The sequence below is a fragment of the Mytilus edulis genome, chromosome 9, assembly GCF_963676685.1.
Source record: "Mytilus edulis chromosome 9, xbMytEdul2.2, whole genome shotgun sequence".
Lineage (NCBI taxonomy): Eukaryota > Metazoa > Mollusca > Bivalvia > Mytilida > Mytilidae > Mytilus > Mytilus edulis.
Window position 1 is genome coordinate 59,249,804 of NC_092352.1, and position 129,858 is coordinate 59,379,661.

Below are 129,858 nucleotides of genomic sequence, written 5' to 3' on the forward strand. Positions count from 1 at the left end.
GTTCGTCGATACGTAATTCTATGGTTTTACCGAAGTCTGTATACAAGCCTATAAGAAATTTTGTCATTTGTTAAACATTTAATTTCGTGGTCAATCTGTACCCACGAAATCTACAAAAGTTTATATCCAGCGAATAATTATGTATCCGCAATATGAGACACACATAAAGTAATTCAAACGAGAAATCTAACATACAGCAACAAAATAACTATCCATGAAAAACAGGCCCCAGACTTGGGACAGGCAGATACGGAATATAAAAGGGTCAAAAATGTTTGAAAGTGCCAACCATCTAATGACATGGGACAGAGGTATAACAGCACAACATAAGAACTTATTATTATATAAAAACCAGTTTAAAAGGGCTTAACTCATCAGATCGATACCAAACAAAAAACACATCTAGCAAAAGTACAGATCGAACCTGACGGAAAATCTATTTTGATACAATCCCTCACAACTACAAAAACACAACGTTCTGATCTGATAGTATTGGCAGTTGTCTGAGATAGAAACTGTACACATTATCAAACGTTCTTCTTCCGTTCCGCAGTACTCCATTCGACAAACGAACGCAACAATTGAATATAGACTCGTAACAAGATCAGAGGATCAAGAGAGCCTGATGTCGCTCACCTGCAGTTTCAGGCATTTGACTTATTTGTAGATCTCATTTTGCGGTATAATTTGGCCATTTACACTTTCTTATTCAAACCCCTAAACAGTAACTAAATAATAAGTTGTCGAATTGGTGTCAATATTACTTAACAGGTAGATATATATCTGTTTAACCCTTTAACCTTTGTCAGTTTTGATCTTACTGCTTTAATTTTCTAAAAATAAAAAGCCAAACAGGTAATTTAGCCCCTTTGTTCTATTTTTAGAGACAACGCCATGTTTTTTTTTATATATGGATCAAATCTCTGAATACAATCTATATGTATTCTATATACCATAAGGAGCATTCTGTTAAAGTTTTAACGTATTTGGCCAAACCTGGTGACAGAGAAAAATATGAAAATTAATTAGATTTGAAAAAAAATGGAAAACTTCTTATGCGGTCAACTGACTATTTGATCATGTTGACTTTTATTTTTTTTACCTCATTTATAGTAATTTTTACTTTTCATACATATCATAATATAAAAAGTTTAGTCAAAAACAGTAATAGTAAATGAAAATATAAACTATTTTCAACAACAACCCATCAATGGGTTGTCAAATTTGTCTAAAGTTTTCATATCATATTGATCATGACCCATTCATCATTTTAACTCGTATCACTTTCGATTTAACTGCTGTAGTGTTTATGATATAAGACAAAAACAGTTTTTACCCTATGTTCTATTTTTAGCCATGTCGGCCATGTCTAATGGAAGATCAACACTTTAGACAAAATTTACAAACACGATACCCTAAGGTAAATTCAGTTAAAGGTTAGAAGTATGTGGCAAATTAGTTTCAGGGAAGAAGATTTTTGAAAAGTAAAAGACGAATGAAAAATGTAAAAAGATTAAGGTCAAAAATTAAATTTGACCCCTATGATATTTTCTCACACATGGCAGCCATGTTTGTTGATGGATCAAACTTCGCATATAATTTATAAAAATGATACCTAAGACACATTCAGTTAAAGTTTGAAGGTATTTGGCCCTGTAGTTTCAGAGTAGAAGATTCTTGAAATATTTTTTGACGACGTTGACGGACGACGACGAACGTCAAGTGATGGCATAAGCTCACATGGGGCACTTCACACCCCTGTAAGCTAAGAAAAGTATTTCAATTGTAAAGATATGGTCACCGCTTTTTTTCTTCTTTTTTTATATGGATAGTACTGACAAAAGTGAAACAACAGAATGAATATAAATTAATTTACAACTAAATAAATTATTCGAAATATGTACAAATGTATGCCAATCAAGTTAATATTTTATTACATTATCATAATCAGCTGCTATTACAGTTTGAACTACAGTGAAATGGTCGTAATTATTATCTGTTGTTTCTGACTGGTTATTATTTCCGGATATGTCATACACACCATCAACAGCATGACTATATATACTGTCATGATTCGAAAATCTCCGGACTTTGTTCAGTGTATTATATTCTCCTTCAACAAAGCAATAATCAGTCAAATGATTTTTCTTTTCAAGTTTTGTTTGATCACTGTTTTGTTTATTTCTAGGCAAGACGCGTTTACCTTTGCTGAAGCCGGTTTCCGTTGAATCTAAGGTATCATATGCGCTGTTGCTGCCACCGGCTGACAAATCAAGCTCTGTTTGTGATATGTCCGTTATGTGGTTCCCGTCTTCTTTGTCAGTTTTATCATTATCTAACTTAAAGTAGTTGTGTACCATGGAAGGCAACATGTTTTTAAGGATTGATCTTTTATTAAGTTTATCATGCGCATGCCCAGAGTCTGTTTCGGATTTATTGTCCATGTATTTTGCGGTCATGTTGCATGTTTGCGGTTCGATATATCCATTTGAAATTCGCGTTGTATTATTCGAATTCGAATTTCCGTATGTATGGCCATTTTTATAGACATGCAATTCGATTGATGAACTGTCTGCGGTGGTTATATTCTGATTTCTGTCATACTCGTGATCAATCATTGACGATTCCTTCATACGAGCCTTTTGTTTTCTAAAATGAAAAAGTAAAATTAAGATTTAAGAATGCCTAATTGAGATTTTAAGTTTTCAACGCTATCAACATGATCAACAATATACAGTTGATAACTTTTAATTTCATCATAAGTTCACAGGCAAAGAAACAAAAAAAAAATTAATTCTTCAAATAAGAATACATATATGTATTTAGGTAAACTCAAAGAATTGCAATGCATGGAATATAAAAACAACATAAGATGAGGATATACTTATTTCAAACGAATAAGCGAATATTTGCTGATATAATAGCTGGCAAAATAAATTAACAATATCTTTTGCACTTTTAGTTTTCATATGTGTTTTCATGTTTTTGTTATACGATGGCTGTCTCGGTGACAGGTATCATTCATGTCCTTTTATTACACAACCTAGCATGAACAGAAACATTAGTGTTGCCATTACTTCGATTCCGTCTTCGGTTTGTCGTCTGTAATGTGTTTGTAAATTATTTTTTTTATTCATGGTCACCGTGTGTTTTACTGTCTATTCACATATACTATTGGAGAGATGCAAGACATATCGATCCCAACACTGCAACAGGTTTGTTATGATACTTCAATTTGAGACAGTGATATTCTACTTTTTAAAGCGCTATGCTTGTCGAGCTTTTTAAATAATTGATTTGAGTTGATAAATATCGTAATACATGTAATACATGAGTTATAGTGGTGGTGTCTGTTTCTCGCATGAATTTTATTCATCGTTGTCAAATATTTGCAGAACAAGTTACGTCATCAGACATAGTCGCCTTTTTTCAAAACATCACAATTGGAAATCTCAGAAGAAATCAAGAATATTTTGACGTCATAATTAAATTTTGACCAATCAATTGCCGATTAAAGATATTTATTTCACGTCGATCAAGAAATGTCAAAATCGCTCAAAATTTTAGAACAATAACAAACCAACTAAGAACACAATGAGAATCATTAATCATTCTAATTAATAGAGTAAAATGTGAAACTAATGTACCTTCTTTTCCAGAACAAACAACTGATAACTGCAACTATGATTATGAGCAATGCAATGGTTATTCCAACACCAATACCTACAACGGAATACATACATATAAACTATGAATTATCATAACAGAATGAAGTCAGTTAGTTTCCTAATCTTCATACTGAGTGTAAAACATACATACGATGGAATTGTCACTATTTTACATGGACTTTTTTTTTTTACATAATACATGTTTGCAATAGAAAAAAATGATCATATAAGTACATTGTATAGTTATACATAGACATTTAAAAAAAACTTTGAACTGATTTTGTATTTCATGTTCGATTCAATTATATCAACGCGGTACAACATGTATCACTCTTAAAAATGCAAAATGTATGTCCTAGTCATGTCTTTAAATACACATTTCAAGACATTTGAAATATTTCGCTACAAATGAATGTTTACAAAATATATTCAATATGCCTATAAATCATATATAAACTATGGCAATAATTATTAATTATACGGTTCCGTACAAGGAATTGCAGTTGAAAATAAGTTAATTATTTTGGATAAAAACATGTGCAAAATGTATTATTCACACCGGGTATCTTGGCCCAGAAGTAAGGGATCCAGAATAGCAATTACAAATGACAACAAACAGTAAGACGATGCTATCTCGAGTCAATTGCTACAGAGAATTATGGTTTTTGTGAATTGAATTCAGATTTAATTCCTCCACCATTTGCAGTGTTGTAAAAATGTTTCTCGGAATTCTGATTCCTTCAACAATTCTTGATCGGGATTCCTGGTATGTAATCATAAATGGAAAATCAACGAAATTATTAAAACGACTCCACTGATATTTGTGCTCACATACAAATTGTAATAAGAACAAAAAAAGTGCGTGATTGTGAATACTGTGAAAGTACTTTTATTCGTGGGGTACCAATTTTCGTGGTTTTCGTGGATGACTACATCCACGAATTTAAGTGTCCAACGAAATGGAACAACCATTGTCCAAATCAAGACATGGAAAGATCCCCCATCGGTAGGTTTGACTACTGATATGATCTAGAGAATATATTGAATAACGCCAAATCTGAGAATATTTTAATAGCAGTCACAGAACTACAACAGCATGCAGGTTTAAACCCATTTAATTTTTAATAACCTAAACAGTACAACTTTTGATCTTTTAATTCTCATAAAAATTATTTTTGATCGATGAAAGTCAGATTTCCGGTATTGATATGCTAGTATGATAAAGTGTTCTTTTTACATCCTCATAGTTCTCGTAGATATGGGAAATAATAATTTCATGCTGGGCTCGATTTTGATAAAAATTATTTGACAATTCAAGATACGTTTATAGCATTTGTTTATGTTCCTGTTTTCTTTAGGTTACATGTTTATGGCCTAATTAACACCTTTGATTGTCTTTAATCTGTTGATCACTAAGTCTTTATCATGGGTTTTCTAATTAGTGTTATCAAGACAATTGACACGGGTCAATATTTACCTTCAATCCAGACTATTTGTAACCTTCGTTTCTAAAAGGCTTCTAATATTTATTTTTTGTTTGTTTTTGAAAACTGAAATCCACGAATTTAAAAACCCACGAACATGTAAATATTGCTCAAACCACGAAAATTGAAACCCACGAATTAAAGTACTTTCACAGTATATAAAAAGAGGATTTACCTATATCAGAATAACTGGTACTTGGTTTTGGACCTAGAATGAAATTTTTTGTTATTGGCAACTTATTTTAAAATAGATATGCAGTTCTATATTATATTGTCATTAAATGATTATGTTATTTCTTGAGAGTTCAGGTAATCAAAGCAGTCTTAAAGTTTATTCATATTTTTTATACTAGTCTTTAATAAAATATAAAGTTTTGTAATATTACATTACACATTGTAGTCCTGTTTGTACTAAGAGATGGAAGAAAAAATAAATGCATTGATTTGAGTGAAAAAAAATTTTTTTTATATTGATGAAATTCAATAAAATAAAGCAAATCGTCAACCAGTATTTTATAAAGTTCATCAAGAAAATTAACAATTTTAACTGAAGTTTATGGCACAATTTTATGAAATTTTGGATCCTCAATGCTCAACAACTTTGTTTTTGTTTGACTTTTTAACTACTTTGATGTGAGCGTTACTGATGGATGTTATGTAGATGAAACGCCCGTCTGGCGTACTAAATTATAATCCTGGTACCTTTGATAACTATCAACTGAAGTATTACTCATTGATAAATATGATACAATTGAATTTACAAGTACCTTTATCAGATGTTATCTGTTTCTGACTTGTTTGTGTATGATATGTTGTCGAAACATTTTGATATAAAAGAAAAATAATGCGTAATATCATTGTGACAGAAGGTATTGTATTGCCCTGAATGGATTATGTAGTGACTTCAATATGGAAGTTAACATATAAATATGGGGGAAAAATTAATGATAAAGCTGACATATTTTCTGATGAATATTTAGCCCTCATACGCTTATGAAAATGGATAATTTCAGTTGTTGGTATCCACATTTGCTTTCATTTTTATAATAAAAATCAATAATTGAAAGTGAATATTTTCTGTGAAAACAATAGATTTGCATTAGCTTACAACCAATTTCAAATTGATAATATATTTTAGAGGGATGCATATTAGTTGATATATTAGACACTGAACTATTGCAAAACGCGTTACAATTTGGCGTAGCTGGGCGTATTAGTCTAAATGGAGAAGAGAAGTTTGATGCTAAAACGAAATTAAACAAGGTAGGTGGAGACACATTTTATTGATAACATTAGTAAGCCAAATTAGCTGATAAAAACAACGTCAGCCAACCAGAAAACGCGTAAATTTAAACAGTTTACCGAAATATTTTATGAACGGAAATTGTGTTTAGAATTGAATTGAAACCAACACATTATTATTTTAATTTTAGTTTCTTGTGTACAATTTGGAAATTAGTATGGCGTTCATTATCACTGAACTAGTATATATTTGTTTAGGGGCCAGTTGAAGGACGCCTCCAGGTGCGGGAATTTCTCGCTACATTGAAGACCTGTTGGTGACCTTCTGCTGTTGTTTTTTCTATGGTCGGGTTGTTGTCTCTTTGGCACATTCCCTATTTCCATTCTCAATTTTACATGAAGACAAAGTTGATATAATTGTCTTAGGAGACAACCAAAAAAGACTCTTTAGTAGGTAAATGTATATGTTCTCCGTAAAATAAAAATTGCCGAAGTAAACGTCAGTGTGATATTATTGCATATTATTCAAAAATAAATGTTCCTTGTTCGTGTGTTTTTTGTATGGCTTGTTTAATTTGTTTGTCGCTATAAAATATAAAGAATCGCATACTTTAAAAGGTATACAAACACAAAAAAGCGACAGAAGTTAAAAGAACAACGTGTATACTCACCATTGTGATTTATTTTATATACAGAAGCCCTCCAACTGCCACCACACATTTGTTTTACATGCCCTATGCATGGCAAGTTGCAATCTGTTTCCTTTTTAGACGGATATTGACTGGAATTGAGTTTATCCCCATTACCACAGAAACATTGACTGCTGTACTGTAATTAAACGTAAGTAAACAATATAAGATGTCCTTAGATAGTCATACCTATGATACTCTTATGACTGTCTTTAGAGAAGACTTTTTATTTCATTCTAAATAATTATTGAAAATATATGTCAGCATAAAACTCTAATTCTAACACTGTTTGGTATAATATATAATTCTAGTAGCTCTTGTTTATATATTATGTATTCGTGAATGCTTTAGTACACTGAGTTACGCTTAACAAAAAACGATAAAAATTATTTTGGAAACTTTTAAAAAGATCTCTTACGACTATGACATGCCAAATGACCATCGAAAGATATGTCTCAGTCATAGTTACTTTTGTAAACCAAATCCCTTGATAAGTGCAATTATCCTACATTTAATGTTAAGTAACTGATTTCACTTTGGTAAATAATTGGTCATACACTAGCTATGTTATGCTAAAACAAAGCAAACAGTCAGTGTATCCATTATATGCTCATTAAAGAAGGCCAATGTGTAAACATTATGCATTTACACCAGCTATCAGATCCGATTATTTACAATCAAATCAATGGTGAATAAATCCACATTGGCCTGAGTCTTCTTTTGCAACATATTATTTTTGAATAATTGTCATCATTTTGATGTTACATACCTAGTTAAGTAGTAATAAACAACGTCGCGAGCAGTAAATGTGCATTATATTGCATGAGTGTGAAAAAACACGAAAGACAACCTAAACGCATTGATATGTTATCCTATTTTTTTCTGATAATTCTCACTCTTTCAATGAAGAATCAAATTTATGCACCAACCTTTTTTCAAAAGTCTTAGTTCTTTAATCCATTTCAGGCTATCATGATGCATATGGCTAACTATTTTAGATGTAGTTAAATAATCAACTGTACGTGTATAATTATACGGTATTGAACTCTAGGTATGCATTAAAGATTAATGAAAACTTATCATAATAAGGTAACATTATTATTTATAAACTGTACCTCTGTTGCAAAATATTGATAGTTTTTGGAACTACAATAGTTAAAGCAGATGCTGGTCGACATTTCATTATTCCATTTGGTGTATGGTCCTACAGGAAACAGTCTTTTTGTACTATCTTTGAAGCATCCAATGTACGTATACATTTTGTGAAATGCTAAAATAGTAATCAGTGAAATAAACATTTGTATTTTGTATTTTGTGTTTGTTTTTATATTGAACAACGAAAAACCTGTACATGCATTTTCGTTAAAATAAATATACCCAAGCCTGTGCTTAAATACTGTAGTTGTCTCTTATGGGTATCGACAATTGACATATAAATATAGTTTTGTTAACGTATCAATTACTTTAAGGTTTACTGAATTAAATGTAAATAAAAAATAAGCGGCATTAATTTAAATAGCAAAACAATGACAAAAGATGAATAAGTAGAATTACTTTAACTCACTTTAATTGTGGTATGTCTTTGCTGCGTTATTTGCACTAAATTTGTAATATGATTAGGCAAACAGACTAGTTATATGGTACATGTATTACGAACTTTATTTTGAAAAATATCCGTTGCAGTTTCCTTATAAACATGTAAACATCAATCTTATTATCATCTTAGATTTAAACTAAGGTCACTTCCGATACGTAAAATAACAAACAAAAATATTATTATTTTTAAATGTACTCGTTTTTGATTTTTTTTCAAACTATATATTAAGAAAATACACAAAATATTGGCAACATTTTTGTTGAGCCTTCGACTTTTGTCGAAAAAGCACGACATAGCTATACTACATTCCGTTGTCGTCGTCGGCGGCGAAAGCGGTCACAAATATTCACTCCTGGATTTGTACCAAACTTGGACAGAAGCTAGTTTGTGGTCATAAGATACTTCATTTTTTTCCGTATTTTACTTGTAAATGGACTTAGTTTTTCTGCCAGGAGACAATACGTTCACTCTGTGGTTAATGTTTTAAAATTATCCTGATTTGTACCAAACTTGGACAGAAGCTTCTTTATGATCAAAAGCAAGTATCCAGAAGGAAATTTTGTTCTGTTTATCCGTATTTTGTTTATTAATGAACATAGTTTTTCTTCCATTTAACATTACATACAATCTACAGTTAAAGGTTTTAAACATTTATTTAATTCATAAACTATCCTGAATTTTTACCAAACATGGAGAGAAGCTACGCACAATCAAAGGAGAGTATTGAAAGGACTATTTTTATTTTTGTTTGTTCCTCATTTTTATTTAGGCTGCTATTAACAGCAAAAGTACGCAAGACACTGGGTTCCGCGAAACCCTTACAATTGTTTTAGTTATAAAATAAAAATATTTTATATTCAGTTTAACATAGCATATTTCAAATATGTAAGTACTATTTAAATCCCAAAGTATATTATTTTCCTTTGATATCCCTTATATCAGCGACGGCATAGTGACACACAGGAGAAAAGCTAAAATACATTTTTTAAATGTAAAATATGTGTATTTATCGCACCACTGGTAAAATATCACGTTGTGATTGGTTTAGCGCCGTCACGTGGTGATCCCCTATGGATCCGCAGGGGGTTTGTAAAATTCATTGCTTATATTTCTTCCAACCGCAGCAGGAAAAGTTCTGCATGTTGTAAATTCGTTATACGGTTCACTACTGACCCCCTACGAATCCATAGAGGGTGAGTAAAATTCATAGGGACCTTGGCCTACAGCCTCACTCTATTGATTTTACTAAACCTCTATGGATCCGTAGTAGGGGGTCAGTAGGAACCATATAACTTATAGTATGTTCCCAAAAGTGTCTACTTAATATGCTATGATATGATTAATAAGAAAGCTCTTTAACTTTGTACATGATTTGGCTTTTTAACGTTTTACTCGAGCGTCACTAGTGAGTCTTTTGTAGACGACACGCCTCTGACATACAACAGTATCAGCCTGGTATCTTTGATATGTCTCTGCCACATGTACGAAATATAAAACATGTTAACAGAGTCAAAGGCTCCCACTGATCATAATATGTGTTCGACTATGTGTCAGCTTCCTTTATGAAACAGTCAAATAACATAATGCAACACAATTTTTTTTTATGCTAAATGATAATTCAACCAATGAAGACGTTGTTATCAAAATTCATAAGGTATGGAAACGTTGATATTAATACATGTTATAGTGATATTAAAATCTTGTAGTGTGAGTTTTTTGGAATTCTTTTATAAGGGAGATTCCATGAATGAGGAATTCGTTTATAAGGGATATTCAATGAATGAGGAATTCTTTTATAAGGGAAATTCAATGAATGAGGAATTCTTTTATAAGAGATATTCAATGAATGAGGAATTCTTTTATAAGGTATATTCAATGAATGAGGTTTATAGTTGTTTACTCTATTTATCACCCTGTCATAAAATTGTACAACACAAACATGTATAATATAAAAAAAAAGGAAAATGATTGCCAATGAGACAATTATCCACCGAAGTTCAAATTAAGTGAATGTAAGCAATTAAAGGCAATAATGAGAATAACCCATACCATATAGTCAATTGAGAAAACTGACGGCCTAATTTATAACAAAACGATTTTACGTAAATAAAATATAGAGGACGTGAACCAACAACAACCAATGAACTGCAGTCTCTCGACCTAAAACAGGTACATACATAATGGGTTCATAAACAGTTTTCATACAAGTTCATGAAGTAGGAGACGTAGCTCGCTATAATACCCAACATTTTCATCGGAAAACGCAAGTACCAAGTCAGAAATATATTGATTGCATTGATAACGTTTTATTGTTTCCATTTTAATGAAAATCCCTTTTTACACTTACCTCAGAAATTTCTGTATTGTAAGCTCACATGACGAGGAGTTTAAGTAAACTTTTCTTGTCGTTCGTCGTAGTTTTAATTTTAAAAAAATCTTCTCCACTCATACGTTCAATTTGATGTGTTTGAGCTTTTGATTTTGTTGACTCTTTGACGTATTCCCCAGTTTCATTCTTTGTTTTGTTCTTTTATTATGATCATAAGAACTCAACGTAAATCGTAGTAACTGACATCTATTATATTTGTCAACCGAACTAAACACAACTAACTATGAAACAATATGTATGATGTGTTTACATTGTCATAAAGGCACACACAAATGATTTGTCCATAGATTTGACCATGTACGTTATGACGGATTTTTTTCTTACAAAAACTTGTTAGCACCGTCATTGAGTTTTGTTACAGCTGCTAATACCAAATGCGACAGATCAGACCAACAGTGCCTCTTAAACAAATATTTATCGATTGGAAACAAATGAATTACATCGCTTTGTACTTGCTACTAACTGGTGTGCAATGTCGCACAAATAGTTTATATTTATATGTATGTGGCCGTTGACCTATCAGCTAGAAAAATATAGAGGAATAACAAAACTTACAAACTCATGTATTTATGTTATTTATATGTAAATACATGTGCATTTTTTGAAATATGATTAATTGATATATTAGTAATAAACATAATGATTTCAGTACAGTTTATGATTTTTAATCATATCACATTACGATATACAGATGTTGATGCATACACATGCGTAGCTGATTCACGAGGGTTGGTATGTGATTAATAGTGCACTAAATTCGGATCCATCGATGGTGGCATTGCCTCTTCTGTTGATTTGTTTGTATTTTCACTCCATGACAAATGATTGGTAGGAATATCTCTCGATTGATGGATATATTCAACTGAATTTCGATTGTTCGATAACGAATTATAAGTGTTGCAATTGCAGTTGCTTTCTTCCTGTTGAATAGAAGAGGACATGTTTGGTAGTTGACATTGAGTTGTGTTACATGTACTTGTGGGTCTGCTTTTATTTATCCCAGGGATAAAAATATCCGTCATTTCATTGTAAATTATATCAGTATAACTAGGTAAATCATTCCTATCTGTTATATTTTGATATTGTAGAATCTCACAAGGAGGCAAATCTTTGCCTCGCTTTCGTTTGAGGCAAACAACTAGGATGACAACAAAAGCAACAAACAATAATAGGACCAACACAGGCAAGAAAATTATTGTATATACTGAGGAATCAGCTACAAAAAAAATATATTTACATAAAACAGAAACAAAAACTGCATGCCATAAATATTCATATATATGGCTAAATACAATTCATAATTATATGTTTTTGTATTCTAAAGCTGAATAACCGAAAACAAAATGTCGTGTGTTTCAAATCAAAGACATTCATATTAGTATTTCCTGCTAAGTTCGTGTCATGAAGGAGAATAAAAGGAGAATGTCTTCTAGGTCTGTGTTGACATGAATTATCATTGTTATTGTCATAATTATAAATAAGCTATATACAACACGTTGCATTGTTTAATTACTAAGGCGTTTCTACCTCCGAAATAGATTCCCTTTGCAGTATTTGGCGAAACTGTTGGAAATGTTTGGTCCACTATGCTCGTTAACTTCCTACTTCATTTGTCCTTTTTAAAACTTTTTTGATTTTAGTGTTACTAATGAGTCTTTTGTAAAGGAAAAATGCGTCTTGCAAATGTAAAACTTCAGTCCTGATATCCATGATGAGTTTATTTACTGCGTTAAAAATTCTTGCATTGGACAAAGAAACCGTTACATTTGAGTTTTTAAGTATAAAACGTTTGTTTTTGATTACGTCATTTTTGTTGGTTCATTAAATTTAGTAAGAAAAAGTCTGAAAATTACGTTATTGGAGACAATTAAAACATATTAATACATATATATATGTTGATCTGGTAATAAATCGAAAGTAAACAAAATCAATTACAATCGTGACCGGTGATATACATGTTACATTACTTCTCGCATTACGTTAATATGTTTATAGGTTATACGTTTATAACGCTTATTTGTAACTAATAAGGGCAACAGTAGTATACCGCTGTTCGAAAGTCAGCAATTGATTGAAAGAAAAAAAAAACGGGTTACAAACTTAAACCAAGGAAAACCTATAAGAGGTAAACAACGAAAAAAGTGCAATAAAAAAACCGACAATGTAACACATCCAGAAACGTACTATAACAACTGCATATTCCTGACCTGGTACAAATACACGGTTTACCTTTAACAGATTATCTTGTTTCGGAGTTGTTAGGGTATGGTTTGACGTCGATGACTGATGAGCTTGAAGTAAAAAGTATATTATGGTGAGTAAATAAATGAAAATATAATGCAGTATTTACTTTCCTTAAATATATTAACGTAATGATTTAAGAGTCAAAATGAGAACCATTTAACGGCACAAGAAACAAACAATACAAAGCAATAAATTAAAATAACGTATGTGATATGAATTATTGGGATATGTATTGTATTCACAATCAGCCTTTCATTTTTCTTAAATATTTGTAACATATTTTTAAGAACCCAAACTGATTGTTGTGGTTTCCCTTCGATTGATAAAATATTTGCAACGCGGGGGATATTGTAACATGTTTATTGTTTTTGTGTCTGTCTGTTTACGGCATTGGTTGTTTTAAGGAACCAAAAGGACGCAAACAGTACCACACATACACAAATGACGATGGACAAGACGTGGTGTTATCACAATTTTGCATTATTTGAACAATACAGACTTTGACGTGTTAAACAAGCTCTAATATCTTTAAATGGACATTTTGTGAAGCAACACATGTACTCAACATATCTGTATATTTTATAAAGAGAGGCTCTCCATGTTTTACCGCATTTCATTGTAACATGACCTTTGAATAATATGTTGCAATCTTTTTCTCTTTTTCTTTTATACTGTTTGGAACCTAGTTGTCTCCAATGACCATAAAAAACATTCGTTTCCGTACTTTAATTAAACGTAAATAAAACAAAATGAACTGACTTACAATAAATGAAGATTAAGGTAAAGTAACAGTAAATGAACGCCGTCTAGCGGATTCCGCGAAATATTGCGACGTTTTGTACGAATTACGTCCCTTTGACCAGATTTTGCAAAGTAAAAATTGCACCCGGCGACTTTTCGATGTGACAATGTCAACGGTTTTGACGGAAAGTATGTAACTTCTATGAGAATGAACTTGTTTTTCTAAAATTAAAAATTGAAAATGATATGAAAACAGTCCTGAAGAGGATCTTCAAAATGAAAATCAGGACGTAGGGTGGTAGAGTTTGTATATCTGCCGACCAGTTAAACATGTTAAAACAAGTGTGAAAACTGTTGCTCACTACTATTTCTACATAATTGTGATGAGAAAAAACAGTGTGGTCTCGGAAGTATTCTATATGTTGTATGTCAAAACTGTCCTTTCAAAAACCCTATATTCACTGGGAAAAGACATCGTCTAGCAGCAAATAAGCAGAAGGGGTGCAAGTTTGGGACATTAATACAAAAGATTCAAAAACTTAGTATTGTACGGTAAGACTATTTCTCCCATATTTTGAAAATTATCACACCAGTCGGAACAAGGAAAAATATTTTCAAATTAGAGAAAAGGAAATGAACCACATAAACTAATACTGGTCATAAATTCGCCGCTGCTGCCAGTCAGTCATAGATGGCACTAAACTATAATACACTTAAATTAATTAACCTTGTTCACGGCTGGAACAATAGTTTAATATTCATACACAGTTTTTAGACTATAACAAATTAAAAATAAACAAAAATGATCTTTCACGATCATTAATCCATCGCTACATTTTGTATTCTAACGTTGCTGTTTTTTTTTTTGTAATGGTGTTTTCTTTCACGTCCGCAATTTCGATGTTAAAAGTAGAACACAAATCTTTAAATAGATACATGTATAAATAGTATATGGTTTGAAGATTTATACATGGCTTAGTTTCCTAATAGTATTGATTCGTATGGTTGTCTTCTCAAAGGAATTGTTATATATATATATGGGTAAAAAATCTACCGAATCAAAAAAAATGTACCCTAGCTGAAAGTAGCATCTCAAATATAAGATAGAACTGTTGTCAATTCTATTTCACTCATAAAACTTGAAGGTTGAGAACGAGATTATATCGATCACCTCTATATCATAGTACTACTATATATACCGACTGACAAATATGCACAGTGTCACAGACTTTCAGCCCCCCTAAAGTTCAATGTAAATCCCGTAAGTAGTCAGTACTTCAATGAGGGTTTCATGATCCCGAAATCTCGGACTTTAAAACATGAAACCCCGAGGTTCCGAATTTATAGAAATTTCAATCCCGCCATCCCGAAAAGAATAGCCGGATCCAGAAAGGATCAATCCCGAAATCCCGCGTGCTTAAAAAAACCCGATCCCGGAGTCCCGTTTAAGGTTTCGTTTAAGGTCCCCCCTCATTTGTGTAGATTGACTAAATAACAAAACACAATATAACCAGTCATGTCTCAGTCTGTGTGCGATTGTTTTTTACTTGTTTTTTTTCGGTTGGGGGGGGGGGGGGGGGGTATTTTTGTAGGCATATTAAACATAAATATGTACATCTGTTTTTAGGTCATATCTCAACCTCCGTATATTTGTTTTTACACGATGTATTTTCTGGAAAATACACTGTACTACAAAGACCGTGCAATGTCTTGAGAGAAAGCAAAATTCAGAGAGAGAAGCACATTAATTTATTGTCACATATAATGAGATCTCAAAGCGAGTTGCAGAATAACGGATACTGGTGAATGTCAAAAATTGAACAAAAAAGTTTGCAAAATTATAAAGAATAACAACGGAAAATAAAATAATTATAAAAAGATAAAGAACATTTAGGTACACACTTCATATTGACCCTAGCTTAAAAATCGTTGGATTATCTCGGTGTTACTGGTCAGTAATGAATAAAAAATCACTGGTCAATTTAAAGGTTGTTGTAAGTGATGCAATATATTCTTATTTTCCTGTTCCCCTTACATTCCTTATGTAACTTCCAGTTTTATTATAGTTTACATCCACCAAAGCCTTAGTTTGATTTAGTTTCCTGTCATTACTACCCCCTTTATTTGTTGCATGTTGCGTATCATGTACTGATTCTATATATACTTTGAGCATACATATGTACACTTATGGAACAATAACCATTTAGTAAACTTTTTAAAACGTTTTTGTAGACTTGTATACAATAAATGTGATACAGAACAAAAAATATAATAACAAAGATGACAGTTTGTCTGCGTGTTTTACTTGTTAACTTGAAGATGTATTAATAACCACACGACACTCTTTCAAAAATTTGTAGAATCCTTGATATAATGTTTGTTTATATATGCGATATTAAGCAGCAGTATATGGACAGAACACGTTGTGTACTGATAAAGTACCAAAACACAAGCTATTACATGTTCGTCATAAAAAGTGTAAACAGATGATTTACAAGATAGTCTAAGAGATTTATGAATTCGTTACCCAAAAATGACAAAGTTCATCTGTCTTTCATTAGAGCAAATATAAAAAAAGATCAAAACCTTGACCACATGCAAACAGACAGCAAAGTACGTTCCATGATTCAAACTGTAGATGTTTTGCGGAATAACTATAAACTATAAAGGGGCGGACTAACGGAAGGACGGGCGGTCAGAAATAATGACGGACGGACAGACGTACAGGGGTAGTTGAAGGGGGCATAAAAAAATATAGCTTCAATTACATCTTTTGTTGCGTCAACTTGTTGACAGTAACCCTGATGATTTCTATTTTTAAGTTTTTACCATTTTTGCGTTCATGTACTTACAACGTATTTTTGTCTGAATTAGTAATTGTTTTAGATATGTATATTAATAATGAACATACATGTACCACATTTTTTACAACGTATAATTTTTTTTAACATGTTCCATAAAAGAGGGGTTTACGGAATACAGAATAATGGGCAAAAATTGCAGAATAAAATGCAAAAAAGAAAAAAAAAGAAAAAGTGTATAATGGGGTGCTAAAATATAAAGAATAAAGAATATTGGTTATACTAAATAGAAATTTATGATAATTATCCAGACTCTTATGATAAAAAGAATCTATCAATACGAAACACATAATCACCGTGCATAATCAACACGAAGAACGTTGGAAATTATAAGCATGATAACTTGACGTTATGTAATAAAAATTACGACGTCACGAATTTTGATGGTTTTTTTTTGCCAAAATGTTGTGTTTGCGTCGCTTCTACAGGGAAAACGAGGTCGGTGACCATATTTTTTTTAATATCATCTAATTCGTAAGACAAAGAAAAAAAAAGTATTGATTTAAAAAAAAAATCTATGGAGCGGTTCTCGTGATTAATACCAGAAACCGAAAATTGTAGAAGGAAAATATGGATTTACCCTATATATTCAATGTAATTTAGTACCCTCTGGGACCGTTTTAAAAATGGATTTTTCTTGAAAACGAAGTCGGTGACATATACTTTTTTTACATTTTCTGATGTATATTTTCAATATCTAATAGAGTTCTAAATTTAAAAAAAAATCTATGGACAAGTTTATTTACTGATCCTGGACCTTAAAGTTATTGTATTTATGTTACCATTTTACTGAGTAAACTTTTTTTTTGTAACAGTGTTGGTCATACGCTGGCTATATTGACCTTTAGTGAAGTTAATATTAACATGTCAACATTTAGAAATTTTATCAGCTGTCAAATGGTTTTAACCTGAATCGAAAAAATGTGAAAAAAAACAATATATATGTGTAAGTCTTTTTATAGTCATATTGGTCCGACTTGCATGTTTACAGTCACAAACACAATTTAATGATTTTTTTTTTCGTTTATACAATGTACATTATGCATAAATCAAAAGTAAAGTTAATATACGTATTTATAGATATAAGTAAAGGCAACAGTAGTATACCGCTGTTCAAAAATCGTAAATCTATGGACAAAAAACAAAATCGGGAAAACAAACTAAAACTGAGAGAAACGCATTAAATATAAGAGGAGAACAACGACACAACATTCAAATATAAAACACATAGCAACGGACTAAGCATTAGACAAAATCCGATGAGAATAACCAATAAAACATCAAAACCAAATACATGAATTTGGGATAGAAAAGTACCGTGACACGTCTTATAGTAATGTGAATTCATACTCAAATATAGGAGAAAACAAACGACAAAACGGAAACACAACGTAAAAATGTAACAATGGCCATTTTCCTGACTTGGTACAAGACATTTGTAAAGAAAAAAATGGTGGGTTGAACCTGGTTTTGTGGCATGCCAAGCCTCGCATTTTCATGGCATTGTTAAATATAACATTAAAATGACAACATAATAATACAGGACTTCAATACAAATAAATAGGAGAACGTATTAGGCAAGAAAAAGATAACAAAAGGCATCAGGTTTAAAATTCAATACGTCAAAACCGCGCCTTGTCCACACAAGACTTACCAGTGACGCCCAGAAATAAAAGTTCGAAAGTCAAAAAATGGTACAAAGTTGTACAGCTCTGAGGATCAAAAGTTGAAAAAAAAGGTTGTGCCAAATACGGCTAGGGTTTTCTGCTTGTGATAATAACATCCTTATTATTTAGAACAATTTATGCTATTGCAATCAGTAAATTTTATCAAATGAATGTTAAAGATTTACATGATAAAACTGACGTCTTAACTAATCTGTTACAGAAAACAAAACCCGAATAAATAATACATTGAAGACCAACACAGAAAATAGACACACTCGACTTGGTCCAGGCCTGAACGCAAAAAGTCATAAAATGACGTCACATACGAAGTAGTAAAAAGGCACAAAAATTACGTCACGCAGACATATGAATTTCTAAAACAGCACGAATTTGACGTCACATTTGAAAAACTATATCTCAAAAATAAGATAGAAATAGGATTGATTTAAGATTATCATAGAACTAAATACTGATATTATATTTAAACACAATGCACATTGCAATACTAATTAAAAGCAATAAAATCAAAACGTTGGTGATTAATTTTCTTCACCATAACACATGAATATAATAGAAAAGACGTCAAACAATTTGACAAACTCCGATGAAAATTACAAATATAACAAATATAACATCAAACTAAATACATGAATTTGGGATAGATAAGTACCGTAACACGTCTTATAGTAATGCGAATTCACACTCATCAAAACAGTCACAATCGGGAATAAATCACGTTCGGTAATTAAAAGATTAGACGACGTAATGACAAACCACAATCTACCATGTTGTAAAAATGTCCTTAGCTAGTTTGGTCAAAGACACATCGTATGGGTCAACTAATTCGTGATGGTGTCAATTTTAATCTGTCCTCCTCATAACTTTGTTGAAGCAGTTTCTGTGTAAGGAGCACACTTCTGTATATGAAGTCCGTATAGTGTGAAGATATGGTATGAATGTTAATGAGACAACTCACCGTCCAAGTGACGATTAGTAAAATTCAACCACTATAGGTCTTTAACGCGGAGCATTGGCTCACACTGAATAACACGCTATAAAGGACCCCAAAAAATGACTAGTGTAAAACCATTCAAACGGGAAATCCAACTGTCTAATCTATATTTATAAAGCATGTTTATGAAAAATATCTCCTACAACCTCTGTTGCAAAATATTCCAAGTTTGTAGATTTGCAGTGGTGAGAGCAGATTTTGGTGGACATTTCATAATTTCTTGTTATAAAAGATCCGACAGGCACTAACCTTTTAGAGTTATCTTCAACGTAACCAATGTATATATAATCTGAAATTTTATTTAGCAGAAGTATATTATTCAATGAAATATATGATTTGATATTGATTATATGGAAATCACACATTGTCAAGTGGTATCTAAAATACACTAAGTAATATTCAAATTAAAATTTAAATGTTAAACATTTCAAAGTCAAATTAAAATGTCAATTGTTCTTGAACAATTGAGAGGTCTTTCCTTTTTGAAATGTAAAGTACATGTTCGTATAGGCGTAGAATGCATTGAAAAGCTCTCAAACACACACAAAACCGTTAAAAATGACAAAAACAACAAATTCGATAATTTGGACATGACCTTGACTTTTGACCTTGTAACCTTTGTGAAGGTCATTGGTCCACAATGTCATTGTAAAAGACCCCATGGGTCTAGGACTTTTCGTTCAAGAGTTAAAGCTAATTTTACCTTTTCAGAAACCGTTAACGGGGGTTATGCCCCTTAAGAATATGTCAAATCCTTTCGGTCAAAATGTAAAAAAAGTTGTGCCTCAGTCACCTAAACATTTTTCACTGTTTACTATTTCTGTAAGATCAACCATTTTGAGATATCGACTAAAAAGTTGAAAGGTCAAAGGTCAAGGTCAACCTTAAAAACATTTAAAACACACTAAAAATCCTTAAAATAAGGTCAAAAACACATAATTCGCTATCTGGGACATGACCTTGACCTTTGACCTTGTGACCTTTGTCAAAGTCATTAGACCCCAATGTCATTGCTGAAGACCCCATGGGACTAGGACCTTTGGTTATATAGTAAAAGCTTATTTTGTCTTTTCAGAAACCTAAATCAGGGTTTATACCCCTTACAGAAAGGTCAAATCTCCGGTCAAAATGTAACAAAGTTGCGCATTAATGACCCAAACATTTTCCACTATTCAAAACTTAGTATAATAGTTTCTAAGATTATCCGGTAACAAGGTGTTAGGTCAAAGGTCAAGGTCAACATACACATTTGACCTTGAGGTATTTTTCAAAGTCACATGAATTGTTGATTAATGGTGAAGATCCTAGGTGTCTACGACTTACGGTTTCTGAGTTTTGGTGGCCAACCGACACCGGTTAATTTTAATAGGGGCATAACCCTAGCAATGAGTCGTTGAATCTTTTCGATCCAAATGTAACGAAGAACCGGGGTCTGGTCCTGAACAAATTTCACCCTACCTTTTTTTTCTACCTATTACGGTTACGGTGTTGGAACGGTAACAAGGTTTTGGGGTTTCGGAGGGATTACTTCGCACCGACAAAATTTTTCGACTCACAGGGTGAGTTCCGGATAGGTATTCATGACACCGATACAAAGTGTGAACATGAAAGCGACACGTCTTACGGTTAAGGCTGCTAACTTCGTCAAAGTTTGGCGGAATAATAATAATAATAATAATAATAATAAACAGAAGAAATACAGTAAGGTCTTTCCCTTTTGTAAAAGGAAAGACCTTAATTACTGTTCTGATTTCCATATTTGTTTTGTTATATGAATAGATAAAGCACTGACATATACAGTAAAATCAATTGAAAACACTTTTCTTACAAAATTGACAAGCAAATCATGCCTCCAAAAAAAATGGAATAGTTAAATACGTTTACTCATTTTGTGTGAAACATGTCAATGTTTTCATTTAAAGGATATATATATGCAGAGAGATGATACAGGGCTACCCACTTTATTTCGCCAATGTCCGTTCCATTTTCCTTCATAAACATGTATACACATGTTAAAACTCTTTCTATTGACAATTGTGGTTTTTAAAAGGCGATTTTCCGATCAAACCACAAAACCACGTGATACTAAAGTATTTTTTAGCAGTTATTCTATCCTTCTTCAATATACTTATATGACTATTTGGTGGCTCATATATTTTATTTTACATTGTATTGGACAACGCATGACGGGGAATAAAGAAGATGTCGAATTTCAAATCTAATATATTCAGTGTAAAAAAAAATCACATACAATAAAAAACAAAATTATAAAAAACATTAACGTGTGATACATTGTGTAAACACTTGTCCATGATTATCCAACAAAAAATTGTTTATTTAAATTTAGAAATAAGACTATTGATTTCCGTCGTCTTAAAAAAAACCGAAGCTGTTGAAATAACCTGCCTATATGTAGTCTGATTGTACATTTCCTATTCTAATGCAGCTATTGTTTTTACAAAAAAAGAACTTTATATTTAGTAAAGCAATATCAAGTATCATGGGATGTATGAGATGCAAACACAATTCTAAAGTCAACACACACTACACAAAAATGCAGTGAAAATAAATCTTTCATAAAGCGAAATCCTCAAGATATGTCATTTGATCTGCCTTTTACTGATACAAATCAAGTCGGGAAGGCACATAAACCACGTACACGTTGGCTTAAAAATGAGTTTTGACGGTTTTGTAAATGCAAAATTATCCTGACAAATATAAATGGTCAATTAAACAATCAAGTATGCTGATGTCGTAGCAATAACTTTTAAAATTCAAGTGAATACAAATGAAAACTACAAATGCATTACATTACTAAATAGTTTTTAGACAATTAAGTGGCAACTAAACGTGTGTTTGATAATAATAATGTAAAAATTATCACATAAATACAAATGTATGGTTTCCATTTAAAGCACTTGCAAGTTACTATTTGAATGTAGATCGGTAGTATGACGACGACAGACAAAGGTCGTTCTTGATTCCATGCGATACCCATTACTTCTGTATTTTTAGCTGTATTCGTCAATGCTGTTTCTATTAGCGAGACGTTAACCGAATTTTTCTTTTATACAGCTAACGATCTTAGGTTTTAAGATAAATTTAAATAAACAAAATGCAGACTAGGTTCATGTTTATTGGCATTGACACTTATACCACATTTTCTTATATTTGTATCTAATTTTCGGTGGTTCAAAACAGAGATTTGCTTGCATGGTTAGATATTGACTTTTAATTGGCATTATAGATATCGTCCTCTATACTGTCATATATACATGCCTAGAATAAATATGGATAACAGGTTGAAAATTCAAATCATTAAAACACGTTGATTTTACCGTTGTTGTTGAAAAAGTATTTCTTTCATTACTAAAAACACGATAAAACATTTTGCTGTATAGAAATTCCACAGAAAGCTAATTCGGGCATTGTGTACATGTATGAAATATAAAGTCTTCCCAAAGTACAGTGGCTATGATTGAGCACAGTGATGTATTTTAGTAGTCTTACTCAAATTAATATGTTCTGTTTCTAGTATGGACATTTAGTTATTTAAGTGATTGAATAACATACTCTGTGTGAACCTGCATAACAAATTTAAAATAACGAAAAATGGATTAAACAACACACTGATTAAACATTATCAAGTATAAAACATGTGTCATTAGTTCATTTTTTTTAGAAACACAATAAAACCATGAGTATGGGTTGCCGTACATTTTCAAAATGTCTAAATCTAAAACATTGTTTAATATAGTATTGAAGCTAAATATAAAAATGTTGTCTAACTTTTCACCATTTTATATTTCCAAGAATTTGACAATGTATAATGACGTCACATAAAAAGTTCATAGCAAAGTCTCTTTCTATAGATCATTGAATATAACTCGAAAAATCGACTGCATTCTTATAACCAATGATAAAAAGGTACCAACATTTTCTGCAACAGATAAGCATTTTGACAATGAAGAACTCTTCAGTGATCTCGAGGCCAAAATATTTGAAAATCCAAAATTTATAAAAAGTATTTAGAGCTATAAACCGAAAATTACAAATAAGTATAGCCAAATCCGAGCAAGGAATCAGAGCTATGCCCGAGGTAGATACATTCCTTAATTTTAAAAAACTACAAATATTTTGTAACAGCTAATTTTAATAACACAAAATTTGTATTTTCGTTGACAGTTCAATTCAGGACGATATGAACCAAAATGTGTAGAGACATACACACAATAAATACGCTAAAAAAATCCATGGCCATCATTGACACAATCTAGCTACAAGTGATCATAATCATGCGATGAATCTCCTGTCCTTGGTGATCGATTTTGATTTGTTGTGTCATACACAGCATCAACAGAATGACTGTATGTATGTTCGTTATCATCTTTTGGTCTGCATACTTGATTCAAAATGTCATATTGACCATCCTTATTTAGGATATAATTCCCTTCTTCACTTGTTTCATGATTCTGAATAGCATGCTCTTGAATAGATTTACCAGAGTTCTCGATTTTTAATGATTGAAAATGCATGTCGTCTCTGTGTTTCGTCCGGTCAAATCCAGTCTCGGCTGGGTCAAGGACAGTATACGAATCATCATTAACTTTTGGTTCCGATTTGTTTCTGTCGAATCCTGTTGCATCCGGGTCAAGAATGTCATAAGCACCGATACCAATGTTATTCCTTTTCGAAGCTTTCTTATTAGCTTTATTTTCCATTGATTCAATTTTGTTTTTCATGGTTATTGAATGCGTGCCTCCATTCTGGTTTTTCTTTTCATCGGTTGTCTCTTTATTGTTAGTGGCGTGTTTTTGTAAAGCTTTGTCACAGTTTTCGTGTTTTACTAATTGAATCGGTACTTCATCTCTATCTTTCGTCCTGTCAAATCCAGTCTCAGCAGGGTCAAGGACAGCATACGAATCAGCTTTTATATCTTGTTCTGGTTTGGTTCTGTCAAAGCCTGTTTCTTTCGGGTCTAGAATAGCATAAGCACCAACAATAGGATTGGTTTTGTTAAGAGCTTTGTTATCTGATATATTTTCACTGAACCCAGTGGTGTTTGTCACGAGTGTAGAGGTTTGGTCTTCTGGTACTACCAATACCGTATAATTGTCATTGGATACTCGAGCTCCCTCTGAATTATCTAATACTTCTACTTTACCATTACTTGTGTCATTTGTCTCTATCTGGAGCTCATCATACGCATGGTTATGATTGTAGACTATTAATTCAGTGTAAGAAAACGAATTTCCTTGTCTTTGTTCATTTTGGTTACCAGTTACGCTCATATCTGCAGCATTTCGATATGTATTTGATCTTTCCCTATTTTGTTTTCTGAGTAACCTGAAAAAAAGAAGTATAGATTAGTGTAATTTTAAACATTTGCTTTAATTCTACAACACTTGGAACAATATAACAAAAGCCATACATCTATGTTTTGCTGCGATGCATGGTAATAAACACATGTGAACATGGTTTTGAACAGGATGATCATTTTCTTATAAAATGATCATCCTGTTAAGATTAATTTATATGCTAGTTCATATCACTTTTCAAAGTTATTTATTGCTATATGTAATTGCTGTAATCATGGTAAAAGGAGATTTTACAATAAAGTACCAAATCTGACTGATATTCAATGCTAACAAATGTTGCAAGTTACAATGAAAATAAGTATTAAAGTAATTCAAGTTTCGTGAGTTTGATTTTTTGTGTTGATAATTACATTTTAACTTTATCAATATAATTGTGCTATGGTGTACTTTAAAACACTCTGTACATGGAATGGGAATTGAGGAGGAAGCTGGTTTCCTGTTTTCGAATACAGTGATTTCTTGACACAAAACTTATAGAAAGACTAAACATTGTTGAAATTCGTATCGGAAATAAATGTTCATGTTGTTTCAGTTGTTATCAAATAGTCCGTTTATATGTACTTTGGCGTTTGTTTTTGTTACACTTCGATGTTTCCATTGTGTTTTTGTTTTCCTCAAATAATGGATGTGTTTCCCTGGGTTTTAGTTTGTTATCCAGATTTGTTTTATCTCAATTATTTATGACTTTCGACCTACAGTTGCCTTTTTTTTTAAACTACAATGAAACATTTTTGGTTTAGCTTTCCCGTGATATGCAACCTAATTATACATATGTTATGTAAATTATACTACAAAAAAAGAATCAAAAGCTTTCCATTCAAATGCAAGTAGCCTGTATTAACTGTATAAAATGCGACAGTTGATTTTATAGTCAAAACACAATTATAGATATTTTGGTAGTACAATTTCCAACTCCTGATAGAAAATTGAGTAAACAGCCGTCGAAGATTTGTTTTCTTTGGAGATCTGTTTGAATACATATCTTACTATATAAAATATATTTCAGTTTAAATTTGAAAATTGAAGGAAATCGCATGTATATATACCTTCTTCTTAATATAATGACACAGCAAATAGCAACAACGACTAGACAAGACACACCAATTCCTATACCTATAAAAATGTAAAGGTACAAAATATACACTTAGATCAAAATAAGAAATCTATATTCTTTACTCGCAAATGCACTTGGAATATTCTACATAAAAGAGATAAAAAGATTCTGATCAAAAAGTCTAAACGGTGCATGATGAGTGTCTCCTGCTTTACATGCGTCACCCGTTGTAGAAATCTATACCCAATGAAAGAGGTGTCAACAACAATATGATACTATCAGTCAATTTTAAAACTTTCAATTTCTAAATGCAAATATTGTAGGCCGGGTAGACATTTCCGACCTCAATATTGATCTGGAAACTTTTTAAATCATTTTTTGTTTGAATATTTGTTATACTTCTTTAGTTAAACCTCACAAATTACATTAATATATACATAGATTACAAATCCATTACAGAAAGGTCATCTTTTGTAGATTTTTACTATTTTATCATTTATGCCATTACATCAGTAACGATGTCAATATGCTGTATGTTGTATTTGGTGTAAATGGAGCATGATGCATTTTTTATTTATTGTTTTTTTCTTGATTTCGTAGTCGTTGTACTTGTTTATGTCTTTTTGCCCTGTTGTTCGTTTGTGAGTGTTCTTTAAAGACAGTTCATATTTTGTACAAACATGGCTGATTTTCTTTAACATATTTTTCTGAGATAAAATGAAATATAAAAATACTCCTATAAAACATATTACTTATACCTGCCAGTGTTGCATTGTTTCCTGGATGGGTGGGTAATCCTTTTGTTGGTGTTTTTGTCTCTTTACCTTCGTGTAAAAACATAAACATTACAAGACATTGTTCAACAGTGTTTAAGTAAAACATGTTGAAATAAAGAATTTGTTACATACAGCGACTGTTGTTACATTATTTATTCAACTTCTAGATATTTTTTTGCGGAAATTCACAACAAAATAAAATTTTAAAAATCGTATTCAAAATGTTGAAAACTTTCGATCGGTAAATTTTAATGAATATGGTATCACAACTTACAAAACATGAAAATGACATACACTTGTCTTATATATAATTGATAAAACTAGTTTGTGTTTGCCTTGAACTAGCGATAACTCTGTAATTCGTTTACTCAGTGTTTTTGTTAGTTGTTTATATAAAGCTTTGTATTGATCTGATTCTTTTTTCGACTTATTATTATACAATGTCTCATGGTTGGGAAGGATTGAGTGTTGCCAAACATGTTTTACTCCGCCACATCGTGTAAGTGTCTGTCCTAAGTCAAGAGCCTGTATCATTTGTTGGTTTCCCTTATTGTTTTGTAAAGAACTTTGGTCGTTAACTTTTTCATTTTTACTTTTGTCACATAGAAGCACGTTATACCCTGTCATGCAGTATGTGGGTTGATAATTATTGAAGACCGAATGTTGATCATTAGTTGTTAACTTCTACGTCGTTTGATATCTGATGAAGATTTATCGTATTGGAAATCATACCACACGATCGTATGTATATAACACAGCAAACGATTTCCTAAAACGTAAACAATTTTACCTTTATGTTTCTCTCTCTCTTCCTAATATCATGTTATTCTTTATAATCAATAATATTTTTTACAGTGGCATGTTAATTTTTTACGGATCCCCTTTTTATAATACTGATTTGTATAGCTTTAATGTTCGTTTGAATCTAGTGCGATGAGATATTTTATGGAATTTCACACTAAGCTAACACTACATATGTACATGTAAATGTGTACAACCAAAAAGCACCCCATATATATTAAATTGTGAATACATTATTACTGATTTGATGAAAACGAATAAAAATCGTTCAATGTTAATTTCCATATGTTGTCGAGTTGATGTACAACAATGTATTATGTGACAATACTATATTATTTGTTACAAATCAAACATACAAAGACAATATAATTTTTCATGACAAATTATTCGATGAATACCTCTTTCCGACGTAGATGGGGTTATATATCCAGGGTCGTCTCTTGGAAATTTACTTATAGCAGGTTGAAACACAGAAGTTGTAGTCATCTTTGTAGAAGGACGAATTGGCTGAACTGAAAATGTTTTTATCAAATTTCTTTTTTATTTTCAATATTATTACCTAAATAGCTCGTCTTTTACGATAACTCTTCTGTTGGTTTTTTTTTATAGGTAGCCGAAGCTGTACGTGGGTTACAATATCAAAACATTTGCTTAATTTCAACATCGGTTCGTCAATATAAATCAACATGTTAACACGTCAGGTCATTAAAGATTGCATATGTTGGCTTAAATCGGAAATAAACACAAGTGTATGCCTCGGGTTGAGGGATTTTCTCGCTGTGTTGAAGAGCCATTGATGACCTTTGAAGTCTCCTTGGCACATTCCCCAATTCCATTCGCATTTCAAATATAAATAGATAGTTAGTATAATCAATTGTATGAACTATTATGCACACAACTCAAACATAGAGTAGCTGAATATAATAGAAATGTATTCATTAACATATATGAACTGTTTTATTTTTTAGGCAGTAATTAGTCACTATTTTCTTAATTTTGGCAAAGTTTTTGCAAACGGTTTTAAAGTGGGCATCACACCTCTAAACTTTTTTTTGTTCTCATGTGAACTACGAAATTCAAGAAGACTTGTGTTGTTTTGTCCGTGTCTCTTCCACTCTTACCCATGGATTGTGCACCAATATCAAAATTAATACCATTAAACATACATGTAATTTCAACCCATGACAACATTATTGGAAATCTACTTTAATGTACCAAAACTGTCTCATCTTAGATTTTAAAGGGAACATAATGAAAGTATAGTATTCGTACCCTTTAGCTTGTATAAGGACACATTAAATTTACTACCACATTTTTCATCTTCTCTTCCTTTGCAGTTGCTACTGCATTCTGACGTGTTCCGTTTATACCCGTTTAAGTTGTAGGCCTCAATATCTACAACTTTTCCACAAAAGCATGTATCTTTCTTCTACAAAGAAAATTTACTTAATAAGACACACAAATTAATCTTAGGAAATATCAGTACAACGACATCAAAAAATGTAGAAACCAATTAGGTCAAACAGACACATGTGTTAAAAAAACAACCGATATTTACACAAAAAAATTGTATGTCTTTATTTTAATTGATATTGTTTTTCTACATGTCTAATATGTCGATTTTTATACAATAATTGGTCTTTAGTTTCAGATATATTGTACAAATGAATAAAACGATATAAAGGATAAGGTCTAGTCTCTGTTACAATGACCCTGCCCCCTCCTAACACCCAACCCTCCAGAAAAAATCACTTCATTTCATTGATCATGGTTTATTTTTCATTCTATTTTGAAAATCTTAATAAATTTATTATCGTCTATATTTATCTTAAAAGGAAATACTTCATACCGTTACATTGCTGTATCGAAACATTCATTGTAATTCTGATAATTTGATACCTTGCTTTACATGCATTTTTATCCTTGTATTAACAGTGATTGTCATAAATGACGTCTTTACTGGTGATGCCATTGTTCTAATAAACATGCTTTTCTTTTACTGTTAATGGCGTCCTTAGCTGGAAACGTTTGTTTGTACATAGTTGAAGTATCGTCATTGAAAACAGGGATTATTTATAAGTGGAATTATCAAAATCCGTTTTTCATATTAAAGTTTTCATTTACAAAATGTGACATAACCATCAATATCAACAACAACCAACCACCACATGAAACCCTAAACAAAAATATGATTGTGATATTTTACGCAACAACCTATTTTTCATGCGACATGAGATTAACACATTAAAATTTGGTCGTTTTAGTAACATTATGCATTTAATATGTATTTGATAAATCCCCGCTTTAATGCTTTATCGTAAAAACTTTATTTAAGTTCAATATTTACCGCTGTATCATTCATATTTGACATACATCTCTGCAAACACAGATTACATTAAAAAAAATTTACTTTAAATTTTATAAAAAGTAAAACATGCCGAACCGCGACGAAAAACCAAAACGGAACTAGTCCCTAATCAAATGACAAATTCAAAAGCTCAAATACATCAAGCGAATACAAATGTAGATAACAAAGATCATATTCCTGACTTGGTTTGGACATTTACTTATATAGAAAATGGTGAATTAAACCTAGTTCCATAGCTAGCTCTAACGTGTATGACAATCGCAAAAAAAATCCAGTATCTTGACAACAATGTGTGAACAAAGGAAAACGTCATTTTAGTGAAAATGTTATTTTGTTATACATTTTATACTAGTAGTCTTAATCACTTTAAAACTAACTCACCTGTGTTCCAAAATAATTAAAATTGTTTCGAAATTGTCTCTCTGTACAAACTTTATAACAAATTTCTGCAGACATTGGATTTCCACGATGAGGTTCATCATTTAATAACTTATTCGAGGTGTTGTCGTAGCAACCAGCATAACTATATAACTCAACTGGGGAAGAAAAGAAAAGGCAACATTAATAAACTACATTTATATTTCCTATTGTTAATCATCCACTTTCAAGTGGTGGCGTTTCTTTGTCACCATTTTATATGTTGTAGGTTTTTATATATCTTTTGGATTGATTTGCGGTGCTTCGTTAATTATACCATTAATCATAGCTTTTGTTGAAAACCACGGCATTACGACGCCGAGTGAGGTTGCCGAGAGTTTTCAACAAAAAACTATGGTATAATTTACGTTACACCGGGAAATTATTCCAAACATATGAAATTTCTGTTTTATGGCATCTGTAGCTGTTTAAGATTTTATATTTCCTATATTTTTGTTTAGTTACTTAAAAAAATTAAGTACTAGTGTAATAACCATTTCCGGGCTAAACACACACAGCTCCATCTACTTTCTTAAACAATCACGGGCTTCTGAAACAGCTGGAATATCAGTTAGACTTTTACATTGGTGACGGATAACGTTACAGGCTCATATATGTTGACGGAATAAAAATTTCTGGATATGGACGCAAAATAAGTCACAGATTGTCTGATATTTGGAAGCGTTCTGGAATCCCATATTACTACTAAATCTAAACTAATTTGTTTTGATGTTATCTTTATGTGCGAAATGCTATCATTCATTTAGTATTAATATATAAATCTGAGGAAATTACTTTCACCAGAATCTTTCTGAGAATTTTAATGAATCATTCCACGTTTTGATTTGTACTAGAAGTTTTTAAAGTCGTTCATCAATCAAAAGGGATTTCAAAATGATAACGATTGAAATCACATCTTCACTAAATGTAATGGATGCAAAACGTTTAGCTTCAGTTGGAGTAACCAGAAGTGATTGCTTTTAACGCTCCAACAGTATTGGTATTTCTTAAGCAACCTCGTTTAGTTTAGGTGTCAGAAGTGTCAGAAGTAACAAATATGGTGCGTTTCCAGCATTTTGAAAGGGGACAAGCCAACATATTGAATAATACTTAAAAGGTCTTCCTCTCTTTCTTTTTCTTTTCAAAGACCATATATCATGTATATAGAACAAAACCATAATACAAATTTGGACAATTTTACCATTGAGATATATGGTTCAGTAGCAATACCATATGTTCCATTGTGAAGCTTTAGGTTATTGTTTACATATTTAAACTATGTCCAATCCTCTCGTGTATGTAACAGCGTATTTGACTTCAATGAAAGAAATCTCTGTATTACTGAAAAATTATTAAACCAGTGTTTTCGATAACACATACTAGTCAAAACACTTACTTGCTTTTATCATCGATTCAACGTCAGAAATATAAATCAACTTGTTATGATGCATGTTTTTCGTTCAGGTATTTCACATACGCACTTGTTTTAAATTAACTGTGCGTCTGTATGTTTGTTTTTCTACATTGGTTAGAGATATATGGAGGATGAGATATAACAAAATACGTTTAACCCCTCTGTACTTTTAGGAGCATCCGGCCTGTGTTACAATGTGTTAGCCTTGTATGGTTTTCAGTTTTAGTTCGTTTAAATGTTTTGAAGTTTAGAGTGAAGTCCATTTCATTGAACAGGTACACATTTGCTTAGGGCCAGCTGAAGGCCCATCATCGGATGAGAGATTTTTTGCAGTGTTGAAAACCCATTGGTGGCCTTCAACTGTGTTCTGCTCGTTGGTCGGGTTGTTGTCTCTTTGATCCATTTTCCGTTTTCTATTGACCATTGAGTGAACATAGTTGAATAATTTTTTTGACGTAAAGATGTGGCATGTCTATTTGACAGAAAATTATAAATCAAATTTTATATTGTATAGTCACCCCTACGTTCGCTGGTATCTCCCATTTAACGCGTAAAAAAGATAACAAATTGTGTTCAAAATTAAAACAAATATTTCAATATATCTATTGCAAACTTAAATAAATGTTTATATTGAATACAACAATAACATTCATATTCTATTTCTAGATCAACAATTATCTTACGAAAGAACACGTTCACAAGTCGTTTATATTATCATGATGAAATTTAGGATTGACAATATAAAAACCAGTCATTATACATAACTTTAGTATCCGTAACAGCTTCCTCATCCGCGAGTATTGTTTATTTGTATATCACTGAATACATGTTTGTCTTTGTCATCAATATTTAAAACAAGATCACTTTGAAGTTAGTATTGTGTAGGTTTCAAATTGTTCAACTAAAGAAATACGTTGTTTAAAGTCAAAGATTTTATTTTCTATTCTTCATTTTTGCATTCTACGGATGTTTCAAAATGCAACACACGAACCAAATGAATATGTTTTTAATTTGATAGCTGCTAATGTGCTTTTTGTAAACTTGTTTGTTTTAAGATTTTAACACGGTGATGACTGCTGTACCCAAACTTTGACTATTTTATTTATTATGTCTGTTTTGTTCACGCATCGTTGTAAATATAACGGAATTTGATGAGAATGTTGTAAAAGTGAGAGGTTTAGCGCTAAAAAACAAGGTTCAATCCTCCATTTTCTACATTTTAAGATGCCTGTACCAAGTAGGAATATGACAGTTATCGTCCTGCGTTTGATGTGTTTTGTCATTTGATTTTGTCATGGGATTAGGGACTTTCCGATTGAATTTACACGGAGTTCGGAAGTTTTGTGTTTTTACTTGTACGTTACAAAATGATAGATCTGTATCCTAAATTGGACAAAGAAAGTAACATTCCAATATACCATCTTTGAATAGAATTCCTTGGATTGATATCATTTTGAATTTCTCAAAATCGCAAAAAATATATGTCTCTAAACTTAAATTGTATGTTCAAGACATAATAGTTATTATAGGTACCAGGTTTATTATTTTGTTCGCCAGACGCGCGTTTCGTATACATAAGATTCATCAGTGACGCTCATATCGAAATATTCATAAAGTCAAACAAGTACAAAGTTGAAGAGCCTTGAGGATTCAAGATTCCGAAAAGTTGTGCCAAATACGACTAAGGTAATCTATACCTTGGATAAGAAAATCCTTAGTTTTTTGAATTATTAAAAGTTTTGTAAACCGGACATTTATAAAATGACCACATTATTGATATTCATGTCAACCCCAAAGTGTTGACAACTGGGCTGATGATACCCTCGGGGATTAAACGTCAACCAGCAGTGGCATCGACCCAGTGTTGTAAATAAGGTACCAGGATTATAATTTAGTATGCCAGACGCGCGTTTCGTCTACATAAGACTCATTCTTGACGCTCATATCAACATATTTATGAAGCCAAACAAGTACAAAGTTGAAGTATAAAAGAGCCTCTCAGGGATACAAGGTGGCAGTTTTAGACTACAGATGAGATGAGCTTAGGTTCTGCGTGTCCTACTGATTACCATGATCTTATTACGTTTGAGTCACATATGTTATAATCAATTCGGGAATTGGAATCTGTGTTCATTTGAAGAATGTGTATTTTACAAAATAATGTTTCTTTATATCAGAATTTTTCATTTAAAATAAATTCTTGCAAAATTATGAGTCGAACATCATTTTTCTTTTACTTGTACTAAACCTAGAAAACATTGCACTTTTTGTAATTGACAACAAGTTATTGAAAAACACTCAGCAACAAACAATCAATCAATCAAATTATTTAAATACAGTCAATTTGAAATCGCAGATGATTTATATTATCTACTTGAAAACCAATACTATATATATTCCTTAAGTTATAATCTTACCGTCATTGGTATCACTTTCATCACTAGTATCTCCCATGTTCGTTTGTAATCTTATAATAATTTGTTAACTTTTTCTCCAAAATTTTAAAATGTATTATGTTCAAAAAGATAAATTAAACAGAATAACCTATGGTCCACAAGATAAATATTACACTGTACCTAAAATTCCACAAAAATGTATTTGACGAAATAGAAGAACATGTACGTTCACTAGACGTATATCATATATTTAGGTATGTTAAAACGACAATAGGTCCCTATGCATGACATATCCGTCGAAGTTTCCTCATCGGTGTTTATTTTTAGTAACTTTATACGTACATGTATAAGTCCTAGTCATAGTACTGGGTTTTTCCTTAAGTTATAATCTTACCGTCATTGTTATCACTTTCATTACTAGTGTCTCCCATGTTCGTTTGTAATTTAATAACAAGTTGTTTAAAATTCTTTCTCCAAAATTTTAAAATTTAATTGGTTCAAAAGACAGATTCAACAGAATAACCTATGGTCCACAAGATAAATATTATACTATAGTTAAAATTCCAGACAAAAATTATATTTGACGAAATAAAAGTACGTTCTTAAGACGTATCTCTTATATTTAGGTGTGTTTTAAAAACAACAATAGTTCACTATGCATGACATATTCGTCGAAGTTTCCTCATCAGGGTTTATTTTTAGTAACTTTATACGTACATGTATATGTCCTAGTCATAGTACTGAATTTTTAATGTTAAATCATGATGTTTAAATATATATGATTTAAATAAATCAACAAATACAATATGTGGAGCACGAGACCATCCTATATATAAAAATAAATATAAATTACGAAATGTGGTATAATTGCTAAATAAGCAGCTACACCAGAGACCAAATAAAACAGTGATTAATAAGAGTGTATAAATGCTATAATTCAAAATGATAGTTTCACATATAAGGCCTTCACTAGAAATATGCAGTACATTGAAAATATTAACATCAATTTTACAAAACAAGATTTTTAATGGGAAAATAATGTTTCTGAAGTTGAAAGACATTTAAATGTTTCAATTTGTAGACAAACATCAAAATGAAACAGCAGAATGCAATGATGACTGCGCAGCTAAAACGTGCATATCGTCATGACTATACATGAACTATATGCGAAAAAAAAATTAAATATATATACGACCTGGTTGATATAAACGGACACTATTTATTATGGTAGCTCATGAGGTAACAGCTCAAAGAAAGAGCTTGATTTTGGACAGATTTTTTTTTTTAATAAAGAAAATGTGTACAACTAAGTTAATATAAATACTAGTCCTAGTATATTGACCAGCAGGGAGTCAAACACCTGACTTTCCCCAGTTTAAGTCAAACTCCGAAACAGTGGTGACGTTGCTTCGCTAAATTATCAAAGTCAACGTAGCGTAGTAAAGAGGACGTAACCGCTGTTTCGGAGTTCGAGTTTAAGTAGCACGTTTTGTAACACATCAACGTAGAGTTAATCGGTATAAGACGTGTATAAAACAGAACTGCAGAATACAAAGATCCCTATATTTTGTCCGAAGTTTATTTTTGATGTGTAGCGAATACAAATTGCTCAACAATAGTGATACGTATTGTCCTGAAGCAATAAAAAGGATTACAAAACATACATTGAAAACTGAAACATGGGTGTCATCATTATCTATTACTGGCTGCAGCTAAACCTTGAAAATGCTTATTGTGATTAAATAATATGTTGTCCTTTTTTCTTAGTTACATGTAGTCGTGAGAAGATTTATTGTAGTTTGATGAATCATTGTTCTGTTGTTGGTTTTTTTGTCAATCTATAAAACAGTTAGTATTGCATATTGACTGCAAAGATCCAATATAGCCTCTAGGTATTTATTATATGATGTGGATTCATCTATTAAAGAACAAGAATGCAAAGTTCGTTTGTTTTGTTTTTGACCTTGACCTGCAACATGCATAGGAAATCAATTTTCCACTTTTCAGTTTCTTAATCTTCACTTTATAATGATGAAGGTGAATGAACATGGCGGCTATAAAACTGGAACTTAAGTTGTTAGTTATGAATCGAGGTAAACAAAATCAATCAATCATTACCAGTGTAATTTTGCTCTTCGCATAACGGTTATAGTTTATATGCTTAATAGAGCCTTTGTAGTATTCACGCATATGGACACGTGCATGGATCGACGTATACGTTATGGATAGATTTGTATAAATGATGATTCAGCCCCAACCACAATTAAATATAGGATTAAACACATTTTTTCTAGAGGTTATTGATGTGTAAACCGGGGCGATTAACTCACAAACTGAATAAAAGTCCGAAGGACTTTTATGTTAAGTTTGTGAGTAAGAGCCCCGGTTTACACATCAATGACCTCTAGAAAAAATGTGTTTAATCCTTATAATTCTTAAGCCAACTAATAGCGATTTTAAGAACATTAAATTTTTGTTTTGTAAATGCTACTATAATAAACATCAAATGCCACAATTGACATGTCGTAACTAAGGAGTTGGCCGCCATATTGACTTTCTAAAATCCATAAATGTTCGAAAAATGCAACGGAATCTTGAATAAAATAGCACCTACCTCCAAAACTTCAAATTAATGAGATATACCATTCGAATTTGAAGCGTACACGTAACGAAATAGTCTTTCCAATGAAAGTTTTCATTCGTATGACATCGTGTTTAGCCACGACGTAAATTAGCCAAATCATTCATGAAAGTTCGCGAAATTTTATTGGAATTTTGAATTTATACATTTTCGTAGCTTTAGTGTATTCATTTCATTACTTTTTTGTCATATATTCACGAAAATAGACACAACTGTTATGCATTTGTTTTTTAATCTCTATTTGCCGAAAATCCCGGGATCCCTGTAAGCTTGTGAATCGCGCATGAATAGATTACGAAAGTAGTTTCGAAAACATGGTTTATCGAAGTGTAAACTTAGAGAAAAATTATAATTGACCAATCCAATCCAATTCAAGTATTTATCGATATGCAAATCATATAAATTAAAGTCAAATGCGAATTTAAAATATCGTCATCGGGACCAACATTTCTTAATCCACCGTTTTCTCATATACGTGTTATACAATGCATCGAAACGGATACGCCAGCAAATACGTGATAAATGAAAATTTTCTACCCAATGTTCATTTAGAGCAATAACATTATTCATGTAAATGGATACGTGCACACGGGACGATGTATACGTATCGGGCTGATTTGTATAAAATAATAATTAAGGCCTCAATCAATTTGATTTAAACTAAAAATCAATTGCATTACACAATATCTTCCTCGAATCACTTAATTTATCTCTTGCAAATATACACGAACGTGTGATACGATACGTCAATACGGATACACCAATAAATACGTGAATAAGGCACATGATCTACTAGAGTTTTTCCATTTTATGCATTTCTCCCGTTGTATGGTACGCTATAAGTATAAATTATAAAGTCAAACTTGTAGCGACGAAGATCTTTTATAAAGAATTTAATTTTTAATTTTGGTATAAATGAGGTCGTGGCTAAATCATTATTTTATACAAATCTGCCTGATATGTATACGCAAACTTCGATTCGTGCACGTATCCAGATACATGAATACATAAATGTTCTTTTGATAACTATACACAATGAGATACGGTTTACCTGTAAAAGATTCATTTTGTTTCGAACAAGTTGTCGTATGTCTTGTCGTCGATGACTGATGATCTAGAACCAAAAAGTATGTTATGATAATAGAATGAATACATACGTAGTACGAAAACATTAATAAATCAAAATGGAGCCACCAAGAAAAAAATGTTATCGGTGACAATTATTTAGAAATTGTGAAGGATATTTAATATTTAAGCATCAATGTTTCCAAAAGGAGTAGTTTCAGAAGTGCTAAAAATCAGCTCTTTAGTTAAGTCATCCAAGATAAATATGAACTTCTAAAAAAGGTTCGTTTACATAATCTGACAGTTAATTGTTGGTACAATATTTTTGATAAAATCGTTTAACCAATAATGGTATAACATGTATAAGGTAGTGTAATGTCGAGATTTAGTCATAGTGATGCAATAGAAAGTTATGTGAAATATTGCTTAATTTGAAATAAAAAAAATCAGCTTTATGGTTAATGGAGAGTTAGGCACTTATTCTATGTCAGTATATGCGGAATACGGTATGCTATCCCTCTGGCCTAACATTGTAAATAGTTCTGATAGGAAATTGACAAATACTCTGTATAGACATATGTATATATATAAACTTAACGAAGATAGTGAATATACTTTTGAATGGTTGATTTGTATAATAAAAATATCTTGAATAAATATGGATTTTCTAATATTTGGTAAAATCAGAGTAAATACGATCTTAATCATGTTAATCCAAAAGGGTCAAAGTTGAGCATTAAACAGTGAGTTTTGACCAATTTTAGCAGACTTGGAAATCAGAATGGGAAACTCTCCAAAAGAATTGTGTTATAAACTATTCAAATACACTTTAAATTTGAAGAGTATTTAGACGTTAATATCACATGATAAGCGTCACACAGCGGAACTGAAGAGTATATTACTAACAAATAATTCAGTTTGCGCATCCCTTTTAAATCAGCAGAAGTAAACTGACATGAAGATCAAAGAAAAAATACTATTCATGTTATAACATGGTGTTATTGCATCTTATTAAGAGACAATAGACTGATGTTTTTTTTTTTGTAATTGTTTGAAGCGATCATACATTTACAATAGTATACTACTTGCATTAAGAAAACACATTGTTTACGTTATACAAGATTTTTTTCTCTGCTATTCATAAATTAATGTGCTTATAATGCGCTATGCTAAGATACCATGTTTTGAAAGATTAGACAGGGAAATAGTCACCATATCTGTTCATTTTATAAACAGATACTGCCCATATGCCACCACATTTTATTGATGGATGCCCACTGCATTTCATATTGCAATCTGCCTCACTTGTTCTTGGATACTGGTCTGAACCAAGGTTTGTCATATTACCACAAAAGTGTTTGTACATTAACTGTTATATACGTTACATTAACTAGGGAAAAGGTACTACATATTATAGCATAAAAACTAACAGCTTTTTACATTGAAGAGTATTGGTTGGATGATATCTAAATTAGTTTGACTTGAAGTGAAATCAGAATTGATTATAAAACCAATCATATATGATCATGAGCTGTCATGATGGACTATCCTACTTTGAAAACAATATAAGATTGAATCAAATTTAAAACTGCAACAGAAAATTGAGTACCGTGTCAACATTGATTTATAATTAATAATTTTAATTTAGTAAAAGCAAGGTACACAGTTCGAAACTGTACATACACATGTATACATGTATATCATATCCCACACGTTAACCAGTATCAAGCAGACACTGCTATAAACATTGTCCTTGACGATCTGACGTGATCACTTTTCTTGACAACTAACCTATAATCTAATACAGTGTGTCTGTACTTACATGTGATTGAACAAGTCTTTTAAAATTGTTTATTCATGTTGAATGTTGTTAGTTACGTAGATGTATGTCCTTACATAATGCAACTGCTCAATGTGTTTGGTGTTTTGAACATATCAAGCAATACTCAAAACAAATGTATGCAAACATGGTGTATACCTTTGTTGCGAAACATTCATAGTTTTTTTGGATAGCAATGGTTGAAGCATATGTTAGTAGACAATTCATTATTTGTTGTTGTCAATGGTCCAACAGGCAAAGGTCGTGTACGCCAACGATCTTTAAAGCATCCAATGTAGGTGTACATTTTTATGAAATGCTGAAATATGAAAATGCAAAAATAGATTGATAATAGTGCATGCAGTGTTTGATTTGATATTGAAATAGGATAATCCTTAATTATTTGGTCGATAACCATGTGATGTGCCTTAATATGTAATACTTTTATTAATTGTCATTAAACATTAACAATGTTTGTTTTAATATTGCATTTGCTATTTCAGATACATTTATAATAAGGCAGTTGGACTATGAATATGGTACTACAAAGTTTATTTGAAAAAATATCCGTTGCAGTTTCCTTATAAATATGTAAACATCAACTTTATTATCATCATAAATCTTAAATAAAAGTCACTTCCGATACGTAAAAAACACAAACAAAAATATTTTTCTATTAAATGTTATCGTAATTTAATTTGCATTCCAAGTATATAAACCGAAACACAAACTAACCTTCTTAATACGTTAACGATAACTAAAAACAATTGTATAACTGAAAGAAAGTTTATATCAATTTCAACCTAGCATACTGCAAATCATTATATACTTATATTTAACATTGTTTAAATGACGAAGCATACCATTTTCCCTTGAGATATCTTATATGAGCGGAAGCAAACGTGACAAACTGGAGAAAAACTGTAAGGGGTCCAAAATATATGCATATAATACAGTATGCAGCGGACAATGTCAGAAACACGTCTACCTTAATGTGATATGAAGTACTTTAAGACTGCTCTTCAACTTTTTAAATTTTAATTAAGACTGTTATTCGAGTCACTGACGAGTTTTTTTTGTAGACGACACACGTATGACGTCCACAGTTATAAGCCAGTTATCTTTGATGAGTTTTTCTTTTACTTATACGACATATGAGACATTCAAACAACTCAGACAAGAAATTTAAGATACAACAAGCAACTACCACTGAATTACAGGCTCCTAACATGGAACATGCGCATACAAAATATAATTGGGTCAAACACTTTTGAAAGCGCCAATCATTCTCCAACCTTGGACAGTGGTATGACATTACGACATCAGAACTAACTATATAAAAATCAGTTGAAAATGGCTTATCTCATTAGATCGATACTAAGCAGAAAAACATCTAGCAAAAATACAAACCGAACCCGGCAGGCAATCTATTTACACACAATCACCTCTCACAACGAAAAAGACACAACGTATATATATGATAGTAAGAGTTTACAAGACTCAAAATTCAGATCTGAGAGTAATAGCAGTTATCTGAGATAGAAAGTGTACACACCATCAAACGTTCTTCTTCTGTTCTGTCAAACTCCATTCTAGGAATAGACGCAACAAATAGATACAAACGAAAAATACAACATCATAACATTAATAAATAGTTTTTACACAATTAAGCGTCAACTTAACGTTTTGTATAATGATAATATAAAAATTATCACGGACATACACATGCATGGTTTTTATTTAAAGCACTTGTAAGTTACTATTTGAATGTAGATAGGTAGTATGACAACGATCGACAAACGCCTTTATTGATTCTGTGCCTTGCCCATACCCTATTTCTTTTTTATTATATTCGTCAATGCTGTTTCTATTAGCGACACGTTAACCGGATTTTTCTTTTAAACACCTAACGTTATAGGTTTTGAGATAAATTTAAATAAACAAAATGCAGACTTGGTTTAGGTTTATTGGCATTAACACTCATACCACATCTTCTTATATTTGTATCTAGTTTTCCGAGGTTAAAATCAGAGTTTGGTTTTCATGGTAGGATTGTTACGATAATTAGCATTGTAGAGGGCATACCGTCTTCTAAACTGTCAATATAAACATGTCTAGACATAAATGTGGATAAAATATCGTTTGTTTCAGATGAAATAAAGGGTTGTAGGTCAAAATTGTCTCTTCCAACACGTGTAAGCTTTAACTGCACACCATCATTTTAAAAACAATGTCCGTATTGAGATACTATGGAATTGGAACGGAATGCCTCGAAGATTCGAAGTAACTGGTATGACATAGTTATGTTCTATACTATGTTAACGTTTAGTGTACTTAATGTTTAGAAATTGCAATTTGAAATATTTTTGTAATCATTTTTATTTCATCTGAAAATACACCAAGCATTGTGATGCATAAATATATAGATAATTCATAATACATGTATTGATATTAAATTTTTACAATTTGAAATTAATACCATCCAAGCCAATTGACTCAAATAATTAAATAAAGAGTCAATTATAATTAGATAATAATTTATGAAATTTATCATATATACCAAAATGAGTCTTGCAAGTAAAAATTATCTAATTAAGAATTGTTTAAAAGTGGCATCAATCACGAATATGTATTAGGTGAAACGTAAAATAGGAATATACAATATTCTTTCTGGATCTGCATAGTCACTTGACGATTAAAGTCGTTGATTTTACCGTTGTTGTTGAAAAAAGTACTTCTTTTATTATTAAAAATATTTTTAAAACATTTTGCTGTATAGAAATTCCATAGAAAGCTACTTCGAGTATTGTGTACACGTATGCAATTGATTGATACAGTCTTCCCAAAGTACAGTGGCAATGGTTGATCACAGGGATTTATTTTAGTAGTCTTAATCAAATTTAATATGTTCTGTTTCTAGTATGGATGAAGATACTTGATATACGTATTCAAAATTTTAAAGAACATTTAACTATTAACAATAACCACAAAAAACCTATTTCTCGTATCAAACATAAACTAAAAGAACTAGCCAAGAAATTGTTTTTGTCCCGGACGATAAAGCTGCTAATAATATTATTATTGTTTGACGTAAATTTTACATTGAGGTTCTGAAAAAAGAAATCACCAATTCACCAACATTCCAACTGACTCCATTTTCAGAAAACGACATCTGTAACAAGCATAAACGTTTAGCTACCGCTTTACAAGCAGAGCCTAATACAATGAAAGTCCTAACTATGTACTGGCTTCCGAAGCTACACAAAACACCTTACAAATATAGATTTATTTCGTCTTCAAGCCATTGTTCCATTACTAAATTGTCTATTCTTCTTACCAGCACACTTGGTACAATTTAAAACCTGATAATAAATTGTTCAAATAAGGCCTTCGAAAATAGTGGAATTAATTACTTTTGGAGTGTCAAGAACTCGTTGGAAGTACTTGATAAATTGCATGCTTATATTGGTGATTTTGAATCTGTTCAAAGTTTTGATTTTTCTACCCTGTATACCACATTGCCTCACATTATCATTAAGAAAAAAATTCACACACCTAATGAAATGGGCATTTAAAAAGTCAGAATGTGAATATATATGTTCAAACTCTTTTAGGTCATTTTTTAGTAGCAATACACAAAAAAACTATGTCAATTGGACATGCTTTGATACTATATATGCCCTTGAATTTTTACTAGATAACATTTTTGTTCGTTTTTGGGATTCTGTATATCGTCAGATTATCGGAATTCCAATGGGAACTAACTGTGCACCACTTATAGATACGGACCTGTTTTTGTATTGCTATGAGTTACAATTTATGACAAAAATAAGCAAAGACCCATCGAAACAACATCTGATAAACAAATTTAATAATACTTTTAGATATTTGGATGATATTTTGGCTCTAAATAATGACGACTTCAGTATGTATATTAAAGAAATTTGTCCTGTTGAACTTACTTTAAATAAAGCTAATACTAACAATGACCACTGCCCTTTCCTCGATCTTGATATATATATCACTAACGGAAAGCTGAATACTAAAATCTATGATAAAAGAGATGATTTTTCATTTCCTATCGTTTATTATCCATTTTTAGATGGTGACGTTCCCTTATCACCATCTTACGGTGTTTATATATCTCAACTTGTACGATTCGCTCGTGTATGTAACAATGTTTTAGATTTTAACGAGAGAAATTTATGTTTTACTGAAAAATTATTACACCAGGGTTTTCGATATCACAAACTAGTCAAAACATTAACTAAATTTTATCATCGGTAAAAGGACATCATTCGTTAATATAGCTCAATATGCAGATTTCTTACACGTTCAGGTATTTCACATCCAATTTTTTATGGAAATATTCTTTATAAAGCACAAAGGTGTCAGTATTCACCTCAAAAACTAACAAAACCTTTCAATAGACTTATTAAGAAGGGATATAGTTACGATACTGATGTCAGGTCATTAAAGATTGCATATTTTGGCGTTAATATTGATTCACTTATAGGGTCTTTGCATCGGAACTAAACACATTTATTCAAAAACCAGTTGTTGGCATGACACGGGTTATGTTCTTTTCATATATGTTATGATGGTATGATACTAAACCCCTAACGGGAAGGATTGTGCCTGATGTTCATATGATGAAATCATAATCTTTCAGTCAGTTTGATTGAAGTCTGGAGCTGGCATGTCAGTTAACTGCTAGTAGTCTGTTGTTATTTATGTATTATTGTCATTTTGTTTATTTTCTTTGGTTACATGTTCTGACATCAGACTCGGACTTCTATTGAACTGAATTTTAATGTGCATATTGTTATGCGTTTACTTTTCTACATTGGCTAGAGGTATAGGGGGGGGGTTGAGATCTCACAAACATGTTTAACCCCGACGCATTTTTCCGCCTGTCCCAAGTCAGGAGCCTCTGGCCTTTGTTAGTCTTGTATTAAATTAATTTAAGCTTCTTGTGTACAATTTGGAAATTAGTATGGCGTTCATTATTACTGAACTAGTATATATTTGTTTAGGGGGCAGCTGAAGGACGCCTCCGGTCTAGCTACATTGAAGACCTGTTGGTGACCTTCTGCTGTTGTTTTTTTTTTCTATGGTCGGGTTGTTGCTTTTTGGCACATTCCCAATTTCAATTCTCAATATCATATTTTACATTTAGTTATTTAAGTGATCGAATAACACACCATGTGTGAAATTGCATAACAAATTTAAAATCACGAAAAATAGATTAAAACAACACACTGATTAGACAGTATCAAGTTTAAGACATGTGTCATTAGTTTTTTTTTTGTTTTTTGTTTTAGCAACACAAAAAATACATGAGTATAGGTTGCTAAACATTTTCAAAAATGTCTAAGAATTTTTAAATGTAGTAAGTACTGAAGCTAAATATGAAAATGTTCTCTAAATTTTCATTTTTTTGTATATCCAAGAATGCGACAATGTATAATGCCGTCACATAAAAAGATCATTGTAAATATCTTTCTATAGATCATTAAATAGAACTGGAAAATCGACTGAAGTCTTATAACCAATGATAAAAAAGGTACCAACTGTTCAGTAATACTCGAGGCCAAAATATTTGAAAATCCAAAACTTATTTAAAGTATTTAGAGCTATAAACCGAAAAGGACAAATAAGTATAGCCAAATCCGAGCAAGGAAACAGAGCTTTGCACAAGGTAGATAGATTCCGTAAGTTTAAATAACTACAAATATTTTGTAACAGTTAATTTGATAACAAAAATCTGTATTTTTGTTGACAGTTCAGGTCGATATGAACTAAAATGTGTTAAGACATACAAACAATAAAGATGCTTAAGAAAATCCATGACCATCATCATTGACACTATCTAGCTAAGTGATCATAAGCATGCGATGACTCTTCTGTCCTTGGTGTTCGATTTTGATTTGTTGTATCATACACAGCATCAACGGAATGACTGTACATATGTTCGTTATCCATGTTATCATCTTGTGGTCTGCATACTTGATTCAAAAGGTCATATTGACCATCATCATTTAGGCTATAACTCCCTTCACCATGTTTTAGTTTATTCTGAATGTCGTGTCCATGTATAGCTTTATCCGAGTTTTTGATTTCTACGGATTGAAAGTCTTCTATGGCTTTCGTCCGGTCAAATCCAGTCTCTGCCGGGTCAAGGACAGTATACGAATCATCATTTACTTTTGGTTCTGGTTTGGTTCTGTTAAATCCTGTTGCATCCGGGTCAAGAATGGCATAAGTACCGATACCAATGTTAGTCTCCTTGGAAGCTTTTTTATCTGCTTTATTTTCAATTGATTCAATTTTGTTTGTCAAATTTATTGAATGCGTGCCTCCATTCTTGTTTTTCATTTCATCACGTGCCTCTGTATTCGTAGTGGCTTGTTTTTGCAAAGCTTTATCCCAGTTTTCGTGTTTTACTACTTGAATCGGTACTTCATCTCTATCTTTTGTCCTGTCATATCCAGTCTCAGCAGGGTCAAGGACTGCATTTATTTCTTGTTCTGGTTTTGTTCTGTCAAAGCCTGTTTCTTTCGGGTCTAGAATGGCATAAGCACCAACAGTTGGGTTAGTTTTGTTTAAAGCCTTGTTATCTGATATATTTTCAACGAACTCAGTAGTGCTTGTAATGGGTGTAGAGTCTAAGTCTTCAGTTTGATCCTCTGGTACTACTAATATAGTATAATTGTCTTTTGATATTCCTTCTGAATGATGTGCTTTACCATTGATTGCGTCATTTGTCTCTATCTTGAGCTCATCATACGCATGGTTATGATTGTAAACTATTAAATCAGTGTAAGAAAACGAATTCCCCTGTCTTTGTTCATTTTGGTCACTAGTGACGCTCATATCTGCGGCATTTCGATATGTATTTGATCTTTCCCTTTTCTGTTTTCTAAGTAACCTGAACAAATAAGACGTATAGATTAGTATTGCTAAATGTAATTTTAAACATTTGCTTTTACTTTAAATAATTTTACAATATCTGTTTAACACTTGGAACAATGTTTCAAAATCCGTACATTTTACTGTGGTGCATGTTAATAAACACAAGTGAACATGGTTTTGACCAGGATGATCACTTTCTTATGAAATATTATCGAAACTAAGGCACTGGTCAAAAGTCCAGATAAAACTAAGAAAACTAGAATAACTTATTTATATGATTGTTTATAACACTTTTCAAAGTTATTTATTGCTACAAGTAATTGCTGTAAACATGGTAAAGGGATATTGACAAAACAGTACCAAATCTCAATGATATTCAATGCTAACAAATTTTCCAAGTTACAAAGTAAATATTAAGTATTTTAAGTAATTCATGTTCCGTGAGTTTGATATTTTGTATTGATAATGAGATATTAACTTTAACCAATAATGTTGTGCTATGGTATACTAAAAAACAATGTATATGGAATGTGAATAGAGGAGAAAACTGGTTACCAGTTTTCGAAAACGGTTACTTCTTGACACAAAATTTAAAGAAAGACTTAACATTGTTGAAATTCGTATTGGAAATCAATGTTCAAGTCGCTTCAGTTGTTATCAAATAGTCCGTTTATATGCAAGTTGCCGTTTGTTTTTGTTGCTCTTCAGGGTTTCTGTTGCTCTGTTGTTTTCCTCAAATAATGGATGTGTTTCCCTCGGTTCTAGTTTGTTATCAAGATTTGTTTTCCCTCAATCAATTTATGACTTTTGAACGACTGTATACTACTGTTGCCTTTTTAAGAATAATGAAACATTCTTGATTTAACTTTCCCGTGATATGCAACCAAATTATACTGATGTAACGTACATATAATCTGACCATTTAAGCCAGTCGACCTGCTGAATTATTAAAGATAATTATTTTATAAATTATACTAGAAAAAAGTTTTCCATTCAAATGTAAGTAGCGTATAATAACTGAATGAAATACGACAGTTGGTTTTATAGACAAAAACAAAAATATGGTAATAAAAGGCTCGGTTTGAACTTTTCCATAAAGTTCTCAACCACTTTGACTACTAGGAAGCAACGTATTTGAGAAATTTTTCTGGTAGTATAATTTATTCTGGTAGAAAGTTGAGAAAACATCCGCTCAAAGATTTGTGTTCTTTGTGATCTCTGAAATATGTATTTGAAAAAACAGGAAAATGTGTACATGTATATACCTTCTTCTCAATATAATGACACAGCAAATAACAACAACGATTAGACAAGCAACACCAATTCCAATACCTATAAAAGTATAAAGATACAAAATATACACTTAGTTAAAAAGAAGAAACAGTAGAAAACAATATTCAATACTCGCCAATTTATATGACATATTCCAACATGTAAAACAGAAATTTAAATGGAGCATGATGATTGTACGCATGCATCAGCCGTAGTATCAATTAAAAGAGTGCCGAAAGTAAAAAGATATCATCAGTATTTTTTTCAAATTAAAAGATCGTAACCCTAAATATAGACCAAGGACCTTTTAAAATGATTTTGTTTTGTTATGAACCTTTTTGTTATACTTCTTTAAATAAATCTCGTCACAAAATTATGAAAACACGATATCACAGTAGTATGGGTTCGAATCCCGGCGAGGGAAGAACCAAAAATTTGCGAAAGTAAATTTACAGATCTAACATTGTTGGGTTGATGTTTAGACGAGTTGTATATACATTATGTACACAGCCATGTATCACCCTCATTGATGGCGATCCGATGGATACATCTGTTATAGAGTTGTCACTGACTCAGACGTACTTATAAATATAATTATTTTCTATGACTGTATATTACATTAATTTGTAGGATCCTTTACTATAGATAATTTAGCTGATCTGTAACAATAACATCTTCATGCCTTATATATCATGTACTGTAGTACGCCGCTAGATTAAAACTGACGAGGAAAGGTAACACACGGCCAGCGAAAGCTCTATTTTGTAGAACCCAGGTGGTCGTGTGGTCTAGCGTACCGGCTGCAATGCAGGCGATTTGGTGTCACGATATCACAGTAGCATGGGTTGGAATCCCGGCGAGGGAAGAACCAAAAATTTGCGAAAGCAAAATTACAGATCTAACATTGTTGGGTTGATGTTAAGACGAGTTGTATATATATATCATGTAAAAACATGACTGGATTTCATTAAAATATTTTTTGAGTTCGAGATAAGAAAAGTAACAAATAAAAAGCGCCTATAAAACATATAACACGTACCTGCCAGTGATACATTCCTTGTTGAATCGGTCGGTAATTCTTGTGTTGTTGTCCCGTTACCTTTGTATAAAAACATAAATTTTAACATCACATAATTGTTGTTCAATAGTAAATTTTCAAGCAAAGATTATGTTACATACAACGTCCGTTATTGATATAAGCCGATAACAGTCCTGTAAAAAATTAAACAGTCCTGAGGCCGCAGAAGGTACAGTTAAATAGAAGCTTATATCTTATTTCAAACATTGTTTAAAATGTCACAAAAATTGAATAAGGCAAACAAATACAAACTTGTGATAAGATATATTTTCATTAAGTCTGTAAACTGTTTTGTGGATAAACTTTATTTACATTATCGTACATGTTGGTCCCGTGGAACACGAACTCAACTTAAACAAAAGATAAATATAAAGGACAGTTGAAGGTAAACAAGATTGATGGCAACATCACTACTACATGTGCATAAAGACTGCGTGTGTTTATTTGTTTTACGTGAATACCGTAATACCTTCATATGCATTTGAAATTTCAAAATGGATATGAATAATGAACAATATGTGGCTTGCACATCAACACTTGGTAAAATATTTACTTATTTTACAATTATATCTTAAAACCCTTCAGATCTTAAGTTAAAATAAACTCATCATAGATACCAGGACTAAATTTTATATATACGCCAGACGCGCGTTTCGTCTACAAAAGACTCATCAATGACGCTCGAATGCAAAAATGAAAAAAAAGCCAAATAAAGTACAAAGTTGAAGAGCATTGAGATCAAAAATTCCTAAAAGTGTTGCCAAATACAGCTAAGGTAATCTATGCCTGAGGTAGAAAAGCCTTAGTATTTCAAAAAATTCAAAATTTTGTAAACAGTTAATTTATAAATATAACAATATCAATGATAATTCATGTCAGATCTTAAGTTAATGCTTTCACTTTAGATCTAACATACATGACATAAGAACACAAAACGTCTACTTAAAAAAAGTTAAAACGATTGAAAAAATATAGAAACAACATGCTATTTAGCCTGTTTTATTAATACTTCTTTCGGGCGCGGATGAGGCTATATATCCAGGACCGTCTCTAGGTAATTGACCTATAGAAAGAGAAGACAAAGACTTTGTGGTTATATCTGTAGACGGGAGCAGTGACCGAAGTGAAAATAATTATAATGCATTTCTGTTTTGTTTTATTTCTAAAAAAACTGGTCTAATACGATACTTCTGCGGTTTAGTTTCGTCATTTGATAACCGATGCTGTACATGGGTTACAATACAATATATAATTACATGTGGAACAGTCAATTGTATTAAAAAAGAACAACATAAACACAGAGTAATTGCACATTTTAGAAATTCCAACTTAAGCATACTGTTGCTAGTGATTTTGATATAATTGTTAATGCTGTAATTTGTAAATATTTTTTCCATTTTGACAAAGTTGCAAACAGTTATAAATTTGAAATTACGCACCTGAACTCTGTTTATTTTCATTTTGTATAAACAGTTTGATGGAAACTAACGTTGTTTTGCTTTCTGACACTTCCATTTTTCTCATTTGATACGGCACAAATGTCAAAACTAATACCATAAAACCTACTTGTTATTTCTACCTATGATCAAAATTATTAGAATTTACTTCAATGTACCAAAGCTGTCTCGTCTTAGATATTAAGTGAATATAACGAAATTATTACATCCGTACCTTGAAACTTGTATACGGACGCGTTGTCTGCACTACCACATTTTTCATCGTTATTTTCCTTGCAGTTGTTATTGCATTTTGACTTGTCCCGTTTATACCTAGGTGTGTTGTACGACTCAATATCTACCACTTCTCCACAATAGCAATCACCTTCATTCTATAAAGAAAATTTAATTACTGAGACCCATCAATCCATCGTAGAATATATAAATACAACGATATCAATTTAAACGTAGATACCAATAGGAGCCAGACAAAATGCATGGTTTTGCGTAGTTAAAACAACAAATATTAATTAAGTGTAAATTGGGTTTTGAATTATATTTGAGAAACGGCAAATAATTTCGGTTCTTTCTTGTTGTTTTTTTGCATTATTTTTGTTAGTTATTATGTGTGCTTAGTACCGATTTGATAGGCCAAGCCAAATCAAAAATATTTTTACAATGTCTCTTCTTCAAAACATTTGTTTGTTTAACCGCTGTAAAAATAAAAGTACGAGGGAAGGGATGATCACTCATAATGGCAATCAATATAGTCACAGGGGAGTTCATGACGTTGCTAACGTACAATGTTATGTTCTGTACGTCAAACTGTGACCTATCGAGAAAGGATTAATTGTTCGACTGTTTAATAATGATTTAAACTGATTTCACTTTAAAACGAGTACATGGACCCATCTTTTGTAAAATGGCATTAGGTTTGATCACGTATGAATATTCTTTGTACCAATGTTAATGAAAAAAGTCAACATTGAATCGAAATGTTTTTAAATTAAAACTGCAATAATGCCAATTTTCCTGAACTTCTGAAACTTTGTTTATTATTTCTAAAGAACTACGGTACTATTAAGATCATATTTCTGTAAAGAAGATTTTCAATATGTTTGAAATCACTGTTGAAACAAAAAAGTTATGCGTGTCTATTAAAATGATAAAAATGTCTTAATTGTCGGCCCTTTTTATCCCTTAAAGTAGCACATGAAGGTGTATTTGTTATTACATATTTGAAATGCTTAATAGGTAAATAAAAAAAGCTTGCATGCAAATTTTCGTTAAACATATATCATTAAATTGAAAACTGTATCTTGAACCCTTAAATATGTTTCAAGTAGCCACATTGTTTTTTTTTCTGTTGTTATCGAATCGTAGACCCTGCTATCTACATGTAGTGCTGTCAAGGTTTGTTTTCTGTCATCTTTGTTAAACATTTATTGATGAAGTATAAAAAAGGACATTGGTTTTTTTTAAATGTTTTCAATTTCAGTATTTCATAAAATTCAATATAGTATAGGCTGTTTTTTAACAGGAGGAAACAATTGTTGTCATGCTGCACCAGGGCGACTGAAAACATACTCACTGTAATATTTACATATTATAACATTGTAAACGGAGCTCATATTGTTATATAAAGTGTATTATAAGTTATTTTGAACTAGATATGAAGCGTAAATGGTTTTTTTCACAAAGTCTACCTCGTATGTAAAATAATTATTCCTCTTGGACTTGATGTGTCAGTATAAAATTACCCTCCGGCCATAGAAGTGATCGTATACTGACACATTGCGTTCTGATTGGAGAACTTTTACTGATTCAAGGCAGTCGAAATCATATGTTATTCCTTCATAAATGAGCTGCGTTAAATCGTTCGTGTACATGAAGAGTTATTGATATGAACAATCTCACCTGTGTACCAAAATAATTAAACCTGTTTCTCTTTGTACACACTTCATAACATATTTTTGCAGACATTGGATTGCCAGAATGAGGTCCATCACTTAATAACCTTTTACGACTACGCCCTCTTTCTCTGTTTTCATAACAACCAGCAAATGTATATAACTTATCTGAATGAAAAAAGAGAAAAACCTAACAGGAGTAAAGTATAATCGACAGTTTAAATATAACAAACTATTACAAGAAATTATCAATAAGTGTGTTAATTGTTTGGTATTTTTGATTTGTGTCTTTTATATGTGCATCAATTGATTATCGTTTGAAATTGTTCATTTTGCTATCTAATGAATGAATAATTGTTTTGACACGAAATAAGGTCAACAGTGAGTATACCGCTGTACAATCGTCATAATCAACTTAAGCAAAACCAAATATAGGTGACAAACTTAAACTAAGTGAAACACGTGTACGAGTAAATAAACAACGGAACAATAGAAACACTGAACTGAAACAAAAACAAAAACGGACTATTTGATAACAACTGCCATATTTCTGACATGGCACATGACATTTTAAGAAAAGACGGGTTGGGCATTGGTCAATGGTTAACCAAATCTCTCGTTCATATGGCAATAATTTAATTTTGGATGTAACGCGTCTTCTGATTAGCTGACGTCGTTTTATTTATCAGCCCATAGACATAATTTTGTCATGTGATCGTGACGTTATCAACGTTTTTTAATGATTTACTCCGGTTTAAAATGAATTTAAGAATCAAATTATAATAAATGATTGTAATATTTTTTTCTGCCCATTCGAAATAATATAAAAAATGTGGTGCAAAATTAAATTACCAGCTACGCGGGTTATTCAGTGTACACCACATTTGTGATGTTATTTCTTCATAGACAGAAAAAATATAACAGTCATTCCTTAAATGTTAAAAACATAACTTTTGTGACAGAACGACATGTAGAAACGATGAGTACATAACAAAAACTAGTTAATTAACATTTTACATGCTAAGCCTTGCTTTAATAAGGAACATGTCTTTTTGACGATAGATTATGAATCATGATGATAATCCTTCAAAAATATATGACATGTCCAACATAATTCGTAGCCAAATGCATGGATTATAAATACTAAAATTTTAAATTATACTTTACTAGTGATTTCAAATGCTAACGATAATGGATTAAAAATGATTTTTGAAACACAAATATTTTGTTTAAATCTACCTTCGATAAAATCTCCCATTATATCTCTACCAAACACAAAACGTTTCTTATATTGAAAACAACAAATCATCTTAAGAAAGAAAACGTTTTCAATTCGTGTCTGATATTGAGGATTGCCAATATGAAAACCAGTCATTATACATAACGTTAGTATCCGTCCCAACTTCCTCATCCGCGTTTATTGTTTATTTTTACTAAATACATGTATGCTTTTGTCATCAATATATCACTTTTAAGTCAGTATTGTTTAGCTTTCACATTGTTCAACTTGAAAAATACGTGTTGTACGATCACAGTTTTGTTTAACTTTTAAATTTTTAATTATTCATCCTACTTATGTTTTGAATTTCTGCAAATATATTGCTACCACCCTCGTTATATATAGAACGTGTTGAGAATTTCGTTTCCTCAGACAAAGTTGACCATAGATTGATGAATTGATATGACTATTATTTAAGGCTCTTTTTATTCAATAAGCTCTTTGAACGTTTCTTAGCTATTATTAGTGTTTTACTGAATAATGATTTGATATACGATGTCATGTGAGAAGCATCTCTTCTAAATCGCCAAGTAAATATGTTTCTCCAGACTGAAGTTGTAATTTGAAAAAAGAGCATCACGAGGTTACAAAGAGGCAAGTTTAGACTACAGATGAGACCACGTTAGAAACATTTTGTTTATCTTAATGTAGGTTCTACGTGTCCTGTTGAATACCATGTTATTGTTACGTGTTGAGTCACACATGTTATAATCAATTCGGGAAATAGTTATAAGTGTTTGGCAAAGATAAAAGGACCCTTACGCAAATGTGTATCACTTTCGAATATGTGTTCATTTACAGAATGTATATTTAAAAGTAATGTTTTTTAATTAAAAACTTTTCATTTAAAATAAATTCTTGCAGAATGATTAGTCGAAAAACATTTTATTTACTTATAACAAACTATCAATATTCTGCAGTTTTTTTTTTATTGGCAGCAAGTTATTGAAGGATGTTAGGCAACAAAAAATCAATCAATCAAACTGTCGAAATGCAGTAAACGTGAAATAGTGCATGATTTATATATAAACGCATCATAGATATCAGGATTGAAATTTTATATTAATGCAAGACGAGCGTTTCGTCTACAAAAGACTCATCAGTGATGCTCGAATATAATATGTTTAAAAGGCCAAATAAAGTACGAAGTTGAATGGCATTGAGGACCACAAATTTCTAACAATTTTTCCAAATATTAACCACTTAAAAAATAATACTGTAAACATTCCTTTATTTATAAGCTTACCGTCGTTGTTGCTATCACTCTCATCACTAGTATCTCCCATGTTTGTTTGTAATCTAATAACTATTCGCTGTTTACTTTTTCTCCAAAATTATGAAATGTAGTTTCAAAAAGACAGATTAGACAGAATAGGACTTTGTCTACAAATAAATATAGTGCTAAAGTTAAAATTCCAGACCCACATTATATTTGACGTAATAAAAGTACGTTCATTAGAAGTATCTCTTATATTAAGGTGTGTTTAACAACAATAATTTACTATGCATGACATATCCGTCGAAGTTTCCTCATCCGTGAGTATTTTTAGTAAGTTTATACGTACAAGTCTTACATTCTTAGTCATTGTACTTGTTTTTTAATGTTAAATTATGTTGTTCAAATATTTATGATTTGAATAAATGAACAAGTGTCTTGTTTTGAGCACCCTCTATATATAAATATAAATATAAATAGGGATATGTGGTATAATTGTTAATGAGGAAGCACTAGCTAGCTAGCTACGACAGAGGCCAAACAATACAGTGATTTATAAGACTACCCCGGTAATACATGCTATGATTTAAATAAATATGTTCATGAATAAGGCCTTCACTAGAAAAGTACAATACATTGCAAATATTTACATTAATTTTGAAAAACAAGATTTTTACCTGGAAAATTATGTTTCTGAAATTAACAGACATTTTGAATTGTTCTATTTGTAAAAAAACATAAAAATGAATCATGACTATAAATGTAGGTCTTGAGTGAAATATTTAAAAGAGAATAAAAAAACAAATATAACCTGGTTAACATAAACAGAATATTTAGTATGTTAGCTCATGAGGTTACAGACCAGAGAAAGAGCTTGATTTTGACAGATGGATTATTTTGATGACAAAAAATGCATTTTACTATGATAATATAAATACTAGTCCTGGTATATTTGATCAAGCAGAAAGTGAAACCCTGATATTCTAGAGTCTGAGTAGCATTTTTTAACACTACAAATTAGAGTTAATCTGTATGAGACGTGTTTAAAAGATAATTAAAAGATCTGTATATTTTGTCAAAAGTTGTTTTTGTAGCTGATACAAATATTGATGAAAGTGGGTTTATTGCTCGTCAATAATTATATTTATTTAAGGAATGACTAATATTTTTACTGTCTTTAAAGAAATATCATCAAAATGTGGCACACACTGAATAACGCGCGTAGCGGGTTACTTAACAGTGTGCACCATTCTTTAAATGTTATTTCGAATATACTGACAAAATATTACAGTTATTTCTTAAAATTTGATTCTAAATTCCATTTTAAACCGGCGTAAATCATGAAAAAAAGTTGATGACGTCATGGTCACATGACAAAATTGTGTCTAAGATATGATAAACAAAACGGCGTCAGCAGACAAATCAGAAGACGCGTCACATCCAAAATTAGATTATATTGTCTCTGAGCAATGAAAAAGAATTACAAAATAGAAATTGAAAACTGAAATATTGGTTTTAAATTTCTAGAAAAATTACATAAAATTCAAAAATTACATAAGGTGACATTATCATCTAGTACTGACTGCAGCTAGAACATAGAAAGTATTTATTGTGATTAAATAATGTGTTGTCTTTTTTCTTAGATAGACTTGAGTACACTCAGTGTAGTTTTTTGTGCCGTTTTTTTTTTTGTAATTTTATACATACAATGTATTTGTTACATTGGTCGGATGCAATCGATAGAAGCAGTTAGTAGAGTATACTGCCTGCAGACATCCAATAAAGGCTGTAGGAAGTTGTATGATACGGATTCATCTTTTAAAGAACTAGAATGCAATGGTCGTTTGATTGGTAATTGACCTTCATTCGTTATCTGCAACATGCATATGAAACTAATTTTCCAATTTTCAGTTTCTTTATCTTCACGTCATAATCCAATTCCCTAACTTCCTTCTACTGAAAAGAAATGAGAAAACTCACGATCAATAACTTGATCGTGAATATCTTTAGATTTTTAGTGACAATTTTGTGTCGTTATTCAAATCATTTAAACTAGATAAATGTCTTTAGCGTTTGAGACATGTATAAAAATACAAATTTGAAGACCTATGTAAATTTTTAAAATTGTTTGTATGGACATTGAACGACAAATTTATGTGACGTATAAAATTTTCTGACGTCAGACACTCAAATCAATGAATGTGTTTGTAGACAGATGTTTTTGTGTTCTGTTAAATTGTCTCTTTTAAAATTGTTATACGATGATGACTGATGTACCCATATTTTGACTATTTATTTGTTGTGTCTGTTTAGTTAACGCATCAATGTAAATATAACGGAATTTGATGAGACTGTCATCAAAGTGAGAGGGTTAGCGCTATAAAACCAGGTTTAATCCACCATTTTCTACATTTGAAAATCAGGAATATGACAGTTCTTGTCCATTCGTTTTTTATGCGTTTTGTTATTTGAAATTGCCATGTGATTATGGACTCTACACTTAGTTCAGTATTTTTGTGATTTTACTTTTTGTTATGTGAAGTTGACATCTTGTTTTTCCAATATTGTTAACTCATAAAATTGTTGCGAGTTTTCATCAATGAATTTAAAAAAATATATATTGCTATTGCACAAATTTATTTGATTTGATAAAAAATGCACGAATATCGTCGAATACATGTGTTTTCGGAATTGTGCATAAACAAAAAACAAATGTTTCTACAATGATTTATCATTCATGTTTTAATTGTTTTTTTTAAACCATGTGAGAAGTTATTTTTTTCTCTCCAACCAATGTACGTATCAATATTCCTTGATGATAAATCTGAAGACAGCAGTCTTTTAAACAACTTTGTTATTCATCGAACAATTAGAATTTCTTGTGGGAAAAGAAAAGACAGTATTTACCAATTCTGAGTTGAAAAAAAGAAACTACTTTTACAACTTTTAATTTTCAAAAGCACATGTGAACATTACACAATATTAATATCAACACAATTAAAACATATTTATACATTGATATGAATTTCCAAACATATATTCATATATTTGCAAGTATTACAATGAACTTTTGGAATAACATTGAAATTTGTAAAAATGTGATGTGGTATATAAATATTGTGGCTACTGGTAAGTTTTTCATATTACTCAAATTGAGCTTATCTCGGTATGGTGTTAGCATAAGTCATCAGTGTACACAACAATTTAATTTAACTATATTACGTTCCCATCTATAAAAATCAGAGTTTACACTCGAAAAATAAAGTAGATCTTTTGTGGGTTAGTAATACATACAACTAATGATTAAGAACGTGGATTTTATCATCAATATTAGGAATACATAATGATATCATCAATTCAGTTATTTACCAATTTATTTGTATTCCCCATTTCCATTCCTAACTTGATGAGAAAAATCTAATATTGTAAGTAAAAATGTGAGTTAGCCTACATGTAAGTGTGATTTTGCATGATGTACAGGTACGAACTATAAAAATGGGGACGTTAAATTCGATGCCTCGTCTAGGAAGAGTGCAACTCTTTGATTGATCCGAAGGTGGCCTGTTGTCAAGCAAATTTCATGTCCTTATATCAGTTTTCCAAATCAATATAAATTTTCTTAAAGTGCCGATCATTCATCTTTGTAGGATAAACCACTTCATCTTAGTTACAAAAACAAACAATTTGTTTTCAATAACATTATGAACATAGAGTGAAATTTTTTTACTCCATGTTCCACACACTCCCTTAATTTCCTATAGCATCACAGATGTGTCTCACATCCCATGATTCCCCTGAAACAAATATATCTTTCTTAAAAGGAAATGTAGTTGAATAATTTGTCCCATCCCCCGCTACAATTTTGTTTTGTTTTACTTTTAATAAGAAATGGTAATCGTCCAACTGATCAACAGACGAAATTAATTCTATTCTATGGAGTGTACATGTAGTGTATTGGTGTGACCAATTCTCATGTACAGGTATTTTAAACCGATGTACAGATGAGAAAACATTGTTGTGAAACCAGTGTTTATAACATTATGATAATTACATAGTCCACGACTTTCGATTTAGGCATGGCCTTCGTCTTTATTGATTGAATATTTTAAAATCTAAATTAATAATTGAGTGGAATTTAATCTTTAATTGAATACCCAGCAGTTACTACTAAGACATTTGTTTTGATGATCCAATACCCGAAAGTCTTCAATTCAACCGATAATATTTTTTTAACAACGTACATATGCATATTCCTATATACCAGATTAGTCAGGTAATTCTCAGTTGAAATATTGATTATTGTGTGTGTATGTGGAATATCTCAAATGAATATACAATATGTACAATGTCAATGAAAGGCTGAATAAAAGGTAAATCTACATTTAAAATTAAAAAAAAAAACTATTTACATGATTTAATGATGATGTTTTTTTTAATTAGCATTTATTAAAGTTGATAGTTTTTTAAAGGTGCAATTGTCAAACTTAAGAACCATATTTAAGATATAAATGCTATTTTTGATATTAATAGGAAGACCAATGCATTACTCATAGATTGGCATTGCCGTTTTAATACATGGTAATTTCTTATGATGCTGAACCCTACCGCCTCAAATTGAATAGTCACTAAAATGAGTCTTTCTGTAGCCCTGGGAGGGCTTATTGTTTTCCAGTATAGCAGACCATGAGTGGGGATTTGTATTGATTAAGTACGGAGTTCAGAAATGACATTTGATCGCAGTAAAATTATCTATCCAATTTCGATTACATGACTCCAAGATGATAATTGCATAGTGTACCTCATGTGCTAGCATATTGCATATTCCGCTTAACATTTTGTTCTAGAAAAAAAAATCGAAGTTGATGTTTTTATCACAATACAATATTAGTATGTCAAAGAAATATTACAATCATGATACCCATTCAAAAATGAATACGATTATCCATCTAGCAACAAGTTACATTTAAACAGTCATGTAAAGCGTAGGAACTTGTAAAACTATTTTGCATTTATAACTCTTGACTGTATGGAACAGTTTGACGCATACAGATGTGTGTCTGATTCTGCAGGCATGGTAAGGGACTGGTATTGGTTGACGTCCGATTCCGTCGATGTATGTAAAGCAAGTTCTAATGAGTCATAGGTATAATCTTCAAGTTCCTGTTTGTGTGTTAATGATTCATATTGATTGGTGTGGATTGAGTCTGATTCGTACGTATGATCAGCTGAGTTTCGATTGGTTGATAATGATTCATATTTGTTGCAATCTTTATCTTCCTGGTAAATTGAAGTTTTATTGTTTTGTGACATTACATGTTCTGTATATGCGTAGGTATGTTTATCTAATCCCCATGGTTTTTTCAATGATTCATATCGATTGTTATTGATTGAGTCTGATTCGTAAGTATGTTCAACTGTGTTTCGATTGGTTGATAATGATTCATATTTGTTGCAAACTTCATCTTTCTGGTCAATTGGAGTTTTAATGTCTTGTGATATTGCATGTTCTGCAGATGCGTAGGTATGTATATCTAATTCCTGTTGGTGTGTTAATGATTTATATTGATTTTTATGGATTACATCCGATTCATAAATATGTTCAATTGAGTTTCGATCGGTTGATAATGATTCATATTTGGTATCTTGTTCAATGGAAGCTGCAACGCCTTGAGTTTTACAATGGCTGGTCTTAATTACATCTTTGTCTTCTTTTATCTTAATGATACTAACGCCTATATCGTTGCTCATTACTTCGGTATAAACTGAAGAATCATTGTTTTCAGCAATAATTACATTTTGCTGGATCTCAATAGGTTGCGAATTTCTTGATTTCTTTCCCCTGTAGCAAACAACTATAGTAACTAATACAGCTGCAGCAATCAATAAGAAAGCCAATGCAGATACGACAATTATTGGAACAGCATCTACAAAAAATAAAGCATGTATTAACAACACAACATACAGTCAAGTAACGTAATATACTTATAGAAATTATTAGTATTGTTTTGCAGATTTATGTACTATACTTTAATCAACGCGCCTAACGTAAACACAGCATGCAATTGTTTAAGTACTGTAACTATTGTCAGTCTCGATATCAAAAACGAAATATTTTAAATGTTTCATCATGCTCTGCATGCCTTTGTCTGTATATATCATTCAATAATGCAAAACGATAAAATCAAATTTGTAAATTCAAAATTAATCCAAAGTATATATAGCTAACAACAATCTGTTTAAAATAAAAATCATGTGCCTAAGCATTGCTGACAAGGATCTGACAACACTCCATTCTGCTTTATGCTCTGATGTTTATTTAATCAGCCAACCATATTACTGTCTACAAATTTTTAAAGGTGTGTGTCATTTGGGAAGAAAAAAAAACAGATGATCCCGAAAGACAGAGTTCAAAAGAATGCTTTCAGATCTTTTTAAGCAATGCTTGGACACATGATCATGATTTTCATCATACTTAGATAATATGATGTAACAGTATCATCTGTCTCTTGATGTAAAACTGATCCAATTCATATATCGCTTGCATCAACAGCAAGTTTAAATTTTCAAAGTCTGGAGTGATCAGAACTGGACTAATAATTAAAAGTCATTTGCTATTTTCAAAAGCGTTTTGACAATTTTCACTCCAGATCAATATAGAATCTTTCCCTAGAAAATGAGTCGATGGTTGAACAACAGTAGCAAGATTTGAACAGAATTTTCAGTAAAATCCAATCATGCCTAAATATCTCATAAGTAGTTTTTTATTTGTAGGAAATTTGGTAATGGCATCCACTTTAACCATTATAGGTTTCACTTGACCTTGACCAACTGTATGCACTAAATAATCAACAGTGGCCTGGTAAAATTCACTTTTACCAACATTTACAGTCAAATTTGATTGTGACAATCTATCAAAAGTTTTATATAAATGTGTTAAATGATTTTCCAAGCTATCACTACAAACAATGAGATCATCAATATAAGCATACAGTGGAGATCACTTCTAACCTCTCATTAGAACTGTCGGATTATTCTGTCATAGAACTGTTCTAACCTGTCCTAGAACAGTTCTACCTGTTAGTTTTACCCTAGTTTTAAGTAGAACTGTCAGAATCAATTCTAGGTAGAACTGACTAAATCCGTTCTAGGTAGAACTGTCAGGATCAGTTCTAGGGTAGAACTGCCTAAATCAGTCAGGAGTGTAGAACAGTTCTAAATGACGTCACTGCAGTAAGGGCACTTTAGAATTTAGAAGAAATAAATCACTTCCAATTACTTTGCTATATATTAAATAGCAGATTTTCTATATGTTTTACTGATCAAACGACTTTTATTACGTTACATGTACAAATATCGAAGTGAATAGAAGGTTATCCAACTTATCGGAGAAATATTTTTATAAGATTGCATACGGAAACATCATTGTTTACGTTTCTTCGTTCCCCGTTTTTAACAGTCTCTTCCTAAATAAAACTCTGCATTTAATTCATGCAATTTTAATCGTAATTTCCCTGGTTGCCTTGGATTTACATTCATTTAAGATTCTGTTTTGACAAATGTTCAAACGAAAATTGTACAGTGGATGAATTATGGGATATTAATAAAAAAAAAAGTGTTGTACAACGTAAAAAAACTATATATTCATTTGCACCATCTCGTCAATTTAGCCAGACTTATCCATAACGATTATAAATGATATCTGGGAGTCTGCAACTCAGAAAAATATACTGGATCTGAACATGAATGAAACATTTGCCCCTGGACGTTCGGCTACAAACAAAATCATGCATTTTTCTTTGCCTTCTTCAAATTATATTAACAGTATACTATTCCAAGAAGAGAACTTCCCATACATGTACTTTTTATTTTATTTTTAAAATAAAGTATATGAATCAGTCATGTGAGTGTTGGATGATGCCATTAAATAGTTTTGTTTAAAGAAAACCATCACAAACTTAAACATGTTAAAAAGTCACTCTAGCATGTTTAATGACGGTTCATTATTATGGATACAGAGAGGAAATAACGGCGCGCTAAATTCTTAGATATGGTATAAATACACCTTGTCGCTATTTGTCTGCCATTACTGGATATCACACAGGTTCCCGTAAAATTTTGACGTCATAAAACAAAATATCTAACGCCACGTCATTGTTGTATGCTTCAAAAGTTCAAGAGGCCGGGTCAGCCAGGATTAGCGATAAGGTGTATTGTGTTTCAAAGTTGGTGTCATTTTTATCATACGATCCGTCCTCACATAGAAATAATATTGGTTTACCATGTTTACAATGAGGTCATATACCATGTATACATGTATATTTACATGATAAAGTGTAAATAAGTTCAGTTATGGTTGATGTTGTCAAATAATTTTGTTAAAACAACTCTCACTCAGTCTGATATATCGAAACCACTGAAATTTGTTTACAATTCAATATTTTGAATAAAAAAAGGACTTGAATGACTTGCTGATATTCTAAATTGATGTGGAAATTTTTTTGTAGCCAATGTGTTCCAATATTCATTGATATTGCTGTCATTTGAATTATACAATCCATCGTAATATGTATTACTATAAGTGATTTAGTATGCGGCTATATATATATATATATATATATATATATTAAGATTTACATAACAAAGTGTAATTATGGTCAGTTTTGGTTGATGCTGTCACATATGGTCAGTTATGGTTGATGCTGTCAAATATGGTCAGTTTTGGTTGATGCGGACAAATAATTTTGTTATATTCATGAGTCAGTCTGAGATATCAAAACTACTGAAATTAGTTTACGATTCAAAATTTTGATGAAAAAGAGGACATGCTGGCACTATAAACTGATGTGAGCATAATTTTATTTTCCAATATTGCTTTCATTTATATTAAACAATCCATTCTAATATAAAAATATAGGTGATTTACTTTGCGGCTATTAAGATTGACATCATGTACATAATAAAGTGCAAATATGGTCAGTTTTGGTTGATGCGGACAAATTATTTTGTTATACCAGTCAGTCTGAGGTATGAAAACTACTGATATTTGTTTATGATGCAATATTTTGAATAAAAAGAGGACATGCTGGCATTCTAAATTGATGCAAATGAAATTAGGTAGCATTGTGTTCCAATATTTCTATCATTTGTATTTTCATGATTTTACAATCCATCCTTACATAAAAATATTACAGATTTACTATGCGACTATAAGAGTTACATAAAAAAGAGCAAATATGGTCAGTTTTGGTTGATGCGGTCAAATATGGTCAGTTTTGGTTGATGCGGTCAAATATGGTCAGTTTTGGTTGATGCTGTCAAATATGGTCAGTTTTGATTGACGCAGACAAATAATTCTGTTACATGATTACATGTTACTGTCAGTCTGAGGTATGAAAACTACTGATATTTGTTTCTGATGCGATATTTTGAATAAAAATAGGAAATGCTGGCTCTCTCAATTGATGCGAGAAAAAAAATTGGTCATTGATTTCCAATATTGTAGTTATTTATATACTACAGTCCCTCTTGGCCTAAAATTATAACTGAATTACTGTGCAGCTATTAGATTTACATAAAAAAAGCAAATATGGTAAGTTTTGGTTGATGCGGTCAAAAGATTTTATTATACGACTCAGTCTGAAGTATGAAAACTACTGATATTTGTTTATGATTCAATATTTTGAATAAAAAGAGGACATGCTCATTGGCAGATCAAGGGGAGTGGGGGTTGTTCAGGAGTTGGAACCCCCTTTTTTTGACGATCAATGCATTTGAATGGGAACATATAGTTGGACTCCCTCCCTTTGTAAAATGGCTGGATCTGCCCCTGCATGCTGGCACTATAAATTGATGCGAACAAAATTGTTTTCCAATATTGCTGTAACTTGTATAGTACAGTCCCTCTTGACCTAAAATTAAAACTGAAGTACCGTGTGCAGCTATTTAGATTTGCAGAAAGAAAGATCAAATAATGTCAGTTTAGATTTATGTGGTCAAAGGATTTGTGTTAAACAGGTCCGTCCGAGGTATGAAAAAACTACTCGTAAACAGATATTACAGTTGGTTAATGAGGTCAGATAATTTTGTTATGTGAAAACGAGCCATCCTGACTCCCAGAATAACAAATGTAAAACAATTCAAATAATACCACCCCCCTCTCATAATACTAATTAACGGCCTAATTTATGTACAAAAAATGAATGAAAAACAAATATGTTATGTTACACATCAACAAAAGAAAATCACTGAATTACGGGCTCCTGACTTGGAACAGACACATACATGCAGAATATGGCGGGGTTAAACGTGTTCTCTTGCCGATTATAAATCTGAAAAAAAACCGGCAAAATAGCAAAACTCTATATAATATTAATCGCTATTTTGCCGAAGCCTTTATATTAAGACAAACATTTCTTAAAAGTTATAAATCAATTCTAGCCGTAGAATTTATAAATCAATTTTAGCCGTAGAATTTATAAATTAATTCTGGCCGTAGAATTTATAAATCAATTCTAGTCGTAGAATTTGAAGTCAATTCTAACCGTAGAACTGTTCTAGAAGTAGAACTGACCAAAGATTTGGTCAGTTCTAACCTAGAACTGACTAAAAGGTGTCAGGCTGACAGTTCTACATACTGTTCTAGAACAGTTCTCCTGTCAGATTCTGACAGAATTTATGAGAGGTTAGAACTGATCTCCACTGTAACAGCAGTCTTAATCTTTATAACATTATTAATCATTCTTTGGAATGTAGCTGGAGCACATTTCATGCCATACGGCATTACAGTATATTGAAATAAGCCATCTGGTGTAACAAACGCTGAAATTTCACGAACTATCTTTGTAAATTGAACTTGCCAGTAACCTTTCAACAAATCAAAATTGCTCACAAATTTTGCATGACCAATGTTGTCAATACAATCGTCTATCCTTGGAATTGGATAGGAATCAGATTTTTAAAATTTTCTGAAATAAGTCACGAAACTTGGTTTTCGCCCAATACTCGGCTCAATAATTCATTGTGAAGCCTATATTTAATTTCTTTTCTCATAACTTCAAGTTTGAGTGGATTGAGCCAGTAAGGTTGTTGCTTAATTGGAGAAGCATCTCCTACATCAACATTTTGAGAAACAACAGTGGTTTTGTTTGGCACATCTGGAAAAAGATTTTTAAAAGAACATACCAAAGCTTTTACTTTATCTCTACGATCAAAAGACAGATGTGCATGTTTTGCATCTAAAGGAGTAGGTCCGGTAAGGGCCGATTTTGGCCTCAAATTCCAAGTTCATCTAACAAAAGATTTTGGACACGTTTTAAACGCTTAGGTGTTAATTTCAATTGGTTCAATTAGTTAATCTGAAAGATTTTAACTAATTTAGTCATCAAAAACGCTCCGAGTCAAGCTTAAATATGAAATATCTATCAAATATGCAAAAAAAGTCACTTTTCGGATGGTTTTTGTCAAAAATGAAATTGACCGTATCCGTGTTTATCCTTAACCTTTATATAAATTATGTTTTATCATCAAATACAACTTATATTTCAATATTATGAATGAACACGAATGCCGCCACTTTCATTTAAGACGGACACCGTCTAAAATTTTACTAAAATGCTAAAATTGTTAAGATTTCAGTAATTTAGCATCACTTGATGATGCTAGTACCCGATATGTGTGCATTGTATTGTCAAAAATAGCCCATATTTATGTAGCAGAAGCATTCTACTTTCCAGTAAATAGCTAAACGATAATATTTTCACAATTTAGTAAAACTGCTTTTTTGGGGGCCAACCAGGGGTCTACATTGGGTGAAGGTATAGTGGGAGGGGGATATCTCGCAAAACATTTTAACCCCGACACATTTGTTAGCTTTGTATGATTTTTTAATTTTAATTCATTTATTTTTTGGAGTTTAGTATGACGTCTATTTTTGCTGAACCTTCAGTGAACTAACTATTATTCATTGTTATTATTATTAAGGCGACAGCTGAAGCCCGCATCCGGGTGCGTGATTTTATCTATGCGTTTATTGTAATTTCTGTGTCATGCTAGAAATAACTGGTAACTTTTATAAACCCTGTTTATACAATAGTAACACTATTTCTTTACTTTGAAAGACCCAGTGCACAAATTTACAACAGCGTTGAATACCCATTGATGGCCTTTGGTTGTAATTTGATCTTAGGTAGGGTTATTGTCTCATTGACTTATGGTTTCCCATTTTCATTCTCAAATTTATTTGCATAATATTTCCCGTCATATTCATTCAAAAATGATGACCAAACTTGCAAAACATCTTTTAATCCAGCTGATATATGGATTATGAGCCAAGATTGATTGGTTCAATGACACTGCGCTGCCTGGTACAACGATATGACAAAAGTTAAATAAGAAACTGAAGTTCACGCAACTTTACTTTTTTGCGACCAAGAATAACAACGATCCGTTGTTTTTTTCTCATTGAACTTATCTTTCGATAATCGAAGCTCAATCAGGAAAGCATCGAACTCTATATACTTTAATCTTTCTAATCTCGTTGACATCGTACTTTATTTGTCCTTTCTAAAAACCTTTTGGATTTGAGCCTTACCGATAAGTCTTTTGTAAATGAAAAATGCGTCTGGCGAAATGTAAAATTTCAGTTCTGGTATCTATGATGAGTTTATTTACTGCTCTAAAAATACTTGCATTGGACAAAGAAACCGTTTCATTTAAGTTTTTAGATGTACAACGTTTCTTTTGGATTACGTCATTTTTGTTGGTTCATTAACTTTTAAATTAGAAAAACAAAGTCTGAAAAAGTTCGTCACTGGAAACAATTAAACCATATTATTACATATATATGTTTTTCTGGTAATTAATCGAAAGTAAACAAAACCAGTTACAATCGTCACTGGTGTTATATCTCGGAATACGTTGATAGGTTATATGTTTAGAGGTTTTATTTTTATAATGCTTATTGGTAACTAATAAAGGCAACAGTAGTATACCGCTGTTCGAAAGTCATAATTGATTGAAAGAAAACAAATCCGGGTTACAAACTTAAACCAAGGGAAACACAAGTAACCTATAATAGGAAAACAAAAAAAAGTGCAACAAAAACAAAACCGACAATGTAACACATACAGAAACGTTCTATAAGATAACAACTGCCATATTACTGACTTGGTACAAATATGCGGTTTACCTTTAACAAATTCATCTCGTTTCGGAGTTGTTGGGGTATGGATTGACGTCGTTGACTGATGATCTTGAATTAAAAAGTATATAATGGTTAGAAAATATATGAAAACGTAGTGCATTATTTATTTCCTTAAATGTCTTAACGTAATGATTTGAGTGTCAAATTAAGCACCATTTAACGGCACCAGAAACAAACAATGCAAAGCAATAAAACAACAAATAACGTATGTGATGAATTATGAATTATTGGGATATGCATTATATTCACAATCAACCTTTCATTTTCTTAGATATTTTTAACATATTTTAAAGAACCCAAACTAACTTTTGTAGTTTCCTTTCGATTGATAAATTATTTGCAACATGGGGACATTGGGAATTGTTTATTGTTTTTGTGTCTGTTTACGGTATTGCTTGTTTTAAGAAACTAAAAGGACGCAAACAGTACTATACACACACAAATGACGATGGACAAGACGTGGTGTACTCACAATTTGCGTAATTTGAATAATACAAACATTGACGTGTTAAACAAGCTCTAAAATCTTTAAATGAACTTTTTTGGAAGCAATACATGTACTCACCATCTCTATTTATTTTGTAAACAGAAGCTCTCCATCTACCACCGCATTTCATTGTAACATGACCCTTGCATTTTTTGTTGCAATATTTTTCCGCTTTTCTTTTATACTGTTTGGAACCTATTTTTATCCCATGACCACAAAAACATTCGTTTCCGTACTGTAATTAAACGTAAACAAACAAAATTAATAGACTTTCAAGATATGAAGATTAAAGTTATTGTATTTGTGTTACCATTTCATCGAGTAAACTTTTTTTTAAACAGTGTTTGTCATACGCTAGCTACAATGGCTTTTAGTGAAGTTAATATTAACATGTCAACATTAGGAAATTTACTAACTGTCAAATGGTTTGAACACGAATCGAACCCATGTGAAAAAAAAACAATATACATGTGTAAGTCTTCTTTTAGTCATATTGGTGCGACTTGCATGTTTAAATTCACAAACACAATTTAATGGCTTTTTTTTATGTTAATATAAGTTAATATACGTGTTTATAGATATAAGAAGATACGGTATGAATGCCAATGAGACAACTCACCGTCCAAGTGATGATTATTAAAATTCAACCACTATAGGTCAAAGTACGGTCTTTAACACAGAGCCTTGGCTTACATCGAATAACACACTGTAAAGGATCCCCAAAAATTACTGAAAAGTGTAAAACCATTCAAACGGGAAATCCGCACAATCTAATCTATATAAAAAAGCACGTTTATAAAAACTAGGCCTTACCTCTGTTGCAAAATATTCCAAATTTGTAGATTTGCAGTGGTGAAAGCAGATTTTGGCGGACATTTCATAGTTTCGTGTTTTAAAAGGTCCGACAGGCAATAACCTTTTAGATCTATCTTCAAAGCAACCAATGTATATATAATCTGAAATTTTAGTTAGCAGAAGTATATTATTCTATTAAATATTTGATATTTTATTGATTATATGGAAATCACACATTGTCAAGTGGTATCTAAAATACACTTAGTAATATTCAAATTAAAATTTAAATGTTAAACATTTCAAAGACAAATTACTGTTCTGATTTCCATATTTGTTTTGTTATATGAATAGATAACGCACTGAAATAAACAGTAAATTCAATTGCAAACACTTTTCTTACAAAATTGATAAGCAAATCATGCCTCCATAAAAAATTGGAATAGTTAAATACGTTTACTCACTTTGTGTGAAACCTTCCATTGTGTAACATGTCAATGTTTTAATATAAGGGATATATATATATATGCAGAGAGATGATACAGTGCTACCCACTTTATCTCGCCAATGTCCGTTCCATTTCCCTTCATAAACATGTATATACATGTTAACACCCTTTCTATTGACAATTGTGGTTTTTAAAAGGCGATTTCCGATCAAACCACAAAACCACGTGATACGATAATATTTTTTAGTAGTTATTCTATCCTTCTACCATTTACTTATATGACTATTTGGTAGCTCATATATTTTATTTTACATTGTATTGGACAACGCATGAAGAGGAATAAAGAAGATGTCGAATTTCAAATCTAATATATTCAGTGTAAAAAAAAATCACATACAATAAAAAACAAAAGTATAATAAACATTAACGTGTGATACTGTACATTGTGTAAACACTTGTCCATGATTATCCAACAAACAATTGTTTATTTAAATTTAGAAATAAGACCTAATGATTTCCGTCGTCTTCAAAAAAACGAAGCTATTGAAATAACCTGCCTATATGTAGTCTGATTGTACATTTCCTATTCTAATGCAGCTATTGTTTTACAAAAAAAAAGAACTTTATATTTAGTAAAGCAATATGAAGTATCATGGGATATATGAGATATGAGATGCAAAAACAATTCTAAAGTCAACACACACTACACAAAAATGCAGTGAAAATAAATCTTTCATAAAGCGAAATCCTCAAGATAAGTCATTTGATCTGCCTTTTACTGATACAAATCAAGTCGGGAAGGCACATAAACTACGTACACGTTGGCTTAAAAATGAGTTTTGACGGTTTTGTAAATGCAAAATATTCTGACAAATATAATGGTCAATCAAACAATCAAGTATGCTGATGTCGTTGCCATAACTTTTAACATTCAAGTGAATACAAATGAAAACTACAAATTCATTACATTACTAAATAGTTTTTATATAATTAAGCGGCAACTAAACGTGTTTCATAATAATAATGTAAAACTTTTCACAGACATAAATGTATGGTTTTCATTTAAAGCACTTGCAAGTTACTATTTGAATGTAGATCGGTAGTATGACAACGACCGGCAAAGGTCGTTCTTGATTCCATGCGATACCCATTACTGTATTTTTAGCTGTATTCGTCAAAGCTGTTTCAATTAGCGAGACGTTAACCGAATTTTTCTTTTACACAGCTAACGTTTTTAGGTTTTAAGATAAATTTAAATAAACAAAAAGCAGACTAGGTTCATGTTGATTGGCATTGACACTTATACCACATCTTCTCATATTTGTATCTAATTTTCGTTGGTTAAAAACAGAGCTTTGTTTGCATGGTTAGATATTGACTTTAAATTGGCTTTATAGATATCGTCCTCTATACTGTCATATATACATGCCTAGAAATAAATATGGATAACATGTTGTAAATTTGCGATTTGAAATTAAAGGCAGATGATTCAAATAATTAAAACACGTTGATTTTACCGTTGTTGTTGAAAAAGTACTTCTTTCATTACTAAAACATGATAAATCATTTTGCTGTATAGAAATTCCACAGAAAGCTACTTCGGGCATTGTGTACATGTATGAAATTGATTTATAAAGTCTTCCCAAAGTACAGTGGCAATGATTGAGCACAGTGATATATTTAAGTAGTCTTAATCAAATTAATATGTTCTGTTTCTAGTATGAATATTTAGTTATTTAAGTGATTGAATAACACACTCTGTGTGAACCTGCATAGCAAATTTAAAATTACGAAAAATGGATTAAACAACACACTGATAAAACATTATCAAGTATAAGACATGTGTCATTATATCATTTTCTTTTAGAAACACAATAAAAACATGAATATGGGTTGCCGTACATTTTCAAAATGTCTAAGACTAAAAAATTGTTTAATGTAGTACTGAAGCTAAATATAAAAAATGTTGCCTAACTTTTTGCAATTTTATATTTCCAAGAACGCGACAATGTATAATGACGTCCCATAAAAAGTTCATGGCAAAGTATCTGTCTATAGATCTTTGAATATAACTAGAAAAAATGGACTGCATTCTTATAACCACAGATAAAAAAGGTAATAACTTTTCTGCAACAGATAAGCATTTCGACAATGAAGGACTCTTCAGTGATCTCGAGGCCAAAATATTTGAAAATCCAAAACTTATAAAAAGTATTTAGAGCTATAAACCGAAAATTACAAATAAGTATAGACCAATCTGAGCAAGGAATCAGAGCTGTGCACAAGGTAGATACATTCATTAATTTAAAAAAAAACTACAAATATTTTGTAACAGCTAATTTTAATAACACAAAATCTGTATTTTCGATGACAGTTCAATTCAGGACGAAATGAACCAAAATGTGTAGAGACATACACACAATAAATACGTTAAAAAACATCCATGGCCATCATTGACACAATCTAGCTACAAGTAATCATAATCATGCGATGAATCTCCTGTCCTTGGTGATCGATTTTGATTTGTTGTATCATACACAGCATCAACTGAATGGCTGTATATATGTTCGTTATCATCTTTTAGTCTGCATACTTGATTCAAAATGTCATATTGACCATCCTTATTTAGGATATAATTCCCTTCTTCACTTGTTTCAAGATTCTGAATAGCATGCTCTTGAATAGATTTACCAGAGTTTTCGATTTTTACGGATTGAGAATGCATGTCGTGTCTGTGTTTCGTCCGGTCGAATCCAGTCTCAACTGGGTCGAAGACAGTATACGAATCATCATTAACGTTTGGTTCTGATTTGGTTCTGTCGAATCCTGTTGCATCCGGGTCAAGAATGTCATAAGCACTGATACCAATGTTACTCCTTTTCGAAGCTTTCTTGTTAGCTTTATTTTCAATTGATTCAATTTTGTTTTTCATGGTTATTGAATGCGTGCCTCCAGTCTGGTTTTTCATTTCATCGGTTGTCTCTGTATTGTTAGTGGCGTGTTTTTGTAAAGCTTTGTCACAGTTTTCGTGTTTTACTAATTCAATCGGTACTTCATCTCCATATTTTGTCCTGTCAAATCCAGTCTCAGCAGGGTCAAGGACAGCATACGAATAAGCTTTTATATCTTGTTCTGGTTTGATTCTGTCAAAGCCTGTTTCTTTCGGGTCTAGAATAGCATAAGCATTAACAATAGGATTGGTTTTGTTAAGAGCTTTGTTATTTGATATATTTTCACTGAACCCAGTAGTGTTTGTCACGAGTGTAAAGGTTTGGTCTTCTGGTACTACTAATACTGTATAATTGTCATTGGACACTCGATCTCCTTCTGATATATCTAATACTTCTAATTTACCAATAGTTGTGTCATTTGTTTCTATCTGCAGCTCATCATACGCATGATTATGATTATAAACTATTAATTCAGTGTAGGAAAACGAATTTCCTTGTATTTGTTCATTTTGGTCACTAGTGACGCTCATATCTGTGGCATTTCGATATGTATTTGATATTTCCCTATTCTTTTTTCTAAGTAACCTGAACAAATAAGACGTATAGATTAGTATTGCTAAATGTTATTTGAAACATTTGCTTTTATTTTAAATAAGTTTACAATATCTGTTTAACACTTGGACATGTTGAAACAATGTTACAAAATCCGTACATCTATGTTTTGCTGTGATGCATGTAAATAAACACATGTGAACATGGTTTTGACCAGGATGATCACTAACAAATGTTGCAAGTTACAAAGTAAATACGTATTAACGTAATTCAAGTTCCGTGAGTTTGATGTTTTGTGTTTTGTGTTTATAATGAGATTTTAATTTTAACCAATATGATTGTGCTATGGTGTACTAAAAATAAATGTATATGGAATGTGAATTGAGAAGGAAGCTGGTTACCAGTTTTCGAAAACAGTTATTTCTTGACATAAAAAACTTAAAGCAAGACCAGTATATAAAAAAGAAGATTTGGTATGATTGCCAATGAAACAACTATCCACTAAAGACCAAAATGACACAGACATTAATAACTATAGGTCACCGTACGGCCTTCAACAATGAACAAAGCCCATCGCGCATAGTTAGCTATAAAAGGCCCCGATAAGACAATGTAAAACAATTCAAACGAGAGAACTAACGGCCTTATTTATGTAAAACAAATGAAACATTGTTGAAATTCGTAAATGTTCAAGTCGTTTCAGTTGTTATCAAATAGTCCGTTTATATTTACGTTGGTGTTTGTTTTTGTTGCATCTCAATTTTTTTTTTCTTCTGTTCTTTTCCTCAATTAATTGATGTGTTTACCTCGGTTTTAGTTTGTTATCCAGATTGATTTCCTCTCAATCAATTTATGACTTTTGAACTACTGTTGCCTTTTTTTTAGAACAATGAAACATTCTTGATTTGACTTTCTCGTTATATGCAACCTAATTATACTTATGTAACATAAATATAATCTGACAATTTGAGTCAATCAATCTGCTGAATTATTAATAAAAGATTTTCATTTATTTATAGTGCGGTGACTGAAGGCCGATTTTTTTTAATTTAATCTCCCCACCGAACACACACCTATATAATATATCATTGGAAAGAGGAAATCGTGTACTATAATAATATGCCTGTCGTCAAGACTTGATATGGTCACATTTTTTTAAAATTGAGGTCAAAGGTCATATGTAAAAATCTGTGAAAATTTGAGAGGGTTTCAATTTTGACATTTTTGATATTTCTAAACTCTACCTAAATACAAATGATACTGTTTTGGCTTTAGTAATGTTTGTTATTATACATAAACCTTAATCATTGAGATTTTTTTTATCAATAAAATCGTAAAACTACGTTTTATAAACAAAACTTCAAAAATCAAGTTTTCAACCTATAAAATGTTTAGAGCACCTTAACCTTCTGACAAATTTCAATTTCAGGTAAACATCAAGTGTCATGCAGGACAAAACTTTAAAATTATTTTTTAAACTATCATATTGGGTGAGGTATCAAACCAAAGCAATAGAACACTACAGTCAAATATGACCTAAAATTGAATTTGTGGATACTTCAGGTTTTCTTATAGACTACTCGTTGCTTTTGTGTTTTTCACAGTTATTATTGCTTCCATAGTATTATCTGTTGTTGTGTATTTTACTTTGGTTAAAATCTATTACATTATAGGGTTTGTACCTATATCCCCCCTTTTTTTCCTTGCAACGTACCACAAACTTCAAAAGTATTCCATATAAAAAAAGAAGATGTGATATGATTGCAAATGAGACATACATTATCTTACAGTTATAGGTCCCGTACGGCCTTCAACAATGAGTAAAATGCATACTGCATAGTCTTCAATTCCCGAAATAAATAATGTAAAACAAACGAAAAATCTAACAGCCCGATTAATGTACAAAATAAATAAGAAACACACAAATATAGTATATAGAAAAAAAAACAAACACTGCATTACCGTCTCGTGACTTGAAACTGACACATACAAAATGTGGCGGGATTTAACTTTTTTCTCTAAGGGTGCGCCAACGCTCTCCTAACTGGGGTGTACCAGTGCAACAAGCTTGATACCAAATCAACCATTATCTTCATCATCTTCATTTTCATCAACCGTCACAAGACATGACAAGACACATGAAAGGTTCTGCTCAAAGCAAACACGTTATTTTGAGGTTTTTTTTACAAGTATAGACAAGGTATTGTAGGAAGTCCGAAGACATTTGTTCCTAAAAAAATACCAGCTTCAAGCTTAGGAAGGTGTGATGACATCCATATGCGTGTCTGCAAAGATGCTGAGGAAACAAATATACGAGATGTACACACTATCTTGAATTCGCTCATTTTCATCGTTGGCAACACATTAGATATCGTCGCACTTTACTTTAAGAAGCATAAAATCCATTGGCATTCAATGTTTCAACAAGGTGTTGAACCAAACTCATGGTACATTTGTAACACCAATCATAAACAAGTGAAACTGCGAGCTACTGCTCACTGATGATACCCCCGCCACAAGTGGATAATATTAATAGTGTAAAAATATGCAAGTGTTCGGTAAACAGGAAGTTGTCGAGTGATGAATCTGAAAACACATCACACGGTATAGCTGACTTATATAAATCCTGAAACCAAATTTCAGAAATCCTTGTATTGTAGTTCCTGAGAAAAATGTGACGAAAATTTTCAACTTGGCTATCATGTGTAAAATCATACAAGTGTTCGGTAAACAGGAAGTTGTCAAGTGATCAATCTGAAAACGCATCACACGGTATAGCTGACTTAGATAAACCCTGAAACCAAATTTCAGAAATCCTTGTATTGTAGTTCCTGAGAAAAATGCGACGAAAGTTTCATGGGACGGACTGACTGACGGACGGACGGACAGACAGAGGTAAAACAGTATACCCCCCTTTTTTAAAGCGGGGGTATAATGAAAAAGAGTAAAACAAAATTGGCCACACAAACGATTGACTTAACAATTGCTTAGCATTTACGCAATTTCTCTGGTGCCATTTCCTGAGAATAGTCTTGGCTATATGCAGTTTCATCAAGTAACTATGAAATGAATTGTAATAAATACGAAGGCATTGACTGAATTGAAGAAGGAAGAGACAATTTATCCGAAGTTGGGTATTCTTCTTTAGAGTTTCGATGTGTTTTCTAAGTATACTTGCAGCGGAATGAAATATCTGTCCGTTATTTGTGCCTATTACCGTTGACATTGAGATTTTGAGGTCAGTTTTCAATTGCCTAGCAGCTGATATGGCATCTGAAATAGTTATTTTGCTACTATATATTATGTTATATTTGCCTTGAACTTGTTGAAGTTGTTTGACAACTGAATTTCTATAGAAATCAATAAGTTTAGACCGCATGTTACAAGTAGAATATTTTAAATTAGAGTCAGTCGGAAGAAAAGATCTATATTTATCAAGTAACGGTGTCATGAGGAATGACCATTAAATCGTTGTCAATAGCCAACATAAAATTAGTAAAAGCAGTATCGTGATCTGAGATATCTGCTTCCACGGGTTTGGATTTTTTTTGGGTCTTTTTTCGTTTTTAGCAAATGATTTGTAATGCAACCAAAATGACAGAGTGCTTGAAGTTTAAAAGATGGACGGAAAAACTATTTCAATTTTAACTTTATCTGACACGGATAAAACATTCTTCATACGCTCATCTGATTCAAACTTGAGTAGTTTTTGATATTTCTAAAATGTTTTGTTGCAACAAAATATACAAGCGCTCCAATTGAACGACTGCATTCTAGAACGCATACAAATACTCGAAACTGAGGGACAACAGTCCGATAATTGTATGTCGTCATTAAATATCAGATAAGAAGCTTTCTCGCTCTAAAAGGGGGCACAAATATGTTAACTTGTGTAACTTTCGTAGCATGAACGATGATAAACTGCCTGCACGGAGTTCTTCGAATTAACAGCTATCGCATGAAATCACAGGCACTTGTTTCTGTCAATATGGGGTTTACTATCCATACCCGTACGGAAAATCACAAGGGTGATTTTTCGTACGGGTGTGATTTTCCGTACGGGTATGGATAGTAAACCCATATTGACAGAAATAAGTGCCTGTGCATGAAACATCTTTTTTTTTTTTCTCTTTTTTTTTTTTCTTTCTTTTTTCATCTTGATGTTCACCTCATCCAATTTTTTATTCGATGCAGATACAAAAATCGACTTCCCTTTATGGGTAAATTGACTCAAAATTCCAGTCGAGTTTGCTTTTTTTGCATATTAAGCACTGCATAAAATTGAACGACTTTTGTCTTTTCTTTGGACTTATTGGAGCAAGTTGCAACGGACTTGACATATCACGGAATATTTACTGAAACTATCCGTCAATTATTTTGATTTTACAATGAGACTTTTCTGACAAAGTATATTTAATGTTTTATAACAAAAAAAAATAGAATATAAACATATACAAACAAAGTATGTTGCTTAAACGTGCACTTTAATTGAAAATATGTGTATATAATAGCGAAAAAGATAGTAATTTCATATATCAGTTGAGAGTAAATTGTTGACTAATACACAAAATGTGACGGAAGGCAAGTGATTGAGTTCCGTGTTGAAATTGAAGTTTTTAATCCATTCTTTTTCCATTGATTTCTTATGTTTTTTTTCATATTTTAGTTCCGAAATTTTTATCACTAATTAGTTTTATGAAATACTATATGCTTAAAATATTATGGGATAATTTTTATTACTAATATGAAGAAGAAACTAAAGTTTGTGTCTGAATTTGCAATTAAATTACCTCAATTTTAAACAGTCCAAACTTCGCAAATTTTATAGATTAGAAGAAAATAAAATACTAAATAGAATATTTTGACATATAAAAATGGCTTCAGGAAAAACTATTTCAATTAAATGTAAGCAAACGTACACAATTTTTCATTTTGAAAAAGGGGGGTTGAAACTCTCCAATATACTACTAGTCATTAAAACGACTTTTTAGAAAAATGTGACCGTACGAAATTCTGACGACAGGGCAAAAACTAAAGAAGAAATATTTGTCTTTAAGTTAAAACCATTTTTAGTCGTGTGTTATTTGGGGAGATTAAACTCGCGATCTAGACGACTTTTTACACTTCTGTCACCGCACTATTATTATACTTTAAAAAAAAAAAGAAATAAAAGCTGTCCATTCAAATGTACGTAGCGTATAATAACTGAATAAAATACGACAGTTGATTTTATAAACGAAAAGCAATTATATGGAGATAAAAAGCTTGCATTTTGAACCTTTCCATAAAGTTCTCAACCACTTTGACTACTTAGAAGCAACGTATTTGAGAAATTTATTTTGGGAGTATAATTTCAACTACTGATAGAAAATTAAGAAAACATCGACCGCTCGAAGATTTGTTTTCTTTGGTCATCTGTTTAAATAGATATCTTACTATATGAAATATATTTCTGTTGAGATTTGAAAATAAAAGGAAGCAACGATTAGACAAGCCACACTAATACCTATGAAAATGAAAAGGTACAATACAAACACTTAGTTCAAATAAGTAAATCGATATTCTTTACTCACATATTCACTTAGAATATTCCAACTAATAGAGAAATAAAACGAGCATTATCACAAATTTAAACGGAGCATGGTGAGTGTCTCCTGATTCACATGTCATACCATATTACAGGTCACTTTAAGACTTTTAATTTCCAAATGCAAATATTTTAGGCCAGGAAAACATTTTCGACCTCAATATGTTTCTTGTTTTCTTTTTTTTTGCTTTGATATGTTTTTATATTTCATTAGCTTCACCTCACACAATTACATAAAGGCATTCATAGATTACAAATCGTTAACAAAAGTCATTTATTGTAGGTGTTTACTATTCTACCATTTGTGCCATTACATCAGTAATGATGTCAATATGCTGTATGTTGTCTTTGGTGTAAATGAAGCATGCTGCAGTTGTCTTTTTTTTTATTGTTTTACTTGATTTCGTGGATGTTGTACTTGCTTATGTCTGTTTGTCTTGATTTTAGTTTGTGAGTGTTTTTTGAAAGACAGTTCATATCTTGTAGAAACATGACCGTATTTTTTAAACATATTTTTCTGAGGAAAAAATCAAAACAAAAAAATACTCCCATAATTATACATGTTATACCTGCCAGTGTTGCATGTTTTGCTGGAATTGTGGGTAATCCTTTTGTTGTTGTTGCTGTCGTGTTACCTTCGTGTAAAAACATAAACATTACAAGACATTGGTCAACAGTGTTTCAGTAAAACATGTTGAAATAAAGAATCTGTTGCATAAAGCGTCACCTGTTAACATTCTTTAAACTCCAAGAGGATGATTATTCGGGGAAATTCGTAACAAAATAAAATAACAAAAACAGTAGTAATCAAAATGTACAAAAGTTCGAATTCCGATTGGCAAAAATTAAACAATATGATATCAAAACTTACAAAATATAAAAATGACATACACTTGTCTTAGATATATGATCGATAAACTTCTAGTTATTGTTTGACTTAAACTAGCGAGAACTTTGTACTTTGTTTGGTCAGTGCTTTTGATATATTTTTTTTTTTGGTGCTTTGTACTGATCTGATGTTTTTCAACTGATTATTATGTCCCAAGTAAGGAGATGATTAAGTGCTGCCAAACATGTTTAATCCCGTCGTGTAGGTGTCTGTTCCAAGTCAAGAGCCGGTAATTCAGTTATGTATCATTTGTGGGTTTCCTTTTTTGTTTTGTAAATGAACACTAAGTAAGCAGTATATGTACATGTAGTTGTATATGTTTAATTATTGATTAGATAAAAATAAAGTTTATTGTTAATTTCGTGTAAATCATGTCAAATTACAAATCCAACATAGAATGGCATAGTTGTTTTTCATAACTAATTATTTGATGAATACCTCCTCTTTCTTATGCAGAAGAGGCTTTATATCCTGGGTCGCCTCTGGACGCCACCTATTCTCATGTTGTTCTTCAAGGATTCATGGAAATTTTATTGTTTCGTCTGTGTCTCTTCAACTTTATCTCTTTGTCTTTTGCAAAGTTAATCTCAAAAATATACATGCAATTCCAAACTACGATTTTAAATATTTAGAAAGTAATTTCAATTTACCCAAATCTGTCTCTTGTTTGATTTTAAAGGAGATATGATGAAATTATTGTATTTTACCCTTAAACTTGTATAAGGACGCATTGTATTTACTTCCACAGTTTTCATCGTCATTTGCCCTGCATGTGCTATTGCATTCTGACTTGTCCCGTTTATACCCGCGTGTGTTGTAGAGCTCAATATCTGAAAGTTTTCCACAAAAGCAATCACCTACATTCTGCAAAGAACAATTATTCACTTAGACACATAAATTAATCGTAGGAGAGATCAATACAACGATATCAAGCAATGTGGAAACCAATTAGGTCATACAAAACACATGTGAACATATAACAACATATATTTACACAAAAAATGTGTACATCTTTATTTTAATTTATATTGTTTTTCTATATGTCGATTTTATATAATAGTGTGTGGATAGTTTCACATATTTTTTTACACATGAATAAACAGATACCAATGATATAGTCTAGTCCACGTGACAATAACCCTCCCCCAACATAAAATAAAATATTACTTCATTTCATTGATCATGGGTTTTTTATGGCCCCGCAACAAAGTTCCGTCATTCCGTCATTCCGTCATTCCGCAACAAACCATTATACGGATTTTTTTCTAAACGCCTTTAGATATTGGGCTGATTTTTGATATGTGAGTCAACCATGATAAATTACAGATCAAGTTAAAGTTTCGTTCCTCTCCGCTAATTTTTACCGAAATTACAAGCTTTGGACTTTGATAAATTGTTGAAAAGCACAGTAATACGGACTTTTTTCTAAACCCTCTTAGATGTTGGGATGATTTTTTGCATTTGAGTTAACCAAGATGAGTTACAGATCAAGTTTAAGTTTTGTTCTGCTCGGCTAATTTTTGCCGAATTTATAGGCTACAGACTTTGATTAATTGTTGAAAATCCTAGTTATACGGATTTGTTTTTCTAAACGCTTTCAGATATTGGGCTGATTTTTTGGTATGTGAGTTACCCATGTTGAGTTACAAATCAAGTTTCTGTTTTGTTACGCTCGTCAAAATTTTGCTGTAATTTCGGGTTTTGGACTTTGATAAATTGTTGATAATCACAGTTATACGGATATTTTTTTTATACGCCTCCAGATTTTTGAGTTGATTGTTGATATGTGAGACAACCACCATGTTTGTGTCCACATGTGTTATTGAAATAGCAGATTTTTAAATTTTTTGAGACGGGGCCATTCGTGTTGCTTTTACACATCAAGTTTCATTCTATTTTTTAAAATCTTCATAAATTTATTATCGTCTGTATTTATCTTGAAAAAAAAATACGTCTTACCATTACATTGCTGTATCGCAATAACCTTAATGTACTTCTACCGATATTAGCGAACAGTATCGAATACTCAACAGATCATTTACAGATGTCTATGTTTTTATGATTACGTTGTGAAAAATGTGCAAAGGTACTATTCATCTCATTGATTATATAATATGCCTTGAGTTTAATACATGAAATCTAAACATACACAATTATAATGAGCCTATCCCAAGTCAGAAACTATATTTGATTCATTGATTAGTTTATATATAACAATATCAATAAGCATAGATAGTACTTTTAAGATGCACACAAATCACTGTCCAGCTGTGATGTGCATCAACATATTATTAATTCTACATGAACTATTATAAAGCCTTAAGTAAGTACAAAATAGAAACATCTCTCCTCACATGTGAACTAAGTTTTTAATTAATTCCCATTTACTATCAAATTTCTCTCTTGCTTTAGGGGATCTGTAAAAGGAGGTAGATATTTTTTCAATTCGGTAGGAATTATTAATCATAGCTATGACACCTGTAAGAGTCGGTAATGAATTATTAAACATAATTGTATAAATGTATAAATGTAATATTTAACCAGAATAGTGAGTAAGTTTAGGGAAACATCCCAAGACTCCGACCCAAGAACAATATTTTCCACATTAAATATTAAAGTTAAATTATTTTCAACTAGAAAAGTGCTGCAATTTCTAACCACAAATTTCTAACTAGAGTACATTCCCAGAAAAGGTGACTTATAGTTTCTTTAATTTCATTACAGAAACTACTCAAGTTAGTTTCTTTTAACCCGTATTTCTGCAATAATGCATTTGTAGCAAGAGTTCTATGTGAAATCTTAAACTGGAACATACTAAATTTGTTGTTTTTAGTGCAACAAAAGGGTAAGCTATAAATGAAATCCCAATTTTCTATATGAGTGCCTAGTTCCTTACACATTTTGTCTTCTTGTTTTTTAGGACGTTCTGTATACATTGACAAGAATTTTTTTATAAAAGAACTGACATGACGTTTTATTGTTTTTTATAAATTCAAATTTATCGTTAAATATGTGCGTAATTTTCTCTGAAGTAGTGATTAGATTTTTCCAGTCCATGTAAAATAATTGATCCTTTGAATAAACTTAATTTTAAATGTAACGTTGTATAAATTTATCCTTACATTATAAGATCTTTGAATATTTCCTATATTGAAACTCACATCAATTGTATTTCTAATAAATTTACTTGACATACATTTTTATCCTCGTATAACATTTGTAACAGTAATGGTCCTTAATGATGTCTTTCCTCGTGGTGTCTTTTTTCTAAAATGCATGCGTTTCTTTTACTGCTTATATCGTCTTAAGCATGTTAAGCTAGATACGTTTTGTTTGTAGAGAATTGTATTATCGTCATTGAAAACAAGGAAGATTTTTAAGTGGAATTATCAAAATCCGTTTTTCTTATTAAACTTTTCATTTACAAAATGTGACATAAACATCAATATCAATATTGAAAACAGCCAACCACCACATGAAACACAGAACAAAAATATGATTGTGATATTTTACGCGACAACCTATTTTTCTGCGACATAAAATTAACACATTAAATTCTGGTCGTTGTACTAACAATATACGTTTAATATGTATCTGTAAACTCCCCTCTTTAATGTTTTATTGTAAAAAAAAAAAAAGGCTTCATTTAAGTTTAATATTGACCGATGTATCGTGCATGTTTGTAATAAACCTCTAAAAACACAGTTTACAACTACTTTTATAAAAAGTGAAAAATACCGAACCCCGAAGACATTGCAAAATGGAGAGTCCGTTATCAGATGGCTAAATCAAAGGCTCCAAAATGTATCAGATGGCTAAATCAAAGGCTCCAAAATGTATCAGATGGCTAAATCAAAGGCTCCAAAATGTATCAGATGGCTAAATCAAAGGCTCCAAAATGTATCAGATGGCTAAATCAAAGGCTCCAAAATGTATCAGATGGCTAAATCAAAGGCTCCAAAATGTCAAGCGAACAGACAACAAAGATCATATTCCTAAATTGGTATAGAACTTTTCTTTTATAGAAAATGGTGAATTTAACCTTGTTTTATAGCTAGTTCTTATTTACTTGAATGACAATCGGAAAATAGTTTAGAATATTGACAAAAATGTGTGAACAAAACAAAAGAAATATTAGGTAAACAGGTGAAAAATAAGGCTACATCAGTCAGCATAGTGTTATAATAAATCACTTTAAAACTAACTCACCTGTGTTCCAAAATAATTAAACCTGTTTCGATTTGCTCCCTTTTTACAAATTTTATAACATACTTCTGCAGACATTGTATTGCGTCGATGAGGTCCATCACTTAATAATTTGTCGAGGGTGTTGTCGTAGCAACCAACATACATATGTAACTCATCTGGGGAAGAAAAGAAAAAGCAACATGAATAAGGTAAATATTCATTTCCTATTGGTAATCATCCACTTTCAATTGGTGGCTTTCCTTTGTCACCGTTTTATAGGTTTAAGGTATTTCAAATATTTTGGATAGATGCATAGATTATACCATTGATGATAGGTTTTATCGAAACCACAGAGATACGAAGTCAAACGAGCTTGCAAAGAAATTTATAACAATTTTTTGGTATAAATTACGATACACCGGAAAATCATTCAAAACATATAAAATATCTGTTTTATGGCATCTGTTGCTGTTTAAGATTTTATATTTCATATATTTTTGTTTAATTACTTATATAAAAAAAAAACAAGTCAAATAACGCTTTCCGGGCTATACACTTAAAGATCCACATACGTTCTAAAACAATCATGGGCTTGTGAAACACCTGGAATATCAGTTAGGCATTTCCATTGGTGACGTTACAGGCACAAATATGTTGATGGAAAAAGAGTTTCTGGATATGGGCGCAAAATATTTGCAAGCGTTCTGGAATCCTATATTTCGAACTATTTTGTTTTGATGTTGTCTTTGTGTGCCAAATGTTTAATTTCTTTCATATTTACTCATAAATTTGAAGAAATTAATTTCACAGTAATCATTCTGAGAATTTTGATGGATCATTCCACGTGTTGATTTGTACTAGAAGTTTTTATAGCCGTACATCAATAAAAGATATTTCAAAATGATAACGATTCGAAAATACATTTTCACTAAAGGTAATGGATGCAGAAAGTTTAGCTTCAGTTATAGTAATCAGACATTATCTTTTTTAACGGTCCAACAGTATTTTTATTTCTTAATCAACCTCGTTCAGTTAAGGTGTCTAACAAATCTAAGGTGTTTAACAAATCTGGTGCGTTGCCAAGATTTTGAAGGAAGTCAAGCCAACATATTGAATAATATCCTAAATGGTCTTCCTCTCTTTCTTTTTCTTTTCGAAGACCATATACACTCTCGTGTATGTAACATCGTATTTGACTTTACCGAAAGAAATCTCTGTATTACTGAAAATCATAAAACCAGTGTTTTCGTTATCACATACTAGTCAAAACATTTACTAATTCTTATCAGTAATTCAACGTCAGAAATATAAATCAACTTGTTATACATGTTATTCGTTCAGATATTTCGCAAACGCACATTTAAATTAAGTGTGCGCATTCTGTATGTTTGTTTTTTCTACATTGCCTAGAGATATATGGAGCATGAGATATAAAAAAAATACGTTTAACCCCACTGAACTTTTAGGAGCATCCGGCCTGTGTTACAAAGTGTTAGCCTTGTATGGTTTTCACTTTTAGTTAGTTTAAATGTTTTGAAGTATAGAGTGAAATCCATTTTCATTGAACAGGTACACATTTGCTTAGGGCCAGCTGAAGTCCATCTACGGATGCGAGATTGTTTGCAGTGGTAAAAACCCATTGGTGGCCTTCAGCGGGGTTGCTGTCTCTTTAAACCATTTTCCGTTTTCTATTGACCATTGAATTAACATAGTTAAATAATTGTTGTGACGTAAAGATGTGACATATCTATTTGACAGGAAATTATAAATCAAGTTTTATATTGTATAGTCACCCCTACCTTCGCTGGTATCTCCTACTTAACGCGTAAAAAAGGATAACAAATTGTGTTCAAAATTAAAACAAGTATTTCAATATATCTATTGCAAACTTATAGAATTTATATTGAATGCAACAAAAACATTCATATTCTATTTCTAGATCAACAATTATCTTACGAACGAACACGTTCACAAGTCGTTTATATGATCATGATGAAATTAAGGATTGACAATATAAAAACCAGTCATTATACATAACGTCAGTATCCGTAACAGCTTCCTCATCCGCGAGTATTGTTTATTTTTATAACTGAATACATGTTTGTCTTTGTCATCAATATTTAAAACAAAATCACTTTGAAGTTAGTATTGTTAGGTTTCAAATTGTTCAACTAAAGAAATACGTTGTTTAAGGTCAAAGATTTTATTTTCTATTCTTCATTTTTGCATTTCACGGATGTTTCAAAATGCAACATACGAACCAAATGAATATGTTTTTAATTTGATAGCTGCTTGTGTGCTTTTGTAAACTTGTTTGTTTTAAGATTGTAACACGGTCATGACTACTGTACCCAAACTTTGACTATTTTATTTATTATGTCTGTTTTGTTCACGCATCGTTGTAAATATAACAGAATTGGATGAGAATGTTGTAAAAATGAGAGGTTTAGCGCTATAAAACAAGGTTCAATCCTCCATTTTTTACATTTGAAAATGCCTGTACCAAGTCAGGAATATGACAGTTATCGTCCATTCGTTTGATGTGTTTTGTCATTTGAATTTGCCATGGGATAAGGGACTTTCCGATTGAATTTTCCACGGAGTTCGGAATTTTTGTGTTTTTACTTGTACGTTACAAAATGTTAAATGTTTATCTTAAATTGGACAAAGAAAGTTACATTCCAATATACCATCTTTGAATAGAACTCCTTGGATTGATATCATTTTGAATTTCTCAAAATCGCAAAAAATATATGTCTCTAGACTAAAATTGTATGTTCAAGACATAATAGTTATTAAAGGTACCAGGTTTATTATTTAGTTTGCCAGACGCGCGTTTCGTATACATAAGATTCATCCGTGACGCTCATATCGAAATATTCATAAAGTCAAACAAGTACAACATGTACAAAGTTGAAGAGCCTTGAGGATTCAAAATTCAAAAAAAGTTGTGCCAAATACGGCTAAGGTAATGTATACCTGGAATAAGAAAATCCTTATTTTTTCGAAAAATTAAAAGTTTTGAAAACGGGACATTTATAAAATGACCACATTATTGATATTCATGTCAACCCCAAAGTGTTGACAACAGGGCTGATGATACCCTCGGGGATGAAACGTCAACCAGCAGTGGTATCGACCCAGTGTTGTAAATATTTATCTAAGGTATAGGATTATAATTTAGTATGCCAGACGCGCGTTTCGTCTACATAAGACTCATCCGTGACGCTCATACCTACCGAATTAGACTATTTACCGGATTTGTAATCACTTAAGCAACACGACGGGTGCCACATGTGGAGCAGGATCTGCTTACCCTTCCGGAGCACCTGAGATCACCCCTAGTTTTTGGTGGGGTTCGTGTTGTTTATTCTTTAGTTTTCTATGTTGTGTCGTGTATACTATTGTTTTTCTGTTTGTCTTTTTTATTTTTAGCCATGGCGTTGTCAGTTTGTTTTTGATTTATGAGTTTGACTGTCCCTTTGGTATCTTTCGTCCCTCTTTTATTACCACTGGGTCGATGTCTCTGCTGGTGGACATTTTGTCCCCGAGGACATCATCCGCCCAGTAGCAAAACTACAATTGCATGAACTTACGAAGATTAAACAGGAAACTGGCTCGGACGTCGCCCAGTATAAAAAGGTCCGAAACAGACGTCAGCATGGACACGGTGTCGTCTGATACGGCAGGTGTCCCCTCATCACCAGACATGACAAATATCTCAAACACGACTCATTCAGATCATCGTCCTAGTGACAATAGCAATATTACACATATACAGCCATGTTCAGTTCTCCTTAAAGACATTTTGGTGTTTGATGACACAGTACAACACTGTCGCATTTCAAAATGTGAGACCAAAGGCTGCAAAACTTGTGCTATTTTAATTACAGATGCTGAATTCACTAGCAATTTGACCAAGAAGTCATATTTTACCAGAAGTTACGATGATCTGAATTGTAAATCGATAAATGTCGTCTACGGATTAGAGTGCAACCTTTGCGGATTGGTATACGTCGGTGAAACGAAAGGAAGGCTTAACAAACGTATGTGCGGTCATAGATCAGACATTAACCTTAATGCTAACGACATTCTATACCAGCATTTCAATCAGCCTGATCATTCCATCGTTTCTATGACAGTTCGCATTATCGAAAAGATATACCATAGCTCTAACAATCATAATCTTTCAACGACTCTCCGTAGACAAAAAGAAGACTACTGGATTAGACAATTGGGAACTGCAACACCTTATGGCTGCAATGACAAAATTGATGGTATAGGTATTCTATCTAGTCCTTCGTGTAACTCGGTGAATGTGATGAATATTTTCAACCCCACTCCTCGACGTAGACGCAGTCATGGTCATCGTCATTATACATCACCTTCTCTGCATGATGTCTCTATTAATGACTTGCTGCCATTCATACAAAAGTCGTTAGGTATTCATCACATTCGCACGAAACTTTATTCATTACCCCTTTCGAAACTTCATTCTCTGTTCAATTTATGTTTGGAATCCACTGTTACAAACCCTCATTCAAACCAATACAAACTTGAAGCTATAATTTCGGATATTGCAAGTCACAGACTTTTCAAGCCAGTTCGCATTGGAAAAGATGAAAAAGAGAAAAGATCTTTTCTTAATCTTTCCTTTGCCAACAAAGGTCTCGATGGCGTCAACCTAGGCAATATCCTTCATCATAAATTAGTGCAATCGAAAATACCTCCTTATTTCAAAGACCAGTCTGTACCAATAATTTCTTATACCTATACCAAACCTATTGCAACTAAAATTTTCAATTACAAACGTGTTTTGCAGGATCTCGATATTGACGACTTCAAGTCTAAACCTCCTGATTGCACTTGTGCTAGTTCCAAATTCACATATAATCCTGCTGGCCATGTTATTACCGGTGACCTTAACATTGTTAATAACACTTCTCTACGAAATGTGTTATCGAAAGGTCCCAAATATCGTGAGCCTAAATCCATCAATTGGAAATACAACTTTAAAATTTTGATGGATTCAGTCTAGGATTATGCCAGGCAATGGGCTAAGCGCGAGAAGGAAGACGTAGACACTCTTTCCGAATGGATTAAGGCAGTGAGGTCGTTGATACAAATCAGAATTAAGAAACTGAATGGGTCCATCAATGCCCATGCTACGTCAATCTTTAAAGACCCAAATGTTGCAAAACACCTATCCGACCTCCATGACAAATATGTTGTTGTCCCTGCAGATAAAGCCCCAAATAACATCGTTTTTGTGTGTAAAAGTCACTACATCAACTGCTTGATAAACGAATTAGGTATTGACAATTCACTTGGTAACTCAACATATACCCTCACGACACTTACCAAAGAGGAAATCCTGGATAATCATAGGTCTGTTCTATGTTCCTTTGGAATTTCAACCAAAGATGAAGAACTGGATCTTCCATCACTGTATTGGATACCTAAACTACATAAGTGTCCTTACAAACAACGGTATATTGCTGGGTCTTCCAAGTGCTCCACGAAACCTCTTTCTAAATTATTAACATCTATTTTATCAGCAATCAAAGACGGGCTTCAAAGTTATTGTGAAACTGCCTATTCTAGAGGTGGCGTGAATCAGATGTGGATACTTAAAAATTCAAAAGATCTTTTAGAGTACATACAATCTAACTCTCTTTCATCTTGTAACAGTATTAAAACATTTGACTTTTCTACCCTGTACACAAGTATTCCACATTCCAAACTAAAAGACAAATTGAAAGAGTTGATATTACTTTGCTTCATAAAAAAGAATGGCCAACGTAGATACAAGTATCTTGTCTTAGGGAGGGATAAATCCTACTTTGTAAAGAATCACTCTGATTCAAACAAAAAATTCTCTGAAACTGATTTTATCAAGATGCTTGATTTCTTGATTGACAACATATTTGTTACGTTCGGAGGACGTGTTTTTCAACAGACTGTCGGCATTCCAATGGGAACAAACTGTGCCCCTCTACTCGCCGACTTGTTTCTTTATTATTATGAGGCTGACTTCATGCAGGAACTTCTTAGGAAGAAAGATAAGAAGTTAGCAATATCCTTTAACTCTACTTTCCGCTATATAGATGATGTTCTTTCACTAAACAATTCAAAATTTGGTGACTATGTGGGACGCATCTATCCAATCGAACTAGAGATAAAGGATACTACAGATACAGTTAAGTCGGCTTCATATCTTGACTTACATCTAGAAATTGACAATGAGGGTCGGTTGAAAACAAAACTTTACGACAAAAGAGATGATTTCAGTTTCCAATTGTGAACTTTCCATTTCTAAGTAGCAACATTCCAGCAGCACCTGCATACGGGGTATATATCTCCCAATTGATACGATATTCCCGTGCTTGCATTTCCTATCATGATTTTCTTGATGGAGGTTTGCTGCTCACAAGGAAGCTATTAAACCAAGAGTTCCAAATGGTGAAGTTGAAATCATCCCTTCGTAAATTTTACGGACGCCATCACGAGTTGGTTGACCGTTATGGAATAACCGTTTCACAAATAATATCGGATATGTTCCTTACGTCGTAACTACAACCCCCTTCCCTTTCATGAATATACCTACCGAATTAGACTATTTACCGGATTTGTAATCACTTAAGCAACACGACGGGTGCCACATGTGGAGCAGGATCTGCTTACCCTTCCGGAGCACCTGAGATCACCCCTAGTTTTTGGTGGGGTTCGTGTTGTTTATTCTTTAGTTTTCTATGTTGTGTCGTGTATACTATTGTTTTTCTGTTTGTCTTTTTTATTTTTAGCCATGGCGTTGTCAGTTTGTTTCAGATTTATGAGTTTGACTGTCCCTTGGTATCTTTCGTCCCTCTTTCATATCAGCATATTCATAAAGCCAAACAAGTACAAAGTTGAAAAAGTATAAAAGAGCCTCTCAGGGATACAACGTGGAGGTTTTAACCTACAGATGAGATGTGCTTAGGTTCTGCTTGTCTTACTGATTACCCTGATCTTATTACGTTTGAGTCACATATGTTATAATCAATTCGGGAATTGGAATCTGTGTTCATTTGAAGAATGTATATTTTACAAAATAATGTTTCTTTATATCAGATTTTTTCATTTAAAATAAATTCTTGCAGAATTATGAGTCGAACATCATTTTTCTTTTACTTGTACTAAACCTAGAAAACATTGCACTTTTTTTAATTGACAGCAAGTTATTGAAAAACACTCAGCAACAAACAATCAATCAAATTATTTAAATGCAGTCAATTTGAAATCGCAGATGATTTATATTATCAACTTGAAAAACAATACTATATATATTCCTTTCGTTATAATCTTACCGTCATTGGTATCACTTTCATCACTAGTATCTCCCATGTTCGTTTGTAATCTAATAATACGTTGTTAACTTTTTCTCCAAAATTTTAAAATGTATTATGTTCAAAAAGATAGATTAAACAGAATAACCTATGGTCCACAAGATAAATATTACACGGTACCTAAAATTCCACAAAAATGTATTTGACGAAATAGAAGAACATGTACGTTCATTAGACGTATATCATATATTTAGGTATGTTAAAACGACAATAGTTCCCTATGCATGACATATCCGTCGAAGTTTCCTCATCGGTGTTTATTTTGAGTAACTTTATACGTACATGTATAAGTCCTGGTCATAGTACTGGGTTTTTCCTTAAGTTATAATCTTTCATCACTAGTATCTCCCATGTTCGTTTGTAATTTAATAACAAGTTGTTAACTCTTTCTCCAAAATTTTAAAATGTAATTGGTTCAAAAAGACAAATTCAACAGAATAACCTATGGTCCACAAGATAAATATTATACTATCGTTAAAATTCCAGACAAAAATTATATTTAACGAAATAAAAGTACGTTCTTAAGACGTATCTCTTATATTTAGGTGTGTTTTAAAAACAACAATAGTTCACTATGCATGACATATCCGTCGAAGTTTCCTCATCAGGGTTTATTTTTAGTAACTTTATACATACATGTATATGTCCTAGTCATAGTACTGAATTTTTAATGTTAAATCATGATGTTTAAATATATATGATTTAAATAAATCAACAAGTACAATATGTGGAGCACGAGACCATTCTATATAAAAAAATAAATATAAATTAAGACATGTGGTATAATTACTAAATAAGCAGCTACACCAGAGACCAAATAAAACAGTGATTAATAAGAGTGTATAAATGCTATAATTCAAAATGATAGTTTCACATATAAGGCCTATAAGGACTAGAAATATGCAATACATTGAAAATATTAACATCAATTTTGAAAAACAAGATTTTTAATGGGAAAATTATGTCTCTGAAGTTGAAAGACATTTTAATGTTTCAATTTGTGGACAAACATCAAAATGAAACAACAGAATGCTATGATGACTGCGCAGCTAAAATGTGCATATCGTCATGACTATACATGAACTATATCCGAAAAAAAATATATAAATATATATACGACCTGGTTGACATAAACGGACAGTATTTATTATGGTAGCTCATGAGGTAACAGCTCATAGAAAGAGCTTGATTTGGACAGATGTTTCTTTTTAATACAGAAAATGTGTACAACTAAGTTAATATAAATACTAGTCCTAGTATATTGACCAGCAGGGAGTCAAACACCTGACTTTCCCCAGTTTAAGTCAAACTCCGAAACAGTGGTGACGTTGCTTCGCTAAACTATCAAAGTCAACGTAGCGTAGTAAAGAGGACGTAACCGCTGTTTCGGAGTTCGAGTTTAAGTAGCATGTTTTAACACATCAACGTAGAGTTAATCTGTATAAGACGATAAAAGAGAATACAATTATCCGTATATTTTGTCCGAAGTTTATTTTTGATGTGTAGCGAATACAAATATTGATAAAAGAAGTTGTTGCTCAACAATAGTGATATGTATTGTCCTGAAGCAATAAATATGATTACAAAACATAAATTGAAAATTGAAGTATGATTTTCTTAAATTTCTATAAGGTTATATAAGGTTTCATCATCTATTGCTAACTCTAAAGCATAGAACGTACTTAGTATGATCAAATAATGTGTTGTCCTTTTTTCTACGTTAGTCGTGATCAGATTCAGTATATTTTGATGTGCCGTTGGTCCGTTGTTTTTTGTAATTTTATACATGGTTGTTAGTTTAGTTTAGTTTAAACATATTTATTTATAGTGGATTTGGGAAACAAGTTTTGCAACTTATATTAATCTCTTTCCACTTTGCGGGTGCGAGTGCTGCCTTGTAGCGGCATTAGCCTACTCTTTTTCGAAATCTACAAGGGTGTCTTTAACGTGTAAGAGATATGGCTCTCTCCTAACAGGGGGCAGCCAGTTATCGTCGCCTTCCGACGGACTATCATCGTTTCATCAAGACCATACATACTCGCAATTGGTGTCAAGGGAGAGCCGAAAATTGAGTTCCTGAAATTTTCATCCCGAACTGGAATCGAACCAGGAACTTTTTTGTTAGTAGTCCGATACACTAACCATTACACCACGGCTCTCTTGCTTGTTACATTGGTCTGATAATCTTTAAAAACAGTTAGTAGAGCATACTGCCTGCAAACAACCTATATTGGCTATAGGAAGTTGTTATATGATGCGGATTTCTATAAAAGAACTAGAATGCAGAGGTCGTTTGATTTGTATTTAACCTTGACGTGCAACATTCATATGAAAACAATTGATCAATTTTTCAGTTCTGAATCTTTACTTTAAAATCAAATTCACCGAACGTCCTTCACATAAAAAGAAATGGAAAATATCACGATCAAACACTCGATCATGATATCGTTAGATCTTTAGTTAACATGTTGTGTCGTTATTTGTGTCATTTAAACTTAATAATAAACTCATCATAGATACCAGGATTAAAATTTTATATTAACGCCAGATGCGCGTTTCGTCTACATAAGACTCATCAGTAACGCTCGAATCAAAAATTGTTTAAAAGGCCAAATAAAGTACGAAGGTGAAGAGCATTGAGGACCAACAATTCTTAAAAGTTTTACTAAATACAGCTAAGGTAATCTATTCCTGAGATAGAAAAGCCTTAGTCCCTAACGTTTTAGACATGTATAACAATACAAATCTGAAGACCTTTTGTTATGTTAAGTTGACATTTTTTTTGTAAATAAAGAAAATTGTTGCTAGCATTTTAATAATGAATTTTAAAAAAGTGTTATTTTTTCACAAATATATTTGATATTATTAAAAATGCACTGATGCCGTCGACTACATGTGTTTTCGGAATTGTAAAATAACATGAACATATGTTATTAAAATGATTCCTCCTGTGTTAATGTTGCCATGTAAGAAGTAAAATTTGGAGTGTGTTCTTCGACCATTGTCCGAATATACGATTGATGATGAATCTGAAGACTGCAGTCTCTTGAAACAATTTTGTGAATGACTGAATAATAGGAACTTCTTGTGGAACAAAAAAAGGAACGAGGACAATATTTACCAATACAGGAAACTACTTTTACAACTTTAAAGCTACAAAAGCACATGTGAAAATTAAACAATAACATTATCAACACCATCAACAATTTCCAAACAAATATTCACATAATATAAGAATAAAAATATAGTTATTTTCATCATTTGGAAAAGTATTTAAATTTATACACATATGATGAACGTGTGGCTGCTGCAACATTTTTCATACAAGCGTTAAGCAATACATACATTGAGTTAAACCCGGTGTGTTTTCAGTGTATACAACAATTTAACAAACCAAGTATTTTCGGAGTATTGTTTTCTTTTTTACTATTTTTTCAGGCTCCCATTGATAAAAATCAGTGTTTACAATCGAAACACAAAGTAGACCTTGCGTGGGTTAATAGTAAATACAACTAAATATTTAGAATATGTATTTTATAACATAGACATATATTGAAAAAAAATATAATTATATTATCAGTTCAGTTATTCATCTTTTTATATATATGACAACAACTAAAAAAAATTAAAAATGTTAAAAAGTTATAAAGTTTAAACAGCCTTAGTGGTACATTTGATTTGCAGTAAAAGGAGGGATTTCGGGCTGATAAAATATTACTTTCACATGTTAATAGTATGGTTTATCTGAGACAACGTGGGGCCAAATGACATACAAATATAAAGTAAGAAATATTTTATTTGGCAAAAGTACAAAATTGTACGGCCACGCGGTACGGCTTGACAAAGAATGGGACTGTCGAGAAACATAATTGGCAAGTCCCTAGTATATATAATTAAACCTTATAGTCCATTCCTTATTCCTAATTTCCACATTATTGTCCATTCCTTATTCCTTATTTCCACATTATTGTCCATTCCTTATTTCCACATTATTGTCCATTCCTTATTCCTTATTTCCACATTATTCTTATTCCTTATTTCCACCTTATTGTAATATCCTTATTAACATTATTGCTTCCAAAATATATCGGATGCTGGCCCTGGGAAACAGAAGCTCAGCGGATACATAATTCCTTTATAAGAAGCATAATATATTTGTAGATGTTGTGCCGCTATTTTCGCCACATGGTCGAATTCAGTGGCTATGCCTAGAGTTATTGGACACTGAGTTCGACCACCGCCACAAATGCGGTAGCGACACAACACACCCGCCGTGACCGTACTTTTAAATGACCACACACATACATTTATATTTAAATTACCCTGTAATGAAATAAGAAAAAACAATTGCCCACATGAGATAAAGTAACGCCGTCAGATGTGAATATACCGGGCTTATTATATATTTCAGGCTATTTTATGTAACAACCTCCCAATTGTATATATAGCTAAGCGGCAAAGATGTACATTCTTATGGCTGCTTTATTCATACATTTGTACTTATTGGTTTTTACCATATCTCCGCTTCAAAATGAAACTGAATCCATTATTCCTACATGTATTCAAACCTTTAAAACTTAGAACACATGAACACAGGTACTTGTCACCAAAGTCAGAGAATAAGGGGACTTTAACCTTTGGTCTTTGTATTTCATATTTTTAACCAATAAATTAGACAAAATTTTAGTTTAGTTTCTGTTATTTCTATACATGTACCATGACAACATTGATCCGTTTTTGAGAATGGGATAACAATATTAGCAAAATTTTGCTACGTGATCTTTCTTTGCGGATAACAGTTAGCTGTTCTATAAACCCTTTTAATTTGTTTCAAGTGACATATAAGCAATAAATATAGTTACATGCAATAAAAGTGCCTTAAGTGATTCTAAAAGTGGTGACCAAATGATACATGTATCATAATTATACAATTTACAGAACGCTTCGAAAGCCACTAGACCTGTACACTATGTTTCTGATGTATCTACTTGATACAAATCAAAAATACTAAAAAGGAACAATTTACAGACACTGTGTCCTATCGGTGTATCTACTTGATACAAATCAAAAGATACTTAATTAAAAAGACACAATTTACAGACACTATGTCCTATCAATGTATCTACTTGATACAAACTAAATTAAATTATCCTTAAAAGACAGACACTGTGTCATATTAATGTATCTACTTGATACAAACTAAATTATCCTTAAAAGACACAATTTGCAAACACTGTGTCCTATCAATGTATCTACTTGATACAAACAAAATTATATTTAAAAGCCACAATTTACAGACACTGTGTCATATCAATGTATCTACTTGATACAAACTAAATTATCCTTAAAATACACAATTTACAGACACTGTGTCCTATCAATATATCTACTTGATACAAATTAAATTATCCTTAAAATACACAATTTACAGACACTGTGTCCTATCAATGTATCTACTTGATACAAACTAAATTATCCTTAAAAGACATAATTTACAGACACTGTGTCCTATCAATGTATCTACTTGATACAAACTAAATTATCCTTAAAAGACACAATTTTCAGACATTGTGTCTTATCAATGTATCTACTTGATACAAACTAAATTATCCTTAAAAGACATAATTTACAGACACTGTGTCATATCAATGTATCTACTTGATACAAACTAAATTATCCTTAAAAGACACAATTTACAGACACTGTTTCCTAACAATGTATCTACTTGATACAAACTAAATTATCCTTAAACGACACAATTTACAGACACTGTGTCATATCAATGTATCTACTTGATACAAACTAAATTATCCTTAAAAGACATAATTTACAGACACTGTGTCATATCAATGTATCTACTTGATACAAACTAAATTATCCTTAAAAGACACATTTACAGACACTGTGTCCTATCAATGTATCTACTTGATACAAACTAAATTATCCTTAAAATACACAATTTACAGACACTGTGTCCTATCAATGTATCTACTTGATACAAACTAAATTATCCTTAAAAGACATAATTTACAGACACTGTGTCCTATCAACATATCTACTTGATACAAACTAAATTATCCTTAAAAAACACAATTTACAGACACTTTGTCCTATCAATGTATCTATTTGATACATATAAAAATATACTAATAAGACACAATTTACAGACACCGTGTCCTATCAAAATATCTACTTGATACAAACTTAATTATCCTAAAAAGACACAATTTACAGACACTATGTCCTAACAATGGATCTAATTGATACAAACTAGATTATCCTAAAAAGACACAATTTACAGACACTGTGTCCTACCAAAATATCTACTTGATACAAACTAAATTATTCTAAAAAGACATAATTTACAGACACTGTGTCATAACAATGTATCCGCTTGATACAAACTAAATTATCCTAAAATGACACAATTTACAGACACTGTGTAAATACTTGTCCTGATAGATATGCCTGAAATATTTGCCACTGGACATTAAGCAACCAACAATCAATCAATTCTATTAAAATATCTACTTAGTACAGAGAAAATTTGTGGTCTAATAAATTATCTGAATTAATGAAATATATTGGAATACCCTTTAACAAGCATCGTAATAGTAATTTCAAACAGAAACTAGAAGATTTCTACAAAAATAAAATTAAATTTGAACTATCTAAGATAAAAGATGGAAACTGTGGTTAACTTTTTATTTATCACTAAATTAAGAATAAGTGCACACTCATTAGCAATAGAAACTGGTAGGTATCCAAGACCAACAATACCCTCTAATGAGAGATTATGTAAATTTTGCACTGGAAAAATTGAAAATGAGATTCATTTCTTGATTGAATGTCCGCAATATAACAAAAATAGGTCTAAATATAAAATTAATGATATTCATCAAATAATTTGGATGAAAATTTTTTTTCAAAATGTTAAATCCTATGTCTGAAAAAGGATAAAAATCTATTTGTATGTATATTGAAGAAGCTCTTGATTTGAGAGACCACCGTACCGTTTCATCAGATAATAATCTTTTACAGTAGTTTGTGCATATACACATAATTTTTATATCTTATATAGGGGATTGTGTGTTTTAAGTAGATTTATAAAAAATTAGAATAATAAGTTAATGATGTATAAGTTTATGGTATCAATATCAGTTTATAATGTAATGTCTTTCCTACTGTTATGAAAGATTGTATCAGAGTTGAGCCGTCGTTCGATAATTTATGCTGTTAAATTGTATATTATACACCATTGTTTGCAATACGAGCAGTCGAGCCAACTGCATAACTTGTGTCAAGTTTGACGACTGTTTATTTTAAATAGCAACCAAAGAACAGTTATCTATGTAAAAACATAACTTGTTTGTCCCTCAATTTGAACTTAAATAATATAACTATGGCCAATAGTATTGGAACAAGTTCTAAAAACAAACAAAAATATCATATCTTTCATAAATTACCCATTCTCATATTGAGGGACCCTACAATTTATGGCAGGATGGGGACAATTGCATCTCAAACATTTGTGAATGTATCGACATTGTGGTAACATACATGCACCTATGTTATGGAACTCGTAAAACATTTCCTGTTAGTGTTAACCATATTAACCCCATAACTAGGTGCATTTGTCTGCACTGTATGAATATATATAACAGCCAAAGTTCTTGGTCAACAGTAGCCCATGACATAGCTGGATTTCTAGCTTTCTTTAGACGAAACTGTTGATTATAGTCCTTCGAACCTGTCCCAATATGGAACGACTTGCACCCAACTTAACCGAATACATACATGTTAAAATATTTTGTGTATCTTCTAAATGTACACCAACATAAATACTTATGTAAATAAGGAAAGCATCTATCCATGTGTTAATATCAGTAATCTTTTTACTTAGTTTAGTTTGGATAATCAGCTGTCCATTTGTATCTACAGTTAGAGAATTTGATTGCTATGTGCCTGAATTTGTATTAAAGCAATATACCTAAATCTACATATTCACCATTAATTATTTTGTTCCGAGTTTTTGTGAAACATTTAAACATAGATTATCATTTGCACTAGTTATTGGCAAATATTAGAACTTTGTGTTATACCTGTATTCGATTGTTGCCTTTCATTGACTGAGTCAGGAGATGTTACACTAACAGTAGCTGTCGAGTGAATAAGGGCATTGACAATCTGAACATCTTCATTCCTAAGTTCTGGAGTCATCATACATGTAGCTAAAACTTGCGTGGAAGTATGCTGTCCAACGACATTGCTAGATCTGTTTCCCAACGGTGTCGGTACGTCCCTCTGCAGAACCCTTTGGCTGCATTTATAAGGACTTTTAGAGGGCCTGTCGTGTGACATACGCACTGCTATCCCCATTTCCATAAGATGTTTGGTTTTTAAAACTGAAAAATTACTACAATAATATTAGTGAAACGACCGTTGAAAAGTTATAATATATATACAACTCGTCTAAACATCAACCCAACAATGTTAGATCTGTAAATTTGCTTTCGCAAATTTAATATATATATATTTTATAAACTTCATACATTTATTGATTATTGGTTTCTCTTTAAATTGCTTGCTGTGTAGCAGATGAAACATTTCATCTAACGATAGTTTTAAAATCGCAGACGTCCATGCGAGACGTGTCTTTAAAACCATGTGCGCAGTTTTTATCTGAAATTACGGGTCTGTTAAAATTTCTATTTTTGGAAATATAATTCATGATTTCCACTGAATTAAACCAACAATTAAAAATTTACAATGAAATATTTAGAAACTCTTTCCAGAAGAAACAACAAAAGACATAAAATCTTTAACACTATTTTATACTGGATCAAAACCATGTGCTTTTTCTATCTTTCAAACTTTCCGAATCTTTTCAGTAAAATAAGATTGTTTGAAAGACATCCATTTCATATACCAAATCAAAGAAATATTATTAACTTTTGAAACAAACATTAGTTAATTCATACGGAACCCAATTTTTTGCGTCTTCCCTTTGCTGTATCGTACGTGGTAAAGAAAGAATGATGACGTCACAGTTATCAAGGTTAAAATAATCAACGTGACTCATAATACATGTATAACAAATTCCACCACGTGTGCAAAGCGGGACAACTCCCAAAACGTAAGCCCACTTTCCTCCGATAACCGGATTTATTCTTCATAGGAATAAATCTTATTATTCATCTAATGCGAACATTTTGTTTCATTTGTACATATCTTACAAAATCCTGCATTTTGTAGGCCGAATATTCAAATTAAATCGTGTCTTGGACAAGCTTTTTTTAATATTAGCACCAGCCCAAAATAATATTTCTAAAATCACTCAAAAGGTGGCAGTGGGAATAGGAATATTATGCCGAGGAACGTCTGTTGATCGGAAGTTAACCTTTTGCCAAATCGAGACTTAAGTGTGGCTGTGCATGATGTACAAGTACGTACGATCAGAATCGGGGGATGTAAAATCAGATGCCTCGTTGAGGAAGAGCACAACACACAATCTTTGCAACTTAAAAACCCTTGCAACAACTCTTTGATTGGTCTGTGTTTCACCTGTTGTCCAGTAAATTTGATGTTTCTATCCAGTATACTCTCAGTTTTATAAATCAATAGAAAGATTTTTTTACAGTGCCGATCAATCATCTTCGTAAGAAAAACCAGCTTATATTATTTACAAAATCCTTTTTTTCAATATATACATTGTGTAGTATGAACATAGAGGTAAATTGTTTTATAATCCATGTTGCATACACTTTTGTCTCACATTCTGCGATTCCCATAAAACAAATATATCTTTCTTTAAAAGAAAAGTTGTAGAACAATTTGTCCCATCCCCCGCCTGATACTACAATTTTGCTTTGTTTTGTTTTTAATAAGAGTTGGTTTTCGCCCAACTGATTAACAGACGAATTTTATTCTATTCTATGTAGTGTACTGTTGTGACCAATTTTCATGTACAGGTATTTAAAACCGATGTACAGATGAGAAAACATGGTTGTGAAACCAGTGTGCGTTACATGATAATAATTACATAGTAAAATTGAGAAGGGAAATGGGGAACGTGTCAAAGAAACAACAACCCGACTATTGGTCTAGAGCAGAAGTTCACCAACAGGTCTTCAATGCAGCAATAAATTCTCGCATCCGGAGGCGTCCTTCGGCTGGCCCCTAAACAAATATATATACTAGTTCAGTGATATTGAACGCCATATACTAAACTCCAAATTGTACACAAGAAACTAAAATTAAAACTAATAAAACATGTACAAGACAAAAAAAGGCCAGAGGCTCCTGACTTGGGACAGGCGCAAAATTGCGGCGGGGTTAAACATGTTTATGAGACCTCAACCCTCCCCCTATACCTCTGGCCAATGCAGAAAAGTAAATGCATAACAATACGCACATTAAAATTCAGTTTAAGGGAAGTCCGAGTCTGATGTCAGAAGATGTAACCAAAGAAAATAAACAAAATGACAATAATACATAGATAACATCAGACTACTAGCAGTTAACTGACATGCCAGCTCCAGACTTCAATTAAACTGATTGAAAGATTATGTCTGCATCATATGAATATCAGGCACAATCCTTCCCGTGAGGGGTTTGGAATCATACCATCATGAGAGGAACATAGCCCGTGTCATGCCAATAACTTGATTTTAAATAAATGTGTTTAGTTCCGATGCAAAGACTCTATAAGTGCATCAATATTAACGCCAAAATATACAATCTTTAATAACCTGACATATGGAATGTATGTGCATAACTTTTGTATCACAAGCCCAATAGTCAGCACTTCGGTGCAGTTATGTTTTCATTTTTATAAAGGAGTAGGTACGGTAAGGGACGAGTATGGCCTAAAATTTCAAAGTCATCTGACGAAAGATGTTGAACACTTTGTAAACACTTAAGTGTCTATTTCAGGTGATTCAATTAGTTTATGTGAAGGGTTTTTACTGAGTTCGTCCTTAAACACGCTCCGATTCAAGCTTAAATATGAAATATCTACCAAACAATGTCAGATGGTTTTGTCAAAAATGAAAGTGGCCGCATCCGTGTTCAATCTCAGCCTTTATATATATTATGTATTATCATAAAATACAACTCAAATTTCAATATTCAGAATGAACACAAATACGGCCACTTTCATTTAAGACGGAAACCGTAAAAATTACCTAAATGCAAAAATTGTGAAGATTTCAGTAATTTAGCATGAGGTAAGAATGCTAGTACCCGATATATGCATTGTATTGTCAAAACAGCCAATATTTATGTAGCAGAAGCATTCTACTTTTCAATAAATAACTAACAGTTTACATTTTAACAAATTTGTAAATCTGCTATATTTTGGAACCAAAAGGGGTCTTACTGGACCTACTCCTTTCCTGTTACACAACTTTAAATTTTCGAAAAACTGAGGATTTTCTTATCCTAGGAATAGATTACCTTAGTCGTATTTGGCACAACTTTTTGGAAGTTTTGGTCCTAAATTCTCTTTAACTTTGTACTTGTTTGGCTTTACAACTATTTTGATCTGAGCGTCACTGATGAGTCTTATGTAGACGAAACGCTCGTCTGGCGTATTAAATTATAATCCTGCTACCTTTGATAAATGTAACTATTCGGTATAGGCAGGACCTTCCTCTTTATTGATTGGATAGTTAACCATCTAAATTAATATGTCAGCTTTAGCTGGCACTTATGGTAGAAGCATCGTTTTGGAATAAAGAACGATAACTCTCTCTACACGACCCATCTGAAAAGATTCGTCACTCTCGTTAAATCTCATACGATTATTTTTTTTAATGGCGGCCGAATTTAACGTTTCAACGCGAGCTTGAAAAAACGGGACAGATCGGAATAATTTTGATGTTAAATACGACATGAATTTTTGGTTGTTTACAAAAACAAGAATTCAGAAATTTTGGCAACTTGTGTAGCTTATTTAAATTGTATTGTATCACGGAAACTACCGAAGTTAGGACAACAACATCTGACGCCATGTTTCGTCTGCTACAACTTTCCATTATCAGTGAGGTCAAAACAAATTACTTGAATAATCACAGGTACTTCATTTAAAAGTCACAAAATCATAATTAACGATAACATATTTAGCGTAAACGTTCCGTCCAGCCATGGGAACACAGAAAAAAACCTCTGCAAGCAATACATTTCGGATTTTTTTTTTATAATGACCATGCGGGGTAAACTCCGGTGCACTGATTGACCAGGACTACTTATGTTCATCTGCCACATAATTCCACACATCAAGGAACAGTGATAATGACGTTGGTTATACTGTTGAATGTGATCACGGTTATTCATGTAGCCAATGGCGAATCCAGAACTTTTCATAAGGGGGGCACGCTGACGGGGCGCTCCAGTCATGCTTTGGCTGCGAACACGTAGCTCTTAAGGTCCTTTTGATGATTTTTGATATTTGCGGACCATCCCAAGTATCAAGAGAAGAATATGAAGCTTATGCAGATAGTAAATTATCTATGACAGAGAATTCATAAAAGGAGACTTGAGTCTGAGTAGTACATTTAGTACTGTATATATTGATGCTCCCATATTGTCCAAAATTATATTTTATGGTTAGATTATGATAACCCATGAGAATACCATGACTTTGATACATGTAGGTATATACAGGGCATGTTACTAACTTGGAAGTATGTGGGCTACGTCCTTTAAAATTCAAGCTGCAGCAGTCCCCTGTATATATTTTATGCATCAGTTTAAACCTGATCAAAACATTTTCACTCTACCAAGTACTTTATCACTATATTACTGTCAGGTTCACATTTCAACTTATTTAGCAATACACACTTATGGTTACATGCACATGTATATAACATCACAGTACCAAAATTGCACTCAGTTACCAAATTGCTATTCAGCAAAAAAAACCTGCAGAAATCTTACAAGTTTTCTTTCACCATGACCATGTAAAGTTATATAATTATCATCTTTTTAAAATGAGCAAATTAAATTTGTTACCAGCATCCTTTTCTTCAAAAAATAATAGTTGAAGCATGGAATAATGTCAAATTGTTTGAAATATTTGAAGAAATAAAACAAAACATCTGTTTATATTCCAGTTTTAAGGATTTGAAATTAACCATACATGTAATGATGTATGGAATTTGGGTACTGACCTCATTACAGTATCATGGATTGTTTAGAGGTCATTTCAAACCCGTTTTTCTATGACTCTACGTGGACTCAAAATTAAATTGGTGTAACTATATTGTAAACAAGGATAGTCTACAAAATAAGCACAGAATAAACTTTTGCCTGGTACATAAAAAAAAGTTGGTGAAAAAAAACTGACAATATAGGTGCAATTTGGGTATTCTCATGTTATCAACTTCACAACAGAACTACAAATTTATTTTCATGACCAAAAAAAAACAGTACAAACCTAAAGGCAATAAAATGCTTTGCCATGCACAGCCTGATACAACCACAGATGTATTATTGTATATATAGCATATAAAAAACACCAATTTTTTTATGTCAGTAAAATCAAACATATTCTAATTTGAAAACAGGTATCAGGTGAACTCAAACATTTCTATTCAGCAGAAGTCTTTAACTCCTTAAGTTAATTTCATATGATAGTAAGTCCTACAAAATTAAAGAACCTAAGTGAGCACGCTCACATACCCCACGTCCCCACATTGTCATTGGAGAATTTAAATAAGTATTAGAAAAAAAAATTGTATAAGAAAAAATATTGAATAATAATTTCCTGTCAATATACATAGTATGTCCTTATTATCTACAAAATTTCATGAAATTCTGTTGTGTGTTTTCAGAGGAGTTGAGATGACAAACTGTTGCAGAAGTACATTGAAGTAAATAAGTTCAAAGGGGCATAACTCCTAGAAAAAAATTGAACCGTAATTTCCTGTTGATATGCACATCTACATAGTATGTCCTTATTATCTACAAAGTTTCATGAAAATATGTTGTGTGGTTTGAGAGGAGTTGCGATGACAAACTATTGCAGTAGTACTTTAAAGTAAATAAGTTCAAAGGGGCGTAACTCCTAGAAAAAAAATTGAATCGCAATTTCCCGTCGATATGCACAACTACATAGTATGTCCTTATTATCTGAAAAGGTTTCGTGAAATTCTGTTGTGTGGTTTGAGAGGAGTTGTGATGACAAACTGTTGTAGTAATACATTAAAGTAAATAAGTTCAAAGGGGCGTAACTCCTAGAAAAAAAATTGAATCGCAATTTCCCGTCGATATGCACAACTACATAGTATGTCCTTATCATCTGAAAAGGTTTCGTGAAATTCTGTTGTGTGGTTTGAGAGGAGTTGCGATGACAAACTGTTGCAGTAGTACATTAAAGTAAATAAGTTCAAAGGGGCGTAACTCCTAGAAAAAAATTGAATCGCAATTTCCTGTCGATATGCACAACTACATAGTATGTCCTTATTATCTGAAAAGGTTTCGAGAAATTCTGTTGTGTGGTTTGAGAGGAGTTGCGATGACAAACTGTTGCAGTAATATATTCAAGTAAATAAGTTCAAAGGGGCGTAACTCCTAGAAACAAAATTGAATTGCAATTTCCCGTCGATATGCACAACTACATAGTATGTCCTTATTATCTGAAAAGGTTTCGAGAAATTCTGTTGTGTGGTTTGAGAGGAGTTGCGATGACAAGAAACAGGACTGACGGACTGACGGACGGACTGACGGACGGACGGGTCAAAAACATTATACCCTCCGCAACTTCGTTGCGTGGGGTATAAATATTGAAAATGTGTGCATTTAATTTTTTTTTCTAGCTTCTCTCATGTGAAAGCGGTACCTTTTTGGTCTGTGTTGCGTCTAAATAAGAACTGTAACACTTTATTGTGACTGAACAGGTTAAACAAATACTTCTCAAGAAACAAAAAAAGAAGACAACTTGGAACAGCACAAGTCATGCCAGTATACATGTATGTATGAATAAAAACTCAGATCAGAATAGCATGGACAATATGTTACAAATGTAGGTATATGTCCTTGTGAATATATAGTGAGGAAAGTTATCAATAATTCTGCAGATAATGCAATTTTACAAAGTGTTTTGTACATTTTCTGTTGAAATTTTCACACAATAAGTGAAACATTCAAACAGGCTAAACTAAATGTGTATTACTGAAAGTTTCAAACAATGACAAGTGTTTTATTTACCAAATAACTCATGTGTTTCTGTGAGAGAAAAAAAACATGTGCAATTTAATTTGGTAATTAAAGGGAAAGAAGATCCTTTTGCAGCGCACTAACGCATATCAATTGTGAATATATATATACTTAGTTACCAAATATATTTTCTTTATCATGATACTCACGTCGACATTATCAAGAAGTACACCTCATAGGAAAAATGCACCAATTACAGATAAAATATTTAAAACACCCTATTTTGTGTGCATCTCCTGCCAAATCAGTATGTGTTGCATCTATATATACTAGACCAGTAAAATCAATGTAATTAAGTTAAATTTTGGAAGAAAAACCCAAAATTTTGAAAAAAAAACAACCCAAAAATGTTGTTCCATAACCAAAAAATCAATTCTAATCTTCCTTTTATGTATTGATCCTTCTAGTAAAATTTCATAGAGCAAATTTTTGACATGCTTGTATTTCCCATTTCCATTCTCAATTTTATTCTGCTGTCATAGAAAAACTTGAACATGTAACAAAAAAAAAAATATATGCAAGAAGTGACATAAAACTGACTCTGAATACATGAGACTCGCAAACTGAAGATGATCAGGAACACAAATGTTTTTTTTATTCGAGTCGGATTTTTTTCACCGAAGTCTTTCAGCACTATTAATTAAAATTATTTAGTCAAAATTTAACACTAGTATTAAAGTTTATCGTAACAAATTGGCAAATATGGCCATTATCACCTAAAAAAACTACTGTGTACAGACTTATCTGTGCGGTTTGGGAAGTTTTGAATGTTTTTAGATATATAAAAGTTAAATTTATTTTGCATATCTGAAAGATAATTAGACAATATGTGTTTAGTGTCTTGAAATATGAAATTTATTTGTATGGGGCTTAGAAACGGGGGAAATGCGAGATTCTACCGAGCATTTCCCCTGTTTCGTGCCGAATACAAATAAAATTTCATATTTCAAGACACTATACGTATATTGTTTTTATACTGAAATCGATAAAAAAAATTAAAAAGAAAAAAGAAAATATGTAACAAACATTGTTAAAAAAAAATGTTTGGAATTTCCCTCTTGGGGTACCATTTTGGGGTATTTCCCTATGAGCGTAGTCCAGGAGGTAAAACATTGACAATTTAAGGAATTGGAAAGGGAAAATGAACTTAATTAATAACATTTAATAAACATGGTATATAAATTACCAATTTGACGACATAACAAGTTTAAAACACTGGACACTTTAAATTTGCAAAACACTCATTTGCAAATCCGCCGCCGCCTCAAATAAGAGCTACAATGTCATGAATATAACCAAAATGTGCAGAATTACATGGGATTCAATAATTTCATTGGTTTTCTACTGTTACTATTATATTTATTTTTCTATTTGATTTATAAAAACATGGGATTTTCAATATCCCATGGGACAGGGCAAAATCCCATGGGATTTACCATTATCCCATGGGATTTTGGTTAAATCCCATGGGATTTTTTTTGGTCCCATGGGATAATTGTAGTCCCATTCTTATTTATCAGTATTTACATAACACATTTTACAAACTCTTTTATCATGTTATTCGGATGGGGAAATTATGACTTTGTATGACAAGATTTTGAAAATTAGTTTTTACTGACTCTGATATGTTTTTTTTTCTTTGGTTTTCGCGTTCTCGTCTGACAGTTGAGTTTTTCATTAATTTTTTTTAGTTCCTTTCGACAAAATTGAACATAGCACCTTTTGAAGTCTTACGCAAACGATGCGCCTGTTTTCCCTTCACAGGACATTCACTGATATATTGTAGACGAAACGCGCGTCTGGCGTAAATATAAAATTAAAATACTGGTGAGTGATGAGTTAAAACTTAAAATGAAACCACTGAGTCGATGCCACTGCTGGTAGAGATTTATTTCCCCGAAGGTATCACCATCACAGTAGTCGGCACTTGTGTTGACTTGACTTATCATTAATATAATCTTATAAATTAACACCGCTTTGAATTTTTGAAAAAAACCTAAGGTTTTTCTACACCAGGAATAAACTGTCTTACCTGTATTTGACAAAACTGCTAGGAATGTTTGGTTCTCAATGATCTTCAACTTCGTCCTTTATTTAGGCCTTTCAACCATTATTTTCATTCGAGCGTTACTAATGAGTCTTTTGTAGACGAAACGCGTGTCTGGTATTTATGATGAGTTTTTTTTTGTTATGCCGCTGCTGGCTGACCCCCCTAATTTTTGACATTTTTTTCAAATATTGAGCTCTAGTTTCAGATTTTTGAACAAAGCGCCTTTCAATACCTAGCGCAAAAGAAGCGCCTGTTTCTCCTCTACAAGACCTATATAGTCATAAGTCGTGACACCCCTCCTTATTTTTCTCTAGAAGCCCTGGAATAGGCCGACCCCCCTAATTTTTTTACCTTTTTTTCAAAATTTGAGCTCTAGTTTCAGATTTTTGAACATAGCGCCCTTCGATACCTAGCGCAAAAGAAGCGCCTATTTCTCCTCTACAAGACCTATATAGTCATATTCCGTGACACCCCCATTATTTTTCTCTAGAAGCCCTGGAACAGGCCGACCCTACCCCAATTGTTTTGACAAATTTTTCGAATTTTGAGCTCTAGTATCAGATTTTTGAACATAGCGCCCTTCGATACCTAGCGCAACATAAGCGCCTGTTTCTCCTCTACAAGACCTATATAGTCATATCCCGTGACACCCCCCATTATTTTTCTCTAGAACTCCTGGAATAGGCCGACCCTACCCCAATTTTTTGGACAAATTTTTCGAATTTTGAGCTCTAGTTTCAGATTTTTGAACATAGCGCCCTTCGATACCTAGCGCAAATGAAGCTCCTGTTTCTCTTCTACAAGACCTATATAGTCATACCCCGTGACACCCCTCATTATTGTTCTCTAGAAGCCCTGGAATAGGCCGACCCTACCCCAATTTTTTGGACAAATTTTTCGAATTTTGAGCTCTAGTTTCAGATTTTTGAACATAGCGCCCTTCGATACCTAGCGCAAAAGAAGGGTCTGTTTCTCCTCTACAAGACTTGTATAGTCATACCCCGTGACACCCCTCATTATTTTTCTCTAGAAGTCCTAGAATAGGCCGACCCCCCTAATTTTTTTACCTTTTTTTCAAATTTTGAGCTCTAGTTTCAGATTTTTGAACATAGCGCCCTTCGATACCTAGCGCAAAAGAAGTGCCTGTTTTTCCTCTACAAGACCTGTATAGTCATACCCCGTGACACCCCTCATTATTTTTCTCTAGAAGTCCTAGAATAGGCCGACCCCCCTAATTTTTTTACCTTTTTTTTAAATTTTGAGCTCTAGTTTCAGATTTTTTAACATAGCGCCCTTCGATACCTAGCGCAAAAGAAGCGCCTGTTTCTCCTCTACAAGACCGATATAGTCATTCCCCGTGACACCCCTCATTATTTTTCTCTAGAAGCCCTGGAATAGGCCGATCCCCCTAATTTTTTGACATTTTTTTCAAATTTTGAGCTCTAGATTAAACAATGACATAAAAGGTGCTATAATATACAGGGTAGGACTACTTTTACATACGTTCTAAATTGAAGTGGGTACATTGGTGGCCCTACACCTACAAATAATTCGTTGATAGGTGCAGAGTTATTGTGGTACTGAATATTAGCCTAAAAAGTTATGCGACTTGTTAAATCAATGGATTGGATAAAAACCATTTCAAAATTGAGTTAAAATTGCTATATTTTAACTGATTTTCTGCCTTTTTGAATATTTTTTTTATTTAACGGCCGTTGTTGTCTTATTCGTTTTTTTGGTTTCTCGATATATCGCCTTATTGTTCGCTGGCTTATTGTTCGCTAGCTATTAACAGTCTCCGGGACAAGTTTGCAATTCCGCTGAGTGCAAAAGTTGTCACCTTAATTTTTGGAGTTAAGTCAAAACAAAGTTGATAACTTGGTTGGTATTGGTTCCCTGATATTTGTCCTAAAATTTTTTGGATCTAGCACCACTGTTGAAAAAGTTATGCCCCTTTTTTCAACAATTTCCTCAGAGGAAAAGTACTTTTCCTCAAGGGAAATCAAATTTCCCTGAAGGAAAAAGATTTTTCCTCAAGGGAAATTGTTTTTTCCTCAAGGGAAAAAGATTTCCCTTAGGGAATTTGCTGCATAATTATTTCCTTTGAGGAAATTCTATTTCCTTAGAGGAAATTCTTTTTCCTTAGAGGAAATTCTTTTTCCTTTGAGGAAATTTGCAGCTTCAAATTTTCCTTGGAGGAAATACTTTTTCCTGTGAGGAAATTTGTAGCTTCAAATTTTCCTTGGAGGAAATACTTTTTCCTGTGAGGAAATTTTTGACAAACACTTTTCCTTGGAGGAAAATTCAAGACAACAAATTTCCTCTAGGGAAATCATTGTTCTTCAAATTTCCTCTAAGGAAATTTCTGAAGATCAAATTTCCCTTAAGGAAATGTTTTCCCTTATTTTTACTTGTTGAACATTTCTTCACTACACCATGTATACAAACAGTATGAATATAATAATAACAAGACTGTATAATTGGTGCAAATGATATTTAAAACTTTAATAAATGTTTGACTCAACATTTTAATGACATTGAAAATAATACAGTCTGACTGTTTAGATCTAGGTATTGTTTATACTTTTTTTATAAATTTAACTTTGATTTATAATTTTTTTTGGAGCAAATGCTTCTATTTTCTTTGTAATTGTTTCAATGCGATACATTAATAAGCAACCAATTTGAATGTCATACCATTTGTGGTGTTCTAAAGAATTTGTTTATATATTTGCAGATTAAATAATAAAATAAACACTTTTCGTGTTATTTTAAATTACAATTTCTTCTGTTTCAGCTTGTGTACAGTTATTCAATCCACTACGTAAGAATTCAGTGAATACATTATTCCATTCACTAAACAATTCCCTTCAATTCTAAGAGAAATCATTTTTGCAAATTGTTCTTCAATGATCTTCTTCTGTATATTTGATATGAGGGAGCAATGTAAATGAGTGGATAAAACTGGTGTTCCTTTTTTCAACAACAAAATAGTATTTGTTCAGCATTCTCCTTTCTTTTGATTAAGATATGTTGTTGCTTTTATGCAATAGTGTTTTTGTGTATCTATGATAGAACTCCATTTTGTTTATGGTCATTATCATGTGATAATGTTGAAATTTCCTATTTCTTTTTTGCAGGAAAGCACACATTCCATTTCAAATTAATCCAATTATGCACTATGTAAATAAATTTCAACTTTAAGTTTCCTCTTCAGTAATGACCTATTGATCATGAAAACCAAGATGTCTGATCACCTATAAATACACAAAATAAACAAATAAAATGTTATAAATGGAGAGAGAAACAGCAATAAATGTTTTTCATGTGTATCTTTCCTTATTAAAATACATTAAGTAAACTTGAACTCGAGAAAAATAAATAACTGCGATGTAGACTAGAAAGTATAAAATGCCAAATAAAGTATTCACGAAAAATTAGTTGATTTACAGAAGTCAAGTCCCTGTTTGCAGGAAATTTACATCATTGGTTGTCTGGTGGAGAGTTGTCTTATTGGCAATCATACCACATCTTATTTTTATATAACCTTGCCATATTCCTATTGTGCCTGTCCAAAGTTCAGAGCCTGTAGCTTTTGTCAGTTTAGTCTGACACTAAAATTTAGTGGTTGTTGCTGTTGTTGTTTCATACCGGTCATATTTATTTTTTGTAATTTATTTTGTTATAAACTAGGCAATTAGCATGATTAGTTTTACAGTTTGGATTGTTTCAATGTTTCATCTTTAGGTCTTTTATAGCTGCCTACTTTGACTATAGTATAGGGTATGGATTTTCTCATTATTGAAGGTCGTAACAGGCCTACAATTGCTTTCTCAAAGCCATGATAGTTTTCATATTTAATATACCACATCTTTTAATTTTTATAGTAATCATGATACTAGTAATCATCTTTCAAGTTCAATAACTTTTTTAAAATTAAAAGGTGCCTTACCATTTAGGTTTAGTTGGCTTCTGCAAATTTTACATTGCCTATCATTTCTGCTGTATATAATTTCTCTGTATCTTCTATAGTTCTTGTCCTATACATAAAAGAGTAAAAGTTGAATGACATCTTGCATCAATATTTTTTTCTGTTTAATGTACATTATGTATATTAATGTGTGTTTAATAGAAATCTAAACCATGAGTGCTTGATAAGCTTCTTGCCCTTATAGCTGGTCTTTAAGCTTTAAATGAATTTTAATGATCGACTAAAAAACTATGAGCACTGTGCAAATAAGACCCCTGCCCTCCAAAAAAAAAAAAACATGCACAAACAGTGGTATTTATTGACATAAAACATGTATATAATTTGGCTCCATTTATAGATATATATCTCATGTGACTATAAGTTTAAGGCTGTGATTTTTTTAACAAATCAATAAATTTCTAAAACCTTTCAAAGTTTTTGAAAATGGACAATTTTAAAATAACTTTGCAACAACTAAAGTTCCTTAACTCTGCATCTTATAAAAAAATATACATGATAAATAGGGAATGATACTCCAGCTTGCATATCATTCAAAGTTTTAAAGGAACATAACTGAAGAACGGTAAAAGTTTTACTACCAAAATTTGAAATTGATCTGATTAAAATTGTGATAAAAAGTATTTTTTTAAAGTTTAATAAAATTTGGTTGAGGGAAACTTAAGTTAGAAGGCCGAAACATTTTTTTTCCATTTTTAAAGAACATAACTATAGAATTTAGTAAAAGAGACACTACCAAAATTCAAACTTAATCTGTATTTTGTGATGATAAGCATTGTGTATTGATTTCATAACATTTGGTTGAGACAAACTAAATTTTAGAGAACAGGAAACCAAAAATTCAGCATATTTTCCCCATTTCTAAAGGGGCATAACTCTGATACTCTAGTACAGTAACACTGACATCACCAAAATTCAAACTTGATATGAGAATTGTGATAACAAGCTTTTGTAAAAGTTTAATTGAATTTGGTTGAGGCAAACTAAAGTACTGTAAGAGAACAAAAAACAACTTTGGGACAGACGGACAATGTTCTGACAAGTGTTAAACATTATGCCCCCTCCACTTTGGGTCATAACAATAAAAAGGGAGTTTGTCAAGATATAAAAACAATTCACCAAAGTTTCATAAAAATTTGTGAAAGCATTCTTGAGACTATCCTAATCCCAAGTCATGATAGTACAATGACATAAATCAGATTTTTTTTTAAATTAAAAGGAAAATTATCATGTTTATGTTATACAAAAATAATTCACCAAGTTTCATGAAAATTGCTCAAAGCATTATTAATAGTATACGTACTGGAAAAATCCCCGCTTTTATGAATAAAATCCCTAACTTTAAATTAAAAATTTAAAATCCCTAAAAATTAAAAAGGAGCTTAATTATCATGATTATATCAATAGATAATTCACCAAAGTATTATGAAAATTTTATGATTAATGTATTCTAATTCCAAGACTATCTAAGACATGGTTTGTTTGAATTAAAAAAGTTGGAATAAAGTACCTGCTAGAATTCAGGAGAATTAGACCAAATCAGGCTATCTTCTAGATTATCAGACAATTGACTGTACATAGAAAAGGAATTTTCTTTTTTCTTTTTTCTTATTTAGCTATTTGTTATCTCTGTCCTTAATATATACTGAACTAAGCCATTTTTTCACATATTTTTTTTGTTTTTTCTCTCTTGTGACTTGTTATTTAACATAACAAAAAAACCAAAGGCAATGAAAGAGAAACTGACAATGCCAAGGCAAAACATAAGATGCAGAAAAGAAAAACAAAACAAAACACTAAGCAACACCAACATCACCAAAAAACTAGTGTTGAATTCATGTGCTCAGTCAGTCAGTGAGAGTTCGCAGATCCTGACCTACTATCTATCTATCTATGCTTAAAAACCTAAAAATCATATAGTTCTAAACATATTTTGTAAATTTATACTTGATTAAAATGTTGTCATAAATAGCATAGACACCTCTGAGTTTTGAGAACCACATGTGTTAATTGTGCGAGTATAATCATTGATAATCATGCACAAGATTGACTTTTAAAAGCCTATATATTGAAATTTTCTGAAAATATTGCATGCATTTATTAATATGACCAATTTCAAGAAATGCACAAAGATGTGAGATGATTTATATAATTGTAATTTCAGGAATTTACAGTAAAGGCTTTTATCCTCACTGCATTTTGCACTTTTCCTAATTCAGGAGCCAGAAGTTATGGCCTTTGTGACCTTTGTATGATTTTTATTTTAGTTTCTTTTTTTTATATTGAAGAGTTAAGTATGACGTCCATTATCACTCAACTAGTATACATTTTTGTTTAATGGCAAGCATGGGGCAAGCTAAAGCATGCCTCACAGGCACAGATCCAGGGGGGGGGGGGCTGAAGGTTGGACATGTTGGAACCCCCTTTCTTTATTGGACGATCAATGCATTTGAATGGGGACATGTAGTTGGACACCCCCCCCCCCCCAAAAAAAAAAATTGTCCTGGGTTAGGAACCCCTCCTTTATATGACTAGATCCACCCCAGTCTCAGGTTGCGGGATTTTCTCGTTGCAATGAAGACCCATCGGTGACCTATGGCTGTTATCTGCTCTTTGGTCATGTTGTTATCTCTTTGTGACTTTGATACATTCCCCATTTCCATTTCCATTTTCTTTTCGGTTCTATTATAAATATTAGAAACGAGTTTGGCGCCTTTACAAAAATATAATTGTCTGTGCTGATAGGGGAGTATGTGTGCATACCAATATTTAAATTTTCTAGGCCTTCTTTTTGAATATTTTGTGCATTTCTTGGTAAAATACTGTCAGACCTCGAGTGCTGTTGTTTTACAAAAACGGTCCAAGTAATGTAGGGGAAAGAAACTAACTAAAAAGACCAAAATAAGCCACAACTAATGGGGGTCTCATTGGGGGTTCTGTTCACGGATCCCGCTTAGTTACTACTTATTTTTTTAGATTCTCGCATGATGCCATCCCGCGTACACTATGTAAGTGAACAATTCTGCTATTTTTGTAATTTCCCATGTCCCGCTAAACTTCATTTCGCGTTTTCACGGCACAATAATTTGAGGGAGGATAGGACCTTTATCGGGACTGCGGGATCGGGTGTTTTTAAGCTCTGGATTTCGGGATACGATAATTCTTTTTTCGAATTTCGGGACCTCTGGATTTCATGTTTTTTAAGCCCGGGGATTTCGGGATCAGTACCCCTCCTACCCTCCCTCATAATTTGACTTTCATGTGTCACGTTTACAAAAAATACGCCTCGACAATCCCGAGTCCCGCTCAGACCCCCCTTATAGGTACATAATGAATAGTTTACTATGTAGTCAGTAGTCGGGTCAAATACACATGTATACACTTTTAGACGACCTTAGATTCATTTCACAGCGAAAATACTCATTTATATTGAACATTTTAGATCACTTTACATTTAGATTTTATAACTTTTAAAATAAAGACCATATAGATTTAAGATCATTTAATCGAAAGATTATAATTTGTCAATGCGCAACTGTAACCAGGTACTGAATTTTTTTTTTTGCATGCGTTAAGTTAAAAGTGCCGGGAATAGAAAAGCAAGTTAAACTTCTCATCTGGACTTTTTAATCAGTCTGTATACCGGACCTCTTCTCTATTTTGGGCTTGAAAAAAATCTAAAGTTAAAAATGCGGTTTTGAGCCTATTTCTTCTTTTTAATTTGGTAACACGTTAAGCCATTAGTGACACTAATATGGTATATTACCAATACTAAGGCCATATATTTCGGTGTGTAGAAATACCGCAAAAGACTTCTTAGTGCACTAAGAAGAAAGTTTTTGCATTAAGGACACTAAAACGATGTTTTAAGATCACAGCGAACATGAAATTATTATGATTAAATACCTCAAATCTATAAAGTTAGGTATCAATAGATTTTGTAATTTTTAAGTTAAATGACTTTTTAATCAACGCCTGCCACTCGCCACGTGACCAACGGTTTATTGCAGATTCCCGAATCATCATGTTCAATCAACCTAATCCAATAAACAATTGTCTTTTGATCGTTACTTATTGATTAATCAATGGTTGTTAACCTAACGGTTTAGCGTGGTATAAATTCAAGTTTATGAAAGAAAAATAAAAAATAAATTTTCTGTTTTAAAACTTTGCCTTTGTTATATATATTTAGTTTTTAAGGAAATTGCTATGCAAGCTTTTTTTTTATTTAAAGAACCCTATTTTGAGATAAAAATTGAGAAACAAATGCTTTTGATATTTCATTTCCTTACTAACAACACAAGAGTTTACATACTATCATTATTCCTTGAAAGACATTTGAGAGTATGTGGTGTCCATGGGGTTCTTCAAAATCCGATTACAGAAGTAACATATATAGAAAAACTCCAAGAGGTAAAATTATATTACGTTTTAAAAAGAGAATTATAGAATAAATCATAACTGTCTTCTATGAACGATAACTTTAAACTGGTGTCAATGCTTTTTTTTTTAACAATTCATCTTTATTTCCATAATTGAAGATGAATACCATTTTATTTTATAATGTAATAAGCACTATGGGCAGGCGCGGATCCAGAGCTTGAAGTGGGGGTTTGGGGGAGGGGTTATGTGAGAAATGTTTAAAACACTAGAGAAGTTTTCATGTTATACCAAACCATATGTTTTTCAATAAATGGCACACTTTTTGTTCATCCGGCATATGGTTACTCTAAAAATAAAATTTTAAGTATTAATTTTATAAGGTTAATTATTTGATTACAGATCGTATCTACCCGTTTTGCAATTGTTGTATCACTCTAAGGGAGGCTAATAAAGATATATATAATAAAATATAGAGATAGCAGCCTTGGATTGTCTTAATTAAATCCTTTGGTCCTCTAATTATCAAGTTACCCTCTGGCCAATGTTATTATGACTTGTGTATATTTAAAGAAGTGTAGCGACAACGTGTCACCCTATTCAGTGCTAGATATTCAAATTATAGTAAAGATAACATTAAAACAAGAAATGGTTAATACAAAAAATATTTTAAGATTTTCAACCGGGGGTGGGGGGGGGGGGCTCGCTTTAACCCCCTAAATCCGCTAATGATGTGGGAAAACTAAATTATTTAGTTAACTTAATCATATGACTCTTAAGCCCGTTCTGCCATTATTAAGAAACGCTAAAGAACGGAAATGTATGATTTTAAGATTTGGAAATAAATGAAATTGGTGTCACAAATGGTACATTTTTTTGTATGTCTGCTTGTATTTAAAATATTTTATAAATAGATATAATGCTCATATACATAATTATTAACGGTTGTTTTACTTCGCTTATTTATAGCATTTAACTTCGTATTCTTATTTTCGGCATCAAATAAAAATAATGGAATAAATATATAGGAAGTTCCAATCAATAGACAACGTACAGAACAGAGCAATTCGATATTACTTAGGCGTTCACAGATTTGCACCAATTCTAGCACTGTATGGGGATACTGGATGGATACCAAGTCAGTTTCGGCATTGGGTGAACATTATTCGATACTGGAATAGGCTTTATCGTTTGAAGACGACCGATTAACGAAAGTGGTGTTCAATATGGATTATGATCGTTGCACAAACAATTGGTGTAGTGACACTAAAGATATTTTCACTAAACTTAATATGTTACATTATTACGAAAGTAGAACAATGGTGGATTTAAAATCTTTTGAACAAATTGTACGAACTTATTACAGTGATATATGGAGAGAGTCCTTGATAAATAAACCAAAGCTACGATCTTACTTAAACTTTAAAACAAACTTCGAACTAGAGCACTATGTAAAACTAAATCTTACGAAACACGAGCGATCTGTGCTAGCCCAGTTTAGATGCGGATTATTACCGATCAGAATTGAGACTGGTAGATATATTGGGGAACCAGTAGAAAACAGACTATGCCGATTTTGTAATTCTCAAAATGTTGAAAGTGAGCTACATTTTCTTATAAACTGCACATTTTATAATGATATCAGACAAACTGTTTTTAGCGAGATATTAATGGTGCCTGACTTTACGCAACTAGATGAACAGGGAAAATTTACATTTCTAATGGTGAACCATCCAAGGAAAATAGCTAAATACTTAGCAGCGTCACTTTTCCGTAGAAAACAAACAGTTTACTCTAGTTAACATTCTTAAACTTTTTCACAAACATTAGTTGAATAATATATGAACTTTTACAATCGTTAATTCTTAATCTATAATTATCTGTATTTAAATTTAAATTGGCAATTGACACGTGATATTAGAACATTTATATTGAACTAACAGTAAAAGGTGACTTATTGGTCCATTGGGCCGGGTGTATTATATATGTAATTATATTTTGTACAAAATGCTGATTTACACATGTCACTATAATAAACAATTTACTTACTTACTTACTTACTTTATATTTTAAAAGACAAGGAAAGTGAATTGAAAAATATATACAACAAAAATAAGCGAAAGGAGATGTGGTACGGCTGTCAATGAAACACCTATCCACAAAAGTTAAAAATGAAGAAGATGTCAGAAATAAATTGGTCATAATTTATTTACAGTCTAAAACATCGAAGGAACTAAACATCAACCTATACATATTTATACTTGTGTTGCGTTTGTATATAAACATCGAATCAGAAATATGTTCCTTTCCTAAACATGTTTAAAAACATTGCTGTGATAGTTATCAAAAGTACCAGGATTATAATTTAGTACGCCAGACGCGCGTTTCGTCTACACAAGACTCATCAGTAACGCTCAAATCGAAATATTGATAAATGGCATAGTTCTTAACATTAGAAAAATGAATGAAGTATTGGCAACTGGACGTTAATAAGCAACCAAATATCAATCCTCACTTTTCCGTGAAGTGTTCACAATTATTTGTCTTTTTAAAATTAAAAGGATGAAAAATCCCAAACTGAAAAGAGTTGAAAATACGCTATTAATTTAGAAGTAAAAAATATAGCAGACAGAATAAATACGGCAAAAACAAACAAATGAAAAAAAAATAGAGAACAATTTGAAATACCATATACATGTTTAATCAGTATACTAGTAGATTATTCACGGGCCAAGGTTGAGCGAACATGAATTGCTATCGATTATACTAAAGGTGACAATCAACTTTTTGAGGCACGTGTCGAGAAAACATTAGAAAAAATATAATTTAAAATTATGAAAGGAGTAGGTCCTTAGTGCACATTTTTGTTCTTAGTGCACTAAGGAGGTCCTTTGCGGTGTTTCTACGGACCCCATATATTTGAAGCTGTTCAAAATTCTGTACATTATAGGTACGTGTATCAGATCGGACAATAATTTTCATATATATAAAAAGAATTACTGTATAAGTTATCTAGTATGAAATATGTCCACTGGACCGACCGTGTAAGTGCTATATATATTATATCATGTATATAGCCAGTCAAAACGATGTGGTATGATTGCCAATGAGACAACTATCCACAAAAGACCAAAATGACACAAACATTAACAACTATAGGTCACACAAGGTCGTTAAAAACTTCCATTTGTTGTTGTCCACTGAAAATAAGCTCATAAAAACACGAATCCCCGTTTACTCAATTCCACCTTTATTTGTTAATATTTCTTTATCTTTTTCTTTTGATTTTATCATATCTTTTTTGTGAAATATTTTGTGTGGTCGAACATGAAATTGCCTCCGATGCTACAAAGAAAATTTGTTTAATGTCATCTGTTGCAATATATGCTAAGTACTACACGTGGACAGGATGTTCCCCAGAAAATAAGTTATACACACCCCGATATAACCCCGAGGGTACACGCTACTGTCATATGGAAAATTACTGGGTCACCTGTAAGATGGTAATCAGCCATGCAACTAATTAGGTTACTGACCATGTCACTTCAATTTAAAAAGTTTATCGTTAGATATCAAAATGATAAATTCATTTTAATTAAAAATTTAAGAACTAAAGGATTTATCATTAAAATGAAGTGAAATAATTCAACCAAATCGTATATAGATTATATACATATTTTTTTTTATCTATGCCGGAAAGAATTGAAAAACTGTATTTATAATTTTTGATTTGTTTTATAGAAATCTGTGTAGGTCTCATGAAATGGAACTCACGCAACGCATGCCTAATTAAGATTTATAAATTTATTGAAAAATATAACAAAAATTTAGTTTTGATATTAAATTAAAGTTACCTTTCCGCGCTGTAATTTATTTGATATGACATGAATCAAGCAATTTTTGTTGAGGGATTTATGGGTTTGTCCATACAACGTATAAAAAAAGAAGTGTATGTTATTAGTATTTCACATGCCTTGTTTTCGCCTTGAAGCTCATTATTCAGAGTGTTTCAGACAAGATGATGAAAATAACGTGCAAGATACTTTTTTCGATCATCGTGAAGAGACAATTTTAATTCCCATTCCTCGATGCACTCTACCCCTGTTGAATTGTATATTTATAATTCCTCGTGCTTTTAATTAGCCCCCCCCCTTTTCGTGGTTACCGTTATGCCAACAAATACCCGGGGCTTGATTTACATGTAAAATCATGGGCGGATCCAGCCATGATAAAGGGGGTTCCAACTACATGTCTCCATTAAATAAGGGGTGTCGTTGCCGCTGGTTTTCTACGGTTACCCCACCCTTTTCATATAATTTAGATTTCAAAAGTGTATACCTTATTCATATATTGTGTAGGTTAAAATGTTATCTTTTCCCATATTGTTTGCGTTTTGATTGGTGTGTAATGCAACAGTGCAATACCTAAGTGTCAAAAGAGAGTTTTTCCCGACCTATTCACATATGTTTAAGGTTCCTATATACAAGGTGATAGGACGTTCGGTTCCGTTGGAATAGGTTACCTTTTCACGCTAGGGTACAACCGGGGATGTTCGGACACCTTTATAGAAACAGGCTCCGAAAGTGGTTTTCCGTTGTCAGAATGTGTAAATTTTTTTGTCACATTTTTGTGGGCATATTATAGTTATGATTTATTCCTCTTTTGTTATAATATCACTTATCAACAGTTAAAAAAATGCATATCCACGGGTAAAACCACCTGTGGGGAACTTCGGACAGTTTCGGGTATGTTCGGACATTGTTTCGGGTAAGTTCGGACGATAATGACATGGCTATGTCAGCCCGTTGGTTTATAGAATGTTAGGAATTTTAACGATCTTATTATGCTTATATAGTTTTGGAACAATGTGTCAATAGTGTATATCAGTTATCCAGGCAACTAAAATATTATATTGAATATACTAAGCTGCTGCTCTTTGACATCTGACGTGAAATATCATTGTTGATGCATTTCGTAATTTTTTACTGAATAATTCCTGTTGTTGGTAGGCACTGGCTACAGTTACATTGAAATGTAACAATTATTAAAATAAAAATATTGTTACATCGAGGACTAATTGCCGGAATGCAGGCATGGTATGGAACTGATTAATTACGGAATAAACAATAAGATTGAGGGGGGAGGATCTTATTCGGGACTCTGGGATCGGGTGTTTTTAAGCTCGGGATTTCGGGATTGACCATTTCAGGATATCGGTTTTAAATTTATTTAAAGTTGGGATTCCGGGATCAGGACCCCTCCTACCCTCCCTCAATATTTGGGTCAACGATTGGTTGTCTACTCTCAAACAGTGATATATTTAATATATATATATAAATATTTCAGATTTTAAAGTAATTAATGTAATACTGCAGCTTACATATTGACATTAAGCACACTTTTATCGTCAAGAATGTCCAATGTAAACAGTGTACAGTGATATTGGTGGAAGATATTTTTATTTATGTTGTGAACTCCATTACTCAGAAGAGGTGGGTCTACTTTGGCAGAATATATACAATGTATTACAGATTACAGTTTATACTGTGTGTTGTTGTTACAGGAAAGACTTCAATGTACGATTGGACTATTATATATATGTATATAAATAAAACCTTTGATGTAACATCTACTATGTTGGATACATTTTTTTAAACTTTGTATTTTCAATGACAGTTCCTACAAATCCAGTAAGCAGTTTTGGAGCATGTTTCTGTCCTGTGCATTTTTTTGGTGAACCCACTCCAAGCAGCCAATCTTAAACCATGTGATTGACTGATTTTTGTTGCTTTACGTCCAGTGGCAAATAAACCATTTGTATAACTGTATAAACATTTTGTCTTGGTATTGTTTAAGTTTCGATTCAAACGCATCTCAGATTTTATATTTTCCACTAAAAACAAATTGTGTAATATGGAAAATCTTCCTTTGGTCCATTGTTCAAAGTATAATGACAGTAATAACTGTATGTATGCAATTATATACTGGTACTTAGAAGCGAATATTTTTCTCAGTTCTTGACAACAAACAATTGAACTCAGTGGCGAATCCAGAATGTTTGCCTAAGAGGGGGACCACTCCCATCACGCTTCAGTGATTCCCAATATAAACAACCAATATTTTACAAAAAATGGGGGCCCTGGCTACCTGGGCCCCCCTAAATCCGCCTCTGGATCTATATTTGTTTTCGCTTTGGCACTACTAAACTGTAGCAGTTACGGTGACCTATAGTTGTTAATGTCTGTGTCATTTTGGTCTTTTGTGGATAGTTGTCTCATTGGCAATCATACCACATCTTCTTTTTTATATATGTAGTAGCTGTACCTTTCAGAATATCAAAACAATTAATACTATCATCATATTTCATTAATACAAATATTATGATCTAATACATATTCGCTTAGAAACAAAACTATAGGAGGTTCAAGTTTAATAAATATAGCGTGTCTATTTTAGTATGTATTCATCTCCAATATTGTTTGTCGTCATGCATATATATTTATATATATATGACACTAATACCATTACCATGATTACGATCTGGTTAAAATGATTGATGTGCAAATAAATTTGGAAAAGTCATTCGTTCAGGTATGTAACTGTTAAATTATTTCTTTTTCTCCTTCTTAACCTTTAAGTTGTTACACTTCTCATCCTTCTTTGCTTTCAATTTCTTACACTTATCGTCCTTTTCCTGCTTAGCCTTGCGTTTTTCATTTAGTATTTGTGGACTCGTTAACAGTCTATGGGAAGTTAACCTTCTGCTGTTTTTCTTAGGTGGTTTTGGAATTATAGGCGGCAATTTGAAAATATTCTCCAACTCTGAATTCCATTGAGAAGACCATCCAGTGATATCTTGATGAAGTGATGATTCCACCGTTTCTCCTGCAGTGATTTCCATGTTACCATCATTAAGTGCTGCCAAAATATTTGCAGCATCTAAATCCGATAAGCTTTGTGAGATCATTGGATCATTTGATGTGTTCAAAATAGAATTATTAGGGCTTTCGAAATCAACTGTGTATTCACCATCTTGGCCTTGATTTTCTGCCACTGTATGCACGGAGCTTGGGACCGCTGACCTGTGAATTTCAACAACAACTTCTAAGTTTTGCTGAACATTTTCTGGTTGAGCAATGGGCGTCACATCTGTGGGCAGTGATACAAATGGAATAGGGTTGTTTGGAACACTTTGTATGTTGGCCAAAACCCATTGAAGAGGGTGTTCATCAGTTTTGGATTGGCCATTATTGTTCCGGTCAAATGCATCGGAAGGGCTGAAAGCTTCTTTAGGAATTGCTAAAGGATTCCAGTGGTATATTCCTGTAGATTCAAACCCTGATACTATGTTTACCCTTGTGAAGGCCTTCTCATATGCCTGTCGTATCAATTTCGGGGCTGATTCCTTGTTGACTATGTTGTTGGGGTCAGATGACATGTATTCGGTACATAAGTATCCATATTCCTTCATTAAAGGTCCAAATATTGTTCTGTCAAGAGGACACAAGAAGTGTGTTGTATGTGGTGGAAACGCAAGTACCTCTATCCTGTTTGCAAGGGCTGCTTCCAGAAGTCCCAATGTCTCATGTGAATGATGAGAATCTAAAACTAGAACCTGTGGTCGCTGGGGACCACAGTGTTTTAGAAACACGTTTTTGAACCAATCCTCACCGAGCTCATCGTCCATCCATGCTTTTGCCTGGAAACGCCACTCTGCGTTTTCTGGTCCTTCATGCATGTTGTATGCTCTCAGAGAACGCGATGTTTTACCTTTTGCCACAATGAATGTTGGCATTTTTTCCCCGGCGGCATTGACACAGGGAAGGAGTGTTATATTTTCCCGTGTATTCCCTACACGACCGGGAACTGACTTAGCACCCCTACGCGCTAATACTCCAGCAGGCTGATGTTCTAGATTGATCCCAGTTTCATCCATATTCCATATTGATGTAGGGGAAAGTTCTTCTGTTACTGTTTGCAGTTCCTTGAAGTAGTTGCCAACAACAGTTGCATTCAGCATTCTTGATCTTACTGTTGAAAGTTTTTCAGGTTTTCGGATTACAACCTCAGGATGTCTGTTTTTAAATCCTTTCCACCAATCTTTTCCAGGAATACCATTCTTAAACGGAGTTTTTAGATCCATTTGTCTGACAAGTGTCCCGACGCGTGCCAACATCTGTCTCTTTGTTATTCCAAAGCCTTTTTCTGATAATGTCAGGACTACCTCCACCATTCTGTCTTCAATTTCAATTGGTATGGTTGGTTTTCTACCAAATTCTAGTGCTATTGGTTTTTTACCTGTTGTTCTGTCGTTTAAACTTGACTTGGGGACACCATAGCGTATTGCTGCCTTTCTAATTGACATTCCACTTTTAACTGCATCAACTGCATTTTTTAGTGCCTCGACATCATATTGTCCGTAAATCCCTTTTCCCTTATGGGGCATTCTGATATCTTAAAATTGTCAAGGTTAACTCATTGATAGATTAATTGATCGGTTAATTAATTAATTAATTACAGACAGACAGACAAACAGACAGACAGACAGACAGACAGACAGACGGACGGACAGACGGCTCGACGGACATACATACATACATACAGACAGACAGACAGACAGACAGACAGACAGACAGACAGACAGACAGACAGACAGACAGACACCTTTAATAGCAGACCGACAGACCGACAGACCTACAGTCAGACACCTTTAATAGCAATAGCTACTTTTTAATTATAATTATGTAAATATGCCTTTCAATTTATTACTTGATTACTACATTTAGAAATACAAAAGAACCTTCGTTATTTGCGATGTTCAGGTAAGTACATACATTTTCTGTAACTTTAAAATAGATGCATTTCGGTGAACTTCCAAGATTTGTTATTCTTTAAAAATAAAAGGAGATGTGTGTGGTTATTATTTTTCATGAAAACTATATATAAATATCACATTATATCTAATGACAAGTTTCTTGCCTCGTCAGCAGTAACTTAAAACCAGCTCAACACCAAATCTGCAAATATGTTTCAAAGCCGTCCTTCACTCTGATATCGGTGGATGTAGGAACGAATACGTTGGTCATTTTTTTTTATAATTTTGTAATGGTCAATATATTATTAATTAAATTGTCACTAATCAAGAAATATTTATCGGCAAAAAACGACGGACATATTGAACAGCAAAATATTCACATACATCAGTGTAAAAGAGTGGACAAAGAAAATACTGAGGGGACATTCAAACGCATGCAAAGGAAATAATTCACATTTTGATACAGAAGTTTTATTTTTACTTCAATTATCTTGCACAGAGAAAATGTTAACATTTGATAGGGGTACATAATATCAAAAGTCGTGTTGGTCATCAGTTATTTCATCTACACAATTTTGCATTCTGATGATATCGTTGCAAATTATTGCATTTTCTAAATGCATTGTTTTAACAACAGATTTACACAATAACACTACACTGCGAATCTCAGAATCCTTGTCATATTCAGATTGCGACAATTCCGTTAAAACGTATTCATGTAGACTACATTGTTTGCAAGTTTCACAATGAATGATAAGATCTTGGCCGAGTAGATATACTTTAGGGTGATAGAAAAACCATTCATTTTCTAGCATTGCTATAAGTTCTTTTCTAGTGAAAAATATTTTCATCTTGTTCACTGCAGAAAATGTGCCAATACTACGTAAATTCTGTAGCTTCAGGAAGGACATGGTAACTTAATGTTCTGTGTTTTTGGTAAAGGAAAATATTGCAGGTTAAATGTTGAATTCCAGGGGACACTATTTCCAACAATAATATGTCAAATTATGTGTAGTTTTTTACTGAAAATGTTTTTTTCAGGAGTTTTTAGTTTATTATGTGTAAATTGTTTCTTACTGAAAATATAATGGAGTGTTAAGTCCACAGAATTATTAGAACTAATTAGAAATTGTAAAAAATATGAAAGAGGGTGATCATTATGCCTCAATTTCACCTAGAAATATTTTAAGAACTTTCAATTGTCATTGGATTCATTTCTGTACGAAAAAAGTGTGTCCGAATATCCCCTCTTTAATAGAAAATAGGGTTGGGGATGTTCGGACACATTTAAAAGGACAAAAGCACTGTGAAAAAGCTGTTAAAACCCGATGGAACAGAAAGAAACGGCAGAAGAAGAACATTAAAACCATAGAAAACTATTTTTGCAAAGGATACAGATAAAAAAGCTGTGTAAAAAATCTCCTAAAGTAATTCACTGATCTAACGTTTTGCAGTTCCGGTTTTAATGTTTACAGTTAAATTTTGCCGCCGAAAAACTTTTTTCAAATATGAGCCAATGAAAAATCTTATTACAGAAGGGTATTCCCCGAGAGTTTGGAGTCAAGATAAGCCCATTTTAATTGGCTGTTCTTCAGATATGATGTCATGGGCTGCAAAATATGCCGAATCAGAACGGAGAACTGAAACAAAACTGTCCGAACTTCCCCCTCTGTCCGAACATCCCCGGTTGTACCCTATGCCTTAAAACTTTTCCTGATGCACAGGTAACCTATTCCAACGGAACGTCCTATCACCTTGTATATAGGAACTTGAGAGGATTCCCGAGATTATCATTTATGCAATGATTGCTCACAAAATGCTAGGGGAGGCCAACCCCGGATTCCATCCCCTTCGCATACACAAGAATTGCGGACAGCTCAGCTGGATGGCCTTATCAACTATCCCACAGAGAGCAGTTATCATTGAATTTTTTTTAACGTTATTGTCTACGGGGAATTATGACCACTAGTTAGATAAACGAATACTTTGCCTATACTATATATATCATATAAAATTAACAAATTATAAAGATTGCACCATTTTTTTAGCTTTAAAATGGTGTAATAAAATTCTCTTTATCTTGAAATTTACGGGTGTCCTCATCGTGTTGAACGTTGGGTCATCTTCTGGTTGATTATATAGCAAATACGAGGTATACATATCTACTAAAAAAATCATATTTAATTCATTTTTTATTGTAAATTAAATTAATACGTTATACAATATCGGCAAAAAGTTTTCCTATCAAATGGTATAAAAATCATCATTTTAAAATAATGTTTACTGGTGTCCCTATGCTTTTAAAAGTGGAAATTCGTATATTTTTTTGTTATACAACGTATATTCAGACAACTAGGATTGACCGTATTCAAAGACGAATTGTGGTTGGTGTTATAAGTTGAACTCTCCATTTCTGATGTGAATTTCCCTTTTTTTTTACATCCATTATTTAAAATATCTAGTTATGTTGATATTTACTGGTGTCCCTATCATGTTGAACGTTGAGTTCTCTTCTGGTTGTTTTATGTTAAATTATGAGGTATACATGTCTTATAAAAAAATCATATTAAATTCTTTTTTTATTGTTAATCAAATTAACAAGTTATAAAGTATTGGCAATTAATTTTCCTATCAAATGGTGTAAGAATCGTTATTTTAAAATAATGTTAACTGGTGTCCCTTAGCATTTGAAAGTGAAATTTTATTATTTATGTCTACAACGTATATTCATGCAACTGACATTTGCCGTCTTCAAAGACAAATTGTTGCTGGTGTTATCATTGAAGTAAATCACTGCCATGGTGCTATTTATTTGAATTATCATTTTCCATCATTATACATATATATAGTTAGGATTTAACTAATACATTAATTTCTGTTATACAAGAAAGGTTTTTAAACATCAAAATTGCGTAGTGTACGTGTTTCTGTTGGCATCTTAAAGAGAGACAATTTTAAAGAAGCTCTGTCTAATTTATCTTGAATGGTTTCCTTCCTTCCTTCATTTATTTAATTGTTTAGTATAAGTAGTATTCATGAAAATCGTTGAATGACGAAAAACATCGAAGTTCCTTTTAAAGAAAGCTATACATAATTATCGATCTCAACTAACAAATAAATACGAAGGTGACAATATTTACATAGTATATAATCGTCCCATGGGGCCACGACAAATCCTTTCCGGTGCTATATCATCATTCAATACCATATGTTTCTATTTTATCTTATCATGGAAGTATTGTATTTAAAATAGAGTATTTCACGCACAGGCGTTTGTTGGGTGCCCCCTTTTTTGTGGTTAATTTATTATTGAAACTAAATTGGGATACGTTGAAAAATGAACAAATATTTCAAATTAGATTTAAAAAAAGGGTTGTCTACTTAACAAACACCTGACTTCTATGTATCGCTTTTCGTTTATGTATTTTGTTTCTGTTTTGAATACTTTTTGTGTTTTTGTTTACAGACAGAGGTTGTTTCAGTACTCCATTAATCTGTAGGTTTTTTGTTTGCTTGGTTGTTGTCAATCTTCCTAAATCACAACATGTTTTTGTCGGGATTTACACATTTAATTAGCATGCACTCATAAATACTGGTTGTTTTTTTTCCTAAACAATATTGAATTTTCTGTTCCGAGTATAGTTTGTAAAATTATACATTCGATTCTCTTTATTTAACCACTGCATAAAGAGGAAATCCTTTTTTGAGGTAATATAACTTTGATTATATCACTGTAGGGTTAGTTTCGTCCAGTTACATATTTGTTTTTCGTTCATTTTTTGTGTACATAAATTAGGCTGTTAGATTTCTCGTTAAACATTTGTCATTTTGGGACCTCTTATAGCTGACTATATGCGGTATGAGCTTTGTTCATTGTTGAAGGCCGTAATGTGACCTATAGTTGTAAACTTATGTGTCATTTGGTCTCTTGTGGAGACTTGTCTCAAAGGCAATCATACCACATCTCCTTTTTTATATCTAAAGTTGTGTCATACTTTTTTTTTTTTTTTGTAAACTGTTTTGTTATAAATCAGGTCGTTAGTTTTCTCATTTGAATTAATGATTGATTCAAATTTTTCATGTCGGGACCTTTTATT

At 32.1% G+C, this 129,858-nt stretch overlaps 6 protein-coding genes and 1 long non-coding RNA gene across 12 annotated transcripts; all 7 read right to left on the bottom strand.

The window, feature by feature from the left end:
• Positions 1-1,839: 1,839 nt before the first annotated feature.
• LOC139488668 (uncharacterized) lies at positions 1,840-5,354 on the bottom strand. The gene is made up of 3 exons (XM_071274473.1): positions 5,328-5,354; positions 3,648-3,723; positions 1,840-2,649 (listed from the first exon to the last, which is right to left on the bottom strand). Exon 3 carries the CDS (start codon positions 2,631-2,633, stop codon positions 1,923-1,925), a length of 711 nt encoding a protein of 236 aa, XP_071130574.1. The 5' UTR covers positions 2,634-2,649; positions 3,648-3,723; positions 5,328-5,354; the 3' UTR covers positions 1,840-1,922.
• An 18,025-nt stretch (positions 5,355-23,379) lies between these two features.
• LOC139488669 (uncharacterized) lies at positions 23,380-91,572 on the bottom strand. Of its 5 annotated transcripts, none has more exons than XM_071274476.1 (7): positions 91,271-91,572; positions 30,353-30,507; positions 28,876-29,032; positions 28,002-28,115; positions 26,785-26,850; positions 26,019-26,085; positions 23,380-24,940 (listed from the first exon to the last, which is right to left on the bottom strand). In XM_071274476.1, the coding sequence occupies exons 1-7, from the start codon at positions 91,305-91,307 to the stop codon at positions 23,872-23,874; spliced, it is 1,665 nt and encodes a 554-aa protein (XP_071130577.1). In that variant the 5' UTR covers positions 91,308-91,572; the 3' UTR covers positions 23,380-23,871. The 5 variants fall into 5 exon arrangements, with proteins under 5 accessions (XP_071130577.1, XP_071130576.1, XP_071130575.1 ...); XM_071274475.1 differs by lacking the exon at positions 91,271-91,572 and adding an exon at positions 34,593-34,856; XM_071274474.1 differs by lacking the exon at positions 91,271-91,572 and adding an exon at positions 34,220-34,516.
• Positions 45,490-55,013, bottom strand: LOC139488670 (uncharacterized). Its single transcript, XM_071274479.1, has 6 exons — positions 54,860-55,013; positions 52,342-52,502; positions 50,660-50,816; positions 48,950-49,009; positions 47,904-47,970; positions 45,490-46,654 (listed from the first exon to the last, which is right to left on the bottom strand). Exons 1-6 carry the CDS (start codon positions 54,897-54,899, stop codon positions 45,592-45,594), a joined length of 1,548 nt encoding a protein of 515 aa, XP_071130580.1. The 5' UTR covers positions 54,900-55,013; the 3' UTR covers positions 45,490-45,591.
• Positions 57,770-70,015, bottom strand: LOC139488671 (uncharacterized). Of its 2 annotated transcripts, XM_071274481.1 has the most exons (5): positions 69,774-70,015; positions 69,331-69,473; positions 68,596-68,752; positions 68,016-68,078; positions 57,770-60,753 (listed from the first exon to the last, which is right to left on the bottom strand). In XM_071274481.1, exons 1-5 carry the CDS (start codon positions 69,913-69,915, stop codon positions 59,828-59,830), a joined length of 1,431 nt encoding a protein of 476 aa, XP_071130582.1. In that variant the 5' UTR covers positions 69,916-70,015; the 3' UTR covers positions 57,770-59,827. The 2 variants fall into 2 exon arrangements, with proteins under 2 accessions (XP_071130582.1, XP_071130583.1); XM_071274482.1 differs by lacking the exon at positions 68,016-68,078.
• Positions 71,729-84,100, bottom strand: LOC139488672 (uncharacterized). The gene is made up of 4 exons (XM_071274483.1): positions 83,946-84,100; positions 80,444-80,600; positions 79,394-79,482; positions 71,729-73,324 (listed from the first exon to the last, which is right to left on the bottom strand). Exons 3-4 carry the CDS (start codon positions 79,407-79,409, stop codon positions 72,225-72,227), a joined length of 1,116 nt encoding a protein of 371 aa, XP_071130584.1. The 5' UTR covers positions 79,410-79,482; positions 80,444-80,600; positions 83,946-84,100; the 3' UTR covers positions 71,729-72,224.
• A 19,678-nt stretch (positions 91,573-111,250) lies between the features above and the next one.
• On the bottom strand, positions 111,251-115,720 carry LOC139488673 (uncharacterized). The gene is made up of 3 exons (XR_011656060.1): positions 115,330-115,720; positions 112,531-112,618; positions 111,251-111,835 (listed from the first exon to the last, which is right to left on the bottom strand). It is a non-coding gene; the product is annotated as an uncharacterized lncRNA (long non-coding RNA).
• Positions 115,721-123,553: 7,833 nt separating this feature from the next.
• LOC139490087 (jerky protein homolog) lies at positions 123,554-125,392 on the bottom strand. The gene has a single exon (XM_071276939.1). The coding sequence runs from the start codon at positions 125,390-125,392 to the stop codon at positions 123,554-123,556; it is 1,839 nt and encodes a 612-aa protein (XP_071133040.1).
• Positions 125,393-129,858: the final 4,466 nt, after the last annotated feature.

Coding starts and splice junctions, on each gene's coding strand:
- LOC139488668 (XM_071274473.1), bottom strand. CDS start 2,633: ATGAAGGAATCGTCAATGATTGATCACGAGTATGACAGAAATCAGAAT.
- LOC139488670 (XM_071274479.1), bottom strand. CDS start 54,899: ATGGGAGATACTAGTGATGAGAGTGATAGCAACAACGACG. Junction 49,010..50,659: donor GTCCGTATACAAGTTTCAAG/GTACGGATGTAA, acceptor TTTTATACAAAG/GTAACGGGACAACAACACAA. Junction 46,655..47,903: donor GTCATTATATTGAGAAGAAG/GTATATACATGT, acceptor TTATTTGTTCAG/GTTACTTAGAAAACAGAAAA.
- LOC139488671 (XM_071274481.1), bottom strand. CDS start 69,915: ATGTATATACATGTTTATGAAGGGAAATGGAACGGACATTGGCGAGAT. Junction 69,474..69,773: donor AATGGAAGGTTTCACACAAA/GTGAGTAAACGT, acceptor CTAAAATTTCAG/ATTATATATACATTGGTTGC. Junction 68,079..68,595: donor TTACAAAATAAATAGAGATG/GTGAGTACATGT, acceptor TTTTAATTCAAG/ATCATCAGTCAACGACGTCA.
- LOC139488669 (XM_071274476.1), bottom strand. CDS start 91,307: ATGGGAGATACTAGTGATGAAAGTGATACCAATGACG. Junction 29,033..30,352: donor TTAATTATTTTGGAACACAG/GTGAGTTAGTTT, acceptor TTTTCTTTGTAG/AAGAAAGATACATGCTTTTG. Junction 26,851..28,001: donor CCCATCTACGTCGGAAAGAG/GTATTCATCGAA, acceptor TTTTACACGAAG/GTAAAGAGACAAAAACACCA.
- LOC139490087 (XM_071276939.1), bottom strand. CDS start 125,392: ATGCCCCATAAGGGAAAAGGGATTTACGGACAATATGATGTCGAGGCA.